General features: G+C 39.3%; 2 protein-coding genes across 4 annotated transcripts; one reads left to right on the top strand and one right to left on the bottom strand.

Moving 5' to 3' along the window:
- Positions 1 to 7291: 7291 nt before the first annotated feature.
- CXADR (CXADR cell adhesion molecule) lies at positions 7292 to 65224 on the top strand. Of its 3 annotated transcripts, XM_074361328.1 has the most exons (8): positions 7430 to 7991; positions 30825 to 30991; positions 35548 to 35752; positions 41795 to 41950; positions 42910 to 43032; positions 43568 to 43706; positions 44756 to 44939; positions 64823 to 64991. In XM_074361328.1, exons 1-8 carry the CDS (start codon positions 7949 to 7951, stop codon positions 64862 to 64864), a joined length of 1059 nt encoding a protein of 352 aa, XP_074217429.1. In that variant the 5' UTR covers positions 7430 to 7948; the 3' UTR covers positions 64865 to 64991. The 3 variants fall into 3 exon arrangements, with proteins under 3 accessions (XP_074217424.1, XP_074217429.1, XP_074217423.1); XM_074361323.1 differs by lacking the exon at positions 44756 to 44939 and having other exon boundaries at positions 7292 to 7991; positions 64823 to 65224; XM_074361322.1 differs by lacking the exon at positions 64823 to 64991 and having other exon boundaries at positions 7445 to 7991; positions 44756 to 49030.
- Positions 65225 to 65334: 110 nt separating this feature from the next.
- On the bottom strand, positions 65335 to 84236 carry BTG3 (BTG anti-proliferation factor 3). Its single transcript, XM_074361339.1, has 5 exons — positions 83971 to 84236; positions 80386 to 80564; positions 76078 to 76215; positions 70402 to 70609; positions 65335 to 66014 (listed from the first exon to the last, which is right to left on the bottom strand). The coding sequence occupies exons 2-5, from the start codon at positions 80556 to 80558 to the stop codon at positions 65775 to 65777; spliced, it is 759 nt and encodes a 252-aa protein (XP_074217440.1). The 5' UTR covers positions 80559 to 80564; positions 83971 to 84236; the 3' UTR covers positions 65335 to 65774.
- Between the last annotated feature and the right edge of the window lie 20752 nt (positions 84237 to 104988).

Here is a 104988-nt window from a genome sequence, read left to right as displayed (position 1 = left end):
TTGGGAAAGAAGATGTCTTGCTTCACAAGCCTTTATATTCCAGGCTTGGAAGAGGTGAAAATCCTTTAATTCTGAGGCATAAATCAGTCTCTGCATGTGATCACAGGGTTTTAATCATCTGTGGGTATGTTGACAAATCCATTAATTTGGGAAATCTTTGTAAGGACAGATGCTATATTAACCATGGTTATTTATGTCTCTATAATTAGCACCTTCTTGATGGATCAGGAATCACTTCTCTGGTGGTTTAGATGCTATACAATGTGGAATGCTTGGTCCTGAAGCAGAGTCTGATCCTGTGGGATCCTCCCTGGTACAAATCCTTTCCTTGTTTCTTGTTTGTAAGAAATAGGCTTCATTCAAACACCTTGACCTTCCCTGAGCTCCAGAGGCAGATCCAAACAATTGCTAATCAGGGAAGGGAGGGAACGCAGAGGTGAGGGAGGAAACAATAGTGCAGGCTTGGGGCAGGGTCCCAGTTCCTCCTCATGGAATATACATAACAATATCTTTGAGTTCTTGTGGGAACTAAGGCCCCCACCCAGGTGGAGGATGCCAACTTCAAACTGAGCACAAGATTCCTGGAGCTCTGCTCTGTTACCTCACCACCAGCTCATCAGAAGAGAGCCACACACCCTGTAGCCCTCATCCCAAATTTCATCTATAAAATCTGTTCCCCAGAAACTATTGGAGACTTCGGGTTTTTTGAGTGTGAGCCACCGGTCCTTGCTTGGCCTTGCAATATAAACCTTTCTCTGCTCCAAATGCCAGAGTTTTGGTTTTTTTGGCCTCACTGTGCATCGAGTACAAGATTTTTTCTTCAGTAACAAGACCTTACTAAGAAAAGGCGATTCATGTAATGTTTGTGCACTGTTTGTTAGCTTGTCTTGAGGATACCAAGCAATCAGTATTTGAATGTTCCAGAATTAAAGAGATTATCTCATTGTAGCTTCCATGAGACATAATTTCCAAGCTGACAACAACCACAAAAGCTGTTTCAAGTGTCATTAAGAAGTTTCAGATTACTGCATAATTTCAGCTACTGTTTATCTGAATTAATGTACTCATAAACCTAAGTCTAAAGATGACTTCATATAACTTTTCCACCCAGTTTTAATGTAATTTTTTTTAAAAAGTTTGCTAAATAAGATAAAATGCTTCTTTGAAATTTACTTAAATCTTAGAGATGATACATTTGGCAAAATCTGTGCTCAGGAATCTAAAAAAGTAGAAGACATTCTGTAAAATTGTAAGCAGACAGGGTAGGAGGTTCTCAGAGAAAGAGAACGAGGCATGGCTTTCTTGACACAAGAGAAGCCACTTTTGGCCTAAGCCATTTTGTGGTCTACTGGCCACGATGCCTTTGCCCTTGAACAGGTCTCAGAAATTAATGATCTTAAGGGAGGTGAGGGAATGCAGGAACAAAGGAAAAGCAGTCAATTAACAGTAGTTCAGCGATAAAGCAGAATCCTTGTTTGTCCTCAAGGGATATGCAAGGCAACCTGATACATATCTGAGTTTTACAGGAACTAAGACCCGTTATCCAGGTGGAAGAAGGAAAGATGATGATGACCCTTATGACTTCAGTCAATCTTTGCCCCAATTCTATGCTGAACTCGCCTCTGCTCAAGTCCCTTCATGAATGTGCATATATCCTTATCTTAAAACTTCCCCAATGTTGCTGTTGGGGAGACACTGCTTTGAGAAAGATTCCCGGTGTTCTCTTGGGCTGTAGGTAATAAAGCCTTCCTTCTCCAGATCTTTGGCTTGGTTGTATCTTTTGGCTCGACAGCTGCCAAGAAGTGAGTCCAGTTTTGGGGTAACAAAATTGACATTATAGAAGTACCTTCTAAAAAGCTAATATATTAAGATACAATTTGTGAGTTACTGCATGTATATCGACATGCAATAATATATGTGAAGATACTGATACATAAATTACATATATTGAGCTCAACAGATCCTAGAGAACCTATCCCAGGCTGTGCTTTCAAGAGTAACAAAGATGAATAATGTGCCTTTGGCCTTCTAGAAGTATTCAGAGTAAGAGAAGGGATTGATAGGTATGAAGATGCCTAACCATAGAAGGAGGCAAAAGGTAAGGATTGCAAATCAAACTACCAGAAGGAAAGGGATTAGGATGGAAATATTTTGGGATAATTGCTAACAATTTCCTGTAGTAAGCAGTTAGGATGACCCTGAAGGGTGGGTTCGATTTCTACTGGAGGAGACACTCAAGGTAGTGTTAGGTAGTTTAGACAGAAATAAGCACTGGGCAGGGGGAGGGGCAGGGGGAGAGGAAGGGGAGAGGAACAATCCAGAACACAAGGAACCTGAGCTGTCAATTAACCAGAGCACAAGGAACCTGAGCTGTCAATCAACCAGAGCGCATGGAACTTGAGCCGTCAATCAATCAATCAATCAATCAATCAATCAGGAAACCAGGATGGAAAACCAAGGGAACAGCACCATTTTTCCTCTCTAGGATTGGCCTGCTCCCAATTCTCGGGAGTGTACTATCTTTCATTTTTTTTTTAACTTCACTAATAAAAATCTTGCTTATATTACGCTTTTTGTCTTTCAAAAATTCTTTTTTTTTCAGGTGACTAAGAACTGAGGTAATTCTTATTTCCCTTTTCCCAGTAACATTAATTTTGGTGCCATGACTTGGATCACATGCTTAAACCTAATCTTTCCTCCTTCATTTCCCTCTCCCTCCCCGAGGCCAGTGGAGCACAAGCTCTTAGGGATGGCTGTGGAGGCTGGAGCGAGGATACAGGGCATGGAGCTCCAAGCAATGCTGGACCAGTCAAGCAGTGAGTGGCCCATCTGGGATCCCGTGCCCAGCCAGTCACTGCAGCCATGTGCCGCCTCCCCCATGCCCAGCCACATGCACGCCTGCCCCAGCGCGCTCTGACCCCTGCCAGCCCCGCCTGCCATGGAGCTCCAACTGGAGATAACCAGGCTTACTCTAGAAGCACAGTAAACTAATAACTTCTGGCCTTTACACTGGACTGGCCTACAGAGAGGACTACTGACCACCTTAAAACAATGTTCAAACAAGGGAGAAAGTACCAAACCAGGAAGAGAATAAGACAACATCTGAGGTAGACAGCTGACCCAAGATACCGGACCAGGCCTGTATACCAATTACTTTATCACTCACACTGATGCAGGAAAATGGCTGTGGGGCGTGAGGAAGGCCATGTCCCAGGTCTCAGTTGAGGCCCTGGCACGTGCCCCGCCAAGTATGGGTCTTTGGCTTAAGTCAGGAAAGAATTCAAGTGCGAGCCACAATTCAGCAAAAGCAGATTTATTTAGAGAGATACTGCATAGAGTGTAAGGCAAGAGAAAGGCAAGGAAAGAAGTGAGGGAATTGGCGCTCAGGTTAAAGTAAAAGTAGGTACACACTCCGTAGACAGAGCGCGGGCTGTCTCCAAAGAGAAGGGAGTGAAAAAGGCCACTAGGCGAGGTGTTGCCAGTTTTTATATGGGCTCAGTAGCGTCACACGCCTACAGGTGGGACCATTCCAACTGCCCTGGGGAAGGGGCTGGGATTCCCAGGGATTGGGCCACCGCCCATTCTTTGGCCTTTTGCAGTTAGCCTTCGGGCTGTCATGGCGCCTGCGGGCATGTTATTTATCACCCTGTTACAATGAGCATATAATGAAGCTCAAGGTCTACTAGAAGTCAAACCTCTTAATCCTCAAGGCTAACTAGGAGTTGAATCTTCCACCATTTTGGTGTTAAATTTGCTGTCATTCCTTGAGTGGTTGTGCCCTGCCCCCTTCCATCCTGTCTCAACATCTTTATATACTGGTCTGTAGCCTTTGCTGGGGATCCTTGTTTCTGCTTTCTGACCTGTGCTATCCAGTTTTCTTTAAAAAAAAAACAAAAACCAGCTTCCTTCAATCTCTCTTTCCCACTCGTCACCGCAAGGTCCTATGGTCCCGACAGGGGTGCCTCCCTCCTGGGCTATTATTAACTTACTCTTTGACCTAAAAGAAAACTCTCAGTTTCCTAATGCGGCTGGGGCCATGCCCTTGTTGCCACTATTTCAACCTGCGGTGCCCTGGGAACTTATAACCATATCCTGTTTGCCTAATTCACCGGCCAGCAAGTATCTGACCACCTCTTTCGTACATGGCTTGAGTAACATTGTCCCTGGTGGCCTTTTCTAGAAAACACCACCATGGACAGTAATCATGGGCTGCAATGTCTCTGACTCCTTTCTGGCTTCATGTCCCTCTGGGGACACTTGCTCGGGCAAGAAAACATCTCTACCTTAGAAAACTGAGCTGCTGGAGTTCTAGCTCAAGTTCTCCTCTCCTGCTGCCTTCCCCATTCAGGAGCTTCCATGTGGACCCTCTAACCTGAACTCACTCATTTTTGCTCCCCCTTTCTCCAACTATCCCAGTTGAGTAGCTCTCTAGCTCCCAGCTCACCAACCACTCACAGGGTTAAAACTCACTAGTTCCTTGGACTGTGGAGACTCCCAGCTCCACCCTCACCATCCAGAGAGGAGGCTGGGATGCCAAATCCTCCTCCTGCAGACCAATGACACTGAGACACCAGGCTCTCCTTGGTCCATTGCTTCAGGGTACTCTTGGCTACAGGCAGAAGACTGAGATGTCAGACTATAGCCTGTGGGCTTCACCTCAGGACGCTGAGCTCTGAAGACCACCCCCTCTTCCCCCTGGTATCCTGCCCTTCAGATGAAAAACCAATAGTTGATCCCTGCTGGGACTCCCCTGGGCTATATCTTAGCCAAAAGCATGGCCCATAAATAGGAGCATAAATTCAACCACCTTGCTCCAGCTTGATCTCTTCTACAATACACAGGCAAATGGTCTAAAATGTCATATATCCAGATATTTTATTTGCTAAGGGACAGCAATAGTCTCCTAAGGAAATGCAAAATAACCACCTTGGCCATGGTTACTATCAGCAACCTGCTATCTCTAACACCTCCTTGAGAGGAGGACTCCCTTAAACGTCCGTCCTCTTCTGCTCTCCCTGCCATATACCCTGTGTTTCCCTAATACCCAGGAAAGACATTGCCTTCAGGTCCTCCATTACCGCTGATAGCTAAGACCTGCCCCCTGGTAGAAACACATGGAAAATTTGGTCCACAGTTTATATATAAGCCGTTTTCTCTGGTAGAGCTGAGACAAATTAAGACTAATTTGGCAAGCTAATGGTCTCACCTGGGAAGATATTAATATTTTCCTTGGCCAAACACTATCAGAGACAGAAAAGGAAAGGGTTCTCAGAGAAGCCAGAAAATATGCAGACAGTCTACATCTATCTAATGACGAGTACCCCATAGGGGAAAAAGCTGTTCCCCAATGGACCCTGGATGGGACTATAATGACCTTAACCAAAAGTGGGAAAGAGATCAATTTTAATCTGTGTTAAGGCAGGACTCTGGGCAGCTCAACAGAAGGTTATCAGTTATTCTAAGACCCTTGTTTATCCTCTTCACCCCTTGGCTAGGATTAGCAATACATATTTGACCGCTACCTTTTCAGCCTTCTTATAAAATGTGTTTCTTCTTGTCTAGAGTCAAACTTTAAATGGCTATACAACGAGGTAATCAACCAATCAGCCAAGACAGCTTTTACACAAGCCCCTTGATGGACACTGACCCTTCGCTCACCACCTGCCCAGTGACAGCCAGCTAGTCTGGGACCCCAGTGAGTTTCATCATTGTCCCAGATCAGCAGGAAGTAGCTAGAGCAGTCAACGCCCTCTATGTCCCAAAGATTTGGGGTCCTATGACTAGAGGGGAGAATGTTAGGTAGTTTAGATAATGAGCAGTGGGCAGGGGGAGAGGATGGGGAAAGGAACAATCCAGAACACAAGGAACCTGAGCTGTCAATTAACCAGAACACAAGGAACCTGAGGTGTCAATCAGCCAGAGAGCAGGAAACCTGAGCTGTTAATCAATCAATCAATCAATCAATCAATCAGGAAACCAGGATATAAAAACAGGGAAAGCGAGGGAACAGCACCATTTTTTCCTCTCTTGGATTGGCCTGCTCTCAATTCTCAGGAGTGTACTATCTTTCACTTTTTTTTTTTTACTTCACTAATAAAAATCTTGCTTATATCACGTTTTTTTTGTCTCTCATCAAAAATTCTTTTTTTTTCGGGTGATTAAGAACCGAGGTAATTCTTATTTCCCTTTTCCCGGTAACAGTAGCAACTTTATAACAAATGTGTGCTGCTTCAAAGTGATTAATACGAGAAAAGTTCTCATAAAGGTCTGAAATAGATATGAACTTTAATACCTAATCTTTTCTAATTTCATAAAGGTTAATGTGGTATACAAAATTCAAGTTCCAAATATTTTATACCTTCAATTATATCCAATAGAATTCCTGTTTCCTAAACTAGTAGGAAGTCCCTACTCTGGACTCTCCTTAGATTAGGAAGGATTCCACTTAGAAACAAGTTAAATCACTGGAGTGGGGATTCAAGTCTTGATATTTTACGAAAGTTTCCCAGATTTTTTTTTTTTAATTTAAAAGTTCTTCAGATAATTTCAAGGTGCAGCCACGGTTGCAAACCACCAGGCTAAATTGCAGTTGGGCAATTTTGGTCTTACTGATAACCGGTTTGCTTCCTTTGCTGCTTCAATAAATGACAAGAATTTTCCAGTGTTATTTTTTATTAGCTTCTTCTTTCCTGAGTACTTTCTATGTGACAGGTATGGTGCCAAGCATTCTTTAGTGCATTATCTCATCTAATTTTCACAGCTACCGCTAAGGTAGGTGCTTCTAAGTCACTTGCCCAGTTATTGCCTCATTCTGGAGCTCAAGAATTTACCACTGCACTACACTGCTTCTCTTCTCTAGTTCACTCCTGATAAGGAACTGTTGGGAACACCGAAGTCTTCCAGGAGTTATAAATAAACGTTATCTGGAAAGAGCAGCCGAGAACAAGCAGCAAAATGACACAAGAACAAGTATGGAGGAAACCAGGAGGCGGAAGCGGCATGGCCCGGCTGACGGGGAAATTCTGGGAGAGTTAACATCTCTCCCCAGCTCCCCAACTACCGCCACCCCTCCTCCGCCAACAAGCCTTTAACCGTCATTACTTGGTCCCACTTTTCAACCTTTGGTCCTTGTTGGCCAATTCAGGGCTAGAATAACCTTTAAATATAAAGAGGGAAAACCCAATCCGGGTATTTCCCGAATCAATAGCTGCAGTTTAGGGGGTTACTCATTACTGGAGATGGGGAAAAGCTTCTCTAACCCTCCGCCATCAAACTAATCGACTCAAAGAGATGGGCGCAAATGCTGGACGCTGCCGAGGTTAATTCCTCTGGAGCCTTAGGTGGGGGAGCCCGCCCCAACAGCAAACCTCTAAAGGTAGGAGGCGTGGCTGGAGGCCCCACCCGTACTCTCCCGAGGGGAGGGTGGGGTCAGTGCACGCGTGGCCGATGGCTTCAGCAGCCCTTCGGGGTGCGGAGTCTGGGGGGCGAATTCTGTCCAGTGCCGTGCCTTTCAGCAAGGGCGCGGCGGCAGATCCAGTAGTCTGGGAGAGGGGTGGCCCGCCCCACGTGCACAAACCCCGATTTAACTGAAAGCTTTGAGCCGGTGAGGATCCCTGCTCAGGGTTGAGACGAGTGGCTTCCTGGCGCACCCCAACGCCCGAGCGCCCCGGGCAGGGAGTCCCTCACTCCGGAGGGTCCCGGGGGCAGCAGGCGCGGGGCTCCCTGTTGCCATGGTAACCCCACGCGCCTGGCGGAGACGGCGCTCGCCGCGGGGCTCCACCGCTCCCGGAAGTGACGTGTTTCACCTGCCGAGCGAGGGCGGGGTGCGACCGGGCTGCGAGGTGCCGCCGCCGCCAGCAACCAGTCCGGAGCGCGCGAGGCGCCGGGTGACTGAGACCCCGGTGAGAGCCGCCTACCTGCAGTCGTCGCCCACGGCCGGGCCGCCAGCATGGCGCTTCTGCTGCGCGTCGTGCTCCTGTGCGGAGTCGCTGGTGAGTGGGGGACAATTCGGTCCCTCGGGTCAGCCCGGGGGTGCTCGCTGCCTGCGGCCACCCGGGAACAATGAAGCGTGGGGGAGGGGGCGGGCGCTTTTGGGGGGCGCTGCGGCAGTGGCGGCGGTGCGCGCGGAATTGGGCTTGGGTGATTTTGCGCGGCCGGGCTGTGGAGCCGCTGGGAAGGGAGTCCCGCAGGGTGCCCAGCGGGCACTGGAGCGGGGGACGGAGTCTCAGGATAAGGGGCGGCGGTGCAAGGGCTCCTCGGGCGCGAGTGGGTGGGCGCGGCGTGCCGGGTGCGCCTGGCGTCTCTCCCAGACTATTCTTTGCCGCGGATGCAGGCTTTGCTTTATTTGCTCTTGCCCTCTCCGTTGTTAGCCGCCGTGTCGTCTCCGTCCAGGGTTACCCGATTTCAAAGCCTTGGGCGGCCAGTTTTCAGCTGTCGAGCAGTCCAGGCGGGGAGGCTGAATTACAAAACGCCATGATTAAATGGACACTGAGCCTTTCAGCGCCTCAAATCGTCCAGGCTACCTCTAGGAAAGAGGCGCTGAACGAACTGTAGCCTTCTTGGTCACAGAAGAGGCGAGCCCAGGCACGAGCTGTTAACTAGACGGTAACTCGATGAAGTAGACCGTGGAAAATCAAAAAGTAGGTTCCTGCAAAAATGCAGTATTGATTTCTGCAGTCCCTGGGGAAAGTGCAGAGGCTAAATTAGTAACCTCAGTTTTGAGTTTATAATGATTTGATTCATTTTGGTGATAAGATAGGATGACTTGTACAGGGTAATTCTGAAAGGATTCGCCAAGTATATGTTCGACTGCTCCTTTCTCGGGAGGGAAAAAAAGGCATTTAAAAAATGCATGGACCTTTAGAAGGCATACTCATTTGACACTTAAAAAAACTGATCTGTTTCCATGTGAGTGTTTTAACCAGCTGATCTTTGTTTTGTCGAAGTAAGCACTTGTCTCATTAGGGAATCAAAAGATTCATTAACAACACCCCCGCACCCCCCTCCCCCCCACATACACACACAAAATCCATTAAGTGGGACTCTAAGAGGCACACTTCGTGTAGCCTCCGGAAGGATGATTTTTTTTAAGCGCTGTAAAGCGAGATCGAGTGGCCCTTTCTATTGGGATGGCTCTTTGCTTCCGGTTGAAATGTTAATTCTATTGTTGGATTCCACAGCGTGAGCATTACTCATGGGATCAACATTCTATTAACAAGTCTAATCTTTGATCTGAGTCTATTGCATTACCTCCACCTTTTTAATACGTGTTATTTAGACTTGGCTGAAATTCCCAAAGTAAAGCTTCCAGAAAAGATGAAGGGTTAATAACCATTTTACATGATACATTCCCACGTTTTTTTGATCAAGGGCTGAAATGAAGTAGAAATTGAGAACATTGTCATTGCTATGAAAAAAAAAAGTTTTAGGCTACATCTAAAGCAGAGAAGTGGAAAAACATAAACCATGTTGAGGATTTTTTTTTTTCAGGTATATCAGGATAATTGGATTTCATTTTTTTCTGGATACCTCACTTTGATAGGCACAATCTCAACCTAAGATATTTTGATACATACAGAGTCATTCTCATAAACTACACTAGGGTACGGTGAACATCTTTTTAAAGGACTGTTCTCTTCAACTAAGGAAGGCAACTATGTTTAATTTTCCAGCACAGGAAACAACTGAGAAACTAGTTGATACAGCTTTGAGTATTTCTTCAGAGGCTTCTTGACTCTTTAGAAATTCATTACCATGAACTCAATTTGAGTAGTAACATGATTGGATTCTATGATTGGCAAAACAACATGGAGGCTTACGTATTTAAAAAATGCAGTGCTGTCAATGGTAGATCTTTCTCTAGATATGTCTCTATGTGGGTTGTAGAGTTTTGTGGTGTACTATGGTTGCTGATGGAGCTCTTTAATGCATTTTTATTGTCTACCTAGTAGCAAGTCACTAGTAGTAGTGACAGCAGTGGTAGAGCAGTAGCAACAGTAGTAAAAAAGTAAAGCCTTGGCTAAGCAGTTATTAAATGCCAGGCACTGTTCTAAGGGCTTTACTCATTTAATGTACCTAGCATCCCTAGGTATCGTCTCTGCTGTACAAGTGGGGAAATAAAGGCACGGAGTGGTTGTGTAACTTAATTGCCAAGGCCACAAATTTCTTCCAGAATCTTTGCACTTATTGCTATGCTGTTCTGCCCCTAGAACAGCCACTTTCCCCTTTGATTACCTCTAATTGACATCCTTAATTTGTATCATTGGTTATCTGTCATTTATTGAGAATCTTTTATTGTTTTAACTGTGTGCCAAATGCTGAAGGCTTTTAATATTACCCTTTAATATCTTGATCTTAGTTGAATGTTTCCAGGCGCTCTGAGAACGCCAGGATTCAGGGCAACACTGGAGTTGTAAGCTAAAGTGGTCCAAGACCCAGCAGCATCCACCTGTGGGTCTTGTTAAAGTTTAGGGTGCTGCTCCTTTTCACACTGCCAACATGAGTGAAACTTAAAAAGTACTGGCCAGTGATCCTGCTCTTCCAACCATTTGTTAGCCGTTTAATGGAGGCAGGTTCCTATCCTCTCTGTGTTCCTCGGTTGCTTTATGTGTCAAGAATGGGGATCCCACTATATCAGTAGACATAATGGGAAATGTTTATTGTTTTGCTTTACCTGGACTATTCTCTATATTTAAAAAAAATGCAGGCTATTAGATGTGAACTTTATCCCCTCCATACGCCTCTCTTAATTACATTCCTGTCACTATACTACCATCAGAGCAAAAGTTGCTTCTTCAAGACAAACCACCCTACATTGGCTCCATATCTTATCTGTTTTGCCGTTTCCATAAAATTACCCAATACATCTCATTGCACTAGGTCAGAGGGCAGGGGCATCACCTGTGTTCATTGTTACAGTCAGTCCCAGTGTTAGCTTATAGCACCTGGCAGATAGCAAGCATTCAGCAAATGTGTCACTGAACGTTTTCAGCCTCTTTGCCACTAGGACTATGTGTGTGTTACGGCTGTCAGTTCCATCTCTCTCTCCCTCCTCATCCAAAAAAGGTTATCCACTAGTGATTATTCATTCCATTAATGTTGGGCTAAAGAAGTTAAGCTTATGCTTTGTCTGTGACCACATGATTCTGTCCTACCTCCCTGCTTCAGTTGTCAAAGGTATCAGTAACCACATGCCAAATCCATGTATTTTTTCAGAGCTCCTTGATACCTTTTTTGGTTCTTTCCTGCTCTGTTAACCTACTCTCCACTACCTTCTACAGTAGTTTCCTTAAATGTTGGCCTACCCTGGGATTTGGCCCGTAGCTCTCTTCTCAATCTGTCTTAAACCTGGGCGACATCATCTATCCATCGCTGTATCCTCCAAGTAGTTGCTAATACTTAAAAATGTTGCCAGCTCACCTCTCCTTTGGATTCTGGGCCACGATTTCCAGCCGCCAACATTCCACTTCCACCTGAATGCACTTGAGTACCTCCGGCCCTGCAGGTCCTCAGCTGAACTTACCATTAATTAATTGATTAAATGATCTAGTCTTTCAAATATTGTTGGCTGTGCTAGATGTTCCTACAGTAGTACAGGATTTTTGCAAGATGCAAAAGATTTGATAGACTATTCCCAGTAGATGGAGATCTGAAGGGGTATGGTGCATCTTGGGAGTTGAGAAGTTCAGCACGTATGAATTATCTAACGAGTGCTTCTCAAACTTTTGATGTGCTCTTGTGTCGTTACAAGAAAGTATGACGTGGAGCTTGAGGTTTTGCATTTTAACAGGTTCCACATGATGTCACTACTGTTTACACTAGACGTAAAGATTGTGCCAGGAGCTTAGGAGACAATCGCTGTCAGGTTATGTGTTGTCAAGGCCCCCACCCCAGCAGTGGCACTAAGAAGCTTGCAGAGGTGGTTACAGGAGTGAGGTTGTACATTGACATTTGTTCTCTCGAATGGGGCAGCTCTTGGCAGCAGTTCTGGAACCAACAGATCTAACGCAGGAAGCCAGCTGGGATGACCTGGGCATAAGCAGTCCCTGTTGAAACACAGCCAAATGGCACTGGGCTCCCCCTTTCATCTGGAAGGTTGTTTTGAGGGAAAAGCAGTGGAATCTGGTATCTGGTTGACTGAATGAGAGGCAAGAAGTTGGAGGGAAGTGATACGATTTCTGGCTTGCTTGGATGGTGGGTGACATCAGGAATCTACAGGAAATAAAGAAAAGAGAAGCAAGTTTTAGGGAGATGACAGTGGGCTTAGGTTTGGCCAGGTTGTATTTGTGGTGCCTGAGAGGAACGGAAGTAAAAGATAGATGTCCAGTAGGAAGTTGGTAAGTGAAGGATTAGATCTCAGGAGAGAGGGAAAGATGGGTGATGCAGAATTGCGAATGACTGCTGATAGGTGGCAGCTGTGTAAGGTTACCAGGAAAAGCAGGCAGGACTAGAAGAGAAGGTGAAATGTGATGCTGGGGAACTTCACCCTCTAACAAGGAGGCAGGAGGTGAGGAACCTGGGAACTAAAGAGTGATAAGGAATGCAGGAGAACCAGAAGATGAAGGTGTCCCAGAAACTGATGATGAAACGAGGCCAATGGGTGTTACATTAGGAGGTTATTGAGATCATTCAAGTAGTTATCGATTCTAGAGGGAGGACAGTTTCTGTACTGGGAATAAAGCTAGATTTTAATAGACTGAGTGGGCGTCAGGTAAGTAGAGAATAAGATATGACTTTGCACTTGCGGTTGGTTTAATAGTGCATGTTGCACATATGGCCTTAATTCCAAGGGGGCAGAGTCCATGGGAGAAGCCGGCAGATAACTAACTTCTAGCTACCCAGACTTAGAACCGTGTTCACGTGATCATTCTTTCATAAAACAGTGTGTTCCTCTTTACACTCATTCCTGGACTTAACCTTCAAAGCTTCTCAAGGATATCACTCTCCTATCCCATCCCTTACCTTAGGATCCCATCAACTGTAACAAAGCTGAAGTACCCCTCATGTGCCTTCGGCCCTTCTGCCCCTCCTTCAGTGCGGCCTGGCCTCTCCTTTTCTCCACTGGATTTCTTGAAGGAGTTGCCGGCATTTGCTGACTCCATTATTTTCCTTCATTTCCAGGAATTTTTCTTCCTTTACAGTCTGAGACCCTCCCTCCTCTACTCCTGTGAAACTGCAGTGGCCACTGTGGCTGCATCCAGTGGACACGTTGCACCTTCAGCCTCTTAGCCCAGCCCTTTCGGCGAGAATGGCTCTGTTGATTAGCCTCTTTTCCCCTTGAGCTATTCCTCATTTTTCTTTGCGGGCCCACGTTCTCTGTGTGCTGTAAATGTCAGTTTCTGGATTCAGTTACCATTTATGTCCTTACAGCTTCCAGTCTGTTTCTAGTCCCACTCTCTCAAAGCTTTGCCCGTAATGTCAAACCACACACGTGATGACATCTTTGCTTAGACTTGTTGAACCTGTCAATACACCACTGTCCCGTCTCACATTAAATGGCATTTTGAGGCACCAAAATGCCCAGGGAGGAATCTGGGTACCTTACTCTACTTGTCCTGTTCTCTCACCAGCTTACATACAGCTTCTAAGTCACTGTAACCCTCTACTCACAGTTTGCCTTATACCATCATCTGTTAAGATGGTTGAAATGGCTTCCTAATTGGCCTCTGATTAAGTGAGTGAATAAATGGGGAAAGATGTACTAGGCAGGTATTTTAATCTCCTGTTTGCAGCCTCTTCTCCCCCTCCCTCCTTTTCTGCCTTTCTGCTGTCCTACACAAATCATTTTCAGGTGTAATTAAATAACAGCAAGAATGGAGACTGGGAGCTTTTGATTTGCTCCATTTGGTGGTCAGCAAGTAGTGAATGTGAACTTTAATGATTATTAAAGTAATTAATTATTAAAGTAACCCGGGAAATAATTTGAAATTATCTAACTAAAATGAGGTTATGCCTTTATCTCACTGACTTTCATCTACCTTGCATTTTTAAAGAAAACAAATCTAATGATACAGAATAATTGTTAGACTGGCTTTGGAATTGAATTGGTTTCTATTAGGAGTGTGATGCTAAGGAGAAGTAAAGAGCAGTAGCTTCTGGCTCCCTGCTTTATCTTCTGTTTAATTTCTTCTGTAGGGCTGAGATGGTGGAGTGAGGCAGGCAGGAGAATGTCACCCTGGCACAGTGAAGTGATCTGTCCTGGAAGCTGGTAGTTCGTGGCTTGGTGATCTCTTGGGGCTCTATTACTGGTATTTCTTTGTAATTTGTGCACTTTGTTGAATCCATTGCTGTCTCTATGTAAAAGAAAAATGTGTAGGAAGTTGAAAATGTTTCTGCATTCAGTGGCAAAATGGTGACTTAGAGGGACATACTACTTCTGTGGGCTTTCCCTCCCCTCATTGACTCACCCTTCCTTTCTGGCTTCTAATAATGAGTTAGCCAATTAAAGTTTAAGCCTTAAAGGCCTGAGCTTGACACAGCAGTATTTGCAGTTTATTTTAATCGGCAGCGTTCTGGTAAAAGACTATTGCCTGCTCTGTTGATAAGGAAAGGTAGGGTAAGCGGGTGAGATAATAACAGTCTATTTTTAGGGTAGGTGTGGGATCAGTGACATGGTTCAATTTGTCTTTCATAGTTGGTGAGAAAATGGTTTAATAGTCAAATTAACCAATGTTTATGCCTATTAATACAATGCATATGTCTTTAGAGACTGTTAAATCACTTCTGCCCTTTCAAAATATTTCACAAGTTGGAATGGGAATGACTGATTTCATTTGCTTCTAAGAAATAAAACTGTTTAGATTTCAAGAAGCAGCAACATAACTAATCATGGTTACTTTTTCACTTTCCCATGGTATAGCTGGATGTGCTATGAGAGTTTTATAGATTTCTCCAAAGGAAGGATGATTTGGCTGTATGGATAAAAATGCTCTCAAGGAATACGCGGTTACAGTGGAATCAAATGTGTTGAGCCACGTCTTTGTTGAATTGTTAGAGTGACTCTGATTCCCCAGTGAGGAGTGCTTTGAACTCTTGAATACAGGTCAATTCCCATGGGCTTTTTCTTTAATGGACTAGACAAAAACTTTCAAGTGTCTTGTGCCCTGAATAATTCTACAGTAAGAATTGAGAAGGCTCTTTAACCTACTTGGTTGTACAATGTGAAATCTGATACTTTTAGAATGAACTGGTAACTCTGGACGAGAAATGTGATCTTAGTGTGTTTTCTAAGACAGTTTCAGACACATCTCATTTGAATCCACTCTCCTGACACTATGAGTAGGAAGGATACATTATGTTTTTTTTTTTTTATAGGAATCAAGTCGTAAAGCCAAGACCTAAGTCCAGTAAATTATGGCATTGATCCAGACAGTGCTGTCCTAGTAGAAATACAATGCAAGCCACATATATCATTTAAATTTTTCTGGTAGTCACATTTAAAAGTGAGAAAAGGTGAAATTAATCTAGATATAGTTTATTTAACCCAATGTATACACAAAATATTATTTCCATATGCAATCAAATTGAACATTAATAAGAATTAAATTATAGCACATCTCAGTTTGCTCTAGCCACATTTCACATGCTCAGTAGCCATGTGTGGCTAGCAGATATCCTGTTGGTCAGCGCAGGTCTACAACTTGGAGCTTTTTGTTACAGTCACTTTCCTTTATATCTAGTTTCAGAACATACTAACTAAAATAGCATGAGTGTGATTTGCCCATCAAAACAGCTTTGTCAAATGGGATGTGCCTTTGGAATTGCTCCCTTGAGGTTTTATCTTAAATAATTATTTGCGTCACATTGTATTCCTGTTGGTAACAAGTTAAAGTCTCTTGTTTCTTACTAGTTTCTTGTAATCATCAGAGGATTTGTTACACACAAAAAATATAACTATCGAATAAAGATAGTTATATGCATTTGCATTTTAGGTATAAGGCAGACCAAACAAGTATATGGACAAAAATAATACTTTTAACTTGCCTTTAAGGAAAGTAAATGCATTTATGGAGAGATGGAAAGTAAGGATAGAGGGGTCCCCAGTGATGATTACTAGGGAAATGTGAATTCATTTTGGGATATTTGAACGGAAATACTGCCAAGATTGAGGCAATCAAGGTAGACATACAACAGGGATATGATTTTTTTTTTATTGTAACTAACCTTTTCTTTATTAACTTCAGGATTTTCCGTATGTAGATAACATTTTTTGCTTTACTATTATGTCTCTTTGCTTTCTTATTTTCTGTAATGCCACCTTTATAAGACACTTCACCTGAGTTTGTTTTTGCCAAGTAGTCACTTTTCCTGTTCATGTTAATTAAAGGAATAGAACAGAGCCTGAGGTTTTTAGAGCAAGGAGGCAAAGGCAGATTTCTTTAAATGGAGTGATACATACCATTCTATGAAGGTGATGAAAATATTCACCATGGCAACGGATCTGCTTTACCCATAATGCAAAATACTCTATTTGCATTTGTTTTGCCAGAGAATTCTGAAATTAGCATCTTTGTATTAGAGAATGTGGGGAAGGTAATATACTACATAGATTGAGGAAAGGTTGAGACTTAGTTTTTAATCAGAAATGAAATTGAATGCTTTCCTGAGACGAGTGTGTCTGTGTCTGTGTGTTTGAGGGGAGGGAGGAAGAGATGGGTCACAATCCAGTTCAACAAATACAGAAAGCCTATCTGCATGTTCACATTCTTAACTGAATGTGTAATGGCTTTACATTATAATTTACACTTTCCCTGGTCCTGGTTTATAAATTATACACTAAGTTTCTTATACAGAACCTCAATTCCTGTGGAAGAAGTTTGGGGGTAGATAAATAGTAAGTACGTGTGGGCGAGGCCCTGTAGTGGGTGCTTCAGGGGACACGAAGAGGACACCATTCCAGTACTGTGGGCGAGCTTCAGTGCGGAGTACTCAGCAGAGCAGGGGATGGATCCAAGCAGATGTGCCATGTGATGTAAAAACCATGTGATTTTCTGCTTATTCTCTTGGGGGCCCACTGGCTCTCCAGACTGTGTTTCCCCTTCACCTTGTATGCCAACCCTTCAGCCCTTGAGACTCCTGCCCACTGCTTATATCAGACTTCTGGTTGCTTCTCCACATTGACCAAAAAATGCCTTGCCTCGTGCTACAGCCCTCCCACCCCCATATCATAGCATCTTGGCATTTTAGGATTTTCCTGCTATAGCTCACTTTTCTAACATCTTTACACCACAGTCCCTTGACCTCAGATACAGTGATTTTCTATCCATTTCGTTTAGGCAACCCTCTCTTTATACTTAGTTCTTCCTCTGAAATCTTGAACTCCACTGTCACTGCCTCCCAGCTTTCTCAAACTTCCGTCACACTCTCTTGCTGTCAGTGAGATCTCTGGGCTCTTACTCTTCCACCCCGTTTCTGGCCTTCCGATTACTTTAAACGATGTTTTCTTCACTAATCCCAGGTCCCATCGTCAGATGTCAGCTCCCATCTCTGATGTAGATCAGTCCTACAGCCACTTTCTTTGCCTCTGCTCATGGGCTGATGCATTGGGCTGGTGTACGTTGGGGAGATAGTTCTTGCTGTTTGATTTGGCTAGACTTTTTTTTTTTTAAAGTACTTTGTAAAGCATAAAAACATTATATATGTATTTTTTTAATTGAAGTATAGTTGATTTACAGTGTTGTCTTAATTTCAGGTGTAAAGCAAAGTTGGTTCAGTTGTGTGTGTGTGTGTGTATATATGTGTATATATATATGTGTATATATATATATATATATACACATATATATATGCTTTTTCAGATTCTTTACCATTATAGCTTATTACAAGATACTGAATATAGTTCCCTGTGCTATACAGTAGGTCTTTGTTGTTTAAGAACATTTTATATATATAGTATATATGTATTTAAAATTTTTTATTGAAGTGCAATTGATTTACAATGTTAGTTTCAGATGTACAGCACAGTGATTCAGTTATACATATACATACACACATTTTTTTTTCCTTTCAGATCCTTTTCTATTATGTTATTCCAAGGAATTGAATATAGTTCCTGTGCTCTACAGTCGTTCCTTGTTGTTTAAGGACATTATATTTTTAACAAAGACAAAACTAAAACAATCTTTTCTAGTTCCTTCAGCTCTTTTAAATTTCATTTTTAAGTAAGCCTTTTATTTGAAGCATGATGTTCATACACAGGAAAGCATGCAGTTTAGAGCATTATCCACCAGTGTACAGGTGAGAGTATTATCAGAAGCAGACACATCTATGCAGTTGTCACCCAGACCAAGAAATAACACATAACCCACAACTCAGAAGTCTCCTCACGCCCCTGCAGTCACTTCCTTTACTGTCTTCTGGTTTCCAATAGTATAGGTCACATTAACATTTTATATAAATGGAATTACACAGTATATGTTTTTTGTGTAACCTTCACTTAAACTGTCGTGTTTGTAAGATTATTCATGCTGTGTAGCTGTAGTTTATTCATTTGCGTTGCTGTATGGTGTTCTATTGTGTGACTCTCCCACCATTGATTTACCCGTTCTACTGTTGACAGACGCTTTTTTCCCTCCAGTTTTTGCTGTTGTGAAAAACGCTGCTGTGATGTCCTCAGGCTTGTGTTTTAGTGCATGTGTGCATACACTTCTCTAACTACCGTTGGAGTTTCTGGGGTCCCAGAGATTATCCGTCTGTTTGGCTGTAGGAGGTAACTGCCAGATGTTTTCCGAAGTTAGTTGTACCAGTTGGCATTCCCATCATTAGAGCATGAGAGTTGCTCCACATCCTCATCATAGCCTTTTTTCATTTTGGCTGTTCTGGTGGGTGTGTAGTGCCACATCATTTTTTTTTTTTTAACATTTCTATTATGGAAAATTTTAAATAAATATAAAGCTAGAAAGAAGGGTATGATAAACCCCAGTGTGTCTTTGCTCAGCTTCCTCCGCTGTCACATCCCCGTTGGACCTGTGGCACCGTTTTGCAGTCCTTCACTTCTCCCATTCCTCCTCACCTGTTTCAGACTTGAAACTGTCTCCAAAACCCCTCTACCCACATCTGTTCTGCCTGTTTTATTCTAAGTAAATGCTGTCTGCCTCCTTTGTCGTGGAGGAGATGGAGGCGATCAGGTACAAACTCCCTTAATTTCTTGTGCTTCAGTGTATAGATTTGTCCATAATTGTACCGGTCCTCTTAGTCCTTCCCTTGAGTCTTATTTACAGCTGCCTTATCCCCTGTTTTCTAGGTCTCATTCTTTTCTGGGGTTTTGATCCTTAGGTCCTTGAGAATTATATGTGTTTTTAACTTGCTCTTTCCTTGTGAGTTATAAACATGCTCTACAGTTCTCATTCAAAACAGCCTTTCCTTGACCACACATCACACTCTGCTATTTTTCTCCTGCTCTTAAGAGCCGTGTTCCTCAGAACAGCAGTCACTTCTGTCTCTACTCACGTACACCTCAACCTCTGTAGTTAAATAATCCTATTGCAACAACAAGGTCCTACTGTATAGCACAGGGAACTATACTCAGTATCTTGTAATAACTTACAATGGAAAAGAATCTGAAAAAGAATAGATATCTACATGTATACCTGAATCTCTGCTGTACACCGGAAACTAACACATCATTGTAAATCAACTATACTTCAATTAAAAAAAATCCTGTTGCAACCTTCTCCGCCCACCCCCCACCCCCAAGCCTTCACTAAATCAGATTTGGTCTATGTCAGCAATTGGATTCTTTTTTTTTTTTTAATTCTTATCTTTTATTGAAGAGTAGTCAGTTTATAGTGTTAGTTTCAGGTGTACAGCAAAGCAATTCAATTATCCATATACACACACACATACATGTATTTTCCAGTTTCTTTTCCATTATGGCTTATCACAAGAAATTGAATGTAGTTCCTTGTGCTATATAGCATAAATTTGTTATTTATCTATTTTATATACAGTAATGTGTATCTGTTAATTCCAAATGCCTAATCTATTCCCCTTCCCCTCCGCCACCATAACCACAGTTTGTTTTCTATGTTTGTGAGTATTTTTGGCTTGCAGCTAAAATTTGTATCTTTTTTTTTTGATTCCACATATAAGTAACATCATATGATATGTGTCTTTCTCTGTCTGACTTACTTCACTTAATGTGATAATTTCTAGGTCCATCCATGTTGCTGCCAATGGCTGAGTCATATTCCATTTTTTGTGTGTGTGTGTGTACATATATATATATCACATCTTTATCCATTCATCTGTCGATGAACATTTAGGTTGCTTCCATGTCTTGGCTGTTGTAAATAATGCTGCTGTGAACATTGGAGTGTATGTCTTTTAGAATTATAGTTTTCTCTGGATATATGCCCAAGAATGGGATTGCTAGATCATATGGTAAGTCTATTTTTAGGTTTTTAAGGGCCCTCCATACTGTCCTCCATAGTGGCTGCACCAATTTATATTCCCACCAACAGTGTAGGAGGGTTCCTCTTTCTCTGCACCCTCTCTAGCATTCATTTGTAGACTTTTTTTCCGAGGGGAGGGCAGGTAATTAGATTCCTTTATTTATTTTTTAATGGAGGTACTGAGGATTGAACCCAGGACCTCGTGTATGCTAAGCATGCACTCTACCACTGAGCTATACTCTCCTGTGCATTTGTAGACTTTTTAATGATGGCCATTCTGACTGGTGTGAGGTGATGATACCTCATTGTAGTTTTAATTTGCATTTCTCTAATCATCTATATTGAGCATCTTTCCATGTGCCTGTTGGCCATCTGGGTGTTTTTGGATAAATGTCTATTTAGGTCTTCTGTTCATTTTTTGATTGGGTTGCTGGTTTTTGATGTTAAGCTGTACTAATGAGGTTCTGATTGCCAGACCTAATAGATACATGTCAGTGTCATTTATTTATATAGCAGATTTTGAGTTCTCCCTATATGGAAGGCACTGCTAAATGTGAGGGATAAAATATTAAAACAGCACTACACAGGTTTATATCCTAGTAGGAATGACAGGCTTACAAGATGACATTGAATTGTCATACTGGATACTGTTTATTGGAAGGGTAATACCAGGTTGTGCTGGAATTGGTCTAAGCTTTACATGCATTATTTTATTTAATGCCTGCAAATTAATAAGCATTGTTATTTACTATTAATTCCCATTTTAAAGAAGAAAACATTAATACTCACAGGGCCCAGCATTTGGTGAGCTCACTATGAACTCGAACCTAGATCTGCCTTTAGAGCCCTCACTGTTCATGGGCAGAACTGCTTCCATAATGCAGGCCACTAGTGTTTCAGAGATGTCTGCACTTGTGAGGTGAACCCAGAGCTGTTGCTGCTGCCTTTGAGCATGGATGTCAGGGGAAGGCTTCTCGATGGTTTCTTGATTGCTGGTTTAAATTTTGGACGTATTTAGATCTGAAATAGATAATTTAGTTCAACACCCTTAATTTATGTTTGAGCCCTAGAGAAGCAACATGTCCAAAATGAAAGAGCTTTTTTTTTGTGACAAACTTGACAACAGATCCTAGACTGGTATGATTTTTCTGTTTAAAAGAAGGTCCACCCAAACTCCTGAACCATGTGCTGCCTAAAATGTTGTCTCCTTAGAAATTTAGTATAGGAGAGGAATAGCATATAAATTCCAAACCCTCCTGCACCACAGTGGTTGGAATGGGGTCTAATTACGTACTCACTCTGTTATTTTATAGTGATTTTTAAAATGAAATCTCTGTCTGAGGGTCTTTGCTGGTGAACTTCTACTTGCAGAATGAGTGTGACTTGGAGCTAGTTGGCCTAGCTTTGAAGCTTACTCTCTTAGTATCTTAGATGCCTGTCAGTGTCTTTGTGTCTTCATTGTAAAATGGGGCTAATATTAGTACTTCCCTCAAAGTCGTTATGAGAATTGAAAGAGTTAATATGTATAAAATGTTTTGAAAAGTGCCCGGCACATTCTAGGTACTCAGTCGCTATTAGTTACTGTTTATTGTTGGGATGATGGTTTCCCCATTTCCAGCTCAGTTTATTTCCTGGACACCTGCTTTCTGATTTCTGATTGTCATTGGGGAGCTGGGAATTGATATGAAAAACAGCATAGAAAAGGAAGTAAGTATATACTTAATGTCATTTCTCATTGTTATTAACTTACCTGACTGTAGCTCTTAGCTCTCAGTACATATTAACATACTGTACTGAGTAGCACACGTGGGAATTAAACAACTAAAACTCCTAGACAGCAAAGAGCATGATTTCTCCCTTCCTGTAAATTTTTTCTTCTCTTCCCCAGCAGTATTTAAGGGCCTAGTTGGAGGAGTTAATGAGTATTAACATATTTAAAATATTTTTCTTTTCCTTTCTAGAAAGAAACACTTACTATTTAGGTGACTTCTAAACATCTCAAACAAGTAATTCCAAAACAGCTCCCTGATGGAAGGAAATCGGCAGCTTGGAATTGCGGTCAAGGAAGGGATCTAAATAGATCTTAACAGCTTGGCATGCGTTTTTTGCACAGGGTTTAGAGCATCCCAGTGACTTGCTTGCTAACCCAGACATCCGATCTGTAGTTTTTGTTGTCAAACACACACAACAAAATTACTCAATCCCTTAAACATATCAGTTCCTGATTTGCCCAGTTTATTTTTCAACATTATTCTAATAAATCATTTTTGCATATTACTGTGTTTTTATGGAAGGTTCCTGAATTTTATGATCTAAACTCAGCGATACGATTGAATGTCTCCTTCATTTAAAACAGTCATCTCTATGACATTCTTTGACATTTCTCACTAAAGTCAATATCACATAAACTCTTAAAACAGTTGACATTAAGGTCGTTATAACATACCCATTTTGAAGAAACCAAAGAAATACTCAGTGTTACTGTTGGAATGTAAAGTTAGATTATTCTTATTTTTATTTCTAGATTTTCTTTTTTTGTTAATATCTTTGGAAGAACTCCAGATATTTTGAGAAACCACACATCGGCGTGTAACATTTTTTTCCTTTTGCTTCGTGTTATTATTCTAGAGATAGTTAAGAGCTAGGTAAGCAACTTCTCCATCTTTAGTTGTGATTTTAGGATATTCACAAAAGTTTTTCATGTCCTATTTCACTCATGTTAACATAATTACATATAAAGTTGCCCACATGTTAATTTCTTACCAGATTTGCTAACATTTCTTGTGGTGTGGGTAATAAAGTAATAAGCATCAGTCTTTGCTCCTGTCAGCGCCGGATGGAGCTTGCTCAGCTCCCTCTGAGCTGTGTCTCCTGTCTGGGTTTCATTGTTCCTTTCCTTTCCTTCCGTAGATGCAGTCTTCCCATGACCCTCTTTCCCTACTTTCCCTGCACGGTTTCATGGTCCTCTCCTCATTTCCCTTTCAAATAGCTCCTTCACCTCCCCTCTGCTCCCAGCTCCTGCCTCCACTTGAACTGAGCAATTTTGTCCAAGGCAGGTCTAGGGACTTGTTGACTAAGGCTTGGAACTTTGCCCTCCAGAGATGAAACCCTGGGACCCCGTTAAGCAAGTGAAAGTTTGTGCTTAAGGGTAGGGGCACGTAAACAACTACCTTTAGTAGAGAAATGGTTTGTGTAACAGAGAGGAGGAAGCAGTTAACATTGCCTGTGGGCGATCTGGGAGGAGGCCACAGGTAAGAGGTACTTTGATGAATGGCTACAGGTACTTTCAGTGGGAGGAAGCCGAGCAAGGGAGAAAGTGGGCCATTTAGGTAAGGGAAACATGTGCAAACTAGGTGCTCCACAGGTGTGCACTTAATCTACTCTTCCCTTCCTCTGATTTCTTTGGTTTTCTTCAGTGATTGGTCCCAGGCCAGGATGCTTTCACTGTTTTGTTTTTTTTTGGTTTTTTGTTTTTTAACATTTTTTACAATGTTGTGTCAAATTCCAGTGTAGAAGGATGCTTTCACTGTTGTGGTTCCATCTTTGAAAGAGAAAGGTCTTAACTCATTTTCACCTATTTTTGGCAATAATGCATCTTGTTAACCTTTCTCCACTATTTTGAAATGGAACAGCTTTGATTTCTGGTGGATCCTGTTTCCCTTCTCTTATGCGAAGGTGCTACTTGTGCCTGTGAGTTTTTCCTTTCACTTTTTTTTTTTTTTTAAAGCTGAGTACCAGAAAATTTGCTATGCTGAAGGATATCAATGATAATCAAGCAGCTTCGGCTTCTAAGTCAAATGTGAACTATTTACTGAAGGTACAGGGCAGAAGGACACACGGTGAAGAAGCAGCTTCAGCAAAGCAGGAAAAGTGCTTAGGATGGAGGCCTCGTCAGTTGCCTGAGGAGCAATATCGGATTCAGTCCATGTCTGGACACAAAGAACATTTTCTGGGGAAATGCCTGAACTGAGACCAAAGTAAGAAGAGTGAGGTTAAAAGGTGGGCTGGAGCAGGGAAGGCAGTGTTGTAAAGTGTGTGTGCTCAGTGGGGAGAGAGGATGGAGAACTGCCTGGGGCGCACAGCGGCAATCAGTGTGGGGCAGGGGTTCTCAGACGTGTTTCAGAAAACGATCAGAGAACACTCGGGGTGAAGCATGGAGATGGTTAGAGTGAGGGGGTGGATGCGGGGAAGGACGTGGGCTGAGTCCTCCTGAGAGATAGTTGTGGCCTGGATGAAGGTAAAAATGGTTGGATTTGAGGCTTTTTGATTCGGGCACCAATTCTGATGTGTGTGGTTTTGTTGTTGTTTTTCCCATGTCACCGAGTAATTCTTTGACACCAACTAGGTGTCCTGCAGTTCATCTCAGCTTGGACACTGTCTGCCTGGAGATAGGGTCAGCTCCCACAGGTTAATGAGGGTCAGTCCCACAACACTGCCACCTGTCTGTCCACCCCGCCCCGAATCAGATGCTGATTCAGGTGGTTGCCTGTGCTTCTGACCAACCTGCTGTCTGTCTGAGGTTCCCACAATCCTCTCTCCTCAGGTTTGATTACTTTACTAGGGCGGCTCACAGAGCTTAATCACGGCTTATTTAAAAGGATACACAGCCAAGTGGACGAGATGCAGAGGGCACGGTATGGGCACAGGGCATGGCACTTTCATGCTCTCTGAGCACGCTGCTCTCCCCACCAGCCCAGAAGCTCTCTTACCCTAACACTGTCCATTTGGGTTTTTGTAGAAGTTTCATTACAGGACATGGTTGATGAAATCATTGGCTGCTGGTGAATGATCTCAATCTCCAGCCCCTCACCCATCTCCTTCCCCGGGGATGGGGCGGGGCGGGGGGGGGGTGTACCGGAAGTTCCAATCCTCTAATTGAGTGATTGGTTCCCCTGGTTGCTTAGGGATTTTCTTAAGTCACTTCATTATCGTAACAAAAGACACATTTATCACTCAGGAGCCCTGTGCAAGGAACTGGGACACAGACTAAATAATGTATTTTTTATTATAAATCATAACATTAAAGTTATATTAAGGAGGTGCCAATTATTGGATTAGGGCTCCACCCTCATGACCTCATTTAACATAATCACCTCCTTAAAGGTCCTATCTCCAGCACAGTCATGTGGAGGTGGTTAGGGCTTCACCAGAAATTTTGATGGGACACTATTCAGTTCCTTGCACAGCCCCCCCCACCATATTATTACATTTGTATATTTATTATTACATGTGTATGTGTTAAAGGTCATGTTCTTTCTGAAAGATCTTATTGGCTTAGGTGACTATCTCTGCCATCAGGTAAATATCAGTCCAGCTTCCATTACTGTGAGTAGGAACTGATTTTACTATGCCAGAGCCATATTTTATTAAGGTCTTTTTGCTGGAGGGGACTAGTTCTGGTCTAGTGTATTTCGCTAGTTCTTTGTCCTAGGTAGAGGAGCTTGGATTTCTTAGCCTAATTTCCTGCCTGTTACTAGGTGTTTAGGTTGTTTTCAGATGCCGCCTGTTGGACTTTGGGGGTGGTTTTCAGATGTCATCCTACTACAGAGTACTTGCACATAGTAGGTCCTGTGGGTTTGCACATTGACGTTTCACAGGCCTCTGATTGTGTTGACAGTAAGTTGGACTCCGTGTGTGCTGCAGTCAGTTTCCAACACTTGGGCCTTCTGTGGCCTTTTCTGTTTCCATTCTCCTGTGCAGAAGTACTTGGGCCTGTGAACTTTGCTTGCCTCTGCTTTCCTCAGCGTATCCCAGAATTGTGACCTGCTTACCTGGGTCCAGAATTGCTCGAATGCCCTTTGATTCTGCTGTAGTGAAGTGCTTCATTGATTGCCTAGGTCTCTAGATGAGAGCTGTAGGAGCCCCTCTCTCTGCCCAGGGGGAAGCACCTTACCCAGCACTGCTGGAATTCAGGACTCTTGTGCAAAAACTGCCTATCCCATCACTGGCAGGCTCCACATATGGGTAAATACATGGAAAACGTGCTTCACACCATTCTTTTTGTTTCATTTCCTCAGTGACAGAAGAGCAGAAAATCTTCCTACAGCAAGTTTTATTGAAAGCTAAATGGTGATTTTTTTTTCTAACCTGAATTTTTTTAATATAGTTAAGTGTTTGTGTTTTTCTTCATCGCTTTTGTGTTCTCTATTTTTCTTTATGGCTTTCCTCAGTCAAAACCTCATTGAAAGTTCCCACACATTTACTTATTTTTTTTTTTAATCAACCATAAAGTTTCATGAGCACAGTCCAGCTTCCTTTGATTTTAAGGTTGCCAGAAGGGAAAGATAGCTGAGGACCATTCTGGTCATTTAGGTTAACATGTGACTTAAACTTGAAATTAAAGAAATATAAGGCAGTTTATCAGTTCCAACACTGCCTGCCTTCTGGAGAAGATGTGCCCTGCCTTATCTCCAGTGCTGCTCCATTGAGGGGAGAAGCAGGTCCAAGGCCTTAGCAGAAGGTGACAGCCTCGTAGCCAAAAGATACTCCGAGGAGCTCATGTCATTTTGCTGCTCAGATAAAGGTCAGACTGGGCAGAAGAGAGGCTCTGCAGACTCAAGAGATTTGGAATTCAGAGATTAGAGAAACAAGTAGAAAACTGGGAGATGTTATTTCAGTCACGGACAAAATGGGACGTGATTCAGCTTGTTTATTTATATAATCCAGTGCTGGGCACTTACTAACAGGACTCTGCAGGTCCTCGTGGTTGATCACATGCTCTGTATTTCACCACACTCTGAATAGAAGTTTGAGTAAAATCACAAGATTTGTTATTTGATTTAGTTTTGAGACCATGTTTGAACCTGCATGTTAAATTATAACTCAGTTTGCTGCATAAATGGAATTGGGCAGCATTAAGAAAGACTATCCCAAAACACTGCGTGAGACCAAATGTCTGCCTTTTGTCTTCTGCAATTTGTGACTGTTGCATACATCAACACTTGAGAAACTATGCCTCTGTGCAGAGAGGCCCTTTCAGCGTTGCTAGGAGACCCAATAACTGTTTTGTACCATCTTGAGATTTTAATTCATTTCTAGTGCAGCGCAATGAAGAGCAGCTGAATGTTTTAAACATTTTTGGAGAAAGAAATACTGAAAGCCATTTAGAAATCTGTTTAAAATGTCTTTAGCAGTATTCATATTAAGAAAATCTCATTATAAAGCTCACCTTTAAATCTCAGTTTTAAAAAAGTAACTGCTAACAGTTTATCTATCCAGGTCATTTTCATACACATGTAAATAAATGTTTCCTCAGATACTTTTAAGAGAAAAGTAATTTTAATGTATCAAACAAGAAAGAATGATACTATCATGAAAACAAACTTACATTTTATTCTAATGACTGTGCTGTAAGTACTGAGAGCATGGATTAAGAGGATTTGAACTTTTAGTCATCTCGATGTCTAATTGATGGCCTTTTAAATTTGATTTGATTTTTATAAAATAAAAACTCTAGAAGCACAGAGAAACCAGGAAACTTTAATTGCTTTTATAGCAAATTTTCATTCTCGCATACGTTCTTGCCTTCGTGTTTTTGAGATGTTTCTGGATTCATTTTGAAATGGAATTCTCATTCTGGACTGTACTTAGATTGTTCTTACCTTACTTCATATGTAAGGTGTTCATACTCAGACAAATTAAGTGCAGACAACATTTGTAGTTGCTGTGGACAGGAAATCTTCAAGGAGCAGGACCTCTTCTGGCAGATGAATGCTCATTTTCAACATTTCTTAAATTGATCAAACTTATAATTCAGTCATCAGTTCCTTTCTACTAATGTGCAAGGAACCACAAACAGGAGATAAAGATACCCGCAGTTTCTCCTGACCCTAACGGAGCTAATAATTCGATGGTGAATCAGGGCATTCATTTTAAAAATTCACGTAAAGATACAAGGTAATATGGGAAGAAGACAAGCGCATTGATGTGTAGAATATATGACAAAAACCGTGGAGCCTACCTGAGTCAACTTCACAATTCAAATTTATAAAAGGGAAAAAATAAAAGACAGTATACGCTGAGTGCCAAATGGGTGAGAGAGACCGCAGAAAGGAAGGCACTGTGAGCATTCCTAGGAAGACGGAAAGAAAAATCCTTGTAGGCTAGAGATGTAGAGGGATGCCAGAGTGAGCGACGTAGGAATGGAACTGAGATTATTAGAAATGATAGAATGTATTTATTCAGAGACTTGAATGTTAATCAGGAGAGATAGTTGAGATTATACACATGAATATCAAATCATATCATTTAAAACAGAAATGTGGACATGAAATGAAGATTGGCATAGTGTGGATTTTTGTGGAGATGGTAAGTAGTCCGTTTGGGCTGAATCAGTGGCTTTAGATGGCACATCATCAATCTTTGCTGTGTAACAAAACAACACAAACTTTAGTGGCTTTAACTCACGTGTGAGTTCACCATCCTGCCCGGGCTTCTGGGGCTGGAGTCCAGGCTGGTGTTCCTGGGGGGCTGCATGCCGCGCACTTGGAGCTGCTGGTCCAACACCTCACTTCTCTCACTTCTCTCTCCTGTGGTGTGTGCACGTGGTGGCCCGTGTCCCAGTGGACCACAGTGGGAGCAGCAAGCCTTCTTGATGCCCAGCCTTGGAACTGGTGCAGCAGTACTCAGGCTACGTTCTGTTGGCCAGACAAGGCCAGCCTTTGATTTAGGGGAGGGCCTGCAGAGAGTCCATGTCCAGTTGTAATTTGCTATTTGATGAGTGCACTTAAATGTGGTAAACTCTTAGGACGGTGCTTAAATGTAAATGATCTTGTGTGTAACCTAACTTTCTTTTCATTCTCAATCTATTGGCTTCAGCCTTATTAACATTTTATTACAACTGATGGTCCGTTATATTAAGCCTCTTCTAAGGACTAATGGAAAGGATCATGTGATGACCAGTAATTTAATTCTTCATTTTGGTTTGTTCTTGTTGGAGTTTATCATTTGAAAACCAGCATCAAAACCGTCATTATGGAGAATTAAGACTTGGATTTTCTTTTAATTTTGCTCTGTGTTTATTTTTATGGTTTGAGCTGTGGAGTGGGAAGGCAGAGGGGTGGGGGGTGTGTGGTTGAGGAGAGACAGGCTCTGCTTATCATAACCTTAGTGCTTAAAGCCTCTTCCAGGTCATCATCCAGCCCTGAATGTCAGGGTTGGGTGATGTAGAGGTCCAAATAGTAGAGCTGCTGAACGAAAACTGTGTTTTTGAAACTTCAGATCTGCATACATTACACAAAAGAAACTGTTGGGTTATCACAAGGAAAACACTGACAGACTAATGCTGTGCAAACTTTTATAGTGTAAATAGTGAAAAAAAATTAAGTTTTGCCTGATAGTTCATTTACAAACTAAATTTACATTTTATATTAAGTTGTTGGCTGTTCAGATTGCAGTCTTATTAGATGTAGCAAATAGACTTAATTTTATGAATGAATTGACTAAACTTGATATTTTGTTCATAGCTTAATTTCTTTCTTTTATGCACGTAAAAGATACTAGTTTTGTTACAGAAAAGCATTAGCCCTGAGGAGACTTTCAGAGTTGCAGTGGGTTTAAGCCATCTCTTTCATAAACTCAATTGGAAGAATCTATGTTGGAATTTTTGTTTGGGGCTCGGGACATCTACTTTTGCTTTTACAGATTTTTCGAATATTGCCATTTGGCATTAATTCTCTATTTAATTGTGATCTAAATGGAAGTTTCATAGAGTACTATTTTGAGAATAAGTTGTGAAATTTTAAGATAATCTTTTAAAAATAATGACTTTCAGAAAGAAAATAGGGATAAACAGACATGTCTTAAAGATAATATTGAGGTCAACTACTTGGTACATTTAAAAATACATAAACTGTGACAGTTTCCTCTCTTTTTGAATTGTCATCAAAATTTGTTTAGGAATATTTTTAATCATTCAATGAAAGTTACAGAACGAAGTTTAATAAAAATTTGGAATTAACGATGCCTTGGCAGAAAATGTGTCAGAATTCATGAGCATGTGTCCCAGGGACAAGCCTTCCCAGTGTGTTCCTGGCACCATGGCAAGCGTGAATTAATGTAGCCTTGAATCAGCGCGACACAACTGACCTTTCAGAGCCTCTAGCAGATTCAGTTTTAAACATCTGCTTGGATAACAGAAATCCTCTACTAGGCTCTTATATTTCACATAGGAAAGCTTATATTCCATACAATGTTGGGAAGTTCCCAGTGCTTTGAAAGGAAATTGTTTTGAATAAGATAGGTATTAATATTGTCATTCTATTTCTACAGAAGCACAAACTTAAAGGACTGGGAACTGCTGAATTAGAATTTCATTACTCTGGTCCCCAATAGAATCTTGTTTCCACCGCATCCCATACTCCCTCTGAACAGCTGAGGTGTGCTGAGTGTCCTGCCAGCCTGACACAGGTGCTGAGGCCGTGTTTCATTTTCTAGATTTCGCCAGAAGTTTGAGCATCACTACTCCCGAACAGATGATTGAAAAGGCCAAAGGGGAAACTGCCTATTTGCCATGCAAATTTACCCTTGGTGCAGAAGACCAGGGCCCGCTGGACATTGAGTGGCTGCTATCTCCAGCTGATAATCAGAAGGTGGATCAGGTGGTAAGTGTGCTGCGTGCTGCTCACTTGGCAGATGGCAGGGAAACTTGTCTTAGGTGTCCGTCACTGTGTTGGTCACATAGGTGGGGGGACATGGGAGCCGTGAAGAAAGCCCTAGACTTCTTCGGCTTACCGTCTGGGTAAGGAATGCAGTTGCTCTGGTGGAAAGCGAGGGCACATATGTAATGGAGCAAACTGGATAAGTGATCCACAGTTTCAGAGGAAGAGAAGGTCACCACACCTCTTAGAGAAGGCTGTGTGGAAGAAGAGGAACTTGTGGACGTGAACGTTCTGAAATTCTGGATCCGGAAGTGTGTGTGAGTCAGGGAGCAGGGGAGGGGCACGTGGAGCAGGCCTGAGAGCCTGGCCGGAAAGTGCAGAATGTGCTGGGGACAGCGAGTAAACCAGACTTCGTGAAAAGTTAGGTAGAACTGAGTTTTTAAATTTCGCACAAGGATTCCATTATTAGCACAAGGGACACGTCTAAGAATAACACAGGTACATGTTATTAGAGTCTTCTGTATTTTTTCAAGTTAAATACCCTATACATTGAATTTCTTAAGTGAAACAGCAATTGGCCTTCTGTATCTGGGTTTTGCATCCATGGATTCAGCCAACTGTGGATTGAAAATGTTTGGGGAAAAAAATTCTAGGAAATTTCGGAAAGCAAAGTGAATTTCCCACGTGCCATCAGTGATTTACATAGCATTTGCTTTGTGTTACGCATTATAAGTAACCTAGAGATGATTTAAAGTATATGGGAGGGTGCATGTAAGTTATATGCACGTATGTCATCTTATATGAGGGACGCGAACACATGCAGCTGCCTCTCCTGGCATCTGAGGAGGGGAAGGAGAAAGGGGGGAGGTCCAGAACTGATGCCCCATGGATACCAACAGATAACGATATTGCTGTAGAATTTTTCTAATTACAAAATAATAAGAGCCTAATGTAGAAAACTTGAAAAGCCAAAAGGAGCACCAGGGAGAAAAGTTGCCCGACAACCTTGCTACTGATCCAGGTTCGTTTGGCCAACGTGCAGCAAGACAGACACTGAGATGGTGAGATTTGCAACAGAGAAAGAGTTATTCAGAAATCGGCCAAATGAGGAGGCAGAAGAACAAATCTCAGCCTTGCCTTCCTAAAGGCAAGAGGTTTGAGATGTTTGTGAGACAAAGCAGCAGAGTGCTCGTAGGCATAGGGAAAGGTGATTGGAGTTAGGGAAAAGGTGAGGTAATCTATGTTTTGTACAGGTGAATCTGAGTTACGTGTTTTTTCATGAGGCACGTGATCTGAGGCTGGGGTTTTCACCCCTCTGACGTCAGAAGATTGTTCCCTGGTTACCTGCCCATGCCCAGTTTTAGGGTCGTTGGTCCCACAGGAGCCAACTCCAAGTTCCTGGAAACAACTTAGCTCTCCCATTGCTATAGTGACCAGAATGTCAGAGGCATTATCTATAAAGGTGGTTAAGGAGTCAAAAATTAAGGCAGGGGACAAGTGGAGGGGTTTTTAACTAGCTGTTTTCTTACATGCTGTTTTGTAGGACTAGCACAAGAATTTCTGTTAGTCACCAGTTTCTGTTAATTCTATGGGACTTGGTTTCAACCTCATCTGCAAATACATATATCACACTTTGCCTTTTAATGGTGCCAGAATATTTCATTTAATTGAGAATGCTTCGTAGTAGCTTCATCTGACATTGAATTTAAAAACAAAAATCAATGTTAATAAATTAGACCAGGGAGGAAAAACAAGTTCAAATACTTAGAAGAATATTGTTTTATATATATATATATATATATATATTTTTTTTTTTTTTTTTACTTACGATCTATATTAAAGAAGTGGTTATCCAGCCATTTAATGGCTGAATCAGTGCAGTTAGGTAATTAACTATTTTTGGCAAATACAGGCAATCTGTCCATGATGTATTTGTGACAGAAAAATGAAGGAGCTCTCCCAAGTTGTAAATGATTAGGGTCACCTCCTTCAAGGATAATTGCCCTAATTCTGGTGCCAGCCTGACTCATACTCAGCCTGATACCCTTGTCTCTCCTGTCTTGCTCTTCACTGTCTGCTCCCCCCACCCCCCTCCATGGCAGTGCCAGCACCCTGAATGCAGGCTTCTACCTGAGGTCCTGCACACCCCCGACTCCTGTGCCGGTGCAGTGCCCATCCCTCTTCAGAGTCCAGGACTGGGTCCTTGATTAAGGTGTATGAATGGAGAGCATGGGTCTTACTCATTTTTTCTTTCAACTTTCATAACGGCATGTAACAGAGAACCTTTTTATATAACAGGCACTAGGGATGTCTGTTGAATGAAATTGGCACTAATGGGTCATTGATTGTGGGGATTAATCCATGACTGGATGGGTAGTTCCATATGATAACTTGGGAAGTTTCCATTGATGATAGAATTTTAGAGCACTTCGTAGACCATAGTAAGAACTGAATCACTACTGGGCTTTTGCTTTATCATCACTGATACTATGGGTTTATCTGGACGTACCCCCATTGTAAACTGAGGAACATCAGGCTGGCGACGAATTTTGTCTTCTGAAGAAGGCAGTGCTCTGTCAAAGTTCAAGAGGTGTTCTGAGTGAATGGGTGGGTGGATGTCTGTCTCGGTGTATTCGTGGGAGAGGGTGAGCTAAGAGCATCCTTCTGCTTCACCATCTTGTCCACTCTCTGAGAGCATGGGTCTTAAATTCTTCTGGCTTAAGACTTATGGGTGAAGCCCTGTGACAAGGGGTGTCTAGAGACCAAAAGGTGCAGTGTGTCCTGTAGCCTTGTGTGTCCTTCATGCAAGGAGAACCCAAGGACTTCTGTGCTGAGTGGGAGGCCCAGCCTCGCTGCCCGCGGGACTTCTGTGCTGAGTGGGAAACCTAGCCTCTAACCTAAAACACAGCAAAAATGAGACCAAAATAAAAGACAGAAAGGCTGGGGGAGAGATTGATGCAGTAGAGGATGCTTACATAGAATTCTGGCTGCATTATAATGCTAGCTAAACCCTTATTTTAGTGTTTTCAAGCTGGCGGGCAGTGTGGTAGGGGACTGGGCTGGAGAAATTTTCCATTCTTATTCCCTGTTGTGATCAGGTTAAAGGTTCAACGTGGATAATGCCACCATCCTGGCAGGGTTTTGAAGAGAAATCAAAATTCCCTGGTAAATGTTACTTCCCCATTTCTTAACTACCGTTTATAAGATTGTTTTCATGGGAAAATACTAAGATAGTTTACAAAAATGACTAACAGTGGGGACAGTTTATTTGTCAGGCCCTCCTTGAAAGACTAGTAAAGTGTGTGTATAGCAAAATGAGGGACTGAAAGTACAATGGATTGAACTTTGTGGCTTTTCACAAGAGAGCCGGTACTTAATACAGAGGAAGAGACAGTCTCATTGGAGGAGTTCCCCGTGTTGCTGTTGACCTGCGAGTGTGGGGGAAGGTGGAGCAAAGGCGGTGATGGCTTGTGTTTACAGAGGAAGTTCTCGTGGCCCCTTCAGCTGCTGCTTTTTTTACTTAGCAAACTGGTATTGCATCTTCCTCCATGCAGACACTTAATATATAAATAAAGACTCTAGTGAATTAGGAGTGGGGTCAGCTGGTAGGGGAGGTGGTAATAGGAGAACCCAGGTCCATGCCCTGGAGAAATTTCTGTAGATGGCACCAGTTCCGGCTTCACTGTTCACAGTAAACATCTCAGATAAAAAATTATTGGCAGTCTTGTTTTCTGATTTGGCCACACCACCGCTCTTTGGCCTTTTGGTCTCGGATGGCCACAATGAAGGATTTCATTAGCGAATTAAAGATTATAAAGTTTGTTAAATTAGTTTTAGTGATTGTCAGAGGTAACAATTATAGTTCTTTTCCAGGTCTAGTTTAACAGAATTTATTTTCCCTCTAAATCTAACCTTTAGTTATTTCCATCAAATCCTGTAACAGTGGTTCAGAAAATTCAGTGGAATTAGGCAGGGCCTTTGCTGTTAGTCACAGAAGGTTAATTGAAAGGTCCTGTTAACCTGGCTGGACACACACATCTTAAGAGGTTTATTTTATGATCTTATCTATTAGAGCGTAGAACCTTCAGGTGCCCCCAACTTAGTATATGAAGACCAAAGAATGTTTTGTTGTTAAATTCCACAGGTAAATTATCATGAGCCCTTTTTGGGGAGTAGTAGTGTTGGTATGTACTTGATTTTACACACTTGATTGGCTAACTGCATCCTCTTGAGGCAGCTGAAAAATAGTGTTATCACAAATCTGTGTTCTTGTCCAGTTTCACCCAATCACTCTGATGTAGGGCTGTATTGCTAAATCATTGTGGGGCTTGGTTTCCCCATTTAAAATGGCAGTGTGCGACCATACTCAAGTATCATATTGGTCTCTTCCTGTTTTCTTGATCTGTGGTTTGCATAACTATAGATTTCCTCGTGTCACTGTGTCCTTATTCTTTTTTCTGATCCCACAGTACCATGGTGTACCCAGAGCTCCTAATGAGACAGGGTTTGCTTGCTTGCTTGTGTGTTTTCCTCCCTGTCTTATTTTGATTTTCTTTTAGATTATTTTATATTCTGGAGACAAAATTTATGATGACTACTATCAAGATCTGAAGGGACGAGTACATTTTACAAGTAGTGATCTCAAATCTGGTGATGCATCAATAAACGTAACAAACTTACAGTTGTCAGATATTGGCACCTATCAGTGCAAAGTGAAAAAAGCTCCTGGTGTTGGAAATAAGAAGATTCAGCTTACAGTTCTTGGTAAGTTATTTATGTTAATGTTACTTATTAACAGAGCGAGTGGTCACAGCATCATTTATGTGAGACAAAGCTTAGTTTTTCAGAGTAATAATTTTAAATATCTGAAGTAATTCTGAAGTCCTCAAGTAGCATAAAACTTGCTTTTTTTGGATAGAAAAAAATGTGACCAACTTCTTTGTGAAATTCATGGAGGAATTTGAAAGAAAACGAAGAAATTCGGTGATTCAGGATAAGAACCCTAAGCCAGGAGTTAGAAGATCCAGGTTTTTTTGTGTGTCATCCTCCGATTTGCCCTGAGAAGTAAATAGAACCTCTTCATTTCCTGGGCCTCAGCCTACGTTTTTGAAACATAAAAAGAGTTAATTATCTTTAAATCTTTATGTAGTCTCATTCAGTTCAAAATTGTTTGTTTTGTGAGCTTTAAGGTTTTTCAAACTGCATTTCCCAAAGAATAAATGTGATTTTTTTTATGATGAATAATTGGAGAATTCAGAACAAAGGAAATGGAATGTGGTAGAAGGAATATTGAGTTGGGATGAGGCCATTAAACCTCAGATGGTCATTTAACCTCCCTGAGCATCACTGTTTTTCATCCTTAAAGTGAGATGAGACAGATGGTCAATAGGATGTAGCTCTCCAGGATGTTAAGGTGGTAAATATCAACTGCTCTGTAAACAGTCCAAGATTGCAAAGTGTATCATCCTTCTCTAGATGTGGTCATGCACAAGCACTCTAATGCCTGCAAACTGAAAAACTCTGAAAGGTGTGTTGTTCATAAATATACTTTTAAAATCTTTTGTGGTGGGCTTTACACAAAAGTACAATGGCTGCCATGTAGAAAATCACAACTGTCTAGCTCTGTTCTGTGACAGTCAATTTCCCCTGTCACCTAAGGTGTCAGGTTTGGGGGGACCTTTAGGGACCCACTTTATGTGGGAAATGCTGCTTGCTGGAGTTGCCTGCCACACTCATCTGGTGGAGTCTCCCCCGCATTAACGTCTACCTCATTGCATTTGTTTCAGAGAACTGAGAGTCAGGTGTGTTGGGTTCCAGGCCCATTATGAGTATCATTCTCTTCTGAAGAATGAGTATCAGAGCAGGTAGAGACTAGGAACAGGAATGCAGTTTTGTTATGCACCCCAGTGGCAACTTCAGGGTGTCTTGGTGGGTAAGGCAGTGTCCTGGCAATGTCATTGAGTGGACACACAAGAAGTTCCTGGAAAAAGGCACTCTTTGTTAAATGGAACTCATTCAGAATATTTCCTGTGGTTTGAAAGCAAGCGAACCTGAACAAGGAGCCAGGAAGAGAAATATGGTAGCATTGGAAATTCTAGCCTTTCGTGTGTACGGTCAGTAAACATGAGGTCACCTCCTTTTTTATAAATGTGAAAGCACATAAAATTTAATAACTTGTCTGGACTTTTACCCAAGGCTCAGGCAGACCTGGGATTATAACCCTGACTATATGTTTAAACACTGCTCTCCAGGAAGCATTGAGTTAGGATACATATGGAACTTTAACTGGTTCATGATGTACCAAGCAGATTATACATGTTTGTCGGAATTATTTATTGTGAAATCCCTCTTTGATGGGGGCAGGTACACTGGGAGGAATGCGGTTGGCATGTGTTCCCAGAAGAGGTGTAGACAGGCACTCAGTGTGTGTGTGTGCGTGTGTGTGTGTGTGTGTGTGTGTGTGTATGAGTGATTGAGTGTGATCCCGGAAGACCAGGTTCTGCATTGAATTTGCAGGTGACAACTGAAGGGGTGATTACAGCACAAGGCAGCACATATCCCAGAAAGAAGGGAATGGAGGTGGACTGTAGTGGGGCATGTCCTGTGGCCAGGCACACTGGAGGCAGCAGTCGTGACTGTTGGCCAGGAGTCAGGGCCCTTTATATGAAACCTCAGGCCCCCAACATCTCATTCCCCAGCCTGGATCAGTGGAAAGCCTTGACCCAGCAACTTGTTTTGTTAGCTCTCTAGGGGATCACCATGTCCAAGCAAGCCCTGAGTTCAGACCAGGGAGGAAGAGGGATTAAATGAGGGGTAAGGGGAGAAAAGGGGAAGTGGGGATGACTAATCCTCTGACCTGGCAAGGCTGTCTCAGAGCCAGAGGAGAGTTTCTTGTAGTTCTCTCTCCCATATTTTCAGCTGCGTCATGACCATTGCTGCGGGTGAAAACACCAGAATTTTCAGTTGGCAGTGAGAGCTGGACAGATGCTTCATCTGATTTTTCTGAGAATCCTTAGACAATCTGGAGGAAAGATTAAGTACAGTGCCCTCTAGGGGCCAGGCTGAGCGGTGGTCCGGTGGAGCGCCTGCTCGCTGCACAGCATCTGTGTCCTACTTTGATTCATTTGTGGGAAATCTGAAGATGCCACCATGGGGTTCACTGAGCCGTGGGCGCTGTGCAGGCATGAACCAGGATGACCGTGTCGCTGCCTGGGTGTGAGGGGTGGCAGGTTGCTGTAACGTGCTCCATTGCTTGGCCCGTTGTGCTCTTAAAGATACACCAGACGTGCACATGGGTGCTGGTCAATAAGAAGCTGAAAGGGGGTGAAGATGACGAAAGGAACTGATAAAGGGTTAATGTGATGGCGGCATAACTAGCACCTTCCCTCATTACTCTGAAAAAGCCTATTATTGAGACCTTTTGCTCTACATAGACTGGGTTGTTTTGAAGAGGAGAGCTCGTGCATTTAAGTTTCCCAGATGTGTATGGTGCCCTCAGACTACAGCCACACTGCCAGAACACAGTGGCAACAGCATGTGTGGTGACTCAGTCAACAGTAGGACTTGCAAGCCATTGGTGCAGAGGAGGACTTTCCCCAACTTTTTAATAGTTTTATAGAAAAGTTTCAAAAATACTAGAGAGTTCATGATAATATATCCATCATCTGATTTCTCCTAATGTTAACGTCTTGGAAAATTTTATTACAATTACCAAAACCAAGAAATTAATGTTAGGACAGTACTATTAACTAAACTACAGACCTTATTTGAATTTCATAGCTTTCTGTTTGTGTCCTTTTGTGTTGGGATCAAGTCTAAGATCCACACTGCATTTACATCTCCTTAGTCTCCTCCAGTTGTGTCAAGGGACACATGATGTCCTGTGTCATTAATCATGATCACTTGGTTTAAGTTTTATCTGATGGGTTTCTCCACTTTAAAAATTACTGTTTTTCCTTCTGGAATTAAAAAATGCCTTGGGGGAGCCACTTTGAGAGTATACAAATACCTGTTCCTCTTCAGACTTTTTGCCCATTGATTTCTTTAGCGTCTATGCATGGACTTCGCCAGGAGTCAGCATGTTTTGAACCAAGGAAAAATAGCATTCCTGGGTGGATGACATGATGGTAAAAGAATGATCTGTCCCATGTAGGGATTTAGAGTGTGTTTCCTGTAGACTGAGGTAGGCCACTAGCATGCAAGGATGATTTTGTGCAATACATGCATGGAGCACAGCATTGCTGACTGGTGGGACATTGACCAAGTAGAAGTTGACAGTCATGTACCCTTACCTGAGAAGGACTGTTGGCTTTGCTAATGATCGTGGTGGCAAATGTTCTGAGGACAATGGCCAGGTATCCTGGAACCCCAGACCAAAGAGGATACAATTTTATCTGTGTTCCCTTTGTGGTTTTACCCTTTCTATTAATCCAGCAAAGTTCCTTGCATTGAGTTAATCTTCCCCTTGTGATAATTTTCGGGTTGGTATGTAAAAAATTTGCACACTCTCCTCCCACTGGAAAGCAGGTGGGCCATTCTAAAAGCAACATTCAGAAACCAGTGTCAGGAAGATCTTGTTCTGTTGAGGACGGAGTATGCTGAGATCTCAGATTCACTGGGGCCCTGAATTTCTTGAGCAGCCACTTTAAGTACTGTGCATTGTTGGATATGTTTGGTATATGGGAAAGGGACACACTTAGAGTAGAAAAGTGGAAGGTTAGGGATAGAATATTGTATTACCAGTAGATGTTTGATGTACAGAGCATTGCTTCAGTGTCTCACGTACTGCTAGTTTATGTACTGAAGGACTTATTGGTAATTTGAAGAAATGGAGAACGAGGCTCATTTTGTTGAAGACTCAGAGTGTGAAATAATTTGCCAAACTGATTTAAAAATCCAGTAGGCGTAGTCTGCAGGGCAGCTGATCAATCTGAAAAAGAAACAGATTTGCTTAGGAAAGTCAACAACGCCGTTAAATGCATGTGTTGATCCTTATTGAAGAATACAGTAGTAACAGAAACATCCAATCAAATTTAAGAATTATCAGGAAATGTGTGATGTGAGGTCATGACTGACAGCCTCAACAGCCTCAGTTAAAGGTGCCCCACTGGGTATGGCCGACACTTGGCCAGTCTGACACTTTCTTACAGAGCTAATCATCCACTTACCTCATATGACCCCACAGTTACCGAGAAAGGAAAACATACACCAGTATTTACATGAGTGTTGAAGCAGTGATATTCGTTATAGTGCAAAACTGTAAAACTCATTCACGTTTCTTCATAGTAGTGAAAGAATATAAGCTCATCCAGGACTTGGAAGAATGAAGATCACGTCCGACTGAAAAAGCAAAAGTCCTGCCGTTTACCAGGCCGGGGGGAGCGATGCAGGTAGCGCCAGTTGCAGGGCGTGTAGGGAACATGTCTCCCCCAAGGTCATGAAGCATTAGTGACCGGTCGGCTACTGCTGTCTCCCCTCTGCGGCCCCCAGACCCACTTTGCACCACTCATCCTTTACTAGAGCCTCAGTTCCTAGATGGCTTTCATTTCCAGTTTAATCCCTGCTTCTCCTAATCCTGCCTCAGAAAAGGCATCAGATTCAGAACTGATCTCTGCTTCTTGAAGACTCTCAGAATCCTTCAGCATCCCCCTCCCCCCTTATCCAGTGACACTCCCCAGCTCCTCACAGTGCCAGGCTACACACCTGCTCTTCATCAGTCTAGCCCCCCAAACGGGAATAGCATTTACCGGTACATTAATGAACAAACAAATTTATACTACAGTCAGTCAATGGGATGCAACTCAGCAATAAAAGAGAATGAACTGTTACATCTAGAACAACATAGATCAGTTGGATCAATCTCAGAAGCCTTACAATGAATAAACGAACAAGACGAAAGTGCATACTGTGTTATTCCACTTGTATGACTCACGAAGAAGCAGAACTAATCTATAGCAAGAGAATTCTGATCAGTGGCTGCCTGGGCCAGGACTGTGGAGTGAGACCAACTGCAACCAGCATGAGGGAACTTGCTTGGGAGAGGATTGGAGTGGTGCTTAACGGGCGTATGTTGAAAGTGATCAGCCCACATGATTAAAATGTGTTCGTTTTATCATAGGTGTAGCATGCCTTGACACAGTTCAGCCGAGGAGTATGAAGTGCCAGGGTGTTACCCTGCTGCCCACACCAACACTAGGTTAGCAGCTGCTCTAAACAGCTGCACAGAGAGACCTGGAATATGACCTCAAATCTGCCTTTTTGTAACACTGCTCTCGATGGTTTTGGATTGATGGTGTAAACGTAGAATGTTAATTGGTCCTTCCTGCACTAGGAAATCGTACCTCTTACCAGCATTATTTATTATAACCCCCCTGATTGGTTAACAGTGCGCAGAGGGGTGTGACCGCACGTACTCCCTGAGGGCCGCGCTGCGTGACAAGCTCGGAGTAGAAGAATAGGTTAGGAATGGAGGGGCCGCTTCCTTGGGCCTAAAGCAGCCCAGCCTGCGTCACCCTTGCTTTTTCAGAAGTGCCCCATGGAATGGAGGGGCACGGAGCCGCGCCCGAGATGCTGCCTGGCCTCCTGCAGTGGCTGCTTGCCTGAGCTCTTTCTTGCCTGTTGTGTGCTGGATAAAGCTGAGCCACCTAGTGTTGACATCCTGTTGTACGTAGTCTCTCAGTCTTGTCCGCTCTGAACCCAGGACCGCCTGATGTCGAGTCCGTGGCTGTGCGGCATGCTGCGTGTTTATCGTTATAAACATACATTCTATCCTCTTATATGAAGTTATAACTTACTTCTTTTTCTCAGTTAAGCCTTCAGGTACAAGATGTTACGTTGATGGATCAGAAGAAATTGGAAATGACTTTAAACTAAAATGTGAACCAAAAGAAGGTTCACTTCCATTACGATACGAATGGCAAAAGTTGTCCAACTCACAGAAACTGCCCACCTCATGGTTAGCAGGTACTGCTGATTGTACAGTTTGAACTGTTTGCCATTGATTTGGACTTATATCTAGTAGGGTTTGTGCATGTATGTGTGTATTTTTTTAATTTCCAAATGCCTTCCCCTTTTTTGTGTAATATGAACAATCAGGATTCCATGGGACTTACTCAGCATTTTGTAATGACAGCTTAGTGTCATGTAGTATAAATGAAGAGGTACTTTTATAATGATCACTGTTTAGGGTTTATAATTGATTTCTTTGGTATATATATATATTTAATTGATGGTAATATTGATGGAAACTCTTCATTATCATGAATTAGTGGCTACGTTATAACAAGAGTTGGATCTTAAGTGTTTTGTCTGGATTCACGTTGAAGATATGGTTATTTACCCATGGTGTGTCTGTAAAACCAAACAAAAAAATCCTATGTGACGTTAACCAGAAAGATTCAAATTGGCTAAATCTGATCACTCATCTGTTTGTTATAATTGACCTGTTATTCAAACTGATACCATACTCCACCCTCCCCGCCGTGGTCTTAACCAGGATTCTCTCTGCATCTTGTTCTTTTTATCAAACTGAGAGGCCAAACTGTATGACCCCTTCTAACTTTCTATGTTTCCTCCATCTGGAGGGATGAAACAGGTTTGCATATCTTGCTGCTGTGCCTAAGAGCCTTGGTGGCGTGGAATATTTTTTATAATCAGTGTGACTCTGCTTCAGCGGAGACTCAGTGCACCTGACTGAGGCGGCCGTGATTACTTTTTTGCTTTGGTATAAATGAGCTGGAGGCACAATTGTTTGCATTGTAGAGACATGCATGTATCTCACTGATAGTTTGTTCTGCATCTAGCTTCACTCTGCCTTGCTTTTTTACCTGTATCGTCAAACCGATAGGGTTTGCCTTTACTAAAAACTCAGCAATGTGATAGTATAAAAATGGATTTTGGTCCCTCCCCGCCTCTTCCTACAGAAATGAATTCACCTGTTATATCCGTAAAAAACGCCACTACTGAGTACTCTGGGACATACAGCTGTACAGTCAAAAACAGAGTGGGCTCTGATCAGTGTCTGCTACGCCTGGACGTTGTTCCTCGTAAGTGTCTTCTTCCTGTTGTTGTGATGGTGGTCCCATTACCTTTATGTAGCCTCCTGTGGTTCAGTCGGCAAATACACATTAAGGGCCAGGGAATGCTGACTGAGCAAAGCCCTCTGTGGCTTGGTTAGCTTTCCTAAGTCATGGAAAGGAAAAAGGTACTACATTTTGTTAATTAAACTTTCTTTATTATTGTAATGACATTAAGAAGGTAAGAGTTTCCAAATCAGTTCTTGTGCCATATCTAGCCAATGGAAGTACAGACTGTTTGGAACATTCTTATATGCCAACTTAAAGTCTTGTAGAGTGGTCTTACTGTTTTTATCCTTGAAGTAGATTACATAGTTCAGAAGAAAGTTTTTACTGGATTTTCCCCCCAGCAGAAAAAGCTAATTAATTTGTCTATTAAAGTTAATATATGCAATGAAATCAGTCTGTCATTGTGTGTCATTACCTTCAGTATGACTAGATGGAAGGGTTTGTTTTGTTTTTTGTTTTTACTGTTAATTACTTTCTTACTAACATCTTATTCTAGCTTCAAACAGAGCTGGGACAATTGCGGGAGCTGTTATAGGAATTTTGCTAGCCCTCGTGCTCATTGGTCTTATCGTCTTTTGCTGTCATAAAAAGCGCAGAGAAAAAAAATATGAAAAGGAAGTTCATCATGATATCAGGTAATTAAGTGACACAGGAGTTGACTGATATGTACCAAGTTTATTGTCTCTGAAGCCTTAGTTCTCCTAACCATCTGAAACATTTGCCTCTGAGAATTAAATGAAACACATTTGAAAGTTTTTACTTTCATTTTGAAGTGTGCAGATCCAACCCACCTCCCTTGTGTGTGTGCGCGCCCTTTCCCTCCACCACCAATTTTGGGCCCTACTTTAAGATCCACTGCAGAATGCTTATCTCAAGACTGTCTACCTTCTTCCAATAAAGTACAGGGATGTAGTGTTCAAAAAAAATGAAGATTTTGTTTTTTTTTTAAAAAAAAGACCTGATTGTATCAAGTGACGTAGGTAGTTAATAAAAACTGTTGGTAATATGATTTTATTTTTCAAACATCCCAAACCAGTAGATCTTAACTGGAAGTACACATTGGATTATAGAACTTGTAAACATAATATATGACCAAAATAATACTGGAAATTGACATTTGGTGGGTCTGGGCATCAGAGGTAACTCAGATACATATCCTTTGTCAGTGCTTGATGTGAAAATTCTTAGGCCTAATTCCCAGTTTTTGCAAACTTCAATCTGCTAAGTTTTCAGCTAAAGTCTTAGATGAGTAACTTTCAAAATAAAAAGGATATTTTATCTTGTTCTCTTTTCTTTGGTAGAAATACCTGTAGATGTTAGTGCTTTATCGACTATAAAGTGTTACATGACTGTAACCAGATTATCTTGACCAGTGATACTAGAATATGGAAATATTTGAGGCTTGTTCTTCGTAAGACAACATTATGGAATCTTGCGCTTTTTGTACAAACCACATCTCGTGATGTGTGAAGATACACACTGTACATGATAAATTCTGGATGTGTACACTGCTCGCTGCATTGCACACTCTTGTGCTTGCTTTTTGTGTGTCAGACACACTTTTATATACTTAATGCTTAAATAGAGGATCTTCCCTCAGCCCTTCCCACGACTCCTAGCTTACGTAATTGTAGGTTTTTAGAAACTTGTTCTTTGAACGTGTCCTGGGATCTCTGCTCTCCAGGGAAGACGTGCCGCCTCCAAAGAGCCGCACGTCCACGGCCAGAAGCTACATGGGCAGCAACCACTCATCCCTGGGATCCATGTCTCCTTCCAACATGGAGGGGTACTCCAAGACGCAGTATAACCAAGTACCGAGCGAAGACTTTGAACGCGCTCCTCAGAGTCCGACTCTCGCGCCTGCTAAGGTAGCTGCCCCTAATCTCAGCAGGATGGGGGCGGTGCCCGTGATGATCCCGGCACAGAGCAAGGATGGGTCCATAGTGTAGAGCCTCCGTGTCCGCCGCCTGTGCTCCCCGCGTGTCTCCTTCTCCAAGTGTGAACACCTATTCTGTTTTAAATTTTGCTACCAGCCTCAAAATATATCCGAAAGAAGTCAAACAGAAACTGAAGAACTACACTACAAAAAGTTTTGTTTGGTTATACTGAAATAGTAAAGGCATTAAAGTTCTAAGGACAAGTTCACTAAGTAAGAGCTTGATTTTTTAGGTTTCTGGATATCAATGCTTAAGTCAGATGTAGCACTTTGAATATGAAATCATAGGTGAAGAAATAAATGGTGAACTTACATGCACACTAAGTTGATACTTGAATCATCTGAAAGTGGTACTTTATAATTTCTACTGTTATTTTTAGGTTGCCTTTTGCAATTAATTTATGATCCAGTAGTGGGCTCCCCCCCCCCCCCAAATTGGTAAAGAAAGATTCATAGCAGAAATACTGAGACATTTATGTTTGTCCTTGTTTTTCCTTTGAAAACTCTAAACGTTTGAACTATGTCTAATAAATAGAAAACACTACAGTGTTCTAGAAATCACTAGTTCCAAGTCATTCATAGACCTTGTGTATGAAATGACTTCTTAAGTATTTGGTTGATAGATTGTTGTGGGCACCAGGAACGTAGTAGCTCTTTTATATGCCACAATAAAGGAGCATATAGCAGATTCATTCAGAAAACTTGCTGTCAGCTGCACACGGCAGCGACACTAGCAGTGCAGTGGTGAGGATGGGTTTTGTTGATGAGGGTTCCAATGCCTTGAAGCCCGCGGTAGCCTTCAGAATGGTGACCTGCTATGTCAAAGATGTGTCGTATTTTGTGGTTCCCAGCTAAACACTGGCCCTCTACTGTAGGTGATATTTTTGTAATAGGAAAAAAAGTATAACTCATTTATTATTTGACATTTATAGATTATCTTTAATTTCCTAATTATTGGTTCTAAATTTTAATGCCCCCGCCTTGTTCAGTGTGGTTTTTTTGTTTTGTTTTCGTGATGGTGTAGTATATTATATTAGAAATATAATCTTAAATTTACCCTCTTGAATGCAGTTCCTGGAGGATATTTTTCTTCCTAGACTTAGAATGATGAAATATACTTTTAAACTAGTAAGTGTCCTCTGTCAATTCTATATTTCAGACTTGGGAGGATGTACTGTTGCTATCGTATGGCCAACATGTCTTGTGTAGTTGCAGAAAATCAAGTTGAGCTTTGAAAAGTTTGTCTTAGTTTTGTGGAAGTGACTTAAAAAAAAAAAAAGGAAGAGAGAAATGAAAGGAAAAGGAGTAACAGGAATACTCCTAACCGCCAAATACGTTAAATACTGTTTTAGTACATGAAAGTGAATTAATTGTATTTCCCTTAAGACTGAGGGAGCGTGGATAGAGTAGAATGAGCCAACAGTTTCTTTATAGTACATAAGGTCGGCAATAAATTACTTCACTAGCGCTAAAACCTTTTCCCTAGATTTTAGTAGGGAGCTGGTTTCTTTTCATCTCTTTGGGTGCTGTGGTGGTAAATGCTACATTATAAATTAATGTTGGCATGAATTTATGGCTAGGCAGAGTATTGTGTACACTTTTTAATGGTAAATTTAAGCTGAATGTGTCATGGATTAGTGTATAGTTTTACATATTTGGAAGGGTTTTTTAAATAGATTTTTAACATTACATACTATTGCTTTTATACATGTGTTTTCATTTTCATCTGTGCCTTTTGGGTAATTTAATTTTTATTATGAATTTCTGGTGCCTATGAGCTGGCTATCACCTGAAAGGTGCTTAGAGGTGAAGGTACTGTTGCTAACAACACATCACTGTGATACCGTCTGTCCTCCTCTCAGTCTTGCCTCCTCTTTTCTGTTCTTTTTGGCTGCAAGTTAACTGATTGTGTTACTCAAAGTTTTTAAAATTTCAACATCCCAACACTCTTTGACTGTGTTTCTGATTTTATAACAATAACTATTTTTGAATATCAGATATCTGGTCTGTTTTATATGAATACAATATTTATAAGATATAAGGATAAATAACCGAGCACGAACACTAATGATAAGTTTTTGGTCCTCTTTATTCCCAGTTTTCATATAATGAAGATGATCAATCTAAGTAGAAGTTACTATAAAAAGTAGACATATGTAAGGCTTTTCCTTCCTTTAGACTTTGTAGTTCATAGTCTAGGATTTGGCTGTAAGTAAACTAGAATCTCTTGCAAAAACGCTTCCTGCTGGTTCAGGTCCAAGCCACCTACAGTCTGAGAAACAGGTTCATAAAAAGCGACTCTGTGACCTGAAGAGACCTTTTGGGTGTGGTTGGGTGTAGAGGACAGAATTCAGTTTAGGTGTACACCTCCAGCTACTCGCAATGTAAATTTCAGTTAATCCAAAAGTCAGATAGTACTGATAAATTCCCAAATAATTCTCGCTGATGGTTTCCATTGAACTAGAGATCAAATATTTGTTCTAGAATTATTATTGGCAGTCATCAAGCAATTCAACAAAAATTTTTATTCAAGCATTTCCATCAGAGCCGAACGTGAGTCACGGATGGCACGCAAAGTGCTTCCGTTCCATTTTATACCTAGGAGACTTGACGCCATCTTTTTTGAGTTATGCAGGACAACTTGGAAAGAAATGATGCTGTAGAGAATGTAATTCTGTACTTTGAAAATGTAGATCACCAGTATTCTTTTTCTTATTGGCAATCTTACCAATATTTCCCCGTTAGAAGGCCAAAACAAAAGAAAATCTTATTGATCATGTTGACCAGTTAATCCAGGCAGATAACTTCCTTTGCATTTGGCCTATCTGCCATGGAGTTGTTATAATGGAAACACAACCTGAGCGTGTCTTAGTGGGAAGATTAATTCAAGAAACACAGTTAAATTACTGGTATGTATAAATACCTGATTTTTATCAAAAAGGTAATTTTTAAGATTGAGTTCTGGAAATTTGGAGCAAGTGAAGGGGCAGGGAAACATTTTGATTAAATATAGAGAACTCATTGCATGAAGTTGGATGTCAAATTCTATAATGTATGGCTTCTTAAAATAACTATTCTCTGTCTTTTTGTGTGTGTGCAGCATGTAAATTGAAGTTATGTGAATGTTTAAAGTTTTTTTCTTAATCTCTTCATCTTCACAGTGTTTAGGGCTTTCAGATGCCTTATTCCAGTGTGAACAGAAAAAGTCCGTATTTTTTGTGGTTAATGCTTTGATGTGTCATGTAAGGAGTAGTTTGTAGAAAATGTTGGCACAGTTTTAACTTTTTAGTGGCTTGTGACATTATATATATATATGTACATATATCTTTATAATATTTCTGTGTTTAGTAGTATGAATGTTCTGGGCAAGTTTTAATATTTTAAATGCCTTTGGATATTCTTGCAATAAAGTCAACATGTTCAGCAGCTGGATTTTTTTTTTTACTTGTTTGACACTAAAATGGTCCATAACTGAGCACAAATTCTACTTATAAATGTTACAGAAGCAGGGAAGAATAATAAATAAATTGGTGAACTGTGGTTCTGTGTATCTTATGGATGGTAACAGTATCAAATATTTGCTTCATTGGCTTCTTAGTAGTAATTAAAATCCAGTTTTACAAATTACACTGTTTTGTAATTTCAAAGTGTGGCGAACATCTATTGGGTTTGGTTTTGGTCCTGAACACCAAGAGTTCCAAGGAAGAACTCTGTGTTTTCTGCTTTATTTAACAGCACAACTGTTAAGAGAACCGTAATTCACTGATTCACTTATTCTCATTCCTGTGAATTTTTGTGATAGATTTGTACTACTGAGAAGTATTTTGACACTTTACATACGCAAGTAGAGAACTGATAGTGTCAGTTTCAGGAAAAAAAATGATTTTTTGTATTTCAAGTTTCTGGCTTAAATATCCAATGGTGCAGATTTTGAGATTTGTTAAGAACACATTTTGGTTAAAAAAAAAAAACTTGCTCTAGTTTTGTGAGCTTGTGTACTTTTAAAATAAAATCAAGAAAGCAGTTTTCTGCCTGATGGTGTGGCTTCATTGTGCCTTTAAAAAAAGTCTACTTCATAAAACTTCAATATGCTGTTCCTCCCTGCTTTCCTGGTCTTGAGTTTCCTTCCACTCCCCACCCCCTTTGCATCTTTTACTAAACAGAATAAACATCAAAACAATCACACACCAATGAAAACCTGTCAAACACATATACCGTAAATTTCCCCAGTCCTGTGCCTGTATTGTCAGTATGTAACATAATATATTTGGGGTTGAAACCTCCAAAGTTCTGTGATTTTACAATTTACAGTATAAACTCCAGGAGTTTTTCAGATGCATTAAAAACTATGCATGCATATATATACATATTAAATACACATACATCTACGTATATTTAAAGCTATTTTCGACTCTAAACATTGATTTCAGAAAAAAACCAGGATGGGGTAGTAATGCTTTTGTAACAAGATATTTTGAGAAGTATTTTGTTTATCCTATAATTTCTCAACCTTGGCACTTTTTTACATTTTGGGGTGGGTAATTCTTGGTTGTGGGGGACCATCCTGTGCATCGCAGGATGTTTAGTGGCATCGCTGGCCTTTACCTACCGTGTGCCAGTGGCGGTCCCCCCGCCCCCCCAGATCCCCAGATGTGACAACCAAAAATATCTCCAGCACTGCCAAGTAGCCACTGGGGTGGGGGCCAAAATCGCCCCCCAGTTGAGAACCACTGGTTTATACTAATGCAGAGTTTTCTATTCAGAGATTAAAAGGAGAAAAGCTTTTGTAGGCTTTGGAGTCAAGACGTATCTGAATACCACTTGTAACTAGATGCTTTACTTATCTTCAATTTCCCAGTGCTCAAAATGGGGATGAAAATACCCACATTACAGGGAATGTTGGAAAGGTTTTAAAGAGAGACAATTGATATCATGGTGAAAATTCTTTGCATTTCTACCTGGTACCTGGGATGCTGATAGTGATACAGGGATTTTCAAAGATTCATGATTACAGTAAAATATGCTCAGTGACACCACTAAGTACAATTTAATGCCTTTAATTTACATCATATTTTATTTTAACCTTATAGCTCTAAAGGCCAGATCATATTTCTGGTTAATTATAAATACCAAATGGCAAAACTGATGAAATTGAGACAAAATTGAGTATAAAGTCATTTGTTAAATAAAAATGATTGAGTTTTAAGTCTAAGGCACAAACAAATGTAATTTCTAAATGCAGTAATGGCAATGGTGAGAGCAGGAAGCCAATTTTAGGAACTCAGCTTAATTTTTCTTGCTGGTATTTCTGAAGTATAAATCAAATGAGGTTTGTTAGAACACTTCTGTCGCTTAAATGATTTTTCTAAATTTGATAACTATTCATAGAAAAAAAGTCATACTAAGGTAACCACAGGAAGAAAATAATTTCCCAAGTTAATGAAGAACCAATAAATTGCAGTCTAGTTAACCACAGACCAGGGCCTTGATCAGTATGCTTTATTTTTTTTTTAGTATTCTTTTTAATCGATGTATAGTCCGTTTACAATGTTGTGTCAGTTTCTGGTGTACAGAACAGTGCTTCGGTCGTATAGGAACATACATACGTTCATTTTCATATGCTTTTTTCACCATAAGTTACTACAGGATATTAGATATAGTTCCCTGTGCTGTGCTTGTTGTTTGTTGTATAAACTTGTTTATTTTAGTATGCTGCCCGCTTCACTGCTGAGCTGTGGAGAGTGAGAGGTGGGAGAAGATCCGACCTAACACCTGACGTCCGTCCCAACCAAGTGCTAGAAGCCATCGTGACCTTGACTAGTCTTTCCCTGAGTCACTCTCTGTCCACAGTCCTAGTGGATTGCTTGCTTGCTTTAAAGTGTAAATATGATCATACTAAAAACCAGATCATCTTGACTTGGTGGAAGAGGTCTCTCATGACCATCACATCTCCCAGTGGTTTATTTTCCCCACACCTCTAGGTGCACCTTCGTGAGAGCCGTACTCCAAAGCCAAGTGGCCGTGGTTTCACAGCTTTGTGAACATGCACTTCCCTCAGCCAGAGAGCAGCCTCTCCTGTTGACCTGCCCAGTGCCTATTTGCCCTGCAGGGGTCAGTCCAAACACTCTCCTTGAAAGCATTTTTCCTGTTCACACTGCTGCCCCACACTCAAGCTAAATTAGAGGTGTGTCTGGGCCCTCGACGTTGCCCATACGATACAGGTCTCACGACACAAAACCTTTTTCATTCTAGTTGTTTAACATGCTTACTATACCTCATTGATGAGTTTGAAGCTGGTTTATTCACCTGTATCCCCAGTTCCTAACTCTCACTTGTGTATTGTTCACTAAATGCCAAATGAATTTTTAGGAAAGAAACTGCGGGCCCTAGGAGCACGTATGCATTTATCAAGCCTGCGTCATGTGTTCTGCGAGACGGCTGGTCTGGTTTCTTCCAAAAAGGCAGTTACCACAAGGGAAAGGGTGAGTGACTGTGGTGAGGGAAAATTCTGCACATGGCTTAAAAAGTTAACTAGCACAAATGAAGACTGACCGGACTCAATAGGAGCCAACACAAACACCAACCTCGTTGTCATGCAAACGTGGAGAGGGGAGGAAATATTGAAAAATAAGTGTCTAAGACCCTCCTCAGAGATTCTGACTGAGTAGGTTTGGGGTGAGGTCAGTGGCTCTGTTTCTCTTTCAGGTGGTTTTGATAGTTCAAATTTGGGAAACAATTGTTCAGGAAATCCTGCTCAGATGACTGGTTTCCATGCTAAGTCATTAGTGGTAGAGTATATTTTCTTGGGCCTCACAAACTTCCAGAAATATTTGAATACACCTTTCATGAGGCCCAAAAACTTACATGCTCAGGTATCATTGCCTAATTTGAATATACTAATATTTCTTGATACCAGAATTTAGAGATATCTACCGAGATAACCAACACACCGTTTCTTAGAAGATTTTAATTTAAAAAATGGGATTTTGTCAGTTGTTTCCAAGTCTTTCAAAATGATTAGTCTCCTGAAAAGAGTAGTCATTTACAATTAATTTCTGTATGTCATTGTGTTAGTTTTCTAGGGTTGCCATAAGAAAGCACCACAAATGGGGTGGCTTAAACAACAGAAATTTGCTGTCGCACGGTTCTGGAGGCTAAAGGCCTGAGATCAAGGTGTTAGCAGGGTTGGTTGCATTTTTTTTGTTTGTTTTAAATTGAAGTATAGGTAGCTGATTTATAGTATTAAATATTTCAAGTGTACAACATAGTGATTCAATATTTTTTATAGATTATATCTCATTTGAAGTTATTGCAAAGTATTAGCTCTATTTCCTGTGCTCTACGACATATCCTTGTAGCTTGTTTATTTTATACATAGTAGTTTGTACCTCTTAATCCCCTACTCCTATCTCCCCTGTCACCTCTTCCCTTTCCCCACTGGTAACCACAAGTTTTTGGTTTTTTTTTTCTTTATCTGTGAGTCTCTTTCTGTTTTGCATATACATTCATTTGTATTATTTTTTGATTCCACATATAAGTGATATCATACAGTATTTGTCTTTTTCTGACATATTTCACTAAGCATAATACTCTTTAGGTCCACCCACATTGCTACAATGACAGAATTTCACTCTTTTAATGGATGAGTAATAGTTCATATTTATACACATACACACCCCACATCTTAATCCAATCATCTGTTGATGGGCACTTGGGTTGCTTCCATATCTTGGCTATTGAAAATAGTGCTGCTATGAACATTGGGGCACATGTATCTTTTCAAATTAGTGTTTTTATTTTCTCTGGACGTGTATACCCAGGAGTAGAATTGCTGGCTTATATAGTAATTCTGTTTTTAGTTTTTTGAGGAAACTCCTTACCATTTTCCATAGTGGCTGCACCAGTTTACATTCCCATCAACTGTGCATTAGGGTTCCCTTTTCTCTACATCCTCACCAACATTGTTACTTGTAGACTTTTTGATGATAGCCATTCTGACTGGTGTGAGATGATATTGTGGTTTTTGATTTGCATTACTGATGATTAATTATGAGCATCTTTTCATGTGCCTATTAGCTATCTGTATGTCCCCTTTGAAAAAAAATGTCTATTCAGGTCTTCTGCCCATTTTTTAATCAGGTTGTTTGTCTTTTTGCTACTGAGTTGTAAGAGCTCTCTTATTTATATATTTTGAATATTAACCCCTTATCCATCTTACCATTTATAAATTTTTTCTCCCATTCAGTAGGATGTCTTTTTGTTCTGTTGGTGGTTTCCTTTGCTATGCAAAAGCTTTTAAGTTTAATTTGGTCCCATTCATTTACTTTTGCATTTGTTTCCTTTGCCTTAGGAAATAGATCCAAGAAAATACTGCTACAATTTGTCAAGAGTGTTCTATGTTTTCTTCTAGTTTTGTTGTTTCTGGTCTTGTATTTAAGTTTTTAATCCATTTTGAGTTTGTTTTTGTATATGGTGTGAAAAAATGTTCTAATTTTAGTCTTTTACCTGTAGCTGTCCAGTTTTCCCAGCACCACTTACTGAAGAAACTGTCTTTTCTCCATTGTATATTCTCCTTTGTTGTAGATTGACCATAAATGTGTGGGCTTATTTCTGGGCTCTCTATCCTGCTCCATTGGTCAATATGTCTCTTTTTGTGCCAGTACCATGCTGATTACTGTAGCTTTGTAGTATAGTCTGAAGCCAGGGAGTATGATACCTTCAGCTTTGTTCTTTTTTTTTTTTTTTTTCAAGATTGCTTTGGCTATTGGGATCTTTTGTGGTTCTATGTAAATTTTAGGATTATTTTTCTTTGAAAAATGTTCTGGTATTTTGATAGGGATTGTATTGAGTCAGCAGATTGCCGTGGTTAGTATGGACATTTTAAAAAATATTCTTCTAATCCATGAACATGGGATATACTTCTATTTATTTGTATTGTTTTCAGTTTCCTTCATCAGTGTCTTACAGTATTTCAGAGTACAGGTCTTTCATTCCTCAGATTTATTCCTAGGTATTTTATTCTTTTTGATTCAGTTGTAAATGGAAATTTTTTGTGTGAATTCTCTTTGTGATAGTTTATTGTTAGTGTATAGAAAAGCAACAGATTTCTGTACATTAATCTTGTATCCTGCACCTTTACTGAATTCGTTTTTTAGTTCTGTTCGGAGGGGGTTGGTTTCTTAGAGTTGTGAGGGAAGTCCTCTCTGCTTGGCTTGTTGATGACTGACTTTTCTCTGTGTCACTTCACGTCACCATCCTTCTGTGTTGTCTGGCTCTGTGTCCTACTTTTCCCTTTTTATAAGGACACCAGTCCTGTTGGATTAGGGCCCACCCTGATCATCTCATTTTAACTAATTCTATCTTCAACAACCTTGTTTTGAAATAAGGTTGCATTCTCAGGTCCTGGGGATTAGAATTACAACATAGGAATTTTGGGGCACACAATTCAATCTATTAACAGTGACAATGATTGGGAATTATGACAAAGGCCTAATAAAATAGTGAACGTTGGTGTGAAATACATGCCCAGAGAGTTTCCTTAATTGTTAGTGGTATAATAAAAATATCAGCACCTAAGTAACTATGCCAACATAGTTATTTCATGGGTATCAGTCTCTGTAATCCTCAGCCCCAGAAGAATATTTATTTCAAATATGGAGTGACCATAATACACTGTTTTTTTGGTGGGGTGTAATTAGGTTTACTTATTTATTTTTGGAGGATGTACTGGGGATTGAACCCAGGACCTTGTGTATGCTAAGTATGCGCTCTACCACTTGAGCTGTACCCTCCCCCCGTAATACACTATTAACTTCACATCTGCTCGTCAAGTGAAAAAGTAGTTGAGGAAATGCTACGAATTGTCTTTTCTTATGAATCTTGCTGGCAAGATGAAACTGTTTTTCCAGGGAAACAGTTTTTCAAGTTCTGTATTCTACATTTTTATAAGATAATTTTTGTGAAATAGTGTTTTTTAAATATTTTAAGTAGATAATGCACATGATAGAGAGTGAAATGTAAATCACCCTTTCACTCATGTTTCTCAGTTTCTGTCCCGAATTCCCTTCAAGAGACATAACTTAAAATTTTTTTGAATAGGTCATCTATTCATGGGGAACAAAATTCATAAGATACAAATATATAATGAGAAGTATGATCAATTTCTTATTTATCCTTCTATAAATGCTCTACACATATATAGGCAATTGTATGTGTGTATTTTTTCAGTTTATCCTGAATACTTATTTTCAAAAGTTAGTAAGTTGGCCATGGGGTGTGAAGGGATGTTAGGTTTTTGGTTTTTTTTTTTTTTTTAAATTGAAGTATAGCTGGTTTACAATGTTGTGTAACTTTCAGGTGTACAGCAAAGTGATTCAGTTATATATGGATGTTAGGTTTCTGACTAGAGCAACTGAGTGGAACCTTAAGACATTGAGTCTTGTTTCTATTAGAATCTGTGGAGGATGTTAGTAGGTAGGTGAATCATGAACCCAGACCTAAACAGTAAACTCAAGGCTGGAGATAAAAATTTGACCATCAGAAGCATGAGGATAGATTTTAAAGACAAAAGAATAGACCATGACAGAGAGAAGTAAAGGTGGAGATTGGAGCCCTGTTTCCTTGCATGTTTGAAAGTTAAGCTAAGGAGTTCAGTTTTGAACATGTTGAGTTTGATAAGTTTATTGTATACATAAATGGAGATGTTGAGTAGATACATGGATATATGCATGTACAGTGTGAGGGCTGAGCATGGAAACACTGGAGACTATGAAGTAAGTGATGTTGATAAAGTTGAGTGGCGAACCAAATCAGACACTTCACTTAAATAGGAAGAAAATGAAAGAGGGAAAATTGTGTGTGTGTGTGTGTGTGTGTGTGTAAAAGGGTTGACACTGTGGAAGTCCAGTGTTGCCAGCCAGTAGAGAGCATATTCTTGGAAACTTTGGAAAAACTGACCCCCTTCTGTTGCTGTTCCTGTTGAGAAGTCTTTTCTGGTATTTTGAAGAGTTTCTGTTCCTCAAATTTGGATTTTTATTTTTTAGGGGATTGCTGCTTTGGGAGGAGGGAAAAATACCCATCAAGGATCCATTGCTTGAACATATTTTATTTTGGTATTAAATGCAATCAGTTTAAAAGTGTGTGTGTGTGTGTGTGTGTGTGTGTGTGTGTGTGTATGTGTGTGTGGGGGGGTGCCCTTCATCAGTACTTAAGACAGGATGATACTCTAACATGAGTTTGGGAGACGGTTTGCCTGGTTCTAGCTGGATGACCTTAGACGAACCATTTAACCTCTCTCCTCCTTTTTCTTAACAGTAAAATGAGGGTAATGGAACCTACTTCGTGGCATTGTTCTGGGACTGATAAGTCGGTACATGTGCAGCACACAGGCTGGCCCGTGCCCGTGCTCTGTAAGCACTGGCTGCTGTCATCAGCATCGCTGCTGTTGTGTTGTAATAGTAATATTTACCTTGTATCTTATAGGATTGGGTGAATGTATCCTGGTTTTCTCAAGACAGTTCTGCCTTATGGCTGTTATTTCACTGTAATTACAAATGGCAGTTAATCTTTTGCTCTAGAAAGTGTCTCAAATTGGCAGTAAGATCTGTGGTTACCCTGCCTTTGGGGTTTATAGAGTAGTTTGGCAGTGGTCTCAGTGAGGTGGTACTCAGCATGAAGAAAGGAAATGGCGGTACCCACTTTCTCTGTCACTGTTCAATCAAAAGCAGCACCAATATATGTACGTATAATTAAATTTCCTTCATGTTTAGATTATCCCTAAAAGTTTAGAACAGGCACCAGTACATGATGATGTGTGGGATTGTTCTATGTGTCATGCAGAAATACTTACCAGTAATGAAAGTAGTGACCATCTCTATAAGCCAAAATACATTTAACTCATTGCATCTTCTAAATTTGATTTCATCTGACTTGATGGTGCAATATTTTGGGGGGGGGGGGAAACCTGTTTCCTTGTTAAGACAGCATTGTAACAATAGTAAATTTTAAAATATTTCATTCAAATGATACTGCTACCAAAAACCTTTCTGTTCTGTCTCTTCTAGTATATTTAAGTATACATGTATTTCTAAAGTGAAGGTCCTCTAGTCCTTTTTTTTCCTACGTGATGTTGTATCATACTTGTACGTGTCTTACCTGTTGTTAGAAGTATATATACATATATATATATATATATATAACATATATCTCCATTTTAATAGCTTTATGATGTTTCATTAAGTTGATGTTCCATAATTCATTTTTTTCTTATTTTTGGACCTAGAGGTTGTTTCCAATTCTGTTATATGTAACACTGCATTCCTACAGGTTTTTCCCTTTCTTTAAGAGCACAGGTATTTAAAAGCGTAAGTAATAAACCAATGGATGTTAGGGCAAATTTAATTCTGGGATGTAAGTGAAAGCACTGTTTGGTTCGTTGTTTCTTACACACAGATCATTTCACAAGCTACGTTTTATAAATGCGATGATCTCCAGACCGCAATCTGAGGAAACTGGTAAGGGGAAAAGGAGAAGTTCTGGCCTTTTTAAGCCAAAGGCATATGTAAAATCTACAGAAGAGGGTGAGATCACTCAGGAAAGAGTACAGAGAATGAGAAGAGAACTGCAGGCAGCCCCCTGGGGCACAAAAGACTGAAAAAGCAACAATTCTGGGAATGAAGTCATGCACGATGACAGACCAGTTCTGGTAGAATGGTTGGGCCAACCCTTAGTGCAGTGGATTGAAGCATGAATGAGATCTAAGGAAAACCTAGAAATACAGTTAGCATGTAAAACCATGCCTCGCGCAGACAAAATCCTACAGTGTCCAAATTATATGAAAGACATGGTTTTGCTCGTCTCGTCATCCGATCCCCCCAGCACCTGAGACGCCTGATTCATCAGACCCAGTTTGAAAGCTATGTAGATTAATCTCTCAAGACTCTTGGCCATGAAGAGAAGGAGGAAGTGAGAGGAAACAGTAACTAGGGAAGGGCAAAGGTTAGCTTGTTTGTGGGGACGGGAGAGGCTGGAGCGTGGAGGCTGTAGAGGATGGTTCTGGAAGCAAGAAGGAGCCAAAACGGAACGTTGGTGGGATTAACTTGGAGAGGGCAAGGAGAGCATCTCCAGAGACTGAGGGAAGAGAGGGAGGGAGACTGGGGCAGATCTGATAGGTTTGTGGCTGCGGGGACAGGATAGAATTAGACGATCTCACTTTGCTCCGTAGAGGTGAGGTCATACCCTGGGAAGGGTGGGCGGTGGGGGTAGCTAGGAGGTAAGAGGACTGAGGAAAGAGGAGAAATTTAGGAAATTTGGGGTGAAGAACAGGGGAGGGGATCTAATAAGAACACAGAAAAGGGATCCTCAATGATATGAAATATACTTCTTTTCTTGGCCAAGTTATCCTTTTTCTTTGACTGCTTATGGTCCTACCTTTTTCTCACCATGTACTCCTGATCCTTCCTAAACCATCCTCCTGGTTCAGCCTGATTGCTCCCTCCTTGCAATTGCTCCCTCTGAGGAAGCTGAGGGGCACCTGTCTTCATGTTGTCTGTCTCTTCTCCCTAAGCAGGTGTCAGACTTCTCCAAGGTTGAGCATGTTTACGTCTAAATGTCCGACATGTAATAGATTCTCAGTAATCTTTGTTGATGGTGATAACTGCAGCAGTTCTGGCTGTGTTCACATCAAGCTGTTGCCACAAGTATCCCCATCACAGTGTATTTCTTCATAATATATCTTTGGTTTCTTCAGGTTTGTGCAGTTTTTTCCCAGAGCAGTTTTATGGAATCAGTGCAAACTACTCATGGGGAAAATGAGTTATCTTGCACTCGAAAAAGAAGACATGTGGTCACGTGTTAGGTCAGTTGTCACTCGCTATTCCAAGTTGAATGTTGGCTACTGGCACTGTGCTCTTTTCATGTTGCTAAGTAGGACATTTTCCCTCGTGGAGTCCTGGAACTGTCAACAGGGAGAACATTTGTAGAGAACGGTAGAATGGCCTTGCCATTCTGAGAGAAGAGAGTGTGGTAGAGAAGATGGAGCAGTGCCCCCTTACCTGTGGGGGATACATTCCAAGGCCCCCAGTGAATGCCTGAAACTGCAGGTAATACATGTACTGTTTTTCCTATACAAACATACCGATGATAAATTTTCGTTTATAAATTAGGCACAGTAAGAGATTAATAACAATAACTAATAATAAAATAGAACAGTTATAACAATATACTGTAATAAAAGTTATATGAATGCAGTCTCTCTCAAAGTAGCTTAGTGTACAAACTTAATACCTTTTCCATCTTAACTAAGCACTTACCACACACCGTGGCTGTCTTTTGCAGTCTGAATTGTGACGGCAACTCCAGCACAGATTTTTTTCCTTCACGGTTTCACAGATAGAAGATTCATTCTTACTGTAGATCTTAGCAAGCTTGGCATTTTTTTCTTTCAAGTTGAGAACTTCCACCTTTTCACTTGAAGCACTTTATGACTTTTCTTGGGCATATTCGAATTGCCAGCATCACTACCCTTGCACTTTAGGGCCATTATTAAGTAAAATAGGGGTTACTTGCACGTGAATGTCCATCCGGTGACTGAAACAATATTTTTCTGTTGAAATCTTACAGCTTTACTTATTAACTTGACTCTCAAATATTTATCGTCTATAGATTTTCTATATGTAAATTCAAAAAAGTTAGCAGTTTTAATATCAATTTGCCCCCATTTATTTCTGGACTTGAAAGGAATACTCCTCTCCCTGCTACCACCCCCCAAAAAAGAGGTGTATATTTAGTTATATGATGGAAAAAATTTCCAAAATAGGTCTGTAACTTCATATCTAATGATAAAGATTGGTTAAGTCAATTAAGGCACATACATATGAATACCATGAAACTGTTAAAAAGCATGTTTTAGGAGAAAATCAATGACATAAGAAAATATCCCATGTTTTCAAATTATGAGACTGTAAAATGAATATATTTCATAAAACAACAGTATAGGAATATACAAAGTTAAAGTCTCTCTAAACATCCCCCATCCACTAAAATATTAACGGTGGTTATCTCTGCTGCAAGGATTACAGGTAATTTTAATGGTCTTATTCTCTATGCTTTTAGGTACTTTTATTTTTTCTAAATAAGTATATTTTTCATTAGATATTACATATTTTTTATTAACAAAAATTTATCGAGTAAGTGTTATATATAATAACTGTGGCACACGTTTATTATTCTCCATTACAAATGGCACTTCTATATGTAGATGCATAGGGAAAACAATGATTTAAACTAACCACTAATACTTTTCATGGAGAAGGGAGATTATTTACAGTTACAAGCTTTAGCTTGTAAGTTGGAAAAAGAATATGTGATGCCCTCTTGTGGTCAATAATTCTTATAATGTGATTGATTCTTTTTCATTGAAATCCAGTCTGAGAGAATAATACTAAAATATCTATTCTATTGCTTTCTAAATGACAAAAAAACAAAACAAAACAAACAAACAAAAAAACCCCACAAAACAAAAGCCAGTGCTTACACACTGTTACTAACCGCTTAAGGGTAGCCATTGTAAACAGTTTAGCCTATCTTTCCAACCCTCAGTCCTGCTCTTAAAAGCATGTCCTGGAGTCACACTGCCTGGTTTGAAGCCCTGCTGGCTTAGGTCATCAGGGACAACTTAACTTGAATACTCTGAGACTCAGTTTCCTTGTGTAGGTGAGGATACTGCTAGAACACACATGGGTTTATCATAGAATGAAAAGAAGTTACAGGACCTGCCAAATGGAATTCCATTTTGCTAGATACAGTACTTTATATATCTATGCATCCATGTAAACTACAGTGGTTAACATTATCCTGTGATAAATCCAGAGGTTCTATTGTCCTCACTTTTTGTACCTGTTTCCACCCTTCATACACCTTATGTAAACATAATACAATTTATTAAGCATTGGATATTTTGTATATTGGAGTGTTTTATATTAATCATCTTATTTCATCCATGATAAACCTATTAAGTTCTATGACTATCCTCACTTTTTGTACCATTTTTACCCTCATGCAATTTGGTGGACATCTTTCCACATCAGAAGATACAGATCATTCTTTTATTGGCCTCGATCAAGTCTTACATAGTGTGAATGAATTATGATCTTTTATTATGGCAAATAAGGCTGCATCAGTTGTACATTAGTTTTTTTACGTTGTTACTTTGTTAGGTTACTTTCTATATGTACAGAATTTGAATTACTGGGTAAGAGAATATACACATTAAAAACATTTTTGACATTGTTAAATTGCCTTCCACAAAGACTGCAAACCATAATCTTTCAAAGCTTGTTAGTTTGCTAGGTGAAAATGGTATTTTGTGGTTTCAACTTTTATTTCATTTGTCATTAGGGTGCCATTAGCACATCTTTTAATTTCTTAGCCATTTGTATTTCTTTGTATTTATTTGACTCTGCTAAATAATTTAATTATATGTAGAAGATTTTTGTATATTAAGAATATTAATTTATTTTCTTTTAAACATTTTGTGGAAAATGTCTCCCTCTTTGCAGTTTATCTTTTAATTGTGTTTATGTCTTTTGATACGCAGTTTAAATTTTTTTTTTCTTCAATTCCAAAACATCAATCTTTGTGGGGAAAATTTTCCTAAGCTGAAAGTTTGGAAATATCTCCTTCCATATTTCCTCTCAGTAATAGTTTCATATTTTACATTTTATCTTTAATCTACCTGGAATTTATTTTTAAGTAAGAATTTGAAGGCTTGAAGTAAGAATTTAAAAATGCATATCATTTGCAGATACTAACTACTATATATAAAATAGATAAAAACAAGTTCATACTATGTAGCACAGGGAACTATATTCAGTATCTTGAAGTAACTTATGGTGAAAAAGAATATGAAAACAAATATATGTATGTTCCTACATGACTGAAGTATTGTGCTGTACACCAGAAATTGACACAACATTGTAAACTGACTATATTTCAATAAAATATATACATGTACAATATTCATAGACAAATAGTTCACTATTAATTTGTTATTGGTGCATTATTTTCAACTTGAAAAGCCACATTCACCACTCATTAAACTTCTGTATCTAAATGTTTCTGGTTCTGCACTTGTATTATTTCATTGGTGTATTAATGCACTCCTGTTATACCTTAGAGTATATATTGATAATTTACGTAAGAACACTCTGTCCATTGTTCTTTTAAAAAAAAATTCTTGGTTATTGAAAATTCTTCTATGTAAACTTAAAATTAGGTTTTCTAGTTCCACTAAAATTTCACTAAGGTTTTAATTATGATTTATATTGGCTTTACATATTAATTTGAAAGGTAAAGTCTTTTTTAATAGTATTGAGTCAATTTAGAAATATGCAGTATTCTTCCAGTCAGTTTTTACTTTAGGTAAATTCTTAAAACATTTTTCTCCTCTGTGGGACTCACTCCTTTCTGTTATTGTTAATTTCCAGGTATTTAATACTCCTAATAGGAACTTTTCTCCCACAAAGTGCTATTTTAAAGTATTGTCATGAAATTAATGTGTATCATTGGGAACACTGGAGAATTATGTCTATACCACTCTATTACAAGCATTTATTATTTTGGAATATTTTCTTCCAGACACAGTATGATCAGCAAACAAAACTTTGTGACCTCATTGCAATGGTTTAATTCAGAATGTACCAGATTGCCCATGAAACATACGCAATTTGGTTATCAGTGATGTATAGTATTTGTATTTGCTAAAAATAAATCCATTGACCTTGTCTTAAATTGAGTGCTTTAAAAAAAAAAGTCCTTTTACTTCTCCAATTACCAAGTAATAATGGTCAGTATAAATATCTAGACTGAAATGTACAATGTAGAAGCATTAAAGTTCTCTGTATCTGCTTCCCCGACCTGGACTTCATCACCTGCCTCTGAGAACACTACCTACTGTTAACAATTTGGTGTTTCTTTTTTCAGACAATATTAGCACCATTCTAGATGTAACATTTTTCTTTCTCCACTTGCAATATTTTCCCAACGTGCAACATTTTATTCCATGTCATTACAAAATGATCTACTTTTGTGTGTGTGTCTACATGGTATTTTCCATAGTATTTTCTTGAACAGATGTTCCAATTTTTAGCTTCTCTGGAAGTTCTTATCTTACCTGGGATAATAATGGTTAACTTCCCCAGGGGGTTATTATGAGAATTAAAAGTTGTTGGCACATAGCAATAAAATTTTAAAAACTTATTATTTACTATCATCTGTAAAAGGGATAGAATGGTCTCTCTGATAAGGTAAATAAATACATGTGTTTTTAAGTTTTTTTTTCCCCCAGTCATCAAGCAAGAAATCATTTAACAGTAATAGCTGAGTAGAAGTCAACCTAAATGCTTTATTATCTTTGTTTGAAATCATAGAAACTTGCTAAAAAGTTAAGTACTTTGAGATAAATATTATACTAAAAAACCAGAAAATATTTGATTTGAATTTAATAGAATTTACAAATTTATATTTTTTCTTTTAAATAGTCCCATGTCCAAATTTAACCTCTAGAGAAGCTTTGCAGCTGTAACTACAAACATAAAATGAAAAATTATAACTAATTATCACCATTCAGTCACATGCCACTCCTGCTTGAACCAGCCTGATAAGGCTCTCAAGCTGAAATTATGCAGCGACGTTTTGTCTTCATTAGAGAAGTCCTAGAGCCTGAGGGAGACAGAGATGTTACAGCTCCTGGAGTTCTAATTGCTATTTAAAAAGTTAAACAAACGTTTGAACTGCATACTTATTAGACTGACTTTAAGACCCAGCTGCTGAAAGAAAAATGGTTTTATTTCATTAGGAATGCATTGAAAAAGCTGTATTGATAAGAGCTTTCTTTTGTTTCAAATAAATTTTGGAACAAGATGTGAAGTGGATAGTTAATACAGGTACCAAGTCTAACATGCAGTAAAATTGAAAATTAGCATTTTCTCCAAGGCACTCCGCTATTTAGTTGTCAGCACTAATGAGTAAGATTTAGATTTTATAGTGGTCCAACGTGGAAAGGCCTAGTTATGTTACTAGGTCTGTGCCAAAAATATTTCCCTCGTCAACAGTATGGCTGTTATGCTTCTGATTCTCCCCAACGAGCTTGTAACTAAGACATGAGCTAACTAACAGAACAAATGCTACCTGCTAACTCCATGACAAAAATACTTGAAACTTGCCACCTTTACGACTGCCCACAAGCCTGCCATTATCACACAAAACTCTCTAGGACCTATAAGGGAACAGTAACAATTAAAAATTTTTTTCAAACTTAAATAAAACTTATCTCCCTTGTGATGCCAGCTACCCCTATGGAAATATGCTCTAGTTTAAATAGGCATCCACAATGTATTTCAGGAAAAGCAGACATTATAGTTAATAAATAGGTTTAAAGGTGCATATGGCTTATGAGTACAGTTTAACATTAATATTTTTAAGTCTCTAAGGTTTAAAAATAAATTTTCTGTTGAGGTTGTAAACACTTTAAATTCCACTTCCTTTCAAACCTTTGAGAGCTATGTATCCTTATGATTTGTGCACTTTTCTGGTAGTCTATACTTCCAACAGAATTTAACAGAAAACAAGAGGAATATCTAACAGCCAAGGCCATTCAATGATTTACTAGCAAGTTGTGATTTTTTTCTGATTTAAGTCAAATAATTTAAGACTAAAAATTTAAAGACGTGAGTAATGCAAAAACACATTGATCTTAGTTTTAAAAAATTTACCTTAGAAAAAAAATCTAAATTCTTATGTCTTTTTCTCTTTTTGTAGTTCAAGTACACTTACGAGACTGATGGCATTACAGTGGTATAAATATGAAGGACTACTGAAGAATCTGAAGTATTATACTATTTGGCTTTTAGACCTAATAGACTGTAACATGTTGAAAGAAAGCCCAAAGCACAGAGATGATAGCAGCTGTAAGACTGTAAGAACCTTTCCACTTTATGCAATGGCACTAGGCATGTCAGTCAGAGGTATCAAAATTTGTACGGGCCAAATTCTTGATTAGGAAAATCTTACATACTGTGACTTTGATGGATGAAAGATATTTGATTATATTTTCAATAAGCTACTACTATCAAATTTTAGGCTTTTTATTTACATGAGTATTTTGATCCTGTAGCCTTTCAGAAAGGTACGGTTAATAAAATTAATTTTTTTAAAGAAAAATTTAAATTGTTACATTGTTTATTCATTGCTAATATTTAATTAAACACATTGAAGTGAAATACCCCCTTTGCTTTTCCTCTTCTTTTGTATGCACAGAACAGAAACACACATTGTCATGCCTCAAACTACTTTTTATTTGCAACTACATGATTTCACGCATTCTAAACAATGACATAAGACAGATTTCTCCTTGTGTATAAATAACTTACATACTCTCCATAAAGTAAATGCTCAAAGGTGCTACAACAGACCATCCAGTCCTACAGTGTTCTCGTATCCAACAGAGTTGATGCACAATATATAAATACTCAAGTCCAATATTAAAAACTCAGGCACTTGACTAACTTTTAATAAAGTTTCTCAAACTATATCAATATATCTAAAGTGCATATATGTATTTTTTAAGAAAGATTATTCTCAATAACTTCTCTATAAAAATAAGTTTGACAGTTTGGCCCATCTAACTTTACTACTTTGAGTATGAACTTTTAATATGTAGTCAGGCTTATTCTACCTTCTCTCAACATGACACCAACAAAATCAAAAGCAGCTAGTGAGGTGCTAACATGTGAGGATTAATCCAGTGATTCCGGTCACAATGCATTCCAGGAGGAGGTACCCATGTTACTGGAATTGGGCGATATGGTTTATTTTTCCTTCCCTGATTTGGATAACCAAATGGAACAGGAGGAGGGTAGTGACTTTGATGGCCATTCCCTCGGTACATTCCTGGCTTTTTTCTGGGCAAAGGGTGCCACACTGGAAGAGGTGGGAATATCAGTTCTGAAATCTGTTGGGAAGAGAAAACAAGTTAATTTAAAGGTAAAATTAGTCACGTGTTATGTAAAAACTAGGTGACCTTCCACATTACTCATTAAAGAGAAACAAAATCACTCACCCACAACCCTAAGAGTAGGTCTAAGGGACATTCCTACAGTCAAGTCTATATATGTTAAAAACCTCAAATATAACAGGTGATCCATCAATCAATGTTTTCTAAATGAATGAAACTGAATGAACTCAAAACACAGCACACTAAAACAAGCACTAGTTATTTCAGTCAGAAAAGATTAAAACACAGAATGAATGGAAGCTTGTAAAGACATCTCATATTTTAGACCAGTGGTTTTCACAGCTGGCTTTGAGTCACCTAAGAAGCTTTTAAACACAAAACATTCATGCTCCAGGCCTGGTCTATTGAACAATATTAACAAAATCTTAGGAATAGAGGCCAGGTATTTTGATGACACTTTACAGGTGACTGTAATGTAGCTAGTTCAGCACTTTGGAACATCAGTCTTAGATTATCCCATAAATCAAGTGGGACATCAAGTTCGTATTATTCAAAATGTCCAAATGTTATTTGGACCTCTGCTCAAAATGCTATGCTGTGTGACTAAGAGCTTCAGAGTTCTCTGATTTCTGATCTGTTCGTAGCATAAGTATTTTAAAATTTATATTCTGTATAACAGCACTGCATTCATATGACAGAAAATTCAAAAGGTACAAAACTGTATACAGTGCAGTCTCTTTCTGGTTACCAGCTACCCAATTTCCTTCTCAGCAGCAACTTTCACTAATTAATTTTTTGATTACCTGTAGAGATATTCTATGAATACAGTTGCATGTACATTTACATACACATATTCTGAAACCCACCCAATTCTGTATACTGCTTCTTGCACTTGATAAATACATCTCAAAGACATTCATGTCAATACATAATGACCATTTTTGTTATTTTACAGCTAGACAGTAATGCAATGATTATGTCATAACTAAATTAACTGGGGTTCTGCTGCTGGGATAATTAAGCTGCTTTCAGTCTTTTTACTACAAAAAAATATACAACAACAAACGAAACAATGCTACAGTGAATAGTATAGTTAATTCTTGATTATCTACAATAATGGGGAAATAAGGAAGAACTCAAGAGTCCAAACTAATAATTGACTTAATGCTACAAACCAGTAGCGAAGTGGAATTTTTTCATCTCTCTCCGTATTAGGTTGCTGATAAGCTTTTAAAACTGTCAGAAAATAGACACAATTCTGGAGCTTACATTATCCTTTTCCAGTTAAGCCTATATCCCATAGGCAACTACTTTTCTGATTTCTATCACCAGACTGAGTTTTCCTTGTTTGTGAACTTCATATAAATGGAATCATCCTGCACATATTCTTCTGTGTCTAGCAAATCTTTTCCTCAATCCAATGTTTTTGAGGTCTACTTATTGTGTTTATTATTCTTTCTTTTTTATTGCTATTATTCTATTGTAAGAATGAACATATGACAATTCCCCCATTCACTTGTTAATGGATATTTGGGTTGTCCCCCCACACCCTTTTTAAACTATTATGGAAAAGAAGTTGTTATAAACATTCTAATATAAGGCTTTGTAGATACTAGTTTTCATTTGTCTTGTTAAATACTTGGGAGTGGAGGTGCTCGGTTATAGGGCAGGTCCATATTTAACTTTCTAAGTGCCAAACAGTTTTCCAAAGTGACTGTGCCATTTTACATTCCTACCAAGTTTATGAACCCCGCTGTTTACCTCCTCGCCAACATTTGTTGTTGTCAAACGTTTTAATTTTAGCTATTCCGGAAGAAGTAGTGTTCACTGTAGTTTAAATTTGCATTTCCCTGATGACAAATGAGGTTGAACACCTTTTACATTTGCTTACTGGCCATTTACATGACTTTTTTTCTGTACAGTGTTTATTCACATCTTCTGCCCACTATTTAAAACTGAATCATTTGTCTTTTATTACTGATTTATAGTAGTGATGTTTAAAGTATATTCTGGAAACAAGTCCTTTGACAGATATATGTACTGAGAATATTCTGTCCCAGCCTATGCTTTTGCTCATTCATTTTCTTAATGGTTTCTTTTGATGAGCAAAGATTTTTAACTTTGATGCAATCAACTCCACCCTCTTGTATCCCTTGGAAGAAACCTTTGCCTATCCTAAATAATAAAGGTATCTCCCAATGTTTTCTTCTAAGTGTTAGAGATTTAGCTTTTATGTTTAGGTCTATGATCCATTTGAGATTAATTTTTCTGTGCATGTGTCAGGTAGTAGTCAGGCTCACTTTTTTTTCTTCTACATAGATTATCCAATTGTTTCAGCACCAGTTCTTAAAGACTTCCCCTACTGAATTACTTTGGCACTTTTATTGAAAAAAAAAATTGTACACACTTGGGTCTATTTCTGGACTCTATTCTGTTCCACTATTTGTTTATCTTTAAACCATTACCACAGTACTCGATAAACATAATGACTTGATATTAGTTTGAGGCCTCCAATGTGATTCTCCTCTCTTTAAAATTCAAAATCAATTTGTCACCTTCTAGGAAAAAGCCTTTGGGGATTTTGATTGATACTGAGTTGAATCTATAGATTAATTTGGGGAGCAATGACATAAACTTTACTTATTAATTAGTGGAGAACTATCTCTAGGGGTTCCTTTCAGAAAACACAAAGACTCCTCAGAGAACAAGACCCCAAGAAGCTAGGAATTTTTTTGTCCTTACTTTGATAACCTCATTTTAAAAGCTCTTGGTAATGCCAGGTTCAAGAAGAAAAAAATGAATAGGTAAAAAAAAAAGTGGACCATTTGCATCAGCTTTTACACAGTGACTGTAAGAGCTATGCTTCTCTGTCATGAAATATTTTGTTAGTAAATATAATGTCAAGGAGAAATGTTTTATTTTAAAAGTACATAAAAGACACTTCAGTTTTCATGTTCTTCTATTATAATTTCACCCTAACAGTCTTTCAATATGGTGGAAACAAATACAATTTAATTTTAAAAGAAAATCTAAAAATTAGAGGTCAATTTACTTGTAAAAAATTAGCAGTAATCAGCTAAATTGGGATTTACATTCTTGCTTTGCTAAGTAACAAATAAAATTCTGAGATAAAACTGCCACATCTGAATGAATTCCAGGCAATTTAACAACGGTAATTTGCAATATACAACATATCACACAGAGGAAAAAAATGCCCAAAATATTTATAGGAATGGTCTTATAAATGATCCCTGAATACAAATATTATGTTTACTTATCTATATAGGAAACACAAAAATAACTGGTAATGAAAACCTCCAAGCAAGGGCACAGGACTGTGGTTGGGAGAAGGGGACTTGTCACTATTATACTCTTTTATACTGTTCCAAGTTGTTTTTTTGTAAGTAGGTACATATGCTATCTTATAATACACATATATATATTCCTAAGAATATGGTTATCTTCAGAACTAATCTTCCTTGTAAGCCTAGGAAGGATAATTCATAACTGAAAAACATTTTAAGAACTCAAAAATTAAGTTATACTGAAAGGATGTTCATTTTATAAATTTTTGCTGAATTCAAAGTTTCGGTTTCTCACTCTTGATCCCAATTTCCTACTCATTAAGGTCTAAATTCTCATTTTAGCCCAAATCAAACCCTACCATAAATCTGCTATGTTTCATTATGTCTAATTAAGGCCAAACCAATACAAATAGGTATATTTACAAAGACTCAAAATCAAAAAAAAAGTACACGTACAGAATAATGCTCAACTCAAAAGATTTCATTTTTTGACTTTAAAATGTATTTCCTGTTGAAGAGTACTCTTGTGTTAAGAATTTTTTAAAGTATATTAAAATGTTCTTTGGTATGTGGGGTATAAATAACAAATAACTGAATGAATCTTTAAGTGCATGCATGGTAACTATATCACTTCAAATGTTAAAGCGAAGAGAGATATTTTGGTTTGAGTGAAAAGTTAACTGGAGTATAATTTAGTGAGGTTTCTCTTTAATCATAGAAAGGGAGAAAAGAACAAAGTTCAAACGTACAAACTGGAAGTGTTAAAGACTACAAATAAAATGAATGACTTTTTGAATGCGATAAGGATTTTTAAAAGATCAAGAATGTTTTATTGTCATGACTTTTTTCTATTCTTTTTGAAATATATTTATCCTATTTATTGAGTAGTAAAGCAGATCTTTGATAAAATGACTCAGGATGCCTATTTTCATCTTAGAGGAACTTCCCTTTGGGGCAGAAAGGCTAGAACTGTAATCCAGAATCTCCTATCAGAAACCTGGGCAACATGAGCAGGACTACCTGGAAAGACCTGGTAAGCCCTGCTCACAACCTTCACTATGGAGCCACTTCATGGTTACCTGGTACACCGGGCTGGGGGTCGCAGTCACCGAACTGGGTTTCACTTCTGCTTCCTTACTTGTTTCTTCATCTGAAGAAGAGGATCCTGAATGGTAATCAGAGGTAACCTTATCAAGGGCCCTGGTAACTTTCTTGGAGATCTCATCCTTGTTCTCATCCTCATTTTCAAAGCTGGCAACAATGAATGCATTGTTTTTCTCTCCATATCTAAGAATAAAAAACAAAAACAAAACTGACAAACCTTGAAGTCACATCAACAAAGCAAGAAATGTCCATAAAAACAATTAAACAGGTCTGGACATGCCATCAGTCCTAGGCAAAGAAGGAACCCTCCCAGAACTTGATTCTACATATAGAGTATCCTAACCCAGCTCCATGAACAGCAGGCCACAATTTTCTACTGGTCTATTAAAGTACAGATAAAAGTGGCCTCATCCTCTTCTTCAATTTTCTCTTCTATTCCTTCTAACAATAATAGTTTAAGATATCAAAGAAAAATGGATTGTTTTGATTACATTTTGTATGTAGCATTGAAACTGGCTGTACAGTAAAAATTTCTAATGTATTTTTAACTGACCCTTGTAATGTAGATGCTAGTAATTCAAGTTACAAATATAACTAGACATTTCCTATGGGATTTATTTTTACCACGATTAAATAAAAAAGGGGCCTATGTTTCCTGCATCCACATTGACAAAAATGAGAACTGAGGCAACTGCTGAGGGTAAAGAAAGGGAAAAAACCAAAAAAAAAAAAAAAAAAAAAAAAATTACTGTTGAGGAAAATAAAGATTTTGCTTGAATTATACTACTGATTTCATAGAGCTTCTGGTGATAATGCTCACCTCTCATCTTAATTTTTAAAAAGTAAAAATAAGTGAGTCTTTTTACCCTTCCAATACATTTTTAAAGCCTTGATCTAAGAAAAATAATTAGTAGAATATGTAACTTTGGCTATTGGTTACTAAAAAAAAAAAAAAGGAAAACAAATTCTGTAATGAGGGAAAAATAAACTAGGAGTTTTCACTGACAGAACAAAGGAGAAACATACAAACCCACTCAAATAGATTGCACAACAAACACTATGAAACAATTTCTAGTAACTGTTAGGACAAAGGAAATGAATTGTTAAGCAGTGCTTACACAACATGTAAAGTTAACAAAGTGATTCTAAGTTTAAAAAAACACGAAAACAACTTCAGTAGAAAAACAGGGCTAATTGACTATGCTGTCAATTTCATTTCAAGATAACTCTTGTCTCAAATTATTTCTGAATCAGAATATCTACAATAAAGTAAAAGCCTTTGGAAGTTTAAATGGAAATCAAGTAGTCTCACAGGTGAGTTCTATTTCTTTATATAGCTGTGCTGTCTTCCATTCTCATGGGTTGGACGGAGCCATAAATGCAATCTAATCTAAATATGGTGCATAATTCCCTTTTCTATTCTCTTTCAGTCTATCTCACAAAAGGAATTGCTACAGGATGGTAGAAAGAGCACTGGACATGTTTCTGGTTCTGGCTCCCCCATTAACTAGCTCTGTTACCAGATGCAAGTTATTTAATGTCGCCAGGCCTTAGTTTCCTAGCTGGATAGTGGCTGGTCTTGAGCTGGTGATTCTCATTAGAAGATGCCTGAACAAGTGGGAGAGTTCTTCACAACAAAGAATTCATGTACTATAATTTCAAGATTACTTAGCATTGAGCTTTAGGCAATGGAAATTTACCTCTCAGTCCTCTCCAGGTTTAAAGACTCAACAAACTTTGATACAATCAAAAGTTAATTCACATGTTAATGCCAGCAATATTTTAGGCCTACCTTCAAGACCTTTAGGCCTTGCCCATTAATGGAGTCAAAATTTAAGAAAAACAGAAAGGCAGGAAATTTGAGAAAAATCCCTGCCTCTTTAGCAACAGAAACCTAACCAAGGGCAGACATCCAATGATCAAAGCATCAGTTTTATTAACTCAGATTTCTTCGACATGCAAGTTCAGTTAAGTTCTGCATTTTTCTCTGGTAATATTTTGGTGTATTTTGGTATAAGGTTTCTCTTCAGGGTAAGTGAAGCGTCTTACTATATAACCATAACATCAGAATTGTAGTTAATTCCTCAGAATTAGTAATGGACAATTTTTAAACTTTCCACTTTTCAGTGACACACTACTAAAACATTATGGCCAACTGAGTTAATTTGAAGCAAATCAATAGTATCTAATGTTCTTTGTCAGGAAAAGAAAAGATTATAGAAATTACAAAAAACAAACAAACAAAAAGAGTGTAAAATAGTGAGTAGACAATAAAGTTGCCAGCTATTCAAAGGCCTTTTCCTTACAGGAAAGATCTGTTACCTATTCAGTATCTTCTCAAATATTTCACTAAGTGATAATCTCTCCAATTATATAAAACTCTTTGCACCCTTCCAATCAATATTTTATCCTGACTGTGACTATGACGAATGTTCTGAGGACATTTCAAGTTTTTTTCATAACTTCAGTTAGTCTCTAGTATACCAATGAGATTATTTTTAATGACTTAGATATTTATTCAATTATATAAATGCTAGATCAGCTTTGTTTTAATTTTCAGAATATTTCCAGTTGTGGTTCGAAAGTACTAATAAATATCTCAGTCTCCTCTACTATTTTATAGCAATCATCTCTACCCAGTCACTAACACATCTTTCTTTCTGGGTTTCTATCATCATTGGATGAGCACCATATTCTGAAGGTAATTTCTACTAGCTGTGGAAAAAAATCACACCATAGCCAATTTTTGACAAAATTTGGATCATATATAAAATTACTAGAAGGCTATTGAGTGCAAACATTTTCTTACATTAACAAGATGAAACAGTAGTTTTTCATTACTTGGCATCATCAAGTAATAAAGTATTCACTTCAGTAAAATGTCCACCTAATTAAAGTTCTTATCTTCAGGTACCAAGACTTAGTTTAACCATTTCAAATAAATATGTCCAAATGTTTATATAATTACCTGACTTCTTAAACATCCTTGGATACAGAAACTTTTCCCTAGTGATTTAAGATCGTTGATATTAAATATTCATTATTTGATGGTGTGATAATACATTTCAGTCAACTCTAGCTTTTTTGTTCCTGTCTCAATGTCGGACTGTGTCATTTTTTTTTTGTAGCTTTATCACTACAGTAACCTGGGGGAACTGGTTCCAGGACCAGCATCCCCATACCAAAATCTGTGCATGCTTAAGTACCTTAAATAAAATGGCATGGTATTTGCATACACCCTAAGCACCATACATTTTAAATCACCCCTAGATTACTTATAACATCTAATACAATGTAAGTACTTATTATGTAAATTCTTGTAAATATAATGTAAATTATATGTAAACAGTTGTAAAACAAGGCAAACTTAAGTTTTGCTTTTTGGAATTTTCTTGAATTTTTCCCCCAAGTACTTCTGAACTAAAGTTGGCTGAATGCGTGGATGTTGAACCCTTGGATATGGAAGGCCAACTGTACTATCCCCTTTCAGACACTGCTTAATTTTTCTGGCCTGAAATACTACACAACTAACTTAAAGAACTGTGAGTTAAATAAGACTCAATAAGAAGACAAATGAACTTATTTATAAAACAGAAACAGACTCAACAGACATAGAAAACAAACTTATGGTTACCAGGGGGGAAGAGGAAGGGAAGGGATAAACTGGGAGTTCAAGTTTTGCAGATACTAACTGGTATATATAAAATAGATAAACAAGTTTATCCTGTATAGCACAGGGAAATATATTCGATATCTTATAGTAGCTTAGGTGAAAAAGAATATGAAAACAAATATATGTATATTCATGTATGACTGAAGCATTGTGCTGTACACCAGAAATTGACACATTGTAAACTGACTATACATCAATAAAAAAAAGTTAAAAAAAAGACTCAATCAGGATCATAGCGTGAGCCTCATAAAAAAGTAAGCAATTCAATACAGTAATTTTGTTACCGCTATTTCTTGTATACTGAGGTCTTCTGCTGGGGTTCAGTGGACGAAGTCTACAAAATCTGACCCTGGCGTTAAGGTAAATCTTTAATTAGTTCCAGGATCTAAAAATGTTTGCCCTCCTTAGACCAAACTTGAAATAACTCACTCTTCCTTTTCCTGAGAAAGAAGTGCTGGAGAATCTACTACCTGTAACCATTTTCCCAAAGCAATAAGCTTATATAAGCCACCAGCTTATATCAAGCAGCTCCAGGGTGGTCCAGAAAATTGCTGCAGCATAACCATGTATTTTTGCAACATGTCTTTGCCTCCAATTTCATTGTTTGAGATTAGGTCAAAGGCTATGATAACCTTTGGAACATATTAGGGTTCCTACAGTTAATGGGTAAATTGTGCCTCTAACAAAAGAGAAAGACCCTAAAGGAACAGCTATAAAAATCACTCACAGAGGAGTTTCATGTATCTCCTCATGCTGTTCCTCCTGACTGGAAATGTCCTTCCTAACTTATCATCTAGTCTACTGCAATTCACCCTTTCCCACTCAGTTCAAGTTATCATCTACTCAATTCAGTCAGCCTTCCGTATTTATGGGTTCTACATCTGTGCAGTCAACTAACCACAGATCAAAAATATTTGGGGAAAAAAATCCAGAAAGTTCCTAAAGGCAAAATTTGAATTTTCTCAATTCAAGGCAACTATTTATGTAGCATTTACACTGGTTTTACAACTATTTACATATCATTACATTACATTAGGTATTATAAGTAATCTAAAGATGGTTTAAAGTACATGAGAGGACATGCGTAGGTTATATGCAAATACTACACCATTTTGTAAGGGACTTGAGCATCCAAGGATTTTGGTTCCGGATATGTGGGGGCGCGGTGGCAGGGGGGGAGGGGGGTTGTCCTGGAACCAATCAGTCACTGATACCAAGGGCTGACTGTAGTCTTTTCTGACTTCCAGTAGAGGGAGTAACTCTCTTTTCCACCACCAACCACTGCATTTTGTACATATTTCTATTATAGCACAAATCACACTCTGTTGTAATCTGCTTATTTTTTCTTCTCCCTTATTACACTTCGAGCTACCTGAAAGTAGAAGTGTCATTTTCATTTTTAAAAAACCCCACAACTAAGAAAGCCTGGTCCACAATAAGTGTTTTTAGAATGAACAAAGTTCAGTCAGATTTCATTCCTAACACTCACTTTTACAATTCTGCTCATGAGAAGTAATTTCCATTATGAAAATAACACCATGAAAATATCACTCAGTCACTTAAAAACCAAAAAGGGAGAAGGAAGCAAGAGAAGCAAACAGAAAAAGAGATCAACCAAAAGTTATCCAGTATTACTTGGGATTAGCTTCTTTCCTAATTTGAAGAGGGCAAAGAGAAAGGCACCACCAATGAAAGAAGACAATTGACCTACAGGGACTACAGGTGTCTAAATCCTACAATAAACTTCTTGGTAAAGCTCTTAAAAAACGCTGCTCTATCAGTTTTTGAGTTTCTGTAGCTGTAAAACAGGAATGCAACCAGTTTTTCACTATCAGAATACTTGACGAAATTCACATCTGGGAAAGCCAAACAACAAGCTCCTGGCCATAAAGATACACATACAGGTAGCACCTGAGAGAATTTCATAAGATCAGTTCCAATAAGGTTATCTGTTCAGCTGCCAAACGCAAGAACTCACCGACAGCACACCTCACATGGGTCCACCCACAGAGTGAGCTCCTTTGGCAAGCCCAGATCGCTGTACAAGATGCAGCTGTTCTCACAGGCTTTCAGGACATCGGGATCAACTCTTTGAAACTTATTGACACGAATGCATCTGCAACAAAGTGGAGTAATGTTAACAGCTTTAAATAAATTTTAATCAGAAAATATGTTGTATTTATTAGCATCTGCCAGCATTAATTAAAAAATAAAATAAAATAAACCATGGCAAAGAATCCAGGAGTATCAATAAATGTGAACTAAAGGCAAAGAGGGAGCAGCAACATCAAGACTACCTAACCTGGTGGGAAGAGGACATCTTTGTGAGCACAGGGAAATCACTAGAACTGGCTCTACCTCATTTCACATAAAAACTACTCAACTTCACATGTATATTAAATGAGCAAGGAGTATGAAAGTTGCAGGAAATTACTTAGAGCTTTAAAGGTAAAAGTTTTAATAGGCTAAATTACTATATAACAAAATCTCCAACTAACCAGACTTCAACCAACATTTCAAATTATATTTGGAAATTCTTGTGACAAGTTTTGATCTGTCATTACCTTGCTTACATATCCAAAATAATGAAATAAGCATTAAGTGTATCCTTTGCCTTAACTATGATTGTTCTCTAAGTATAGAATTAGTCAAGGACACAAAGCCATTCTTATCACATACTTAAGATTAAAATATAATCCAAAAGTCTTACTGGCTTATTTCATTTAACTTGTTACACAAGAGTTTTCCTTTTTTTTTAAGTTGTCAAAATATTTGAAAAAAATTTCTAAACTAATAGACTGCTCCATTTTTTTAATCTAAGAAACAGGTTACGTAATGGAATACTCAGAGATGGCTCTCCATATGAATGCAAAAATACCTGTTAAAATAAGCATTCTGCTTACATAGAGAAATGTTAGCTACAATGAATGTACTTACTGCTTTACACCTAAGAAATTAATCAAGAGAAGCCAGGTTTTATAGTACTAGTCCTGAGTACTAGTACTATTAGGTGCATTTAGATTAAGTCATTTTAATTCTTTAGACTCAAAGCTCTAAAATAAGGAAAATGTAAGTTAATTGATAAATATCAATTATACTACTAAATATAATAACATCAACAGATCAATGTATTATTTAAATTTTTCAAGTTTAATTATTTTACTGGTTGGTTTCAATTTTCATTTAAAATAGTGAAAAAGGTCTCCTTAGGTAACAGCTAATACATATTTCTAAATAATAATAATAACAACAACAACAACTCTTTTTGAGGTTAGTATGCAATAGAGAGTTTCCTACATGGTCTGCATGTACAGGCATACCAGAAATTGCAGGTTTGGTTCCAAACTATAGCAATAAAGCAAGTATCACAATAAAGCTAGTCACAAATTTTTTGGTTTCTCAGTGTATATAAACGTTATGTTTACACTACACTGTAGTCTATTAAGTGTGCAATAGCATTATGTCTAAAAACCAAAGTACACACCTTAATTAAAACTACTTTATTTTTTATTTACTTTTTTAGTTGGGGGAAGTAATTAGGTTTACTTATTTATTTATTCTTAGAGGATACACTGGGGATCGAACCAGGACCTCATGCACGCTAAGCATGCACTCTACCACTTGAGCTATACCTTCCCCCCATAAAAAATACTTTATTGCTACAAAACGCTAACCTTCATCTGAGCCTTCAGTGAGTCTTTGTGATAATAACATCAAAGATCACTGATCACAGATCCCTGTAACAAATGTAATGATGAAAAAGTTTGAAATATTGTTAAGAATTGCCAAAATGTGACCCAGAGACACAAAGTAAGCAAAGTGCTGATAGGCCTGTTCAATATAGGGTTGTACAAACTTTCAATTGTAAAAAATGCACTGTCTGCGATGAGCCTTTTAACTTTTTAAATTTTCACAATCATCTGTGTTAGGTACTGTTTTCCCTATTGTAAGAAAAAAGGAGGCAGGGAGAGTCTGAATAACTTGCCCAACATTACACAGCTTGAAAGTAGTGAATCCAGGTTTCAGAACCAGACCACCAGACTCCAAAGCTCATCTTATTAAACAACATCCTTTTATACCTGTGTTTATCTTAGTATCACCATTAACAATTTAGCAAATTCAGAGTAAAAAAATTATTTAAAATCATGTAAGATACTCTTTGTTCCTCTCTATAAGATGGTCCTATGTTAATACATTCTAATGCTGTATAGGTTGATTCAAAAGTCTTATGTGTCCCAGGATCAAAAGCAGTTAAAGGTAAGGAGACAGATCCTAGGTATATGTGTTTTTGTTATCTACAATGAAGGAGATGTAGGCTCTAAGCTTAAAAAAAAATATGTAAATACAGATGCTTAAATAGAAACTCTACTTCAACAAAATTTATATACCTTACATATTTTTATGATGTTTTTTCACTCTAGATACCGTGACTACTTACCCATTAACCACTCTTCAAAAAAAGATTTTGGAAGTTGCATAAAAATAGTCTGTCATTTACTTAATGTTGACAGTGTAGTTCTTTCCAATTTTTTGCAATTATAAAGTGTTAAGAAACATCCATATTCATACATATTTGTCTGCATTTTTTTGATTATGCTTCTAGAATAGATTTTAGGAGACTTACTTTTCGAAGACTATGAATATTTTTACAGATCTTGATAATAATGCCAAATTCCCCTTATTTGTATATATTGCAGAGAAACATACAAATTTACAAACACTTAGAAGAAAAAGAACACTTTCAAGCTACTCTCCATGGACTGAAGAGTCTACTAACTCTGGTTGATCCTACAGTTCATTCATTATTATAAAAGAAACAACCCACCCTACCTCTAAGTTTTCTACTTCAAAGATGGCTTCAAAATGACTCTGATGATACTTCTGATCACATGCCAATTTAACCCTGTTTGGGTAACTTTTTTTCCTCAAGTTTTTACAATTAATGGAAATGAAACTGTACACTGTCTGACCTTTAAGCGTTTACCTGACAGTGTCTCCTTTTTCAGTAATAGTACAGTGGCCTGGCACTTCCAAAAGCCTTTGTCCAATGTCAATTACATCAGTGTACAAAGCCTCAACAGCTCTAATTCACAAAAGCTGTTCACTCTATCAGAAATGAAGATGAGCAGATAAAAATTAAGAGAATAAACTAAGAGGATAAAAAGTAATTAACTCGAGTCTGTTTTATATAAAACATCCACATTGTACTTTCACTCATCACATTTTCCAATATATACTAGGAAAACTCTTTGGATAAAAATGAAGAAGAAAATACATCAATTACTTTGATTCTTTTCTTTTCAACAGATCATATGCTCACCTGGCTTTTAGCAAATGAGAACTAAACAAGTCATATTTTACCTCCCTTATACACTTCTTGAATAGTCTCACACTTGCAAGAGCTCAGTGACTGAAAGGAAGTTCTTTTTACTGTGAAGTGCTAATTTGTGGAATCTCTGGAGGCAACAATATGCATAAATACAAGAATTTCTGTATTCATAATAATGATAACTGTTCTACTTATTTTTTTGGTCACATCCACAAATGGGGCATAGTTTGACATCTGAGTTTAGCAGAACATTCTCAACTCAGGTTCCCAAGTAGTCACATAAATACTAAGCAGTGAGCATGCCAGGACATGTTTTGCAGGAGTCCGCTCTTCTTAAAGCTGTAAATGTAACTTATAAACCAGAGTACAAAAGATAGCTGAGAGTGAGAACTGCTTTCATTCTCATAGACAAGGCAGTGTTTGGACTGTGGAATACAGAAAGCTTGTGAGAATTTAGACCTGAGTTCAAATCTCAAAGCTAATATTTATCAATTGTGAAACATAGGTAGGTTACCTTCACCTATAAAATAGTATGTATAGTACAAATCAAGTTATTCCTGCGTCAAGAATATATTAGGTGTCTAATAATCTTAGTTCTCATTTACCAAAAAACTTTTTTTTCCAAAAACATGTAACATGTAATTAGTCCTCTAGAATTGTGAATACATACTCGTGATACATAAAGAAACATACTTAGAAGCCACACTATGACCACAAGACTAATTCCCATAAGCCTACATTACTGGCCTCCCAAGTCCAGGCAGTGGGACTCCAACAACAAATATTTGTATTGTAAAGTGAACAGGGGAAAAATAGAGACACCCCAGAGATTGGTATTTTGCAGTTAAACTGAAAGGCATGGACTGAATACCCTTAGTCCTCTGGTCTGGCACTCATTTCAGAAGCCGATTAACCTCTTCACTTAGTCCAATACAACTGTCCAAGCTAATCCTTTACCTGTAGGCTTGTCCTTTAGATGGTTTTTCTGGATACCAGTGATTTTTATATTTTTCTTGAAGTATTAGAGTCAATTTCTCAGCAAACCTCTCGACTGCTTCTTTTTTCAACTTATCATGTTTTCGAACTAGCCTTGTGAAAAAGAAGACTACGGCAGCAATTTCGTTCTTCATCTTTCCCTGCAAAGATAGAATAGTTTTTCTCAAAAAAACAAAATATCAAAACTGGAAGATAAAGCTCTCCTAAATATCTCTCCTTTATAGCCTCCCTCCCTCCTTCCAATTTTATCTTGTGTTTCATTGGCTCATATCTGGAGTAGGGAACAGTCACTAATTTATGCCATAAAGACCTTATTATAAAATACTGTTTAAGAATCTTATCACTTAATTTTGTAAAGTTCAATAAAGAGAGCACACCAAATTGCTCCTGTTAGCTAAAATAAAATCAGACATATCATTCAAAGAGAAGCACAACGATACCACTATATAGTTTTTACTAAATGTGTCAATATTTAGCTACAATAATTCAAGTTTAAAATTCTATGAAAATAAATTGTACTTTAAAACATAAAAAAGTCCACTTTAAAATCCAGTATTGTAGAGCCATTATAGAAAATAGTTTGGCAGTTCTTAAAAAGCCACCATATGACCCAGCAATTCTGTTCCTAGCACTATACCCAAGAGAAATGAACCCATAAGTTCACACAAAAACTTGTACACAAATATCCATAGCAGCATTATTCATAATAACCAAAAAGGAGAAACAAACTAAAAGTTGACCAGCTTATATATGGACAAATAAAGTGTGATACATTATTCAGCAACAAGAAGAAATGATCTGACAGGTGCTACAACATAGATGAAACTTCAATACGTTATGCTAAGGGAAAGAAGCCAAAAGACCAAATATTCCATGATTCCAATTATATGAAATGTTCAGAATATGCATATCTATGTATACAGAAAGCAGATTAGTGGCTTAGGGGGTAGGAGGATGGAGGCGAAGGAGGAGTGATGTTAGTGAGTATAAGATTTTCTTTTGGGGTGATGAAAATATCCTAAAATTGTGGTGATGGTTGTATAACTCTGTAACTATACTAAAACCTATGAACTGTGCATTTTAAATGTGCGAATTATACAGTATGTGAATTATATTTCAATAAAGCTGTTATACACAAAGAAAAAAAAAAATCCAGTACTGACTTTCTGCAATCCGCCTTTCAGGAACAGAGATATATTTACCTTAAAAAAAAGGACCAAAAAAAAAAAAAAGGTCTATCAAAACATATTTAAGAGAGTGGAAATTCAGGGTCATCCACAGAAAACCAAACTAAAAGAAATAAGCAGAGATTCAGCTGCATTTTGGAATTGCCTCAAGGACTCTTTTTAAATGTCAGATCTGATTTATCACTGATTAATCCATAAAAGCAAAAACCTTGTACTGGGATTGTTTCGATGTATATTCTGTCTTTACACAATGAGCTCATTCATTTGGCTGCTGTAAGTAACTTGGAGTTATTCAGATGCTGCATTTACTAAGCAACATCACCTTTTTTAGAGCCAATTATTAAAGGCATACAGCCCCTGCCATGTTTAGTGTAAAAATTGCCTAATTTAGCCTATAGTTTGTGTTCTTCCACATTAAAAAAAAAAAAAAAAAGCTGATTCTGTTAGCTTCCTTTTTCGTTTCTCAAACCTGCTCTTAAAAGTCTGTCTTCATAATGATTTCTTTACTCCTTGTGCAAATTCAAACAAGGAATCTCAGTGTGAAATAAATTCTATATAGTTATTTGAGAGGTGTGCTAGCAGCCCTAGTCACTCTGATCCTAGATGGGAAGACACCCAAACCTTCCTCCTGGAACCCTAGAATGCCAAATCCACCTTCTACGGCCAGCTACCCGGCAGCAGGTACCGAGCAGCATACAACCCCAGCCATCCACAACTGCTGTGCAGCCTTCACCTGAAAAAATGTCAGCCATTTTCACTTATAAAAGCTATATTTATACTCCACTAAGTTATGACGAGGGGGAAAAAACCCACTGCAACTTAATATATGGTTTGGGATGAAAGTTGCTGATGGAACTACATTAACCTCCACGCAACAAAAGAAAACAAGGAACCACACTAAAAAAATGTACTCAATCCTTAACTAGCTCATTCTCTTCATTCATTAAACTCGCCAACTATGTTTTTCATATCTAAGTTTGGGGTTTTGTTTTCCTTCTTCCTTTTTCTTCCCTTCTGTTTCATATCAAAAAACAATAGGAAGAAAGGAAGGAAAGAACCACTTAGTGGTTGCTTTTGGTTGTAACACAAGATGAGTCATATGGAATTAGTTTTTTTTTTTTTCCAGTTTGAAGGAATGATGCCTGGAACAGCTGACAATTTAACCCACCCCCACCAGTCAGTATTCTAGGAGTACCAAAAGGGTACCCCTGGAGGGGGGAGTTACAAAGTCAGGAAGAAACCATAAGCAGGCAGGGCGAAGTAGACCTTAGGCGTCTTGAGTAAGTCGCCACAATTCCCCCACCCACACTCCGAGCGAAAAGCTCCCATTTTAAATATCGCACGGTGACGTCATCCTGGGACGTAGTCACCGCGGCGGCTGCTCAAGTTCTACTTTGTTTCACTGGCTCCGCCGCTCAGGGCGGCGTGCACAGACGCCAAGGGGAACCAAGCCCTGCCTTCCAGGAGTTCATAACTTTGTACTTTTCCCTTCCTTGTAACGAAAAGCTAATCGCGACCGTTTCTAGAAACAAGTAGTTCTCCTGACAGACCTTCCTAAGGTTGAGGAAGAGGGGATTCCGACAGCGGGCGGGGGACGGAAGGGGTGACGAGCCCTTGACCAGCCTCGGCGGCGATGCCAAGCGGGCTCGGGACCCCGAGAGATAGGATTCCCACGGGGCCGGGAGTGGGGACGTTTTAAAACAATCCAAGCCCGCGGCTCAGAGCCCGCGCTTGGGTTGAAGTGCTAGGTGAATAGGCATCAAACATCTCCACCTACTCTTGGAAAAACGGCCTGCATGCGCGTCCAACTTCTGAAATCGCGGTTTTTTCCCGAGTTAAGGGGGCCGGGCCCAGCAACCCCATCCCCTTCCTCCCCTCAGCCTCGCAGGGTCCGCCCCCCGGTCCGCCGCCCCCGGGCAGGTTCCGGCCTCCGGGTAGTCCTGGGCTCGAGGACCGGGCTCCCCTCAGGCGCGAGCCCCCGAGACACCCGGCCGGATCCCCGGCTCCAGAAACCCTCCGGGCGCGGAAAGGGGGTGGGGAGGCGCAGAGCCGTCGCCCACCACCAGCGAAAGGTAACTCGCGGTGGAAACGTGGCAGGAGCCTCGAGGCGCGTCTCCTCAGTCACGATGCCGCTGAGGGTCCCGCGGAAAGCCTCGCGGGCCGCCCCCCTCAGTCCCCGGCCCTTCCCTCACGCCCAGCCGGAGCCGATGCAAGCCGGTTGGATCCCGCACTCCTCCCTCTTCCCCCGCTCGCCACCCGCCCGCGAGTCTTCGACGTGGCCGCCAGGGCGCTCGGACCACCCTCCTCCCGATGCCCTCAGCCCCGCCATATCCTCCTCCTCCCGGCCCAGTCTTCTCACCGCCGGCGCCGCCGCCGCTCTGAGGCCACAAAATCGGCGGCCCCGACCGTCTCCGGGCCGGGAACCGAGGGCGCCGCCTCAGTGGGTCACGCTCGGCAGCAGAGACCTCCAAGCCTCGTCCGGCGCGTGCTGCTCCCGCGTCGTCGGGCGACCGAGCGCGCGCTGAGGGCGGGCGGGCAAGCGGACGCGCGCGAGCGAGCGAGCGCGGCCCAGGAGCTGCGCGCGGGGGGCTCGCGGCCCGGAAGAGGGGAGGGGCTATGACCTGGGAAAGGGTTGGCGCCGCGCGGGACCGGCTCGCTCTCCTGGTGGGAGGAGCCGGGGGCGGGGCTTCGCCGAGGGCCCGCCCCCGAGGCGCTGGCCTCGCCGCACGGGCCGCGACGCACCCTCAGCCCTGCCATGCGCCGCGCAGACTCTCCACTCAGACGGCGAGGCCCACAGGGCGCGGGCTTCCCTCCTCTCGAGAGGTTGGCACTGAGGGCCGAGCGAACCCTCGCCGGCCCGCCCTACCTGCTGCAGCGCCTTGTGGGGTCGTGTGGAACACTTCCCCTCTGCTGCCTGGGCCTCTGCTTCCCCCTCTCCTGCCTCCTTGCCTACCTGCGGCCGGCAGGGAGGGCGAGTTTTCCAGCTCCAGCTCCAGCTTGTCTAGACCCGGGGATTTGGGGGCGGGGGTGTGAGAGGCTACACGGGTAAGACGGAAGGGAGACTTGGCTTTTGTGGACTGATCTTCTTGCTGTAAGAAGTAGGGGCACGTTAACTGTGCAGCCACCCTGTGATACTTCAGTTTGTTCAAAAATCCTAGTTGGGCCCTTCCTGGCCTGGCCAGTGGCTCCCCTCAGAACAAGGATTCCCTCCTGGTGACTGCTGTGTCCCAGCCTGGCACTGAGTACAGTGTCTTGCACAAAGGAGGGGCTCCAGGGATGCCGGCTGAATGACTCCTCGCGAGGCCAAGCTTTCTATTTCCCAGACACTTCTACTCAAGCACTTCCAGATTCAAAGCTTAATCTTTGAGCAAATGCAAATACGGAAAAGGTACACTAACTTTCTGAAGAAAAGGAGGAACATCTTTCCAACCTTTTATATTGAATTGGCATCATGATGTTAGTTTTCTGAAAGCACTTTAACACATCAGACAGGCCAGAAAAATACAAGGTATTTATACTTTTTTTTTTTTTTTTGATTAAAAGAGAGCTGGTTTTCACTGGTTCCAACTAAGACATTGGAAATTACTCAAGAACTGATTATTCAAGTTATACATTGACCAGAAATTTCACTGCCCACTAGGCCTGGGAGCATGTTTTCAGCCTGGTTGTATGAATATTCTAAATTTATATTACGGATGGTGAGTATATCATTTTCGCAGTTTAAAACACTAATATTTTTAGCAGTAGAAAACAGTTCCTAAACCAGTGCAATAAACTTTGATTGTTAGAAAATAAGTAAATAAAAAAGTATACTGTTCTGCCGAGAGCTACTTACTGGTCAATTTAAAGAGGCTACTGATATTTACACCTTAGTCTGTTCTAAGAGATAATTGAAATTGTTTTCATTCTAATCTCATAATCTGACGTTATTTTACTGATGAAGGCTTTTCTCTCTCTGATTTCATAAATAGCGAGGTAGTGACAAACATTACTCAAAATTTGTCCAAAGATGTCTATAGCTCAACATAAGTATTTTATGTGATGTTTATGAATCTGTGACCCACATGGTCCAGTCTTAAGAGCAGTACCATATTCAAAACGCACAAGCAAGTAACTGAAACCTAATTTCAAAATAACTTTTAAAAAAATTATCATAGCCTGAACACTGTGAAGCTGATAAATAACAAACAACATATCTTACAATAAGTAACAACATATCTTAAACACTTTTCTTTCTCATCTAGTGTTCTCACACAAGGAAGCTGCTTGTGTACCTCTGTCTTTTAAAACTCCTTACTCTTCTCTAGTCCTGGCTTTGTACTTTTAGATTTTTCCTGTCAGCTCTCTTTCCTCCTGATTCAAAATCACAAAAGCTCAAAAGAATTGGTCTAGCAATGCAGGACCCTCCTCTTTAGGAGAGGAGGAAGAGGGACGTAGAGCTGATACAAACAGTTATGCATTAATACGTGTTTTTCCTTTCACAGTTGATTTCTTTTCACAGTTAAGTTCACTAAATGTTCACTAAGGTTGTATTAATAGGTATAGCTTGCTTTTAACACAAGCTGTTTTGAAAATGAGCCACCTGAATAGGGCAGGGGCTTATACACACATCATATGGTTGTATCCAAAAGTCACAGAGACCCCAACTCCACAGTCACCAAAATCTGTCAATGGGTTCCAAAATTAGGACTTATTTTCCACTATATAACTGTGTAACTCTTTCAAATCTGTTATTCCTTTGAGCTTAGAGAAGTTCAGCATTGAAAACAGAAGTCACAGGTTCCATCTTCTCAATCCATGTGTCAAGTTTGAATCTGAATACAAAACCATCACTTTTATAGAGGATAGAGAGTTCTGTTATGTAATATCAGTTGAAAGTATGCAGCCTTTGGGGGCCATTGGAGGTCTACCAAGTGAGATTTAAGACTTTTTAAATCTAAAAACACTTCAGTATATTTCTTCAAAAATTTCCAGGACCTGACTATTTGGCTAAATTAAAAGAAACTAAATTTACTTTCTTTGCTTCAATTTCTTAAATATCCACAAACTGGCAATGGTTTAAGAAAAATAAGCATAAAGAAAATTTGTAATCTTCGTTATTTTCTCCATTACATCATGAAATTAAACTGACTTCCAGGAGTCACAACACAAACTCTCTTATGAATGAGGCAATGGAAAATGGGCACACCAACCTCTTATTTTGAGTTGCGTTAACTCTTAAAGTCCTCCTCCCTGCCCCAACTATGTCCAATCTTTTTTGGAAGAAAATGTTTTGATAGACTTCTCAGATTCTTTGTTGGCAATTGGTTAGGATTTGTTAATTTGTATGAACTAGCTTAGGAAAATGTATGCACTATATTACTTAGGCTGTACTCTCTGGACTCAAATAGAGCTTCATATTGTAATCCTCTGGTATATGATTCCTCTGCTTGCCAGGAGAGGTGCCATTGTTGTCGGGTTCCTTTGACAACACTCTCTTGTTCTTCATACCAGCAGGGAAACAGACATCTATTAGTAAGTATTATATTAACTCCTACCCTTATTCAGTGTAACAGAAGTAAGAATATAGATATATTCATTTAGCTAAACATTCAGAAATATTGTAAAAGAAATGACTGCTTAGAAACACTACTGTGTTAGTCAGGGTTCTCTAGAGAAACAGAACCAAGAGGATATATATATATGGAGAAAGAGATTTATATTAAGGAATTGGCTCATACGATTGTGGGAGCTGGCAAGTCTGAAATCTGTAGGGCAGTCCGGCAAGCTGGAAACTTGAGCAAGAGTTGAAGTTGCAGTCTTGAGTCCAAAATCCAGAGGGAGGATTTTTATGTTACGATCTTGAGGAGTAGCATTCCTTTTACTCTGGCAAATATCATTTTTTACTCTTAAGACCTTCAACTGATTGAGGCCCACCCACATTATTGAGGGTAATTTCCTTTAAACTCCAGTAATTGTAAATGTTAATCACATCTACAAAATACCAATCACAGCAACATCTAGACTAGTGTTTGACCAAACAATTGGGCACCATCGTCTAGCCAAGTTGACATGTAAGATTAACCATTCCAATGACCTTCATTCAGTAGTATTTCCTCTAATGCATTATGGTACATAGGTTTAAAAATTTAAATCCCTTAGTGAACATCATAAAACATGCTTTCGATAAGAAAACAAATACTCTTGTTTTTGTTTTTCTTTGCTCTTTTCAGTCAGTTGTGTGCTGGTAGGAATGGGTGGGGATGGGGAAGGGAAGATTGGATGTTGGTTTTCAGTTGCCCTCTTCTGCTTAACCACGTCAAATATTTGTTCTCGAGTAACTGGGACAGTGTATCTATTAGAGAGGAGGATCAAAAGATGAACAAATAAGTTGCTCACTATCTAGTGGAAGATAGAAACGTGAGCAATCTACCTTACGTATTACAAGTTGTATTATAAATGAAGTGCCACAAAAAGGTGTAAAGGCAATAGCATGTGATGTAGGTATGTAAAAGGGTTTGGATGTTATTGGGCTCCCAGCTGAAAGGGAGTTTCGTGGACTTTGAGGGCAGCATCCAAAACCTTCCTTACTACTTTTTCAGTCCAGGCAGGTGGAGGGGGAGAGGCCATAAGCATAAAGCAATTGCTTCCAAGGCAGAGTCACTCCTTTGATGCAGCAACATCAGTTGCACCACAGAGATGGCTAGAACTAATCAAATTCACACAGCAAGTCCTGACACTTGATGGCTTAATTAGGGTGATTATGGGTAAGCTTTAAAAATCTGCTTTGTCAGCAGATGACCCAATGAGATGTTACCATACAGAGCATGTTCCCATCCCACACCCAGCCTAGGAGAAGCTCAAAACATGGAACTAAAGTTAGTACATTAATAATTGTTTGTGATGTGATTGGCAAAAATATTTTGTAATTGTGCTTACAGGAGTGCTTTAGGTGCTTTGGTGCTTTAGCGCTTTAGGTAATTGCAGCAGGTCAGGTTTTTTTTCTAATCTTATAGGAAGGTTTCAACAACTCTTCTTGATACAGAAAGTTTTATATATATGAAGTATATATATAGGTGTACATTTAGATGTATGTTTGTAATACATATAGATATTTATATAGCATATAGGTGTATAAATAAGAGCTTTTATCTCTTTCTCAGAGAGGGAATAAGACAAAGAATGAGATAGTCATGATACAGAGAGAAAGATTTATGACAGAGAAAGCGTTTGTTTTTTTTTTTAGTGTTTTCATACTAGCTTAAAGTGCTCACCAATACATTTTTTTTCAGAAGGAAAGTTAGTGAGAGTAATAAGCTAGCAATGACCTATATCATGAGCAACAAACTGACACACAATGGAGACAGTATGTAATGGAAGGAAGCTGAGAGTAGAATAAAGTTGCTGGGTTGGTAATTTTTTGTTTTGTTTTGCTTCTGTTATTTTATTATATTTTTATTTTTTACCTTTAAGTGAAGTATAGTCATTTTACAATGTTGTGTCAATTTCTGGTGTACAGCACAGTGCTTCAGTCATATATGAATATACGTATATTCATTTTTATGTTCTTTTTCACTGTAAACTACTATAAGATATCAAATATAGTTCCCTGTGCTATAAGTATTTGCAAATCTCGAACTCCCAATTTATCCCTTCCCACCTTCTCCCCCACTGGTAACCATAAGTTTGTTTTCTATGTCTGTGAGTCTGTTTTATAAATATGTTCATTTGTCTTTTTTTTTTTTTCAAGATTCTACATACAAGTGATATCATATGGTATTTTTCTTTCTCTTTCTGGCTTGCTTCATCTAGAATGACATTCTCCAGGGCCATCCATGTTGCTGCAAATGGTATTATTTTATTACTTTTTTGTGGCTGAGTAGTATTCCATTGTATAAATATACCACAACTTATTTATCCAGTCATCTGTTGATGGACATTTAGGTTGCTTCCATGTCTTGGCTATTGTAAATAGTGCTGCTGTGGACATTGGGGTGCAGGTGTTGCTTTTGTTTTCAACTGCAGACATGTAAATACTAAATTCTCATGGTGTTGAGGTACGAAAATGAATTGAAAAATAATACTCCTCACCAGATGTTTAGCATAAATGTTATGGAAAAGTGTACATAATTGTAAGGATGTTAAAACATCTTAGGGTTATATTATTTACTAGTCTTTTGATATGGGTGTGTAGCTTATGCTGATTTCATTGGGCTTTTTCAGCTCTATGATCTGTGTTTAATTTGGAAAACTGAGTGCAAATTAAGTGATGACTATTTTGGATTTTCTGTGATGGTACAGATTTTATTCAATTTCATTATTTTTATGACAGATAATTGATTAAATACATAACTAAATATTTTTTAAAATGTTGGTTTGTAGGATTACTCATATATTTGTATTTACAAATCAGGTTAAAAAAATATAATCTAAGAGAGATTTTCAAAAAGAGCTAAGCCAAGAGGCACCATTCTTCTCTCTTTACGCTCTTTTCTGTGGTGTTTGAACTCATCATCTTATGGCTTTGAACACCGTTGCTGTGAGAGGGCTCCCTAACTAATAGTTCCAGCTTCAGACAAGCCTCTGAACTCTAGACTTGTGTAGCTAACAGCGTAATAAACATCTCCACTTGGAGTCTGATAGGCATTTAATACATAGTATGTCCCAAGTTGAACCTTTCCCTGCCCCTGGTCTCAAACCACCCTCTAGAGTTGCTCCATTGTTTGTTATCTCAGTATCACTCTTCTACCCTTGGCTCAGGTCAATGGTTTTGGAGTCAACAAAGACTCCCTTCTCCCAAGCATGGCATTTATGAGCAAATCCTCTTGACTTATCCTTTGATTTTCTACTTTTTTGACCCACTCAAATGGCAATTTTTTTATAGTCCAGCCTAATGTACCCAGAATCTGACCATCTTCTCTCTCTTACAATTTTCCTAAATTTATACTGTTGTGTGAACTATTGCAACATCCATCTAACTGGATTCTTATACAGGGTCACTCAAAGTGATCCTTTTATAACATAAGTTTGATTATGTTATGCCTGCCTCAAATCCTCACTGACTTCCCATTTCATCCATAGTGAAAGATAAAGACCTTACACTGTTCTACAAGGTCCCACACGAGCTGCCCCCTCATTTACCTTCTTCTAATCCACCCTTCCTACCTCTGTTGTTTCATCTCCTATTACACTTTCCTCTCATTTCAATCCATTGTCGTGGTCTGTTAGTTTTCTATTGCTGCCATAACAAAAGACCACAAATTGCCATAAATTTAACAGCTGAAAGCAATACAAATTCAGTATTTCATAGTTCTGTAGGTCAGAAGTTGGGTTGGTTCAGCTGGTTTTTCTGGTTGTTGGCAGAATCTCATGCTTTATGTTTATAGGGTTGAGGTCCCTGTTTCCTTGCTGGCTGTCTGCTAGGGCTGCTTTTAGCTCCCTAAGGCCTCTCCCTGGTCCTTGTTGAGGGGACCCTACATCTTAGAGCCAGCAACAACGTGTGGTATTATTCTCACATTTGGAATCTCTCTAATTTCTTTCTCAGCCAAATCTCTCTTGCTGCCTGAGAAAGTTCTCTGCCTTTAATGGCTCATGTTATTAGATGGGACCTACCTGGATAATCCAGGATAATCTGTTTTAAGTTCTGGGACTTTAATTCCATCTGCAAAGTTCCTTTGCCATGGAATATAATATAGCAAATTCACAGGTTCTGGGAGTTAAGACATGGACATCTCTGGGGGACTGTTATTCTGCCTATCATGGGGCCTCTTGGTCAAGCATGCTTCCATCTCAGGGCTCATATGCTTGCTGTCCTGCTACCTGGAATTTTCTTCCCCTGGATGTTTATACAGCTTATTTCATCACTTCCTTCAGGTCTCTAAAAATTTGTTATCACTAGATCCTACTAGCCTCTCTGACCAGCCTTTAAAAGAAACCCCTCCCTACTTTTTCCCCCTTTTAACCTGCTTTTTCTTTTTCTTCCTCTCACCACTACCTGATATAGAATATATGTGTTTACTTGTCTACTATCTGTCTCCTTTTACCAAGTCTCTTGAGATCAGGGACTTTGATTTATTCACCACTGGCTTCCCACTACCTACAGCAGTTCCTGGCACATGGTAAAATGTTCAATAAATATTTGTTGAATTAATGAAAATCACCGAAAAAGCCCAGGAGACCTCACTCCGTTAATCATGCATAAGAGAAATTAGTCAACTAACTCTGAATTACCTAACAGAACAACTTTAAAAAAATCTTATTCATAAGAATATCTTTAGTTTGTCACCTTGCTGAAATCATTAGTTGCAACTTCTATAGTGTCTTCCCATCTATCATAAAAGAAAACAAGGAGCTTGGCATTCATGTCCTTGGTGTACCTAACCTAGCTCAAAGTTTTCATCTTTTCCATCTCTTAGAGCTGACGAGCTGTTAAAAACTCTGTTCTAAAATCTTGAAAGAGCTCAGGTCTGTAGTCTTCAGAATCCACTTTTTTCCTTCTTTCGAAATCAGGATATATATTTTATTTGCAAATTCTTGGTACTTCTCTTATTTTAAATATTTCTTCAAAGATGATCGATGGTGTACTCTCAATCTATAAATGACTCTCTATCAGAGAAATGAATCCCCTCAAAGTTACCATTCTTTCTTTTTCTTTAACCCCCACCACCCACCCCCTCCATGGTGTTGCTTTGCTCTTTCTTGTTTAAGGTTGCTTTCCTTGGAGCAAAGAATGTACGAAATGAAATTTTGAAGGTTTTGCTGTCTGTCTCCAGCTGTGCTGAGCAGGGATCTGAACACTTTCTCTGAACTTAGGTAAACAGCTGCTTGAGAACTATCAGCTTATCCTGACAGTTAGACTTCCTTCAACGTTGTTAAGGGTTTCAGCCAATGTCTTTTTTATTTGCAGCTGATCCATCAGGCAGCACCTAGTGCAGTCTCTTTGGTTTCCTATGCATTTCCCCCTCCCCCCTTTTTTCCCTATTTTTGATTACATGGACAGACTATTTTAGAGTTTCCCATTCCTCCCGAGCCGTTTTCTAGTTTAGATCTGTGTCAATGCAAGGATACTTATCCTTCTGAATTAAAACAGATTTTCAAAAAATATTATTTTGAGCCCAAGGGCAAGCAAGAAGACGTGTACTATATATAACGGAGCAGTATTTTCTCAATGTGTGCTCCCTGGACCACCTGTGTCAGAATCACGGGACAGGGAGGGTGGTGCTCATGACAGTGTAGATGACCAGTTACTGAATCAGAATTGGAAAGAGGTGGTTGGGAGGCTTGGGAATCAGCATTTTGAAAAAGTTTCTCAGTTTATACTCTTTAAAGTTTGAGAACTTGATTTGTCAAGGATATGGAAAAGGGAATGCATGTGCAGAAAGTGACATGAATGGCATAGATCAGGAAGACAAAGGAAGCAGAAATGAAAAGAGAGAGAGATGATGCAGAGAAACATAAGGCCTTGCCCCAGCTCCCATACACCATTTGAGAAAAATGGAGACATAAAGTGTATCAAGTGTACATGTTATGATAATTGTAGAAAGATCAGTGTTATACTAAGAAGATGATGGAAATCTGAATAGTAGAATGTATTAAGTCCACTAAATAGATGATTGTTACTTTGGCATTGTGGTTCTTTGGCTGAAATATGGAACCGAAAATTTTTTCTTGAGAAAAGGATAGATCATGACACATTGTAGAATCATGTAGAATTCAATGGTAAATGGTTTATTATAGTTTTACAGTTTGTTGCTTTTATAGTCTTAGACTATAAAGTAAAACAGTTGGATTGAAAATGTCTTGCTCTTACCAATTTCATCACCCCACTGCTTTCCACGCTCTTTTGCTTTTTGTTGGCCAGCACACTACTTCATTTTAAGCCAAGTATTTGAAAGTGTCAAATAAAAGTTCTGCTGCAGCCAGGCAGCAGCTGACTTTATTTTTACTCAAGTGTGACATAGCACTCACAGATGTCAACTTGTATTCTTTTTTAATGAAATAATGTTTATGAATTCCAAATACACTAGAACACTGCCAGAATTACTTTGGAAATTTAATGTACAGTAATCAATGCAGTCTCCAGCAACAACTGAAATATATTAAATATCCATTCTCATAGAGACCTGGTGAGAGCAACATGGCAGTATTAATAATTCTAGTTTTTTTAAAAAATTCACTCGATATTGTTTTCATTTTGTACATTTCTCTACATTACTGCCATCTAAGACAGAGTGAAGCTAAAGACATTTGTTTGTGCTGCTTAACCACTCCCAAGTATGATAGACTAGTCAGCACTTGATTAAGGTGACAATAAAGGGAAGATGAGATTTATTTCACACGATTTCAAAAATGTCTGAATTTGGAAAATTTCAACAGGAAGCAGTAACTATGTTTGAGAATTTCAGTATAAATAACTTATTTATTTACTTATTTATTTCCAGTTTCAATACCACATAGTAAAAAGATTCAGAATGGACCATTTGAAACTGAAAAAATTCACACATCTCTTCAAGAGTGAAGAGTTTTACAGTCTGTAGGTTAAAATTGGGGCCTGAGTTTAAAAATCTGTGAAATACAAAGTTTAAGGGTTCAGAGGGAACCCTAAGAGAATACAACGCGAGTTAACAGCCTTAGGAAACATCAAGGATGGAAAGAATTATAAAAAAGAACAGATAAGGAAAGCAAGCAGAGTAACAGAGTTGCATATTGATACAGAGGCTCAGCTAAAAGGAGATTAGGACAAACTGGTCAAGGTTTCTAAAGGGTGATACTTAAGAGACCCAAGCCAAGTTGGCAATTCAGTTGGCCATTAGTGATATAACTTCTACTTAAAACTAAAAGAAGGAGGAGGGTATAGCTCAGTGGTAGAGCACATGCCTAGCATGAACGAGGTCCTGGGTTCAATCCCCAGTACCGTCATCAAAAAATAAATAAGTAAATAAACCTAATTACCTCCTCCCACCAAATAAATAAATAAATAAATAAATAAATAAATAAATAGGAATGGACTTGGGTCAAAACCTGTGTCTGTAGGTATGAAGGTGTTGAAGGAGGGAGCTTAAATTCTGGCTAATTATGGTTAAGATGGTCCCGACGTTTAGATCAAATTCCTTAAACCTGTGCTAAGGTAATTGGAGACCATGAGACCATACCTGGAACTTTCTTTAACTATATGAAGCTTGTATCTCAGAGTGACCTCACACACACTAGTAAAGATTAGCAGGTCTTTTGGTCTGATGGTATGTATGTTCTGGACTAAAGTTAACAGAATACGAAGGAAAATTTCAAAAGGTCATGAACCCAGGGTTATGAACGTCAGAGGAGAGACTTCCCTTCTCTTAAACTCTGCATGATAGTGGAGTCCTTTATGGGAGGATCTGTCGTCTGGGACCTGCCTGGGGCAGAATAAGGTAGGAGAACCTCATTCTATCACAGCTGAAAGACAAAGCATTTTTTAAGACTTTGTAAAATTTCATTCATGTTCCAAATCTTTTTGAATTCTGGCTTTATACGCTAAAAGGAGATAGCCTAAATGACGCTCTTTTTGGACTAAGAGCCTTATAAGCACAATAGCTCTTCCAGTAAGTCAGACTTACAAAAATATCTAGGGTATCTAGGGAGCGTTTCAGATGTAGCTAGCGAAAGGTCAGTTGGACTAGTTATTTTTATTTAGAATCTTGCGCCTATTTTAGTTTACTTATATATCCTCCAATACTCTAGCTTTCTCTAGAAATCTGTAGAGGTATTTCCGGCATGTAATCTGTCAGAGACCACATATTGGAGGATGGCAGAAAGAATCAAAAATAGAAGTACCCATAATCAAAGATGGAGACACACTAAATGCCTTCTTTACTGGTCCCGGATGGTGGAAGGGAAAACCATTTCTGAAGCCTCTCTTTCCTTGAACACAGCCACAACAATTCTATAGTAATGTTCTTTAATAAAAATATGCAAATTATGAGGAGTTGCCATGTACAGAGAAGAAATAAATAGAAGTTATCTCAAAATAACACTGAAAGAAAAAAACCACAGAAAGGCCTGAATAGAATTTTTAGCACAAATCTGGAAGGGGCCTTTAGAACTTATTTCCTTCAACAACCTCCTTTTGAAAATATCTAAGCTAAGTGACCCACCCAAGGGCTGATAAATGATAGACCCAGTGCTAAAGTTTCAGGTCAGCAGATTCCCAGTTCAGTGCATTTCCTGGAGCTTCCAAAAGCTGATATTATTACTCGTTGCTATATGAAAGCATAATTAATAAGCATCAAATATTTATATTTGAGTTATATTTATAAAATATCTTCTGTATAATGGGATGTTTTTCTTTTCATGTATTAGTAAATTTACCACTATATTAATTTACTTGGTAAATTAGATTTTTTGTTCCTGTCCACCATATACTTCACTTGCCACACCCTCACCCTGTCCCATTTCATTCTCACCTGGTATGAATGATGGACTCATAGCAGTTCTCAAATTTTGACAACTATTAGTTTACTTTTAAAATATTGCCAGTGTAAAAGGGTTTTGAGCTGCAAAATTTACTTTAATAAGATTGGTTTTTCTTAAAGATGTTTCTAGCCTTTTATCTAATAATTATACTCCTAGACATGACTTCCTAGAAAAATACTTTTAATAAACTCCAAATATCCTCTAACTTTGTTCTTTTTTCCCCAAGTTGTTTTGGCTCCTCTGAATCTTGGGAATTTTCATATAAATTTTAAAATCAGCTTCTACAAAGTAGCCTGCTGGGATTTTGACTAGGATGCCTTGAATCTATAGATCATTTTGGAGAGAACTGACATCTTAACAATATTGTCTTCTAATCTATGAATATGGTTTATCTCTGCATTCAGTTAATTGTTCTTTAATTTTTCTCAGCTATGTTTGTAATTTTTACTGTATGAGTCATAAACATTTTTTTCAACTTTATCCTTAAGTATTCCATATTTTTGATGCCATTGTAAATGGTAAATTTTAACTTCAGTTCTGATTTTGCATTGCTAATATACAGAAATACAACTTTTTTTTTATATTGACTTTAAATCTTGCCATCTTACTAAACTCAGTTTTAGTTCTAGTAGCTTATTTGTAGGTTCCTTAGGATTTTTTACATAGATGATCATGTCATTTGTAAATAAATAGGGATTTGTGTCTTTCTTTCCAATCTGTTTACTTTTATGTCTTTCTCTTATCTTATTATAGTGTTAGAACCTCCAGTACAATGTTGAATAGAAATGATGGGAGTGGACATCTTTGCCCTGGTCCCCATCTTAGGAGGGATGTGTTCAGTCTTTCTCCATTTATGACACTAGCTATAGGATTGTCATATTACCTCTTATCAGGTTGAGGAAATTCCCTTCTATTTTTCTGAAGTAATCTGCATCTTGCAAAAGTAATTGTCAGGTTGGCATAATTTTGAGTAATTAAAATATTATATCTCAGTTATGCTCTTCAACCTTGATGTACATCATCTTTTCAATAACAATTTCATCATAGCTCTCATGACATCACAGTAATAATAGCTGAGTCAGAACTCTTTTCTTGCCTTGGACAGAAAACTCAACCGACATTGGCTGAAGTAAAAAGGGAGGTTGTATGATCATGTAACTGAAAGGCACAAGGACTTGTGATGCCTTTGGGGCCCACTTTCTCTCTCCCAGGCTCTCTGCTCTTCTCTCTGGCACCATTCCCAGACATCCTCTCTTCTTGTGATGTTAAAAAGGGCTACAGCAGCCCCAGACCTTACATTTTCGCAGCCTTAAGGCCACCAGAAAAGAGTGGCTGCTCTGTCCTGAAGTTTCAGCAAAAGTCTTCCTGTATCCTTTGCCTGAGTTGGGTTGCTTGCCCATTCCTAAACGAATTGGCCTGGCCTGGGAAATGTGATGAGTTGATTGGCTCTAGTTCGTGTCCAGTTTTGCGACCTGGAGTTCAGTGGGGTGCAGAGTCAACAAACAACGTGATCTGAGATTGGCAGAGGTACTGCTCTGAAGGGAAATAGGGATGTGGTTACCACACATGGAAGGAATGGATTATGAATTGCCAGAATCAATAACAGTCCACTGTACTAATATTTATTCAGCACACAATATGTACAGGGTACCTTAAATCCCCTCACTGATTCCTCCTCAAAACAACCCTATAACACAGTGACTATTATTATTCCACTTTTCCAAGTGAGGAAACTGAGGTTCAAACCCAAACTCATATGGCCGAATTGTCTGACTTCAGAGGCCAAGCAGTTAAACCCTTTCCTGACTGCCTCTCAGTTAATTCACTGCCAAGATAATATGTAATCTTCCATGGTTAAGAAATAAAAGAACACAAGTCAAATCTAGCAAGAAAATCCCCAAAAGGAAAGAAGTATTTTTGTAAAATATACTTAAAGGTGATACATTATGACTATAGAAAATATCTTTAGTTTTTCTTCTTAAAAAACTTTAATTTTTTTAATTTTTAAAAACACTTTTTTTTAGAGCAGTTTTAAGTTCGCAGCAAAATTGAGTGGAAGGTACAGAGTTTCCACACACCAATACCAAAATCAGCAAATCCTCAAGTCCCTTATAGAAGATGGTGTAATATTTGTATATAGTACTTTTTTTATCCCGATACTTGAAATCATCTCTAGATTACTTATAATACATAATACAATGCAAATGCTATGTAAATAGTTACTGTCTCACAGCAAATTCAAATTTTGCCTTTTGGAACTTTCCGGAATTTATTTTGAATATTTTTGATCCATAGTTCATTGAAACTGTGGATGTGGAACCTGCAGCTATGGGGGGCTAGTTGTACCATCCCCAAACCTGGAAAAAGGATAAGCATGTATAGGTTTGGCTTCCTAAACAAGCTGTAAAGAGGTATAACACAACCACATACCAAGTTGCCATTCTTGGACTGATGGCAAACCTGAGGAGACAGTAATCGTTCACAGTTACATTTATCAGACATTTGTTGACTGACTTCCTTCGCCTACTCTCCCTTAAGGCTGTGTCAGTGCTATCATTCTAATTAATGCCTTATATGGAACAACTTCTTTATGTGTCTGAGGCAGAGTCTTGTCTTTAACATAGCGCTTAGTCTTAGGAGACACCCATGAATGAAAGCTCTGTTCTAAAGTTTGACCGTAGGGAGGGTAGAGCTCATTGGCAGAGTGCATGCTGAGCATGCAGGAGGTCCTGGGTTCAATCCCCAATACCTCCATTTAAAATTAAATAAATCTAATTACCCCCACCCACCAGAAAAAAAAGAAAAGAAAAGATAAAATTCAGAGAGGACACACAGGTCAGTGAGAAATGCCTTGTCTCTTGTGTAGATTACAGCAGTCTAACAAGGGAAACATGGATACACTATTGTATCTAATCTAAGAAAGCAGGGGAGAGTGCTGAAGAGGGTATCATTAACCTTGAGTTCTGCTACAGTGACTTAAGCAAGAAACTGAGTTATTTTCTTCATGTTAGCAAGAAGCACCAAGGGCAAAAGTCTGGCCTCCTCTTCTAGTAAGGCTCCTTTTAACTTCCAGCTCTTCTTAGTGACAGACCAGGACTGGCTATGTAATTTGTGCAAAATGAAAAGTGTGTGTGTGTGTGTCGGGGGGGTGGAATCTTGTTCAAATATTAAGCAGTTCAAGTTGACCCCAGCAGAACATTAAACTACAACTCAGGGTCCTGTGCAACTTCATGGGGTTGCACACCCATAAAGCTGGACCTTTATCTTTATTGTTGCAAGTTTGTTCCACGTTTTGTATCCAAGTTCTGGGCAAAAAAGGTGGGAAATGTGGAGGCAAAAGATACCTATTAACTGAGTCTGTCCCTTTTTGTTGAGAATACAATAGCTTTCCTGGAAGCCCTAACCAGTAAATGCCCACTTACGTTTCATTAACTAGAATTGAATCGTATGTCAACCCTTAGCTGTGAGGTATTTAGGGGAATGAGTTTTTGTTAATGGGCTATTTTGCTCTTCCAAAGAAAATTGGGGTTCTGCTTTTAAAAAGGAAGGGAAGAGATGCTATTGGATAGGCAATTAACAGATATGATATTAATACTAACACTTTCATTTTTCTAATGCTATGCAACCAACCACCCCAAAATCTAGTGATTTAAAACAACAACATTTAAGCTGTTCCCAAGTCTGCATTACGGCAAGGTTTGGCAGGGACAGTCTCTCTCTGCATCACTTGGAGTGGCTCAAAGTTGAAGCCTAGAATCATCTGAAGGCGCACTCAGGTGTCTAGAAGTTGGTTCTGGCTGTTACCAGCATCCCTACTGGGCAGTGGCTGGAACCCCTTCATGTGGCTTTTCCCTGTAGCTGTTTGGCTTCCTCACAGCATGGTGGATGGGTTTCAATGTCAAAGCTCTATTGCCTTTTACTACTTAACCTGGGCAGTCACATGATATCATTATCACTCTAGTCATAGGCCCACCTGGATTCAGGGGAAGGGAACCTAGACCTCACCTCTTGACATCAGAATGACAACACCATATTGTAAGAGGAGTGTGTGGGATGGGATATATTGATGCTGGCACTTTGGGAAGATACAATTCACCAGTAAGTGCTTACCTGCCCTTGTGCTAATATGTAAACATAGTTGTTTTATTTCTACAAACATCAGCTGAAGCATCCATCTTTCTCTCTTTCTTTCTTTCCCTTCCTTCCTTCCTTCCCTCCTTCTTTTCTTTCTCTCTCCCTCCCCAGCTCCCTCCCTTCCACCCTTCTTTTCTTCCTTTCCCAGAGCATTCCTTTTTTTTTTTTAATGGCGGTACTGGGGATTGAACCAAGGACCTCGTGCATGCTAAGCATGCTCCCTGCCACTGAGCTATACCCCCCCCCGTTCTTTTAAAAACAAAAACTGGACAAAAAATTTGTCTGTCCACTTAAAGTGTCTCAATTCTTCCCATTATAACTCAAATGTAATAAAATTTTTTGCCATAGCTTATGCACCTGGTTTCTCTCTCCAGTTTTGTCTCATTTTCCTCTTTCCTTCACTCACTGTGCTTCTGCTACAGGACCTGTCAGTTCTGCAAACATTTCAGTTTCCTTTATTCTTCTAGTCCTTTGCACTTGCTGTTTGCTACACCTGGGACACTTCCTCCAGCACTTTGAATGGATCAGCCCTGCTCATTTCCCCATTCTCTTACAGGGCCTTTAAATAGGTGATCAGCTAAGACATTATGTTACTGACCCTTCTGAGTGGATTCCTAGCAACGGTCCTTCTGCCCAGTGTTGTTGAAGTCAATAGAACAATATCGAGTTGGGGTCAGAAGCAAAGGAAAACATTATTCTCTGATCAGAGAATGGAGGGGTTGGAACTCTCCTGAGGGGCGGTGGGCGGGGCTGCTTCACTGGGGCCTCCTCAGCAGGGAGGGAGGAGTGGAGTTCTCGCGGGGTCGTGCGCAGCTGCACTGCGCATGCTCCAGACTGCAGCGCGGCGCCGTGTCTCTGCCCCGCCACCGCCATCTTGCGCTGTGACGTCGTTCACAGCAGCTTCTGCACACCGTCCTCGAAGGTCTCCGTGCTGCCGTTCTGCACTAGGAACTCTGGTCTGAAGAGCTGGGTGTAAGGCCTCTGCACACAGCCCCCTGTGAGCAAGTGAAACTATACTAGGCACAAGGGTAAAGAAAAGAAAAAAAAGGTTAGACTTTTTTATTACCCAGATTCTATTTTTAGTTCCTGGGAATTGTTAATGGCCATTGCTGATGACAATTATGTAAAACATTTATTTTTACTCATTTGTTATTTATTTCCTTCGCTAAATGAAGCTTCATAGCTGCAGAAACCTCATGGGTTTGGTCACTGCTGTATATCTGTGTCCAGTACTATGCCCAGTATTTCATCAAAGCTGATGACCTGAATACTACTGTCATTCTCACTTCAGGAGGAACAGAAGCCCGAGTAAATGGCTTAGTCAGGCCTAGAACCCAGGCGCTTGGACTCCAGAAGCAATGCTCTGATTCACCATGCTCTAAATGATTCGGTAAAAGAGAGAAAGCATACATTAATTCAGCCTGTCATAGGTCATAGGGAAGGGGTTTCATGGAGGTGAGGCCATTTGAGCGGGGCCTTGAGTGTTGGGGTCAGCTTTGTTGGATGGTGATGGGAAGGGCACTGCAGGTGGTGGGAACAGTGAACAGAAGCTGAATCTGGAAAGCACTGGAACATTTTGGGAACAGTGAGTAATCGTAGAACAGGGTGTAGGGGAGTTAAAGGGGAAAGGTGGTTTGCATCATTCTGTAGATAATCAGAAGACATGAACATTGTTTCACTTTGTTTTGTTAAGAGGAGGCGCTCTCTGTACTTTAGGAAGAGACAGCTGCACCAAATAAGTGTAAGAAGTCAGCTTACTTCTTACCTCAGCCTATTTCAAGTGTAAGTAGTTGGTTTTGAAAAAATCATATAAATACTTAGAATCTTATTTTACTTATTTATAAAATGGAGATATAGCACCATGCTCCTAGTTTTTTTTTTTTCTTGTGCGAGTTAAATAAGATGATCCTTTTGAAATTACTTTGTGAACTATAAAGCACTACACACAGGTTAATTAGAATTTTTGTCATATGGTCCCTGATTGAGGAGAGTGTAGAAGTAAGCAGGTGACCAGAGCAGTTGGGCAACAGCAGAGATCTAGCTAAAAAATGAGCAGAGTTTAAAAGAGGGCAAGACAATTAGATACTATTGTCCAACAAAGGCAGGTTTAAATGAGTTTATATTTGCAAAGCTCTTAGAGGAATACTTGGCTCATAACTCATAATAAGCAATTGTCTATCTATGTATCTATCTACCTATCATTGCCTATCCTCCTATGTTTTGTTAAGTAATAGGAATGCAAAAGACAAGGAATGGAACCAATTAAGATTATATGCTTTATAGTCTGAAGGTCAGTCACAGAGAAAAGGAATCAAAGTTAACAAAAAAAAATGATAACCCCAGGTGCCTGGGCGAGTTCATCTATTCATATAGGGAAGAAAGAATAGTTTTGAGAGAAGAAGTTAAGACTTCCTTTGAACATGAAATTCTGTCCATTAAATACCCATAGCAGATGTTCAAAAGCTTGTTGAAAATGCAGGCATGGTGTAAAGGATGGAAGGAACTCATGGTCAGAGGAATAGATCTGGGATTTTTGTTTAGAGTGGCTACTTGGAGTTTAGGATCAGATCAAGAATAGAGTGAGCAAAGGTTAGAGAAAACGGCCAAGGGCAGAACCTTAAAGCAATGCTTCTGGTGCTTTACCATGTATATGAATCACCTGGACATGCTACTGAAATACGGAGTTTGACTCAGTAGGTCTGAGATGCTCTATATCTGACAAGCTCCTGGGTCACAGCAGTATTGCTAGTCCACAGCCACAGATTGACATACTGAGGTATGGTCAGAAAATTCAGAGCCAGAAGAGACAGAGGCAGAAAGAGAAAGAGACAGAGAGGAAGAGAGAGTGAGAGAGAGAGAGAGGAAACAAAATTGAGAATGCAGTGATCCAATATAATGAAAAAAAGGGGAAGAAAGTTTCGAAAAAAGGGAGTGCTCCTCAGTGCAAGAACAATGAATAAGGCTTAATTTTGGCAAGTAATCCAGCATGTATAAATAAGAGAATGGTTTCAGCAGATGGATGATGGAAGTCACATTACTGACAAGAGGTAGAAACACTGAGGGAGTGATTGTAAACCATCCATTAGAAAAATTAAGCGGAGAAAGAAAAATGGGTGGTAATTAGTAGCTTAATAGGGCTGTAATTGTAAGGGAAGGATTGGGAAAAACTCGTAAGTTCCCTCTCTGAGAGGGAAGAGACAGTAGAGAAGAAATGCTTGACTGGAGAAAGAGGAAGCAGAACCTGTACTACAGAAAAAAAGTTGGGGAGGGGGTGGCTAAATCTAATCACAGGCAAAGGTTAGATTTGTAAAAAGAATAAATGAAAACACAGAGGTGATTTCAGGCAGAGGGGAGGCTAGGGAAGAAACATTAATTTCAGATGGTTTAATCTGCTGAGGTGAGCTAAGGCAAGTGATTCAAGGAGCACAGGAATGAATTGGCACAGCCTCTCTGGGTGACATGACAAGGAACAAAAAGAGTGAAATAAGGATGGCCAAGCAGGATGAGGACACGCTGAGGTTAGATAGCATGAGTATGTTAAGGAGCCAACTGGCACCAGTCAGCAACTTCCTCAAGCAATGCAGAGCAACAGTGCACAGTGGAACAGAAGTAGAGCTTTGGGCCTCCACAGGAGTTGGGAGCTGGATGTATGTGGAGTCATGCTGGTCACATTTTGGTATTTTTAATTGGTGCCTTAAAGTTGGGTAAAGATCCTAGTGAGGCTGAGAGACAGGACAGAATCATGGGTCAAAGCAACATGATGCAGGGTAATGAGCACTAGGTCTGGAGGCTTGGGTCCCCCCTACCTTCAGTTTCTAAGGTAGTAGACCTTAGACCGTTTCCCTTAGCTCCTTCATCTTTATAACAAAAGTGTTGAAGTAAATCAGTGCTCGACCTTGGCTATATATAAACGTGCCTGGGGAAGTTTAAAAAAAATATTATTCTTGGTTCCTATCTTAGAACAATTAAATCAGATTGGGAGGTGTGACTTAGATACCCGGCTTTTGTTGTTGTTTTTTTAAAGCATGTTAGGTGACTTTTTTCCAGCTTTATTGAGATATAAGTGACATGTAACATTCTGTAAGTTTAAGGTGTTCATACAAAGCCATGATTTGATATATGTATATATTGTGAAATGATTACCACATTCATTAATAATATTACTTAATACATCTGTCATCTCATATAGCTACCTTTTTTTTTTAATGTGAGAACTTTTAAGTTCTCTTAATAACTGTCATGTATACAGTACAGTATTGTTACCTGTAGTCACCATGCTGTACATTAGATTCCCAGAACTTACTCATCTTATAACTGGAAGTTTGCATCTTCTGACCAGCTTTACCCAGCTACCCACAAACTCCCACCCCTGGCAACCACCAGTCTATTCTGTTTCTAAGTTTTGTTTTGTTTTTACATTCCATGTGTAAGTGTCTGTCTCTCTCTGGCTTATTTCACTTAGCATAGTTCCCTCAGTCTCCATCTGCGCTGTTGCACAACTGGATGATTTCTACTGAGCAACCAAAGTTGAGCACCACTAGGGTAGATGATCTCTAATTTCTGTTCTACTTACTTAAGATCCTCAAAAGAGAGGTAATGGTAAAAGTGTAGGTCTCAGTGAAGGCAAAGGCAAGCTCAGTTATAGTGAGTGATTGGGAATATTGGAAAAAATAGGTCAGAAAGTGAAATTTCAGGTTGATGATGAGGTTGGGAGGAAAGGCCCTCTGTTACGGGTGGCTAATACTACTTAGAGTTGAATTTCGTGGCTGCACAGAATTTTTTTTTTTTTTACTGAATTTCTATTAGGGACACT

This window comes from Camelus bactrianus, chromosome 1 (assembly GCF_048773025.1).
Source record: "Camelus bactrianus isolate YW-2024 breed Bactrian camel chromosome 1, ASM4877302v1, whole genome shotgun sequence".
NCBI classification, from domain to species: Eukaryota; Metazoa; Chordata; class Mammalia; order Artiodactyla; family Camelidae; genus Camelus; species Camelus bactrianus.
This window is presented reverse-complemented; position numbering and strand designations above follow the sequence as displayed.

Coding starts and splice junctions, on each gene's coding strand:
- CXADR (XM_074361322.1), top strand. CDS start 7,949: ATGGCGCTTCTGCTGCGCGTCGTGCTCCTGTGCGGAGTCGCTG. Junction 35,753..41,794: donor GATTCAGCTTACAGTTCTTG/GTAAGTTATTTA, acceptor TCTTTTTCTCAG/TTAAGCCTTCAGGTACAAGA. Junction 43,707..44,755: donor GAAGTTCATCATGATATCAG/GTAATTAAGTGA, acceptor TCTGCTCTCCAG/GGAAGACGTGCCGCCTCCAA.
- BTG3 (XM_074361339.1), bottom strand. CDS start 80,558: ATGAAGAACGAAATTGCTGCCGTAGTCTTCTTTTTCACAAGGCTAGTT. Junction 76,216..80,385: donor TCTAAAGGACAAGCCTACAG/GTAAAGGATTAG, acceptor ACTTTGTTGCAG/ATGCATTCGTGTCAATAAGT. Junction 70,610..76,077: donor CCATGTGAGGTGTGCTGTCG/GTGAGTTCTTGC, acceptor TTTTATTCTTAG/ATATGGAGAGAAAAACAATG.